Below are 144179 nucleotides of genomic sequence, written 5' to 3'. Positions count from 1 at the left end.
GACTTCTATGAAAAGTCTGGGCCCTCTGCCATCCTTGTGCTTGTGAATGAAGCGGAGTGAGCCACATGCCCTGCTCCTCCTCGCCCCCAGCTGGGGCCTTCGCCCTTCCTTTGCTGGGCGGACTGGGGAACCAGCCCTTCCCTGCTGAAACCACCATGACCCAGAAAGGCATTCAGTGCCATCAGTGCACTGCTTGAGACATCTCAGCTGCGCCTTCCATCCTGCTGCTTTCACTCCTGGTTTCTCAAACAACTCGTGAGCCAATGGTGAGGGAGCCCCCCGTGCTCATTCCCTTGATAAATGGGCCCCTAAACTGATCTCTGACCTCCCTGCATACTTTTCCTAAGTTATTGCTGACCCCAGAGGCTCTGCAGCCCGCTGGCCTTAAAGGTTTGACTTTGGGTTTGTGTCAGGACATACTGATCAAGAAGAAAAAACAAACCCATGACTTTATTACCATACAATTAGTCTAACAGCAAAATCCCATACAATTACTCTAGGCCTCTAGGAGCAAAATCCTCATTCTTCTATTCACTCATAAGGACTACCATATGCTTTTGATTAAAGTACTACATCCAGTGAGTTTTCAGGACATATAAAACAATACAAAATCTATTAGGTAAATAAAATTTCACATTTTCTTCAAAATTAGTCATGCATGCCCTACTTAAAAAAAAGTTCATAACACACTAAATTTTACATATTAACTATTACTGCTATTAAGTAATTCATTTAATTAACTTCAGAGCTGAGTCAGACTTGAAATATGTGCTATTAAAAATTTCAAAGAACAATCACAGTGTCTGTTTCAGATGTGTATTAGTTTAGTTGTCTTCTACAGTCTTTAACTATGTTCAAATAGTGCTTAGATTGACTTTGATAATGTACCTCTCAAAACAGTTTTAAGTATGTATTTAAAACAGTAGAAATGTAAAATGCCTTTTTTCTGTGGAATACTATATTAATGGTTTTCTTTAATTTAAAATATTAATATACTAAGGTGCTTAGCACATAATTCAAGCTTATCACTTCAGTTTTCAGAAACGTCTCTATATAATATCCATGTTTTCCCACTCCAGAACTGTTCTTTGTCTACCCAAAGAATTTACCCAGGTATGCTTCCATTCAAATTGTAACTATAATTAAATCCCTGGGCTTTTACATTTTTCATTAATGAACATTTCTCTTTTGCTACATTAGTTTTAAAAGCATCCCATTATTCCATTTTATTAAACAAAATATACCATAGGGCATCTCAAGTAACCTACAGCTAAATGAGGACCTGAACAGTTCACTCCCAAACTGTGAAGGAAGCTTCCGATTTTGAGCAGGAGGAAGGTTACTGATCTCTGCTTCATACAAGGAACCTTTCCCAAGCAGGGGACCAGTAGGACTCCAGAAGCAGCTTCCCTCCTCATCTCTCTCCACCCAACACACATGGCATCTCTTTGTCTCATAGTCAAAGATGCATTACACAACAAAAGTACAGATGAAGTGTGAAGTGCTTTGCCAAAAGCTGAGAGATGATACACTGGAAAAGCAATGGACTTCTAGTGTGATCACCCCCATTCCATGTCACGTGACAGATCATCAGTAAAACATATTCCCTGGCTGCTGCAAAAAAAGGGGGCTGGTCAAGCACAGACAACCATGGAAGGAAGCAGAGTGAGGATTAGTATATTGGTTAACTGAAAGTACAGGGACTGGCCATGCTGTCCCTGATCCCCTAACACTGCTGCACAAATTATATCTTTATCTACAACACTGGGAGATACTCTAAAGTGAAAAAAAAAAGCTGTACATATGATGACAACCAAATCACCCAAGAGGAGTACCAGAGGTTCAACAGATACCAGTCCCCTGGCACTGCAATCTTCCCCTGCTCTTCTCTGTCCAACAGAACTGCATTAACATGAGCAGTGACGTACAACTCCAGTAATTGTGCTTAAGCTGAAAAACATACATTCTGACATGTAAATTGATACTCACCTCTGCATAAGTCATCAGCCTTTACTTTCAAGCAGAAGTCTCTAGTGCTTCAGAAGACCAGCTGGTAATAGTAATAGATTAAGTAAATCTTGGAGTTTACCAGAGCAAGGAATTTCAGTTTCCTAGTATTTCATGAGTATTTCTAAATAACCAGGAACAAACAAGAAGACCTAGAAACCCAGAATTTCAGTGCAAGTTTTTTATGCAGAGTGCACTCAAGTGTTTTTATCTACTGATTTCTGCTTACAATTATTTGGCTTTTTTTGCCTGTTCTCACTTGCTCAACATTACCACTGCTATCACCCACTCCCAGCTCATAATTCTGTTGATTTATGCTATTATACCCTTTTCCCCTGATCCTGCATTTATGAACATACTCATTGTGTGCGCAAAGAGTCAAATTCTTTCCCAATCTAATTTTAAGGTTTGGTACTGAAAGGGTGCAGGCTATCAGAGATGCAACTGCTTGGAAAATCCTGCTCAAGCCGGTGGCTCTGGACTGGAACAGGCACAGCCGCTGTAGCAAGGTGGCAGATGAAGAGTGAAATCAGTGCAGCGGTGTGCAGGGTGCCAAGAATACTGAGTGCCAACAGATTCTGTGGGCAGTGATGGTGGAGGCTTCTAATTAGCCTCCACTGAGTACTGCCGAGCTTTCCACTCGGTTGAGCTGACTGGATTCGCACACAGGAGTAAAAGCCTGTTCTCTGACATTCGGAAAATAACCCCACTGCATCCTCCACTTTGCCTCTCCCTCATGTTTAATGAAATTCTACAAAATGGGAAGGGGTCAGTTTCCTGACCAAAACACACAGAAAACTCTGCTCTTGCATTGCATCTGTTTGTTAAAAGCAAATGTACTGTGCTTTACAGACTTGGCCATAAAATAGTAAAGATAAGCATTTCATTTATGCCAAGTGCTTAAATACATGGAGAACAGTGTTAACACCTGGTGTGCTGCACAAAATCAGCATTATCATGTTTTCAAAATATTATAAAGTTATTAAAGTATAGAACTTTAAAAAACACTTTTAGCCTTAAAAACTTTAAATGCTACACCGTGAGATCAAATGAGTGGGATTCCTATAAACTAAATCAATGAAACATTATCTAGGTACCTCTTACTAACAGAGAGCACATCTCTGAAAGGCACCAGTTTGTATTTTAAATATTGTAAACACCTGAAGCACTGTGCTTTCTCCTACCACATTGTTGTTGTGTTTTCCCTGCAATATCTTAAAATTAACCAGACCTCTCCTTCACCTGTTTCAAAAATCAATTACCTCCTCCAGGTCCTCAAAGCCTGCTCCTCTTTCCCCCCCACCAATGCTGCTGGCTACTTTTTCATCTTTTTCATACCACTGCTCAACGAGCAGCCCTTTACATCATGTTTTCTAGCACTATGGCAGGCCAAGCTATGTTAGAAAGAACCAGCTAGAGGTTCAGACATGTCACTAAGAGACGATTAAATTTACCCCTCCAGCTAGTTCCCTAACCAAATCCAGGACACCCATAGAAAGCCTCTAGCTTTCATAAGCACACACTCAAATTTTGTTACCCATAACTTTTTGAACACTTGGGGCAAGAAAATAAAATTCTAGACACTCAAGTCTCCTATTTTGCAATTTGTTATTGGCAGGGCTAGGAGTTTTTGTAGCATTCCTCAGTGTCTGTCTCTGCTCCCTCCGTCTTTGATTCAGCAATGACTCCAGATGCCAGCTGTCAGAATACCCACCTCACAGCAAGTGGCACCTCTGACAGGAACAGTATGGATTGAGTTCCAGTTGTTCCAAATAATGGAAGTCTGAACACACCATAAACAACAGTCAAATCTCAGAATAACTCTGGCATTTTGTTAATGCTTATCCATTATGTGTTATCCAGCACTATTATCAGAATACACAATCTACAATACACATTGAGTGTTCTTAGCTAATGTAAATTTGGACATTCAAAGTAAATATTTATTTAAACTAAGACAAAGCACTTCCATTATGACACTAGAGTTCCAGGATAATGTTAACTTCTTTTTGCTTTTTTGAGCATATACAGTAGCTCCAGTAAAAGCCTTTACAAACACAAACATTAAGTACGCTTCTGGAAACAAGTATTTTATTCATGGTCACTTAATTAATTCATTTTTTGGTTACCAAAGAGAGGTGACAAAAGCTGTCATCTTTTATTCATACTAGAAGCAGACAGAAGAGACTGAAAGTAAAAAAAAAACTGAATAGGAATAAAGGAATTCTTCACAGCATAAGGAACAGTTTTCAATGCAAATATAAAGTGGAAAATTTATAGATAAATCCGATGGAAATCTTCTGAAGTAACAGGAAATCAGGAAAGAATGCCAGGAGGCCTGCATGGATGAAGAAGTAGCCCTTGGACAAACTTAAACATAACAGGTACCTTTAGAAGGGTGGGAGCATGGAAAGGTAGCCCAAGAAGAATACAGAGAAATTATCCAAACAGCCAGGGAGATGGTTAGGCAAGTTAAAGTAGTGGCAGAAGTAAATCTGGCCAAGGACATCAAAGGTAACAAAATGAGCTTCCTTAGGTACATCAGCAACAGAAGACTAGGGAAAATGAAATGTGGGTCCACTCAGGAAGGATACTGGTAACCTGGTTACCAAGACGTGGAGAAGGCTGAGGCCCCCAGTGCCAGTTTTTACCTGTCTTCACCAGCAAATATCCCAGCCACATTACCCAAGCTGCAAAAGGTGAAAGCAGGAACAGGGAGAGTGAAGAACTACTCACTGTAGGGGACTGGGTTTGAGAAGATCTAACATACTTCACACTGGAACAGGTTGCCCAGAGAGGTTGTGGATTCCACCCGCTGAAGGCAGACTAAATGAGGCTTCAAGCAACCTGATCTAGTGGAAGGTTCCCTGCTCATGGCAGGGAGGTTGGAGATAGATGATTTTTAATATTCCTTCCAATCCAAACCATTCTATGATAACACCAATAAAGAAACAAGAGACAAATCTATTAGTCAGCTTTTAGGAAGGGTATTTAACTTAATTCAGTAATTGAGCAAAAAAAGGAAAGACACAAAGCCTCCAACACACATTTGTCTTCATCCATTTACCAGCTAGATAAACAACTCCTGACACAGGCATCTCTAGTAAATGCCTCAGGTTAGGACTGGCCCCCAACCACTTTCTTATATATATATTGCACAGCCATAATATATTATTATTCATATTTAGCACAGTTTATTTGCCTCTAAAACAAACCTGAAAAGTAAACTGGTATTACAATGTCATCAGCAGCCCATTCCCTACCTCACCCTAAAATCTAAGGAAAGTTTGTTTTCCCAAAATTTCCATTTAAGTGGACATACATAAGAATGAGCATACAAATTTAGAAGTCTGCTCTGTAAAAGTTTGCTTACAGAAAATTTGGAACAATCTAAATGTAATTTCATTCTTCATTTATCAAAGTACTTATCACTGAAGACATTCTCTCTCATTAAGGGAAAAAACAGACAAAAACTTTTTAATTAAAAGAAAAAAATCAAAGCCTCTGCTGGGCAGGAGCAGCAGTATCTAATTCTCCAAGGGCAGGTGGCAAAGTCCTGAGTAGCAGTTATTAAAAAGCAGTAAAAAAGGTTATTAAAAGCAGTAAAAAAGGTATGAAGTCAAAGTGCATGCAACATAGTGCCTTGCCTAATTCCTGTCCCCATGTGAATAGGAGAGTGTAGCAGAGTGCTGGCAGCTGAACTGTTTCCACTCTGCACCAGAAGCACTGGAGATCTGAGGAGAATCTGAAATGTAACCAGCAGCCTGGTTCCTCAGGTGTTTTTCTTAGGCCGGGCACAGAATCAGGCTACCTCGTAATTTATGTTAACCATATCCACATCTTAGGTCTTTTCATGACTCATCATGGCTTTAAATCCATGTCATATTTGGTGCATGCATGTAAATCAGAATTAAAGATACACTAGGAACAGAGGGCTAGATAGATCTGTATATGACAATCTGCTAAAGCAGAAACTAATTTATAAAGTGATGGGATAAGCCTTTACATAGAAAGGCAGTATTTGATAGCACCTGATGTAGCCACTTTTCCTAAATGGGAAAATTTGTGAAAACAATAGTCCCTTAAAATATTGAGATTTATTGTAGTAGCAGAAGCTTTCAAAAGGCCAAAAATATTATTTTAAGATGCTTCATTTTGTCCTCAAACCTTACAAGCGGAATTTGGTTGCATGTGGAAAATCTGCAGTTCATGTACGTTTCTCATTAACCAGAAAAAAAACTCAAATCTTTCATTGTACAATACTTCATACTACAATAAGGATATTTAACATGCCAATATTTGTTTCCCATCTAGTGTCAATAGTGCACTGCCCCACTGACAATGAATGTTGCACCTATCTCAAGTCCAGTTATCTATCAATAACCATTCACCATCTCCTGCAAGACAAAACCAAGTAAAGAAATTTGCAGAAATGGAAGAGTAAAGTGCCAGCAGCAAGAATTGCTGTGATATACTGGTAAATTCCTTTTGGAAGTCTGTGGCATAACTGTAGTAAATGCTTTATTTGTTATCACTAGTCAGAATATGAGAAACATTTACTCTTACTAAAAATTAACTAAAAGGGTTTTTTAATTTTAATTTTTTAATAAAAAGTGAAATTAAAAGTTTTAGAAATAAATGGGAAAGTCAGAGCATTGTATTATCCCAGAGCCATTTGGTGGTTGGAAAACAACAGGAAAAGGACTGGAATAGCCATTACAGCCTTTACTGCCATGGTACATTAAGAAAGACAACAGCATACAAAGAACAAACATTTTAGACACAAAATAACATTTTGCCAAAGCCCTGTTTTACATCTAACAGTTCTTGCAGTCAAAAGCCAAATTGCGTTTGGCAAGTAAATATGAGGAATTTTTCATTACAAAATATGCAGTATGCAAATGCATAATGGTTGTCATGGTGGTCATATTTTAATATTTTATTTTTCTTACTGTAATAAGAATACCTCATTTGGTCCAAACACCAAGCTTTTTTATTAGCAAAATCTGCAACTGCAAAAATTGTTACTTTCTGTGCTGGATGCTGCTGTAAGAGAGATGAAAACGAATTAATCCAGTGCATTTCCAGTACACATTTCTCACATGATGCCCAAATAAACTTCAGTTGTTCCTTCATTTTTTTATCCTTTATGATACAGCAACAGCCAGCATCACTTGCTCACAAATATTGTACAGTAATCTACATAAAATCTATTTTAGTATCAGGACAACTGAGTATTTTATGTAATACTGCATTGATAACCATTTTAAAGTGGCATTTGTATACCAAATCAACTTGACAGAGAAACAAAAGAATCTTTGTTAACCAATTCACCTAAAAATTTTGACTCAGACTCAAAAAAGTGTGTGAACAAATCAAAAATATTTCTCAGTGAAGAAGTACCCTGCAAATTAATTTGGAAAACCTATGTTTTACTGGATGGTGTGTTAAAAAGCTCATTACTAAATCAAATTTAAGAACTTAATGAGACTGAGTTTTAACTTGTCAACTTAATTACTTAAAAACTGATAGTATAACAGATGATAAACTACTGTAACTATAAAGTCCAATTTTACTTTCTAAAAAAAAACATTTTTAACTTGGAAGAAGTTGGTTTACTGAATGATGTTATGAAGTAATTCTACCAGTAGTACAGCTCCTGTTCAAATTTATCTTCATATATTCCAATTAAAATAATCTTTAATCATGGCTGATGGTCATCTCCCACAACTCATGGGAATGTTCTATGACACAAGTATGTGAAATTTAAAGACATGCAATCTCTTTGGAACTTACAGGCTGAATATTGACTAAAAAGATTTTCACAGTATTTTTGGAGGGCCAGTCTTCTGGAGGGTTGTCTTTCCCTACCTATGGAAAACCACAGCTTATACTGTAGCAGTATCAGCATAATTCATCCTCAGCTTCACATGAAAATTTCATCAGAGCATTTGTCAAGACGCTGATTTATCAGCCTTTCCCAATTTTGTCCTGGCACAGCAGACTGAAAACAAAGCACGTTTCCTTTTTGCAGTTCAAATCCTTACTATTACAAAAAGCTTCCAAGTCTACTAAATTTGCATTTCTGCTCTGCCTTCCTTTTGAGGACATCAGTCAGGCCCAAGCTATATTTCATCACCTATCTAAAACTATTCTAAACACAGCATAATATATCTGAGTGTTTATAAAGAGGCAACTTGAAGCATTCCCTGCTGTCAGTTTGCTATTTCTAAGTGCAAATACTGAGATGTAATTGAGATGGATAGAACGGACGGTAAATTGCCTTAAAACATTTAAGAGTGAAGGACTGTGTTTCAAGAGAGATGACAGCATCTTCACACAGTAATGACAATCAGTTCTCTGTGCAGCCATAGTGGGAATGAGGATCTTCCTTGGTAAGGGTCGGAGACACTTCAATATCTGCAGAAAACAGGAAACTTTCCTTCCCATTGTTTCTGTCCGGTCTGAATATTGTAACAGTTCAGTGCAACTAAACATGGGAAAAAGTCCCTTTATTTCCTGTGAGGACAACCTCGTAGCATATGGGAAGAAATTAACACACTCATACAGAATATAACTGCCAACTTCCAGGCATTATTCTTAATAAACAGGATCTCATGCAGTGTCAAAGAGATAAATGAACCCTTAAGTAAATGAAAAGTTATTACTATCAGCTCTTCACTCTTCTGCCCCTGCCCACACAAGGAATCCTTCCAGGTATATTACAAGATATTCAGATGTGGTCCACAACCAATAATTCTGTAATTTCCATTAATTATTTTCAGTATTATTATTAATGATGTTTATGTGTTGCTCTGTGTAACTGAACTACAGAACCAACATCTGAATAGAAAATGAACCTTTCCACTTAGAGAAAACAACAGATACAATCCTTGTACTTAATATGTCTCCACTGTAACTCTAAGCCACAGAAAGATCTCAACTCAGCCAAAAATACTTCCAACATTATGGAGCAATCTGCAACTTAGCACTTTTGAAATGTTCAATCAGTCACGCCCTTCTGAAAACCTGGAGGTCTCTTTCACTGATAAAAGAGATTAACTAAAGACAGCTCACATGCTGCTCTCGCCAATAAAAAAAAAAATCTCAGTTATCTCTTGATAATTATTGAAATTTCATATTTTATCATAAAAGCAAATTAGCACACAATAACCAAATTCAAAGATAATGGTATTTTCACACCTCAAGCTGACTGTATTCAAAGATGTCTAAGAAACACTGCACTTGCACTGCTCCACACTCAAGCAAACATCCAATAACACAGTTAACTTCTGGGACCATGAGCAGCATCTAATTTGACACTGCAAAAGCCAGTGATGCCTGCCTTAGTAACACACATACTACAGTATGAGGAACCCTCATTACATACTTGCCATGTTTGAAAGGGGATTTTTGTGCAAGTTTTCATTTTTAGAACTAATTTTAGTAACTCTTTCTGCCTCCTTTTCAACCTAGCTAGTGTATTTTTCCTTTATATTTTCTACTTCCTATTTCCAGAGCACAGAAATGTAATCTCATAACTCTTACTGTTCCTATTTATTCCTGATTGGTTACTTAATCCTTCACTGAGACCTCTTTCTAGATCTTTTCCCCATTCACACAGCAAAACAGAATTGTAAGAAAAAGCAAATGGCAGCTGCAAGTCATACTTCAAGAATCTTGCCCAATCTCTAAAAATACCATTTTTGATATATAAAGGTAAGTAAAGACGTAAAAAAAGGGCCTAAGTAAGATGCTAACTACACACTGCAGAAGGATAAACAGAATTCTAACACCTTTCAGTCAAGAAAGATGTTATTATGACAAGTATGAGGTACTGAATTATGACAAGAAAAGTCATAATTCAGTACCTCAAACATCTATTATACACATTTGGGGATGTTAGTTTTTGCCCTCTGAAAACTGCAAAAGACTTAGAACGAACTAGGCAGAAGATCAAGGATACTGACACCAGAAGAACTCATCACAAAGGAATCTGAAAGACGACTGAAAGGATGAAAGGGGTTTCATAAAAAGAATAATTCGATTTCCAACAAGAATAATAGTGATAAAAGTACTTAACACACTTTTTAGACAGGATATTTAAAATGCCTTAAAGGAATTCTTTTATGGGACACACATTCAGAAGTTACAGATGCCCAAAAACACACACAAATACAAAAATAAAGTAATCAAACTCAGAAATCACTTAGTTTGCAACGAGGTACTACACCTCCACTCTTCAGGAGAGACAGCCCCCAGTCATGAAGCACAGACTCCCTAAGTAATGCTACTACTTATTATCACCAAAAAAAAACTGCTGTGTGTTGTAGTTTAGCAATGGTATTCCCCAGTTTAGTGCTCCCACTGAAACCATACATCACTGACGCACAGCCCCTGCTCCCCGCTCCCCTTGGGTGGTGGGCTGGAGAGGAAAATTTGAGGCCCAAAAGGTATAGATCACAGGTTGACATAAGAACAATTTAATGGAAACAGCAATGAGATAAAAATAACAGTAACAGCAACATTACCAATGGCAGAGGGCACAAGAAAGAGGTGAATGATTCAGATGGAAACAGCAGTACCTGACCACTGCCTCCACCAGGCTACCCTGAGCAGAATGGACCCCGTTATCCCCAAGAGATTCCCTTTTCCCCTCTCCCACTGATGATTTGGGATGGTACAGAATAATCTCCATGTCCTAGCCATGCCCCCTCCTGTCTCTGCAAAAATTAACCCTGTCCTGGCCACAATCATGACAGTGGGATAGACCTTTTCTTAAATCTGTCACAGCAATTCCCAGGTTCCTCCCAGCCTTCATTTTAGGCCTTTATCATATTCTGCAAGTTAATTTTTAAGTAGCATTGTATCATACCTTCCATGAACAAAAACCAACAGACACTAGAAGGAAGGAAGCAGCTCTCATCATAAATGTAGGGTGGCCACTTTTACAAAGGCGTTCTTTGAATCAGGACTTATTTATTGCCTTCCTGCTTCCTATGGCTTCTGCAAAATAACTCTCTCCCTCCCAGACAACAAAAAGATAAATACAAACTAATCAGCCACAAACATTTTACAAGTGACACAACACTAAATCTACAGGTGTGTGCCACTTTTTCTTCCCTCTACTTTGTCAGGCTCTATCTTTTTAATGAAAGTGGTGCTTATATGCTGCAGAGTTTCAGGTGCTGCCACATCTTTTTAAGTCTCAAATGCCTCTGTGACTCTCAGAGCAATGACCACACTCACACTACAAAGTCAGAGGACGTTGTCTCCAAGCATGCAGTTGCATGCTACTTCTTCTAGGAATCCAGATACCTTACACAAAGAATTTAAGGATATGGTGCAACTTAGCACATACTAAGCAATAAAATTAAGAGGTTTTCCAGCCTTGTTGCACAAATTCATAGCATCCCAGACATCAATCACTCTGTCAGAACGTATTTGATTTAGACATAAAGAGACTGGGATTGTTAAGTCAACACGTAGGAACACACTCAACCTCACTCTAGGAATGACTCCTTTTAAATAGCCTTAGAAAATAAAAAAAAATATTTCAGAGGTCAAATTATGAAATATGATTTTAATGTAAATTCACCATCATCTTAATTAATACTGGTCACTTGCTCTAGTTATTATAATAGGCAAAAATATATTTAGAAAGTAAACACGCCAATACATAGAATGTATTTAAAATTCAGGCACAAGTATCAGCAGCCACAGACAAATGTCATTTTGAAGTGAGAATTCATATAAAACTTCCTTAGGAAGGTCAAGGATTAGATTATTTATTCTGCTTCACTCATCAAGGTATCATCAATTTGTCAAGGGGCCTGCATCATACAAATTACACTCAAATAAAGAAAGCCACCTTATCACAATGTATTACTGTTTTTTCCAGGACTCACTTCACTTCTATCTGTTTCTCCTACATATTTCCCTTCTTCTTCAGCCTTGATCTTGAAAGCTCATCAGGGATGCCAGATGACTTGGCAGCCAGATTGCCAAAAACACAAAGGACAATCTGGAGGTCTCATGGGATGTAAAATAAGTGTCAACTCCTAAGTCCTCAGTTCTGCCCCTACAACAGGATAAATTCAACTGTGAGCACCCTATGAGACACCCCCAGCAGCAACCAAGCTTGCACAAAATGAAGCTGGCTTTGAGCACTTATCCTTGCAGCTTCTCAGACATTTTAAGTAGACAACCATTCTTTTAGCATCAATTATATATGAAGGGAAAGGGTTGCTTTGCTGTCAGAGTGGTGAACTGGGAATCAAGACATCAGATTATATTTCTGGTTCTGGCACAAACTTCCACAGGGACCCAAAACTCAAGGTCTAAGCTTCCCATTTGTAGAACTACACAGGTTTGATTTATTAATGAAAGCAATCCACTGAGACATCTCTGAATAGAAAATAGTACAGAAGTGCCAGATTATCTGTTTCCTGAGCAAAAATAATACAGTTGAATTTTTTTAAAAAAAAACCCAAAACCATGTACTTGAGTTTTCTCTTAAATTTTGAATAATTGCTTGCTGAACAGTACAGCCTGGCAATTTGCACTGCAATTTCAGAGTATAAAAGAAATAAAGTAGAGATGCAACCCTGAAAATTCTGTTCTCCTGAAACTGGCTGAAACTTCAAGGCAGTCAGCCTTTTTTTCTGTCATAGCAATAAATTGCAAACTGATGAGTCATGGAGGTTGGAAAGGAGGTCACCTACCCCAACTGCTTGAACAGAACAGTGTCAACTAGAACAGGTAGTTCAGTCTTGCCTAGATGACCATTAAGCAAAATTTTTTAAAAGCTTCTGAACAACTTATACCTGTTTTTGAGCAGTTTTATTGTAAGCTATATTTTTTCCCTTCACACCGCACTAGAGTTCCCATCTTCCATGGCCTCTCCTTCTTTCACTGTGCACCTCTGAGAGGAATGTGGCTGCATCTTGCCCACATCTATCCATCGGGGAGTTCTAGACAATAAAAACTGCACCAAGCCTTCTCAAGGCCAAAGAAACCTTGCTCTCTCAACCTCTTTGCAGCAATATGCTCCTGGCCCTTCCTCACCTTGCGGGTCAGCCCCAGCACCAGACTTGTGCAAAATTATTTAGTAGTTAAAATTATTTCTTCCATTAGGGAGACAAAAAATTTGACTCTAGAAGCCTCAAAGATGTAGAACAGAGGGTAAAGAATCACCTCCCTTCACATGCTGGCAACATCCTTGCTAGAACAGCCCCAGGATGCTGATTCTTTTCTGTACTGCAAGGGTGCAGTGCTGACTCATATTCCAGTTCCTGTCCAGAAGTACTCCCAGAGTAACCTCTGTAAAGCTGCTTTCTAGCCCCCAGCCTGTGCAGGTGAGCAGGGTCATTCCATCCCAGGCACAGGACTCTACCACTAAAACACATCACCTAGCACAAGATTCAGATGCCTCTTGAACACCTCCAGAAGAGGTGACTCCACTATCTTCGTTCTTGCAATCCTCCTGAGTAGCCAATTCCACACCAATCCACATGGTCACCAATGACAGCAATAATCCTGCTCAATCCCAAACAGAAAACTGAATCAATACACACGTAGTTGAGTCCTACAGCAAAAACAGTTAGACAACATTTATGAAAAAAGGTTATACATGAGTATGTGAGTACAAGAAGTTCTTCAAGACACTTGTGTAAAAAGGTAAAGTCTTAGATAAAATTCATTACCTTGCTCAAACCTGTATTTCATTCATGGGTAATCCAATTCCTTTCCAAACAGGGACATATATTTTACTTAGACATATATGGTTAGAGACTTCTACAGATTAGCAAATCATTCCAGCCAGTATCTCAGGTCAACTACAGCCAGCTTGGATTTATTTTGGCCAAAGGACAGTTCCTTTTGGTTTCCAATGTAAAGAACTTTTCAATTTCTCACATGTTGTGATAGTGTTACAATGACTTTAACTTTGTCTAATTGACAAAATTGTTCTTCATACTAACCTTACGAAATAAATACAAACCAATCCTGGGATACCTGGTTTTAAAGCTCAGTGTTCACAAAATGGTGACAAAAATTACTACAAAAGGGGGTTTAAAAATATGTCTCCATCAATATTTGAAATCACTGCAAACAACACACTATTCAACACTATTAGGCTGCACGGAATAACTTAAACCTGGATGTTTTGATGGATGGTGCCCTCCAAGTAGCCTCTTCTAAATTAGCAACTCACACTACAAATTTGTGAAATACATGTATCAGGAGAGTTAGGACTGAGCTGTAAGGCAGAGCAAAGAAACAATTGGAACACTGCAAATATTATTTATAAATACAGATAAATCATGAAGTTGTACAACACTTCTAAGCATATTATAGTCTGCAAAAGATTAAGTCTTACATTACAATAAGTCTTTAGAACAGATAAGTTTCTTAAATGCTATGGAACAAAGATTTCTCCTTTCAGTATTCTAAACTTTTCACTGAACAGCTCAACAAACCACCTTTCTTCCCAAAGAAGAGCTGTTCACAATACAATCTAAGTGCATCTGAGAGCTGTAAGAGAAAATACATTGACAAGTATGAAACATTCATCATTGTCTAGCACAAACCCCTCCAATTCCAAACAAGATAAGATATGTACTTGAAAATTCATTGGAAATAACTCTGCTTTTTGCCATTGTCCTACATTGTATGAATTCTGCGCTTGCCTAGTAAAGACACTCATATGAAAAAAAATCTTTCTTGCTAATCCACTCCGTAAAGTAGAGTGTTCAACCTTGGGGCAGGTGTTACAAAGAAATAAACAGCTTTTAAGCAGTTTCCCTTGCTCTGATAGGGACCAGAGGTGGTGCCATGGATACAGACAAGCAAAGTCAAATAAAAATAGAATGCCACACTCACATTTTTGTTAACACTTCAGCAAGTTAAAAACAGAAATTGGAAGTGAATGGAAAAGATATTGACTTTCTATGGTAATTGTGTTTGCACTTCCTTTTGACTTTTTATGATGAAGGAGCCATAGAATGTTGTTTTTCTCTTCCTGAAGAGAAAGGAAATCACATAACCTTATCAAAAAATGCAGCCAGCTAAAACCCTTCCCCTTCCATTCATTTAAATCCCTCTTATAAAATATAAATGCAATTATGAAAAGCACTATGAAGCCACTAATCATCACTGTAATTGAGATATACATGTAACAAATTCAGTGAGTGGGACTAGATGATCCTTATGGGACCCTTCCAATTTAAGGTATTCTATGATATATACACACATGCACGCAAAAACAACACACACAGACACACTGTTTTTGTATCAAACCACAGCCATAGAAGATCATTTACAAGTTGTTCTTTTTTTGTGGAAAGTCCAACATCTAGCTTTATTATATAGCATAACTATTCGAGGAGTTTTCATCTGGTATGTAAAGCCTCTGTTGCTAGCCAGGGTTAGTAACATTGAATTTGACTATAAAGATTACCTGAAGTCTCAATTACTGTAATCACTTCTCCAAATAATTAGTCTGCTCAATAATCATAGAAATATGTATTGAGCCAAGAGATAGGGAATGTTCAGCAAGGGAAAACAGAAGCCGAGGAGTCACAGACACTGAAAAAGCTGCACTATAAACCTTATAAACAATATCTCTTTATACCAATTGAAAAACAAGGATTCAGCTTCCCTTAACAGGGCACATTTAAAGAAAACTAACCATTTTTTCACTTTACTGCAAGCAGAAGACAGTACAGTAGGATGTAATAAAATCAAGCTGATACTTGAGAGCAAACTGGCAGAAACATATATATTCACTGAGAGACTCTGTAAGCCATACTATAGTCTACATAATAAACTAGCTTTGTTTTTTTTCCCCCAGCTGCTTCAACATCTAACTAGCCACCCCAGCTGAGGCTGTGGGGAAGGCTTATAGGAGTGCCAACATCTGCTTCTATTCCCATCAACGTCAAATTTGTCAGAACACAAAACTGTGCCAGAGAAACAACCTCGGCCATACGAAATTAAATTCTACTTCCATGGATATCCCCTGAAGTACCAAGTGTAGCAGATCGATTACATTTCCAATTTCTATTCCAAAATAAAGTTCCTTTCCAAAAAATATATATTACATTTTATATATGTATATACATATATGTGCATGCATACTAAAATTCTTTATGGCCTGGTTTATGTTTAGTGGCCAGTCAATTAGTGCAAATCACAAACATAAAACCTAAGCCCTATATCAGGTAATAAGGTGACAAATTAAACTAGCCACTTTTTAGCAACACTTTACTATTAAATACTTTTTAATAGTACATCTTTTTAATGTCTCACCAACTTCTACCCACAGTTTTAGAGGTCTCTTTACTACTGCTATGCTGAGGATTCAAGCGAGTACCCTGATTACACAGTAAATGAAACCCCTCATGAAAACATTCAGGAAATTACAAAAAAAAAAACCAACTATTTTTTTAAATTCTCCTTAAAAATCGTATGTTCCCCAGCACAAAATCACAGACCAATGAATCTCAGAAAAGTTTATGCAGTTTTGCTGTAGTTAGCTAGTCATAGAATAGAATCATTAATGTTGGAAAAGACCCCCAAGATCATCAGGTTCAACCAGTAACCCAGCACTGCCATGTTCTCCACTAAACCACATCCCCAGGTGCCACATCTGCACGTTTTCTGAACACCTTCAGGGATGGCGATTCCACCACTTCCCTGGGCAGCCTATTCCAATGCCTGAACACCCATCCAGTGAATCAATTTTCCCTAATATCCAATCCACACCTCCCCTAGCGTAGCCTGGGGCCATTTCCTCTTGTCCTGGCACTTGTCAGCTGGGAAAAAAAAGACTGATTCTTACCTCACTACAGCTTCCTTTCAGGTACTTGTAAAGAGTGATAAAGCTTTCCCTCAGTCTCCTTTTCTCCAGGCTAATTGTGCTTAAAGGGCAACAAAGGAAATTTCCCTTATGTTTACACAGATCACAGTAAATACAGACTTTTGGTCATTTGCTACAGAATGAAGGAGATAAGGTAATTATATTAAGGATATTGATAATGTCACAATTTTTTTAAAGCATCTTTACCATAAATACCCAAGGTAATTAGTAATTATTCAGTCACACAGTTGGATGACATGGAATTATTTTAGATGGTGAAAATATTTACCAAGTGTTGCTTTCCATCCCCTCCAGAAAGTGCATTTTGATAAGAAAGAAAGATTTTCCTCTATTGTTTTCCAATGGAAGAGAAGTAAAGCTTCTCTTTCATTAGAAAGCAAAGATTTTGCCACAGGAAAGTGGTATGATCACCAGCAAGAACACCCAGAAGCAGAAAAAGTCCAATTGCTCATTTAGCCAACAAAGTACCAATTGTTCATAACAGAAACTTAATATTGTAGCTTAGTAAAAATAAAAACCCTCGTCTACAGATATAACTTTAAAAGGTGTTTTAGTGTCTTAAGTAAATTCTTCCATCACATGTTACTTTTAAGAAATGCTAGAAGGAACAAAAACCCTGGTATTGCAATGACGCTCTAAATGTTATAATGAAACATCTGAAGGAAAAGTATAATCATTTATCCATAATTTCCTGTGCATGCCTCTTCTCTCTAACATTGCTGCAACTACTGGGTGATGTAAGTTTATCCACCTCACATATGTTTACACATCTCACTGCAATTGGCCCAAAATTGTTATTGCTCTGTATCACTGAAATCTCAACACTACTGCAGTTTATTACTGGAAGATTCAGGAGATATAAAATAATAATATTAACACAACCAGACCTTTTCACTCAGATTTGTTTTGTGATGAATGCAGATGTAAAACAATATACAAAATCTACACAGCATAAAGCGAAAAAGAAGAGGTGAATGAATTCACATGGGAATGACCACTCAGCTACTTCTATGTAATAAAGTTACAAGTATATCAAATCTTCTGCTATGCACCTTACAGTGTTACAGACTTTTGACAGAATGTACAAACCAAGCTACTTCTCACTACACTCCACTGATAAGTGGAGGATGAGCAATCACAGAGTAGGAGGGGAAATAAAGACTTTAAATAACAAACCAGAAATCTGTTCTGAGCAATACTCTTTATTTACAACATAAACAAAAGAACCTAAATAAATCTAGCATACAGTAGGTATGTTTCCAGTGTAGGGAAACCAGCAAAGCATTTCCCATGTTGACACAGACAAGCAAGTCACTTCCTTCTTATAACCTCTTCATTCTCTAGCCATGCACAGGGGTTTTTTTTCATTTATCTAAGTGAACACCCTATTTCCTATTAACTACAGTGAAAACTGCAGGTACTCTGAGCAAATTGTCAGGGAGACTAGAACTGGCTTCAACATCTCAGTCATAAAGGAAACGTGGTTTCCACCACAATGAGCTCCACTGACGACACTGAGATGACCTGGAAGCCCAACCGTTAACTTGGACTGGAACATAAACCCCTCAGGCAATGATGGTTTTGATGGCTTACGTAAAATCAATGTCATGGTCTCCATACTGGCCCTGGTCCAGCGGCCCTCATAAATCCACCACCACAGCTGATCTCAACAGCAGTCCCAGCAGGTAGACCAAAGGAAAGCTCAGAAGTTGTTTCCTCAGACAAAACTGAGGTACAATTAGAACAGGTGACATTTCTCTGTGAAGGATTTATGCCTCTGAACGGTCACTTGAACCCTGTCCACAATCGCTAATGAATCTGAAAAGCTGATGTAGAACCAAGTATTTAACACAAACCCTTTCTCCACAGGATTTATTTAGATCATCTTGATCCAACCTGCAAGAAGGCTTATTACTGAATTCAGTGTCTGGATAGAACTTGAAACACCTACAGATTCTGATCCTTGGGAAAATTTGAGCACTTACTGCTTGAACCAAATATCTTATGTGTAAAACCTTAGAATTCAAAAATAAAGATATTACAAATTCTCAAATTTGCTGAAATCCAAGACTCTGGCGTACACCAAATTTGTGGATTAAGGAAAAATATGGAAGAACATGGCCCTAGAACAGTTTTTTTAAAAGTAGGTAAAACCTGATCATTAAATGGAAGCAAGTAATATAATCGCACAGCATCTTTTTCAAACATACATCCTAAACTTAAAAAAAAAAAAAAAACCAACCCAACACATTGGACCATTTACCATTTTTCATGGTGCTGCTGAGGATAAACATATGGAGAAAATAAGCTACTCTGTAGATCTTATTTCACTCCAATGTCTGTGCTTTTATTCTCCCTGTCACAGCCAACTTAAGAATTTCCTCTTTCATGGTAATAAGCAGAAAGTCCACAATTCTCAAGGCAGCAAAGCAGGAAGTTTGCAGTTGGAAGGATTTCCCCTCTTCAATGGGACAGGAGAAGAGAAATGTATGATGGGGCTACCGTGAATACTTTTGCAATCTGAAGCAGCTGATTTGTACATATTTATCACATCAGAGCCCTAAAGTGATGTTACCAAGATCAGACACAAATGAAACACTGGCCGCATCTGTTCTGCAATAATTTCTTCCTTTGGCTTTTTGAGAGAGTGAGAACTCCTGCCTTTTGAGAGAGTGAGAACTCCTGACTAGCGTATTACCAGGCACCAACAATCCTACCAACAGTGACAGTCAAATGTAGAAGGAAGCTCCAGGTGTCACACCACAGCTCAGCAGAACGCACTGCCTTCCCAGCTGACCCTCTATCACAAGACGGGAGTGAATGCCACATGTGGCTTTAATGCCAAGCAGCTGCTGCTGCACACCAGCACCCCCTCTGTCCTGCTCCCTCCCCCCTGCACCGCTGGGCTTCCAGGACTGTCGCAAGTAGTGGAATACACTAAAATGAACGCAAGCCCCTCACCCGTTAGGTTTGGGGGAACCCAAACCCATCACCCCACCCGCTTCCACGCGCGGAGACGCGAGACCATCAGCGCCAAAGCGCGGCCGGGGGATTGAGGAGGGCGAGGGCGGGAGGGAGGAAAGCCGAAGAGGGGTCGTGCTATCTCAAAACCTGTTACTCTCCCTCCCTTTTACGCAAAAGCTCGGGGTAAACCCCTTCCCGGCCGGGCGTCCCGCCGCCTGCCCGGGCCCCCAGCGCCGCCGCTCACCGACACCAGGAACTCCAGCGTGCCCACGTAGTCCCGCTCCGTCTTCAGCAGCTCGTTGAGGACGCACACGCGTAAGCGAAGCTGCTTCTCCAAGTCCTTCCCGCTTTCCCCCTTGCCTTCCCCCTTGCTTTCTTCTGTCATGGTGCGGCGAGGAGGATCGGTGCTCCCAGCCCGGCGCCTTCCCCCGAGCGCCCCGGCGCTGCGCTGCGGACAAGGACAACAAAAGACCCCGCCAAGTTACACAGCGGGCCGGGCTCCGGCCGGTCCCCGGCCGCGCCGCAGCCCCGCTCACCCCGCTCCGCGGCGGCCCGAGGTCCGCAGGCGACGAGCCACCCCAGAGAGCGCTCCTTTCCCGTCAGGAAGGGGACACAGCCTGGAGGAAACGAGCGGTCACTGGTTCCCAGCTCGCCCTGCTAGCTGAGAGGTTGGAAAGCCTCCGCAGCAGCAGAGACTTGGACATTAATCAAAAGCTTTGTATCCATGTGACTCCAACCCCTTCCCCCCCTTCGCTAAATCTCAGGAAAAAGGAAAGGAAACAACTTCAGGGAGCGTTGCGTGCCAGCAGCTGCCTGTTTCACACACAGGCTGCGATCTCCAGTTTGAGGCTAATTGGAGTCCTCCAGCAACAGAGTAAAAGAATTATAAAAATGTCCCAGCAAGCTGGCTGGCGAGGGAATCGGCAGTTGTTTTTGTTTTGATTTTATCATCAGCAAAGAGCCATTTCAACTTCCCCTTCCACACCTTCCCACGAGATGTATATTACAATGTGTATTATAAATACGGGCTGTGATATTCTCCCGAACGAGCATACACAGCTAAGCATGTGCTGAGCAGCTACAGAGAAGTTCTTTGAGGATAATGAGGGGGTTTAGGTTGGCTGGTTTGTTGGTTTACTGAAAGAAAGTGCTATAAACTCTCCAGGTTATACAGTTTTCCTATCTGCGTATCAGATTTGCATGACACATTAAAAGGATAAAAAAATAATTCAGTAGGCATTTTAAAGTATTCCAAGTAGCTCTTCAGTTTGTGACTGGAAAGAAAATACAGGTCTTCATACTTATATATTCCATATCAACTCTTTCTAATCCTGCAACATCCTAAAGGGACAGACTAAAATGAAAACCTGAGTGTAAAACTCTTCAAGCTTCAGAACAAGTTGAGGCAGTGAGAGGAGTCCTTTAGTGGGAAAGACAAAGCAAAGACATTTGTGTTCTGATAACTAGGCATCATCAAGCTGCTGCCTCAGACATTTCTTGTGAAACAGAGGATACACTTCCCACAAGACGTTTCCCAAAGAGCAAAGAAAAAAACAAAAAAAGCCTATTTCTTTGAATGTGACCTACTTCCTTGCATCCTCCCCTTCCCAAACACAAACAGCTCCTGTGCATAAAGCCAAGGCAAGGAGCAGCAGTTGCTCAGACAAACTCTGCCATATCTATCCTGCTCAGCCATTTATGCATGTGCAGATAAGCCTGGAACTTGCCTGCTGACCTCAACATAGCTCCTTCCTCAGTATGGGACTGGTCCATTTCAAGACCAGATACTGATTTTCATGAAAATCAAAATTTCACATTTTTTAATACCTCATGGTTCTAATGGACTGATGTGTTGAAAAGCCAAACACAGCTCACTGAAGCCTCTTTCTTTAGAAAACCTGTTTAAAATAGATAACTTGTCTGATGATTAGCTCAGAAGTTTTTCACCCTCTTGCTGGTCTTCATCAGTGAGACGCTGTTCCCAAAGTCCTGAGGTTCAGTGGCATCTGCCCTGATCCTGTGGAGGGGATTAGGTGTTTCACAATTGCTTGTATTAGCATCAAGAAGACTTCTTCTAATCACCCACCAAACCCCATGATGGAGTTCTCAAGTGATAACCAGGAAAAAAGATCCAAAGCCACTGGAGCAGAACACGCTATTGTTTTGCACTCCTAAATGCATGTGGGTGCCCTTCTTCAGGGGCACCGTACCCTCAGTCGTAGCCTAATGCCTCAAACTTGTTAAATTTCCCATCAAAAAGCACCCTCTCTTTCTTTTAGGAAAGCAGAGATAACATTTCTACATTTTTTGGTTTCAGACCCTGTGCTCCTGCCTTCAGCTGTGTGCCATTGGTTGTCACAATCCCCATGCACACGCACAGACCAAGGTGACAGCTAAAAGAAGCAGAAGCGGCAGCTTAATCTTTCTTTCCCGTCATCTGTAGAAGTAAAAATAAAGAATCCCTTCCTTTTACATGTTTGTATCTCACTGCCAGGAGACATTAGAGCCAAAGCAATTCTTGTCCTAGTTTACCCTGCTGCTGCCCTCACACAGTGCTCCTTCATTGAAGCAAGCAGCTCCAGCTATCTGGGCCAGCAAAAGCATTAGGGACGACACACAAGAAACTTTTATGAACTCATCTAAAGCCACTGAACCCAGCAAAACCCACAGCAGATGTGCAGTGATAGGAAAAGTCACTCAAGGTACCAGACACAATCTATGGAAAACATACGTGCCTAAAGGCTCAGCCAATTTTCCTGACAATCTGCTTGAAGTAATAAAGACACGGGGCAAATTACTCTTTTCCCCTAGTTTCAGGACAAAGCTAAATTGCTCCAATTGTAGTTTTCACTACACCAAAACTGAGTATAAAAAGGATGAAATAGAAAAATGGTAGAATATAGAGGCAAAGGATTAAAAAAATTTAGCCTGAACAAGACATTTTAAGCAACTGAACAGCTGATTTTACACTGTGATGTATCAGGAAACTTAACTAGTACATAATTTGTTTCTGTATTTTAGACAGGGAGCGCTATGTAAAACAGGGTCTTGAGTATGCTGGCATGTGGGGACAGTGATCCTTGCTCCCTATGTGGAAAGACACGGATTTGGAGAAACTGAAAAAAATCATACTGTTCCCATGGAATGTTATAACTCTGGAATGCAAGAAGAACTATTTTGGGCCAAGGGTATTTGAGGCTCAAGTTGGATTTCTACTTGGAATCCTGTTGGAAAAAATATGACAACACGTGTGGCCTGTACACATAGCTGAGGATGGATGTGACCTCCTCAGATCTAGTCCAGCCCTCCTGCAGTAGAGTGCCCAGGGCAACAGGATGGGTTGTCCAGCCAGGTTTTGAGTAACTCCACAGATGCAACTCCACAGTCTCTATGGGAAACATGTGCTAGTGTTTGACCAGTATTCTAAAAAAATAAAATAAAGTCTTGTGTTCAATCAGAATGTTATGGTTTTTAATGTGTACCCATTGCTTCTCACCCAGCCATCTGGCACTACTGAGAAAAATCTGACTCCCTCTTTGTTACTCCCTCCCATCAAGCATTTAGAAACTAGGATAAGATTGCCCATGAACCTTCTCCCTTCCAGGCTGAATGGTCCCATCCCTCTCAGCCTCTCCATGTATGTGAGATCCTCCATTGCCTTAGTCATCTTTGTGGTCCTATCTGATGATCTGGACCAAGATTCCTTATTAAATATCTTTTTCATGACAGATGAAAGCAATTAAACTCCAGTGATCTACCATGGCTCTTATGGTCTCTGTGGGAAAACCCCATGGATTTGTTTCTGTGTTGCCACTGAATGATGGATATCAATGCAAGACAGCTCCAGTATCACACAAGGATGTAGTCAAGTGTTCTGCAGGACACATTATCTTGTATTAAAGCACTGTAAAGGATTCCTCAAGTCCAGCTGGGAACTTAAAATTGTCTTCCTTTCAGAGAGAGCTGAAACAAATTTTTATACTAGAAAAAAAAATACAAACAAAAACTCCTTAAGAATTACTAAGAGGCCTATGCAAAAAATGTGATAACAAAGACTAAAAAAGTTCACCAGAATAAAAACAGTTTCTTTGCAGGTGGGTCTAGTACCATACTGTGCCATTAAAAGGTTAATATGTATGGGACTAGCTGTAAAGTGTCATGAAGTGTTGGAGAGTAAATAAACTGCAAAGTGCACTTCTGACACATAACTTTTTGTTCATTCACCACAGAATTTACACTAAACCAACTTTTCAACCATAGGTTTTAAAGAGATGTGATTATATGTACAGAATGAACCAAAATAATCAGTTCTATAATCTTTCTTTATGGCATTTTGGAAGAAAGATGGCAGTACTTTAACCACAAAGACATTTAAATGGTCCCAAGCATAGTAAGTTATAATCTTCACTGTAAAATAATCATCAACATAACGAGTGAGCCCATATAACCAAAAGCTTTCTGCAGGTATTCTGAATACAAGTTGATCTCCTTCCCAAAACCAGACTCTTTTACTCCAAGCTGCTACAACATTGCTCTCCCAAGTATGATTGCACAAGACGTCACCACAAAGCTTTTCCAGGAGCTTCTTATGATAGTGTGTCTCTATCCACAAGGCTTTTAATAATTTTATTCCCACCAGCACAAGGGACACAGCAAACGTAGCAAACAAAATCTTAACATTCAGCTTTACTTAGCATGGAAAGAACGACTGATGCATGATCCAAACCTGATTTATCAAAAAATAAGGCTAAAATTATGTGTAGACATTATAGCTCTTAATAAAAAGGGTGATTTGCTTAAGGGTGATTTTGCTTAATCCCTTAAATTAATGTATTTGATTTTCCCTGTGGGAATAAATTGTACCCTTAAAAATCCTGCAGAAAAGCCACCCAAGTCCTAGAATGACAAGTGATCACTGCAGATGGTTTTTCTTCAGAAGGTTATCTGGCATGAGCCACCACACACACAGAACCCCAAAACAGGAGCAGAATAGTTCAGGTATCTTTTGACTTTAAATTGGTATTAAAAGACTATGTATAAATGCATGGCAAGATTTGCACAAGAAACTCTTAATCAGTTCAGGATGAAATTTCCCTTACCTGAAACCACTACAAAATAAAAACAGTCTCCACAAGGTTCAACCCAAACTTAGGTACCCTGATGAAAGCTATTTAAACTAAAACCTCACCTTGTGTAATGTCTAAGCAGAAGAGCGGAAAGAACAGCTGCAGACAATTACTTCATCTCAATTTGAGGACATATGATTACAGCTTCTTCACATTAGCTTTTTAGCAACCTTTTTAAATCTGGCAGGAAGTTGAAATAAAATTCATTATAAACCGTGCAAGCTGAAATAAGAGGAATACCATTTATACAAATAATGTCAAAAAAAACCTGTCTTGGTAAGAAATACAAGGTCTTTTATGCTGCTGCCCATCTTTATATCACTATGGATTCTACATAGGAAAGAAACCACAGCTGATCAATTAAATTTTTTGATCAGCACATGGGATCTCTGCAGAGCAACCGAAAAGAGATTGAGCAACAGGGATTTATGGGGAAACAATGACAGAAAAATAACTCAGTAACACTTCTTTGGCTTTCAGCTAAGAGACAAATAAACAAAGTATGATACAAAGAAAAGTGTAATAAATTTCCATTCAGTTTACTTTAGGGTAAAAATAAAAACAATCTTACAATAAGAAGAAACTAGCTTTCAGAAATAATGTTAGCCAATGAACAGAAAGTTCTCTAAAGAACTTAGAACATTTGTTTGCTTATATTTAATCACAAGGCAGTAAATCATCAATAAGATTCCAACACTAGTTGTTGAACTGTTATATAGATGTGTGCAACCATTTTGAAGGACTTTGAAGGTGGAAAGAACACTAGATTCTTCAGCTGGTACAAGCTATAAGACAGATCTGTATCTGACATTCACAGGCATCCATTATATTTTAGCAAGTACATTATGTCTAGACCCACTTGAAGGCTCTTTTCAGCTTGAAATACATTTGATGGAGGTATTTTTATCACATCTTAGTAAGGAACTTCTGTTCCTCAGAGCACAAAGACTTACTATTGTTATTCAAAGGTTAATGCATTAAATATTTGACTTAACAAAAATCTTTGTTCTGATTTTCAAAAAGGGGGGGGGGGCGGTTCCCTCAAGTATTTTAATATTCTTACTCTTGGACAATGACTTAGGGATTTTTTTTTTCATTTTTTTTGAAGAAATCAATAATCTCTGTAGCCATTGCATGTGCATTGTAAGATACTGTCCGTATTTGCTGAAAATTTTAAATTAATCTGAAACTAAACAAGGCTTCTAATTGGGTTTTAAAATTTGTATTTTGCTGTAATTGCTGGATTGAGTGATACAGGATCCTCAAACATCAATTAACTTAAAGCTCGACCCCCAAAAATCCAGCTCGTCTCAATTCTTACATTGTCAGAAATTATTTTTATGCTCCCAAATATTTGTTGGAGGGAGAGCGTGGGGAGCAGGCAAGGAGAGGTAACATAAAGCATATGTCCAGACACACACATAGGCAGAAAACAAGTCACACTGGCAATACCAGCACAAAAAAAAAAAAAAAAAAAAAAGCACTTGATTGGTCTCAAGATTTCCATTTTCTTTCAAGTAACCAATACTTGCACTGTCTCTCTGTCTCTGGCAAACCCAGAGTAAATACAGTGTTCAGGTTATGATGTGCTATAAGGTACGTGACAGCTAAGCTCCTCTTTTCTCCAAGTTCCTTTTGCCATGCAGCAACTTCCACAGATAATAAAAAACAGCTGAGATACAGAGTTCATTGGTTAAAGTTGAAAGTACAGAACAAACTGCTATTACACTCCAGAGATTTAATGCTGATGATACCCAAAGCAGATATTTTGCATCTCCAACCCTTCAGAGTACAAGACCAGAGAAAGAAATATTTTGAAACTATTCCAAACTAAGGGCTCTAGCAAGAACCTATCAATCAAGAAAAGACATCTTTAAGCTGAAAAATTAATTTGGATTTTATTATGGTTGATGCATTTTCATTATTAAAGAGCTGAAAGAATGATAACTGCTACAGAGAAATCTAGTTTTTTTCTTCCCTAGGTAGAATTGCTGCTGTCAGAAGATGAAGCCTCTGCCAAAATGAAGGCTTTAAAAACTTAGAGCTTATCAGCAGAAAAGCAGAGTAAGAGTGGACATTCCCAGAGAAGAAGGCCAAGTACAGCAGAGTGTTCCAGTATTCTTTTGCTAGATTTTTATATGAAGAACCAAAACCTTCTGGTTTTAAAAGCAGAATTTAACAACAACAACAAAAAATCTGAATGGTAGGTTCCCCACAATGGCAACTTGTTATTTTATAGTAAGATAGTTCACAGACAAACTATGATTTGTATGTTTGGATGTTCTTTGTTCATTTGTCCAAACAAGGAACAAGACAAGGCTCTGCAGGCCAAGCCATGTGCTTCAACCACAAAACAACACGATACTGGGTTAGATCATCAGCTGACATAAATCATCATAACTCCATTAGCTTCACTGACCATTAAAGACTCAGATGAAATATGGACTAAAAGCATAACCCTACTTGAACTATCACCCATCTATTTTAGCACTGTATGAGAAAAAGACATTTTACTGCATGTTTTAATGTACTATTCTTCCCCAGAAAGGTAGAAAAATGAATGAAAATATTAAAAAGAAAATAAAAAATCACTGCTAAAAAATCTATGAACTAAACAAAACCACACAGATTCCTTCATAAATATACTTAGTTTGTCAACTGTACAATAATTACACATTACTACTAAGTGTTTGTAGAATACTATTAATAAAATATGATCATTTGCTCTGAGTCTTTTGTTAACCTTCCCTTTCACTTTTACCTATCATGATAACATATATGACTTTATTAATATATTCACATGGTTTGTCTCAAGTGAACTATGAAATGTCAACTCTAGCAGTACAAATTTCTTTCAGGCAACACTGATTGAACAAGGATGTGGAAGGGTTTTTTTTAAAAAAGACAATCTTATTCATTCAGCTTCTCTAACTTCCAGGATTTGGTTTCCATAACACAACCACTTTGATATATCAATTTGAAAAATAACCTTATCTTTGTGGTATGATCCAAGTGACTACCATTCAGGCATTAAGCAATACAAGTGGGACCTGTACATGTTTATTATCTTACCTTTCCTATAAGAAAAAAGGCCTATGATGTTAAGGGGTAAGGTTGTGACTAAAACAATACACTGTTGTTTTTGCTACTAGCTAATTGCTATTTGTAATGGAAGAAGGACTGTCAAAGCAGAAGTCCTTGCACTTCAGGTAGAAACTGTTCAAGACAACGTTTATTCCCCAATTTTGGGGCAAGCTGACTGCAGCCCTTTGAGACTGTGAGAGAGTTCCTTTATTTCACATGTACAACTACTGATGCAAGTGTTTCAAAAATACTTTGCCTAGGTAAATCTAGATTTGGAGGCTATGTCTCCTTTCCCTGCACTGTGGGACCAGATAATAATTCTGAATCCAGACAAGTCAATCAGACAGGATTTGTCCAATCAGTGTGGGTTTATCTGTAGTTGTAAAATAATTTTTCCTGACCCCTATAGTGGAGTCTGTAAGAAAGTGAAGAATTATTACAGTAACATACATCCAAAAAATCATATAGATGACAAGGACCTGTAGCACTCCTAGATTAAACATCCTGCTCAAAGCAAGTATAATGAGAGAAAGCTATACAGTTGAGTTTGTAGTATCTACTACTCTGGGAAACCTATTCCAGAGTTTGACCTGTCCTATGAGTTTTTTTCCCCATGAACCATCAACATTTTCCGTATTCTTACTTGTGTCTGCTGCCCATCATCCTTCCACTGTATTACTCTGAGAAGATTCTGGCTTACTTTCTCCATAATTTAGAGTCACAGAGAGCAGCACCACCTCTGCCTGTTCTTCTACAGGTTGAACAAACCTATCTGGTTCTCTCAGCCACTTCTTGTACCCTATAAGCTTCCTACTGGCTCCCTGCCAGACTCATTCCAACATTTCAATGTCTGTCTGGTACTGAGGAGCCCAAAACTGGGTATTGTGCTCCAGCAGCAGTCTCTGAAGTGCTGGACACAGGGGAAGAATTACTTCCCTCAACCTGCTGCACTGTTGTTCTTAGACTCAGCCTGGTACGACATCCACCACTGAGTAACTTCTCCTTATGAATGGAATGCACGACTTGCCAACTATGCTGATTTTGAAACACTTTTGTTCTGCCAAGAAGCAATGAAACCTGAGAAGAAGCCAAGCAGTGTCTCAATATTAGTCTCTTCTTCATTATTACCTAAGCATCACTCTACGCCTAATAGAACAGTTTATATTCAGCAGCACTATAATGCTGCTCTAAGACAAAAGCTTGCTAAATGCCGGATATAAATGTGTCTGCCAGTGACAGCACACTGATTTATGAGTGCTGAAAAATCAGTAGTTTGAGTACAAGTTAGGTTTGGATCAGCAACCATTTATGGCCATATATAAAGGCCATGTAGCAATAAGTGCATTATGGCAGCTATGGGAATAGGTGATTAGGAATTTCCTGTGGAAGTAGCATTTTTATTTTCCACAGTAAGAATTCCCACTTAGCTGCTATGACATTGTTTGGACTCTAGAGAGTTTCCTGCACAGGTGCTCCATGACCACTGGAAGGAACTGCAGAAACATTTGTGCAGCTAAAAAGCACACAAACATGCTCTGTCAACAATACGAAATCACAATTTAAAAAATGTTTCACTACACATGATGAAGACACTTGGCCAGAAAACAGTAACCCAATAACTGAATCTGGAGTTTGCCACTAATTTGTTTGTGCAAGCACCATTAAGCCATTTCACTACATGCACCTCTGGGTACCCACCACTATTAGCTCTATTTACACACTTGACTACCACTAACCCACTAACCCCTAAATCAAAAGAAGCTTCTTTTTTTTTTTTCTGGCAGCTTTTATGTTTTCATGGGACTTCATAACTCACACTCCCTTGCACACATAATGTCAAAAATACCTGGCAGTGTTTCCACAAAGTACCTCCTACTGAAAAGAGACAAAATTTGCTGCTGTTGTAAACCAGAATTATCAGTAAAGGGCAGCAATCCTACACTGGCAGGAATTTCACCGTAGGAGACTAAACAGTAACACCTATGCTAATCTGTGTAATTTGTAATCTCTGATAGGCTTTCCTTTCTCAGAGAACAGAACTTATTCAGTTACAGTAATAATGTTGCCTCAATGATTATCTTTTCCATTGGTTTTCAAATTACTGCAATAAAAAAGATTTTATTTTTACATTACAAAGGAGGTAATAGATAATACAGCTGTAAGACCTCCTGTCCCTGTGAGTTATCACAGATTTGCACACCACTTGCTAGTGCTGTTTGGCTTCCCTGTGATGTTACAGCCCTGGTAGTTCATTCCACAAATAAATGCCTGGTGAAATAAATTAAATTGATGGAATAAATTCCATAAATAATGCCAGATACAGGATTTGGACTTCCAGCAAGGACTGGTGAACTGAGGTTTATCAAGCAAATGAAAGGAATTATTGCAGTAAGATTTAGAGTACTAAGCCTTGGATGATCATATTGCCTGAATAAAGAAATTGAGCCACTTCTGGAGTACAACTCCAAATCCCAAGGCATGCATTCCTTTTGGTAGAAAATATCCTTTTTCTTGTGTCATTCTTTGATAAAACATGACACATTTCATAATACAGGAACTTGATCTGGTATCATTACTGTATATATCTGGGTCAGTTTAGCCTAGACTAGGGCTCTGTTGCCTGGGGAAGAGAGGGTTCTGGATTGGGAAAGGGTTGGATCTTATCCATGCACATGCACTAGAAGGGAGGTAGCAAAGGTGTTACAGCATGTTCAGCAAAGGGCAGCAGGGCTTGTGAAGGGACTAGAAAATGTCTTATGAGGAACATCTGAGGGACCTGGGTTTGTATAGTCTCAAGAGGAGATTCAGGTTCATCACTCTTGACAAAGCCCCGAGGTTTTGGTGAGGCAGGGGCTGGTCCTTTCTACTGTGCCTGCAGTGAGAGGACCAGAGGAAACAGCCTTAACCTAGGACAGCAGAGATTCAGATGAGATATAAGAAATTAATTTTTTTTCACTCTTCAGGTAGTCAGGCATTGGAATAAGTTGCCCACAGAGGTGGTGGAGCCACCATTCCTGGATATGTTCAAGAGCTGTCTGAATCTGGGTGATGGTTTAGTGGTGTATGAGTTACAGTGGTAGTGCTGGGTTGATGGTTGGACTTTATGACCTTAAAGGTCTCTTTCAACCTAGATAATTTTATTCTAATGCAGAGAGAGCTGACTTTTTTTCAGTGGCACCCAGTGCCAGGACCAGAGGCAATGGGCACAAACTGAAACACAGGAGGCTGCTTCTGAACATCAGAAAACACTTTTTCACTTTGAGCTCAACCTAGCACTGGCACACCTCACCCAGAGAGCTATCCATCCTTAGAGATATTCAAGAGTCATCTGAACATGGTCCTGGGCAACTGGATCTTGGTGGCCTTACTTGAGCCTCCTTGAGGGGAGTGGAACACATGACCTCCAGAGGTCCCTTCCCATATCAGTCCTATTCTGTGGTTCTTTGGACTGCCAGGCTCATGGGGTTCTGATGGCACAAAGTCTGGGTGGAGGCGAGTTTATAGGGATATATATGGGAGCTGGTACTGGATCTAATACTGTTCATCCACTTCATTGATAATCTGGATTGTGGGATAGACTGCATCCTCATCAAATTTTCACAAGATATAAAACCACGAGGAGTAGAAGATATGTAAAAATCATTATGCTGCTAATCAGAGGCACCTCAACAAAAAAAGAACCCATGAAGTTCCCACAAGAGAGAATGTGAAGTCCTGCACCATGGAAGCATCAGCAAGCACTGGCTGCCAGCAAGATAGAAAATAGTTTTGCAGAGAAGTACCTGGAGGTTCTGAAGGACAACATTGAGATGAGCCAATGATGTGCCATAGTCCCATGGATATCACCAGCACAGAGCAGTGGAAAAATGTAAGAGGCAGCAGCAAAAGAAAAGAAATAAAGAGCAGCAGAAGGAAACTGCTGCACACTAACCCAAACTATCTCTGCCACCCACTGTGATGGGATAGAATATAAGAAAATAAAGATAGTGCAGAAAGTAATCTCACCCCTAAGGAGTTGCAGCTGGGCCAATTACCAAAGATTAGGAACAGGCCTGACTTTAACAGGCCACAGCTGTGACCAATGAGAAGAAGAATGCTATAAAAGAGAGGGTTGGCTGGTTGAGAGGGAACTGGAGTTAGTTGGCTACCTTGTGAGGAAGAAAGAGTCAGTGCTCTGAGGAGCTGCCCATGAGAAAACACCAAGAAGGTATGAAACTTGTGTGATAAGGAGACAACAGCATGAAACTTTTGCAGTAATATGACAACAACCCACCACCTCACAAAAGGGATTGGGAGCAATCTTCAGTGACAACAAGAGGAGTGAAGACGAGGAATAAATGGTATCTGGAGTGAACTTAGGCCTCAGAAAAGGGAAAGAAAGGTGTTTTGCCCAAGTCTTTTAATACTTGTCTTCTTTCCCTATACCCAAATCAGTAATTAAATGTTTATGGCAATTAATTCTCCCACTGGAGTCTGCTCATAATAGCCCTTGACTCTGCACAGCCATAGCCTACCACTCCGCAAGCCTGCCCTTGACATTTCTCCCTGCATGCATACATCCAGCAGCTGCCCCCAGAGACACAGGAGTCTCACCACACTGTTTCTTACAGATCCTCAAAACTTCCCTTCATCTGCACCCAAACTGCCCCAGCATCCCAACAGTAATGAACCCACCAAAAATCTATGGCATCAGCAGTGCCCCCAGTATCAAACACTACCCAGGTATCCCAGCCTCTCTAGTCAGAAGTGTTTGTGTCTTGAATCCTTACATCTGGAGTTTAGTCTCAGGCTGTTGCTCAAGGGGGTAAAGGTTGTTTTCTTATCTCTGTCTTCTTTCACCCCAGTGCTGCCCTATTAGCTGTTGTGTGTGACCTGTCCTGGATTTAGCTCCATAGAGCTGGGGCAGGGCTATTCCTACAGATTATAGCTCCTTCACTGTTGTCATGCTCCCTGTTTTCTCAGCTTCCCACAAAAGAAAGCAGAACCTGTAAGACATCTACAAACTACCAAATGCTAAATATACCTGTTCTGATTTTAACCCAGAATTTAGTCTTGAAAACAGCTGCACTTATGCAAGCCAAAACCTACAGGTTCTGCTCAGGTATTGGCACTGTACCTGAAAAACTAAAAACAGGACATCTGCTGTGTGATTAAACAGTATGTCACCTAACTGAACAATTCCCCAATCTAAAGCAACCAAAGAAAGCAAATTTTATGAAGCAACTTTACCATTGAAGAAATCATCAGCCTTTAGAATAAAGTGCAATGTCTGGTGCTTTCCCCTGGAGTTGCATGTGCAGCAGAACAGCTGTGTTGAGGATCTAAAGAACAAAAATATATGTGAGATCTAACTTATTTCACATCAAAAAAAAGTCCATCCTGTGTGCAGCAGGGAATCAGTAATCTGATAGAAATCGATTACAGACTACATAAGAGTGACTGAAACAAGAAAATGTCTGAAACACAAAGTGCTGTCTAACTGCTTGAAAACACCCCAGCTGGTTCCTTCAGTGAGATCAGGATACCTGAGGCAAGACAAAAATCCATCCCATTTTCTTTCTAGAATCTTCTGTCAGGGTTCAGATGCCTGTACAGGGTCCTGGACAGCTGGCTCTGGGTTTTCCTGTCCAGGAGGACACTCTGGACTCAAGGCCATCCAGAAGTCCCTTACCACCTCAGCCATTCTGTGATTCCATGGGATTGCCATTGCACCAACTCAAAATGGCGACAAACCTCACTTTGCCATTTTAGTCTTTAAAACCTCACAGACAGAAATCTCTGGTTAAGAGTATTAAGGCATGTAGAGGTGGCATGTCAAGAATGACTACAGAGACATACATTTTCTCAGGTCCCTTACCAGCCTTAGCAGCCATGCTGTGACTCCCCAGGACTCGCTCCATGCTGCCCATTGGGCCAGGAGCCCAGGTCATCCCCCAGGGCTCCCCTCACCTGCTCCAGTTGTGCAGCAGGAGGACTGGTCTCTTTCCCCAGCCCTGCTCTGCCTGGCCATGGGCTGCCCAGAGCCAGGCTCAACCATGAATTGATGGCCCAGCCTGACCTTTGCATGGTCCCATTGCCATGGCACTGACCAGCCATGTCTGACCCTTCACATATCATTCATCCACCCCTCACCATATGTGTTAATACGTTCCTAAACACATGAAGTATTAAGTTTATCCTTGAATGCATTATTATCATCACCTGAGTTAAAATCTAAGCATTTATCTAAGTGTTTACAGTCATCGCCTTCAGGACAAAACATGAAAATATATAACCTGTGTGAGAATTACTGAAGAGTATTTATTAGAATTAATAATTAGGGAGGTTTTAGGCACTAGTAAAATTAATTTTTGCAGACATCTTAGGGTTCCAGAGATTTGGACATGAACTTTACCTATGTAATTCACATTGGCATATCCTGATATTTCTAGGGGAGAAGTTAAATTCAACTCCAACATTAAATTGTGTTGTGTAATTTAAAACTAAATAAATTGGTCTATACAGTAGCATTATAAAAGTGTGGTCTATATTTTCACAGAGTTATTCTGAATGTGTTAATTTTAAATTTGATGGAGCTTTTTGTTTGGTTTGGATTTGGGTTGATTGTGGAGGCAAATATATTTTCTTTCACAGAATCACAGAATGGCTGAAGTGGGAAGAGAACTCCAGAGGTCATCTCATCCAAGAAGCCCACTCACACAGGACCTCCTAAAGCTGGTTTTCCAAGACCATACCCAGATGGCTTTTGAATATCTGCAAAGATGGTGATACAACAAACCCCTTGGAGAACGTGTGCCAGTGTTCAGTCACTCCCACAGTGATTTTCCTACAATGAGTAGCAGAAGAATTATCTCTCTAACTGGGTACAGTTCTGCTACTAAACATCCTTTTCTTTTATTTGTTTGCCCTGGTAATTTATCAGCTAACTGGCAAACAGCACTTCTGACAGCGCAATTATTTTCATGCATATTGAAAGATTTGAATATGACTCCCATGAATGCAAAAAAAAAAAAAAAAAAAAAACTGGGAAAAAAGGCAGAAGCTGAGGGCTTCTAATGGCACTAGAGAGTGATAAAAAAGTAGCTTTGAAGCAGAAATTGTAATGATCACCACCATCGTTCACAAACCTAAAAATACATGAGAACTATCAAAAATGTTCATGAGGAACATTTGAGTAAATCACAGAACAAGTTGAGTCATTTTGTAGAACACAACTGGAGGAACAAGAGATCATTGATATGCCACTGGAAAATATGTCTTAAACGTAGTCGATCCCCTGCCAATCTTGCAATATTGTTGTAGCAACTGTAATTAGGACAGAACAACATTTAAGAGCCTCTAAAGTATTAAAACAAGTGAAGTGGTGATGGTGCCCCTCTCTGGTCATTAGTTATGTATCAGATGCTCTTTGATCTCATTTTTCACAGCTTCCAGACTGATTTACATGTGTAGGAAATTAACCCACATTTTAGATATCAATCATCACAGCTCTTCAAAATGTATTTTAACGTCATTTGATTTCCCAGTAGAGGAACAGACACATGCAGTGTATTTGTAGGCTTCCAGTGCTGTCAAGTCTGGGAAAGGAACCATCTATTTTAAAAATGTGTTTGTTTTGGTTATATTTCCAAACTAACAACTAAAATATTTTAAATACCTAAAAAACAATAAGCTTTTTTTAAAATTGTTTTCTTACTAAAAAAAGCAATCTCTGAGTTGTGTACAGATGCAAATTAATAACAGCAAGAGTTGAAAAGCAAATAAGGACAGACATGCAGATAAGAAATTAAAACTGCACAAATGTCATTTGCATATTCACCAGAGAATATGGATTTTTATCTGTGATATTGAATTAAGCTTTTAAGTCCATACTCTTCCTTACATACATCAGTCATGTTTTCAGCATAAATGCAAAATTAAATCTGAGATCACATCCTTTTCTCTAATTTATTTTCTTTTTAAATAACTAGGCCATAGCACCCTTATTAAGCATGAAAGTGCATGGGAGCTGCAGTGGCTGCTTTCAGATTCTACAGGGTGTGCAGGATCAGGCTGGCAGTGGAGCTAATTAAGAAACCAACGTTTTAGCTATTGCTGAGCAGCACTTGCACAGGGTCAAGGCTTTCTCTGTTCCTCTCTCTGACCACAAGCAAGCAGGCTGGGGGTGGGCAAGATGCTGGGAGAGGACACAGTCTGGGCAAAGGGACATTCCTTGCCATCTAATGACATGCTCAGCATCAAAACTGGAGGGTAGTCCTAGGAAAAAAGTCAAGATAATATTTCTCACGTGAAAAGTCAAAAAAAATTGGGAGTAGAGGGCTGGCAAGTATTCAATTTTCCATCATTAATAAAGGAGAAAATTGTATCGTTCCCCAGTACTTTTGATTACCCTACATCTTATAAGCTTTTCATTTGTCAGGGTTGGGTCTTCCTCATTAACATTTCAAATAAGAAAAACTAGTTATATAAGTCTTATAAATGTATGTTTTCTAACAGTAATCTTTTGGTAGAGTAACACGAGGAAAAAGATGGAGAAAACTCCAAGGGAAAGAAACTACTGAAAACAGAGAAAGCCAAACAACCTATTAAAAAACTACGTTTTAATTGTAGTTGCTCACTATATTTAATAAGTTTTAATCATTCTTTTCAACATGTACCTTTAATTATTTCAAAGGCACCAAGAAAAGAGAAAGAACATAAAGAACAGTTCATTGTAATACACTTTTAATTTAATCTACTCTCTCCTAAGATTGTTTACAAGAATAATAAAATCAACATTTCTTGGAAAAGGCTGGCATTCTACTGGCTGTTGGATCCCAAGCTGGTTTTTTTTCCCCTTTGAACTCTTTCTTAGTATTCTGAAATTATCCCCTGGAAAATTAAGAAAGAATGAAGATTTATATCTGGCCACGTAGTGTTTTTTCCCATGTGCTGGATTGCTTGCCATTAACAGTAAAAGGAGAATGCAGGGAACACAATGTATATGGAAAAGTTCTTTGATAGCCATATCAAGGACTCTTTTACCTTCACATCTGTACCCAAAGGAAGCCTACAAGAGATCTAAAGAAGGACTTTTCATGTAGTGATAGGACAAGGGGAATGGTCCTAAGCTAAAAGAGGGCAAGTTTAGATTAGATATTAGAGAGAAATTGTTCACTGTGAGGGTGATGATGTTGCCCAGAGAAGCCATGGATGCCCATTCCCTGGAAGTGTTTGAGGACAGACTGGATGGGGCATTGGAGGTAGGGAGTTGGAACTCCATGATCCCAAAGGTCTTTTCCAACACAAGCCATTCTGTGATTCGATGATTAAGAGGCATAATTTCATTCATCCCATACCTATCATTTACCCATTACACCAACAAAATAATTAGATCTTATCCACTAAGTCATAAAACTCCAGACTGGGCTCCTAGCAGCACTTCTACACTCAGCAACTATATAGCCATTTACATTTATAGCCATTACACGCACCTGTAATTATATAATACTGTGTCACATGAGCTCCTTACATGGAGCTCCTTACATGGAGCTTCCATTGATGGCTTCCATGCTACTTTGAGCAACATCTCTTTGAGCAACATCTCTTTCAGCTGAAAGGAGTTCAAATTTACACCACAAATCACAATAGAACAGGCAGAGATTGATTTGTGATGCAGCTTTGCAACACTATTCCCTTTCAGACACAGCAACAGCAAAAAATCCTGATGCCCAGAAAGGCACACACACGTATCTCTATAGTTGAAAAGGTTCTGTTCAAAAAGCAAAACCAGCTTTTCCCACATAATTGCTGTAGAGATTTTTCACTTTTTCCAGTCACAGTAGTGAATCTAATCAAATGTATTATCTTTTTCTTCAATCATTGCTTCATTTTAGCCTTGGTAGTCATGAATGAAACAGTTATTAAGAGTATGGCATCATGAGGCTTTGGTCTTACTCCTTTCCAGTTCTTGCTCCCAACTGTACAAACACAGGATTGGTCTTGGCTTCTTATTGTTATTTTTCTGTTCTTTTCTCTTGCTCAATGTATCTTTTCCATCTACAGAAACCATAATAAAAATAAAACTGTCACCTCAACACATTCACCCCCAGATACTAATTTCTTGACTCATTTCAAATAGGAATGACTTTGAAAAGTTTTTGGGTTTTTTGGAAGATGTTCCATCAATTCTACTTATATTGTCAGTAATGATTAGGATAATGATTTCTACCAACAGCCTGTAGATTAAAGTACATGTCTCAAACAATACAATATCTTATCACTTCTATTTTTATCTGATTTTCATAAGGACTTCTTATATTAACTTATTTCTCCATATTTAATGCGACTTATTTAATATCACTTGAACAGCTAATGAGGAAAAAGGAAAAGAAGTGTCATACATAATTTACAGTTTCTTTTGATTAATCATCTTCTGTTTGCAGAACTGTTCATCTTTCTTGTAAATGGCTTGGGAACATTCCGTAGTTCTACTGGACTAACACTATATAAAAGCTACTGCTCAATTATTCATACACAGATTAAAATGAAGTAAAAGTGTAGTCTTGGAACATCAGGAAAATATTAAATTACCAAGAATTACTAATATAGAAACCTTCAAAGAAGTTATAGAAGTCAAATTCTCAGCTACAACTTACTGTTATATTTTTGGTCCAAAAATCAAAGTAAAGCTGCTTTTTTTTTTTTTTTTTTTTTTTTAATATGGTCATTTATTTTTTCGCAATTTCAATTAATTGTGTCAAAAACTTCAGAGAATTTTGTTATTACTAAAGGAGATCATTTCAAAGGATAAATTACAGGAGTAGTTCACAGGATTTATATGGTTTTATGGTGACCTCAAGCCCTATGCAGTCCTCTCACGACTAAAAGGGCAAGCTGGAGCTAAACACTTCCTTCCCTGCTCATGATGTCTACAAGCTGTAACATTAATGCCTTCAGATTTATCACCTATTTGGGGGAAAAAAAGGAAAAAAATGAACTTAACATTGTGGAGCAATATAATTCTGTAATAAGAGTTCCAAAGAGTTGTCAAAGAGTCCAATCATGCCTTTCTCAATAAATTTTGGCACTCATTTTGGGAAGGTCAAGGATAAAATTCAGAAAATACTGGTAATGTACTGCCTTTCTCACACCTTGTTTTGAGCAAAGAGTTGCTGGTCTGTTATGATCCCAGTAAGAAAGCACTTGGACTCTGTAAGGTATCATTTAAAATTCTACTTATTAGAGATAACACTATAATGAGAGGAAAATAAAGGTAATTTTATGTCCTGTTTGCTGCTGGCAACTCTGAATGTTCAGCACTGAATTATTCCCTGATGCACATGTAGTGCATCCTGTAGACAATATCCACAGAATTTTGGTAACTTGGGCTGTTATGGGATTTTATTGGAAGAAAACAACTCCATTCATCATTTCTACTATCAAACAGAAAGGATGTTCACATGAGAACTTCTCACTGTGTTTTTAGATAAAGGCAAGGCCACACAGGTGGTGTAATCTCTGGTACGTGGTGGGAGTTGCCTGAGGCTCTTTTTTCACAGGGAGTGGGCTGAGTCTGTCCTGAAGCCAAGGGACGGAGGCAGCGCAGCACCAGCCTGAAGGCAATCTGCATGTGCAGCCCGGGTCAGGCTGGCTTCTGTGGATCACTGGTGATATAATATGGTCTTCTGGTCAGGATCACTACACACACCCTTTAGCCTGTTTCCCCTGGAACTAACGCTGTATTTTTCACAGAGGGACACTGAAAGGCGTTTACATTTCTCCCCAGAAGATTTACAGACCCATCCTGAAAGCTCCCACTCTCACAACTGCTGTCCTATTGCAGAGAGAGCACAGGGCTCCTTATGAAGCTCACATACAACTACCAAAAATTCTACTTCCACCATCCCTTCTTCTTTCCCGTAACTATGTGCCATTAAATACCTCATGCAGAAATTAGCATTAAGTTAATCTAATTGCACAAGCACCCAGCTAATTTTACCCCCACATACTTGTTCAGTTGCACTAAATGCTTACAGTTCCTGTGACTTTTTGCTAATTTTTAATCTCTTCATTTGCTCCTTTCTCAAGGAGAACGTGCTCCTTATTTCTACTACTCAGTTCTACCTGCCTGCACCTCTGTTCATCCTAGCCATGAAGAAGCAGTGGCTTGCATGCAGCACACTTCACTTGCTCACAGCCCCCTGTCTGAACACCCATCCTTCTTCCCTTCTATGTGCAAGACAAAGCAGAGCAAGGGAATATGAGTGAGTGTGAGTAGGTGTGTCTGTACCTGTCTGAGTGTGCTTTGGAGTTTATTTGTGTATTTGTTTGGTGTTTACTTACATGCACTTGGCTGGGTCCTGGAGTGGAAGAGGATGCAAGCAAGCTCAGTGGGACACAAACCCACATCCCTGCAGGAAGTGAAAGAAGCAGAGATATTTATCTGCAAGCAGTGGCATGTAGAATCTTTATTACTGCTGCTCTCAGGACTGAGCAGAGCTCAAATTCAAGGATCATGTGTACCTTCAGACAGCATAATCAGACTCTGAAAATGAGGCTGAAGCCCTGCACCCAGAGCTCCCTGTAGCTGATTCCTGGAGAGCGTGAATTTGGTATCCTGCCTCTACAGTCACTGCTTTCTGTACTAATGTTCAAATTGTGGTGCACCAGAAGTAGACACAGAAAATAAACACTGCTCACCTCTGTGCAGAGCAATAAACAATGCACATATAAACAATGGGGCCACATTTCTGCTTGCTCTGCATGGGTCAGGCCATGCAGTCATCGTGCCTACTGTGGCATTCAGGTCAACCTGGCCACTGCACAGGGCACACCATGGTCAGTGATGGTCAGGGATTAGCCTGATGTTGTTGCAAAGGCTAATGTTAGGAACCTCTGGTAGGCATCTGTAGAAATGTATCCGCACTTCTTCTAACTGAAGGTAGACTTCAAGCCTAGCGTGTGACAAATGAGGTGTGACATCTTCTACCATGGGAAAGAAATGTGACAGGATCACACAAAAATACCTACTGCATCTGTGAAATGCTTAAGTGACCACTTGCCACTTTGGCTTAAATCCTTAGTTTTATTAGTTCACTAGCTAAGTAATATTCAGCACATCAACTTTTATTAGGAGAGAAAAAATTTCAATTAATATGCAGAGTTAAAATAATTCAATCAGAAAGATATGTTGAATTTTTATCCTACATCAGGTGCATCCTTTTCATCACTACCTCATTGCACAGCCAGTATACTATTGTCACAAGCACAGGTGATCTAATCACTAATTAATGAAGTGCTGCAATCAGAAATATAGCAAGCCTTTGGGTCTAAATGAGAAATTATAATCAGGTTTAAATAGTTCAGTTGTTCCAGTTACTGCAATGATCTTTGTATTCATGGGGGTTTTTTTAATAGTATGAGACTGTGTCAAAAATGCTGTTACCCAAGTACAAAACTGCTGGTACTGTAGGCACTTATCAGTAGTTGCCTAATTCTGTCTTAAGTCTTGAAGCAGGTGTTGGGTTTGTTTTGATAATTTATTATCACTAATTTTCAAAGGTTTTAATTCACTGTATTTATTTGAGGTTTATGTCATTATGGCCACAGCACCTTTAGTATCATGATTACTTTCTAAATCCGGTTTGATTCAAATTTCAATAATTATACAGAACTTGTTGTTGTGAAAATAGGAAACAAATATAACTATGGATTTCAACATCAGAAGACAAAGTTCACCTAAATTTGCAGTAAATATAATAATTTTTTTCCGAATTCAATGCAATTTTTTTTTTTAATCACCAAAAGTGAATGATGCTGGGGACTAACCTAATTAATCTGACGATTTGGGTGCAGAAACCTGCAGTAAAATTCATCTGCATTACTGTTGCTGTGCACTGCCCTCTCGTGGATTCATCAGAGTAAAAACCCAAAAAAAAAAGAATCAGCCTAAGAATGTTCAGACACCCATGGGATTGTTTTCCCAAGCCCTGTAAAGCCTCTGCACGTGCCTGACTTTGGTCACAGAAGTGGATCCTCAGGAATTCACACCCAGAAATATGCATAAGCATTTACAGAACTGATATCTAATTAGGGAATAAATATATTAACAAAACACTTTGCATTCAAATTACAGCTCTCCATGGCTTTAAAAAACCTATTTATGGTTTTTATATGAAAATCACTTATAGATTGGAATTTGATCGTTTTAACTGCATAATTTTCTTTTTGTGACAAATATAATTGAAAAAAACACTTTAATTAATGAAAGCCTTAAGCTGCTCTAGAATCAAGCCAAGTGCTTTAACATGAAGCCAAAGTCTACAACACTTTTAATAGGCATTTACAAGTAATGTAAATAGTTTAGAACTCATGTAAATTTATGACACACATATTTTCAGGTCAAGACTGGTAAAACACCCAGATTTTGACTACCAGAAGGAACATTTTATGCAAGCTGCAGAAAAGAGAGACACTTCAATACAGCTGGCACATTGAGCAAGACAGATCTGCAAGTATTCTCAAAAAAATCCTTTGAGCACCAACACTGCTGTTTGTTCCGTGTGAAAATATGAGTTTCTCTGCAATTCTCTGCTCCTGAAATTCACAAATTCCTGGATTTTTTTTTTTAGTTTTCAAAGCTGGGTATATAATTTATCTCTGAATGTGGGATAGTCTGCTGCATTTTTTTGATGGCAAAACTGAATTGATTCAAAGGCATGCCACAGGAAGGGTGCTTTGGTCTCTACAGTGTATAGTTAAAAGTCTGTGTCAATAACCTCATTCAACCCAGTCCAAAAACCCACATTCCCTTCCACCTCCTTCCCCAATTAATTGATTTCAACTAATTTTGAGATGAAAAAGATCAGAAGCCTTCAATTAGCGTGGTTTACTACGGAGTGATGAAACAAGCTCTGCTACTGATCAGGGAACATAATATATCCATTGTTTCCAACCTATTTTAAATTAAGACTTCAGAACCGGGTAAATTTTACTTTATTTCCTCTGTATCCAAAAAAATGTGCATTTCAGAATGCTTTCACAAAAAGCAGATGGACATTTGACAGGATAATCAAATCCTGATAATCTAGGATTTTATTCTGTGTTGTCAACTCTGTTATCACTCAAATCAAGGTGTCTTGGAACATAACTTTGACAGAAAATAAAAGTATTGGAAATGAACTGTTACAATGCATGACCACCTCCAAACATAATGAGGAAAAACACAGTTCTGAATTCAATCCTGTAGTGAAACTGAAGATTCAGCTCACAATCTGAATTAATTGCTAGCATGTAGGGGCAGATCAAGGATATAGATTTCTCCATGCCAACAGCATGGAAAAGTCTCCACCACAGCTCTTCTGCTACCCAGCTGAGTCTGTGCTCATTTCTTCTGACTCCCAGGAACCAGAATATGCAGTGCTTTTCCCTTGCTTCATTCAGGATTCAGCTTTTGTGGTATCGCCCATTTTTAAATACATGTTGGGGAACAGATGGATAGGATGACAAATTTTGCATGTCTATTCAATGCAATTCCTTATGGAACAAGCTGCCAGATTTTAGTATTTTTAATTTACAATAACTTTTTTTTTTACCTTTTATCAGCATCAGATACTGCAGCTCACTTTCTGAAGCAGCTAGAAGTAAATAGCTATAGATTTTAGAATGGATAGAAGAGGAATGCACTTCAGGGAATTTTAAATTCAATAGAAGTCTATTTGAGTGTTCAGTTCTTTTATCTGGGCACCTTTTAGAGCCAACTGGGAACATTACAGAATGAGCACAGGAAAGTTTTCCCTCTCTGGTCATCCAATCAAATTGAGTAGGTCAGCTTTAGAAAGGGAAGTGTTCTTCTATTTCCCTTTGAGACTCTTATTCGTGCATTGATGTGATATTCTGGTTTGTGCCTGTTCTCTACTATTCTATTAATACAAGAGGACCCAGGCTCAAGAATACTGGTGGTTTTGTTTGATCTCTCTTGCAGTAGTAAAATCAGAGCAAAAACAGGATTCAGGAGAAGAAAGGGTCCATAAAGAGCCTTAGAGACTTGTGGATTCCAGTGATTTCCATGGCAGTAACAGAAAACAAAATTTGCCTTATTCAATTTTCTTTAGTGGTGCATTGCTTTGTTCCTATGGTAGATGACACTAACAGTACTTATCATCAAGTTTACCACTTTTCACCTAAAATATTGAGTTTAATTATTTATAGTTGTGCCAAGTACCAGTAGTTTGCCCTTAGATTTTGTTTCCAGGCTAAGTATCATGTCAGCTTGAAATCTGGCAATGAGGGACAAGAGAAAGACGGGAACTTTTTTTTTTTTTTTAATACTTCAGCTGTGTAGTCAGAATTGGTTGAATTTTGTTTGCCTACATTTAAAAAAAAAGTAATCTTACTTTGCTGAAATTCTAGCAATTTGGTTTTTGAAGTAGGTGGCCAAGGATGGGAAGGAGGGAGTGCCAACCAAGCACTGTATCCGGAATGTGGCTTTTTCATCCTTTTGAAACTCTAAGTCCCACCAAGGTGAAAATATGGCAGGGCAAAAATAACTTCATGAGTGCCAGTAAATCAGTACCTATAAAAGATAATCTGAGAAGTGAAAGGTATTCAAAGGGGATATTTCACAAAAGTGGTGGAATACTAATCAGAATAGCATGTGGTGTTCCCAGGAGTTTTGGGAAAAGCAGGCTGTGACAAAAATCTTGAGTGCTTTGTACAGATGAGAGCTCCAAGCAATTTGCAAATGACAACCAAAATATGGAAAACAGTCACTGAGTTATTTAATGTGAAAAGAAAAAGAAACGTAAAAGAGAAATGAGATGAACATATTCACTGAGGGTCTCTGCATTGCTGATCCTGCTTCATGTAATAGGCACTTCTGTTTGCTCTGCAATGTTAACTGGAAGGTTATTTAGCAGCATTGTTGAATTATTATATCATACTGATGGCTTTTGAAAGCCAGGTAAACCACCTAAGTCATCTGCTGACAAGTTCACAGAATCACAGGATGGTCGAGTTTGGAAGGACCCCTGGAGGGCATCATGTCCAGCCTGCCTGCTCAAGCAGCGTCACGTAGTGCCCAGGACCATGTCCAGGAAGCTTTTGAACATGAAGACCCACAACCTCCCTGGGCAGCCTTGCCAGCCCTTGGTCCCCATCACAGTGAAAAGGTGTTTCCTGGTGCTCAGAAAGTGTTCCTTGTGTTTCGGTTTGTGCCCATTGCCTCTGGTTGTGGCACTGGGCACTGCTGGCTTCTGGGTTCTGTCCTCATTGCAACTTCCCTTCAGGTATTTTAATATCTGAACAGTTTTTCCCTGAGCCTTCTCTTCTCCAAGCTGAACAGTCCCAGCTCTCCTAGCCTGTCCTCACAGGAGAGATGCTGCAGTCCCTTCATTCTCTTTGTGGCCCTTCTCTGTACTCTCTCTAGTACATCCATGTCTCACTCTCTTTCTTTGGAGTCCAGAACTGGAACCAGGCCTCCCCAGTCCCAGACCAACACCTCCATTGTCTCTTGGCCCAAGAGAGCCCCATGTCTCCCTGCCTGCTGCTACAGCTTAGCTGTGAAGCAGCCTTCATCCCCAGATTTGCCCAGCCATGCTGCAAGGTATTCATCCAAACCGAATTCAGTCATGCTGGTCTGCACCCTACAAGGACTACTGCAAGAAACAGCTGCCACAGATGTGTATCACAAAATCACAGAATGACTGAGGTAGCTGACTGTAAGACAGCTAATACTTTAAGTTTCTTCCTAGTGTTGATAATTCATTTCTAAATCTTGGCAAAATTAGGGGCAGAGAATGGCAAAAAGACTATGTAAAAATTTAGCTTTGTAGTTGAGCTTCAGTTGAGAAAAGAAAAAATTGTGATTACAAATATTTATATTCTTTTAACATTTTGAGCAGGGTGCACAAGTAAAACCTAGTGAGATAAGGAAATTCAAATTAAAAACCAGCATGATGTACATTTTTCACATATTCTGTGGGGGTTTAGATCCTACACAACCCAGAGATACCAGTGACTCAGCACACAGTGTGAATTAAAAATAGGATTTTACCCAAAACAAATAAATATTTGTTACAAAGATCACTGTGCTACAATACATACCCCACCTTTTACTGTACACTCCAGGCACTTAGGTCTACAAGGTCAATGATTCAGCTGCATTGCCAGAAGCCTCCCTTGTGACAAGTCACCTTGTTGCCATATGGTTATGAAACAAGAGCATTGACACTCTGTCAGAGATCTGTTTTAATTTTTTTCCTCTCTCTTCATCTTTAGTCAAGTTAGAGCTACACAGAAGTGTGTGAATGACAGCCCTGGTGTGACTGTATTCTTTTGTAAAATCACAAAAGTGTTCAGCTTGAGCAGAACTGACACCAACCTCCCAGCAATACCTTATCAAGATCCATCAGCCCTGGCCTCCAGTGACCTCTTGCAGAAGTGAGCTTCATTCAAACCCAGTTTAGACAGAAGTTTCCCTGGTGGAAAAGGTTCACAGTGCTGGCAGCTCTGCTCAGACCTTGGTTTAGGCCAGTTGAACCAAGATCACCACCACATTTCACATAGAGCACATAGATGGCAATTGTTGGTTGCTGTCTATCCAGCCTGGAATATGTAATTAACTGATTTCTATGTCATAATGATGGTTATTTGCACATGTGTTAGCATATTTTTAAAGACAGCTTGGGAACCTATTCCTAGCAAGATGATCGGTAGGTAAACTCATAATGTAATCAAAACTTTGCAAACTGCAGTAAGAAATCCAAAGGGTTGGATTGCCTAAAACCTAAAATTATCCTGTGAAGACTATACTTTCCAAGCTGAAAGAAAAGTTTCCTGAGGCATAGAAACTTAAACCAACTTGAGTCACCTTACATCCTCATCTAGAAAAGTCCCACAGGAAGCCCAGGGTTATATGTTTTGTGAGGCTGAAGTTAACAGGATGTAAAAGACCCTTTATGTGGCACTATGTACAGTAAGAAGAATAACAGGAACTTGTGGGATATTTTTGTTTGTTTTTTTTACTTTATTTTTGACTGATCAAAAATATTCCTTAGTTTTGCATTTGATTCTCAATGAAGAACAGTGTCAAATTGCTTACAGCAGAGACTTGTAAAGAAAGTTGTTGTTTTTTTATTGGATGTACCTCAGGGTATGATGTCTCTGTGACTTCCTCTATGACTTTGTGATTTTGCCAGGCCTACCTGACAACAGCTGCCTTTTCAGCCTGATAGCTCAACACACCTGCAGAGAAATATCACAACAAGACCTGGAGAAACAGGTAACACCTATTTTTACAATATTAACATATTAAAAAAAATAAAAAGTCTGATGTCTGGTTCTGGGCATATGAGGTATATAACTAGATACATTTAAGTCTAGTGGGCAACAAAGGAAAGGAGGAAGGAAAAGCACTGCCTATCTGCATCCCACAGGCTTAACCCCACAGTTATGGGATCCCTTGTTGACATCATCAACATCAAAGGTAACTCATTCCCAGTTACCTTTGCTTTGTAGCAGCTTACAGGTTTGTACTGTTCCACTCTGTCACAGCCACAATGAACCTCCTGTTAAGCTGCAATTACCATATTTTGACTCAAGTAGTATAACAAAATACTACCAGTAAAATTTACATTCTTGGACTTATTCATGGTCATAGAATGGAAATTCCTATATGTTTTGAGGAGGAAAATAATTTAGAAATTATCAGTTTGATATCACGATGGTAAAGAAGCTGTATGGTCTATAAAAACCTTTTAATAAAATGTTTGCCCTACTAAAGTGAAATGTGCTCTTTAAACCTCTCAGTGGCCATTTCATGATTGGGTGCATATATTATTCATAATGTTTTCATTGTGGTAAATACCCAAGATACATTCCCCAAACTTTACAGTATTTTTTAACTATTATTAAATTGTATTTTTCTACTGCAAGTGCCTATAGGTAAAGAAATTAAGCAGCTTAAAGAACACAAAACAAATATGCTGATTTTGAAACACAGGCACTCCTGATGGATAAGTGACAAAACTGGATGGAAACATTTACAGTAATCTGGTTAATCACTGGATAAAATACAGCAGACCAGTTCCTGATCCCACACATAGCATCCACAGGAGCTGATCTATACAAGCCTAAATGGCATGCTAGCAAATCCTTAAGCTCCAAACCATGCACTCACCTCCTAAGGTACCTTAAATACTTCCCATGAAGGAATTTGATGTGACAGAGAATCAAAATAGCCCTTATTGAAAAGTAAGCAATGTACACTTGTATACCTCATGTATTAGTTGTCTGTGGAATGTAAGAATTTTTAGATGTGGTCTGAGTGATTTTATGATAATAGCAGAGGTACTTGCAAGAATACCTACATTCATGGGATTGCCTTAAAATATTTCCATGGTGCTTAGAATCTCTAATACCGTTGCAGTGTTCTCCACAGCCATAGCAGAATGCAAAGCAAATGGCACACCTTTGACAAATTTTTCTCATTTGGGTTCCTACTAGTATTCAGGCAATAAGTGGATTCCTAAGATCTCTTAATACATTGATTGCTAATTTTTTTCTTTCTGACAAGCTTTCAGGATGTGATAACATCTGCCTGTTGGTTACCTTGTTCTCTTTTTAAGATCCCTCGAACTGATTAAACAGCTTAGCAAACTGACTTTTCATCATGTTCAAAGCTGAAACCTGCTCCATCACTTTCCATCAAAGATAAGATTACAAAGAAGTCAACACATTAGTGACCCCTGAAAAATCTCTATCATTTCTACTTTCTCTGCTATTACATTTCTCTACAACCCCTTAACTTCAGTGTTATTGCCATTTCTTCAGAAAAAAACCCCAACCAATTATACAGACTAAAGTGATTCTGAGAAACACTACGCCATCTACAAAGCGTCTGATAAGTCCTGTTCAAATATCACTGGTATTTCTTAAGCTAGAATTTCAAGGTCCACAATTCCTGTAGAAGTCTTACTCAAGTAACCCAAATGACCTGTTTAGTTGTAGTAAATTATATTTCCCATAAAAAGATGAGCCAGATATTTGGGATTAATGCAACCATTCTTTGGCAAAGCTTTTTAAGAAGATAAAAAATTAGTTTCAGAGATATGAGTGAGATGTAAAAGCAGCATGATGTTACTCCCTCTTCGGCACATTATCTTAGGTTCCAAAAGCAGCTGACAATGTGATCTCTAAAGCAATTTTGGTATTTTGTTTCTTTTGGTTTTGAGGATTTCCCTTTAAGTGTCACAGGAGTTCTAAATACTCTTGAATAAAAAGTAGTTGCCAGTGACAATTATTGCAGTTCCAGAAAAACTTTTTACTAACTTATTTCTCCTGTGATCAAATGTGAATGTCACAAATAAATTGCATGTATACATATATAGAACTGAAACCAGTCTTCTTAAAATTAACCAGGTACTTATTTATACCCAGGCTAATTGAGGTGCTAAGTACTCTCATTTGCCATAATTTTGATTTAAGGGAAATAGATTTAACTGTATATGCTTGGAAAATAGCCAGAGATTCTGTGATGCCTTGTCAGAAGCTCACTATGCCTTTTCCATGGAATCAAGAGGCATATGCTGTTTCCGAATGCCAGAGATTACATGACTAACGGGCTCTGCGAGTTTTAGTTCTAGTGGACAAGTTGGGCAGAAGATGCAAAAGGTATCAGTCTGCCCACTGCCAGACTGAAGGAATGTACTAATGGAGAGCTCATCCTACCTCCATTTTCAATGGACTTTGTGATTTTGAAGCTTAGTTTGAACACAAACATTTATCCATTTTGCATCTCAGTTCAAAGAAAATCTCTGTGACAAGTGGAAAACAAAGAGCGGTTTAAGAAGTCACAGGCTAGAAATATTACTCAGCAGTGATCGTAGTTTTTTCTTCAGTGCTGCTCCTAGTCAGTCCAGACAGGCTTGAGAAATGAGATGGACGTGAAATACATTGTCCAACTGCAGTCTGGAAAAACTCTGTGGCTCAGTCTAGACACAAACTTCTTCCAATTTCCTCTTGCTGAAGGGGAAGGAATAATTTGTGGGTGATCTTTGCCTGTTACATGGTCCTTCCATCACAAGTGTTGGGAAGATTCGTGACTCTATTATTCTCTAATTTCCTTCCCACAAAGCCTCCTTGACACCAAAGCACATTGACATGTGCTTACTCATCACAGGAGTCTTACTGAGTGGCATAAGTGTTACAACCTAGTCTTAATATAGATATATATCTCTTTGTATACATAAACCTGCAAAGTTCAAAGGTAGATAAAAATTTAAGGGAAGTAAATTAAATATTATTTTCCAAATATCTAGGGTTAGAGGAGCTTGTCTGTGTGATAATGCTGTGTCAATGAGAGTCTGTCAAAACTTTATGGGAGTTTGTCTCACCACTATGCCAGATCACCTCACCCCAGAATTAAAATATATTCTTCAATATTTCATGTTTTACCTTGGACTCTCTGACCTGAAATAAGAGTGAAACAGGCAACAAACTTGAAAGGATTGTCAATCCAAAGTTTAGTAAGTACCCAAGGAAGGAGCATCCTGGGCTATGTTAGCAGGCATGTAGTAGTAGATTGAAAGCAGTCATTATTCCCCTTGGCACTTGTTATCTTGAATACTGTGTCCAGTTTTAGGGCCCTGATACAGAAAATGCAATAATTAAACCAGTGCACATCCAGCAAAGGGCCAGCACAATGCTGAAGGGCTGGAATATTCCTATGAGAAGAGACTGAGAAATCTGGACCTTCAGCCTTGAGGACAGATTTGCAGGAGAGTGAATAATCCCCTGCCAGTAACTATGAGGAGATTTCTGAAAAGACAGACAGGCTAATACAGCAGTGCATAGTGGGCACACAAGAAACAACAAATAGATGGACACAGGTTCACACACACAAGTTAAATCTTTCTCACTGTCGGGACAGTGACAGTGGAAGAGGTTGCCCAGAGAGGAAGCACAGAATCTGTTCTTAAAGATTTTCAAGATACAACTGGATAAAGCCCTGGTCTCACATCGTATATATGCCTCCTTTGAGCAGAAGGTTAGATTAGGAGCCTCCTGAAATCCTATACTCTTAAGAGAAGGGAGAATAATCTAGTTGAGTATTCTCTGTGTGCTCTTATCTGGACATCAATTTTTTGCTGCTAAACTACATGTCATTAATCAGTTTCCTTACTGAGAGATATGGACAAGTTATAACAGATGCACCTGCAATGATCATACCATAGAGTTTTAGTGCTGCATAGACATATCACCAGTAATTTAAATCAACTGTTTCAGGTAATAGTCACACTCTGGCTCAAACCTGTAGGGCTGGCAGTGGGAATAAGGAGTATTGAAAACACTGGATTTGAAAAGATGATAGCAAGACAGTAATTTTGCATACAAATATAGTAGGGATAATTCAGACAGCTCCGTGGATTACTTTTTTCCCAACAACTTTCTTAATATAATCTGTAAACTTTTATACAATTAAAATTATAAATCCTTATACAATTCATCGGTGTTCCATCTTACTTTACTGTACTTAATGCTTTACTTGCACAAATGGTCCCAGACATGAGGAATACCCATCACAGTGGCAACTGTATCAACAAATGTTAAAATAAAGAAGTCTAGGGAAGGAAAAGAGTGGAAAACATTCCTATATTATTATTTCCACATCGTTTTCCATTACAATCTCATGTTGAACACTCCCCCACACACTCCCAGTTAATAACTTCCTTGCACAGACATTAACGGGTTTGGATGAAGCCTTCAACTGAACAACAAACCCCCTCCTCTTCAAGAAAAGGAGTAAGACAGCTGAATTGCCATTTATCACTGAGACATTGGAAATTGCTATGTTGAATGGAATGTAATCACCTGAGGTTGAGAGTTCAGGAGGCAGTTGGAAAAGCCAACTAGGATAAAAGAGAGTGGAACCTGAAAGGAATCTGCAAAGGATTCACTCACTGCAAAGAGTGAGGAAAAAGAGATGTAGTCATAGATAACTAGAGGACCTGAGAACTAATGGACAATTAGAGTGAACGAATACACTGAGAGGTGGGAAATTCTAACAGGATGCACTTCAAACTAAAGGAAACACTGGCCACGCTGAAGTGCCTCAGGAGTTTCCTGCCTGCCTCCCTCTCTCTCTGGCAAGCCAGTCCTTCACTGAGGAAGCCAGTCTGCTAGGAGCTGGTGTGGAAACCTTTCAAAACCTTCACCCAGGCTGCTGCAACAACAGAATGTCTCAGGACACACCAAGACAGTGAAGAAGCTAACAAAGTTTATTTTTACTGAACACTGGTTAATATATTTCAGATTAATCCCCAAAATATACACCAAAATATGCATATTTTCTTTATTGACCATAGAGGTTTTCTTAAACTATGCTTTGCTCAGGCACAAACCTGCACCTACTTTCAATGCCAAACAGATCTCAAAGACTGAAGCATGGCTTTGGTGCATGCTTTGGAGTCAATAAATACAGAACATATTTTTATTCATATATGCATATATATAAACATACATGGATTTTTATCATGCTAACATGCTAAGCACTGACAAAAAATTACTCAGGATATTTTACAGTTTTTGCAATGTACAATTTAAAGCTGTCAGAGCTCGCATCGGCTGTTGGAAGTGCAAACGTTTATTTCTGACACTAGATGGCGGGCAATTGAAGTAAATAGCTTCTGTGGGTCAAAAACAGCCTTCTTAATAAATCACTTTAAAAACTAAATGCCTGACATTTGTTTATCAGGTGATCAGATCAAATTGAGAGACATAGAGAGGAATCTGAAATAAAGCAGAACAGATTTTTAAGTTTTTAAAGCTAAAATGTTTCTCAGAATGACTGTTCAAACACACATGTGTAGTAAGCTCAGTAATTAAATGGAGTTCACAAAGGGTTAAAAATTGGTGGAACTGATTCTACAAATTTATAACTCCAGTGAAGTTCTTCCAGTTGTGTTTAGAAGCTGGTGGAATTTCACTTTTACATTCATCAAGTGTTCTGTTGGTCTGTTTCTTTATCAGAATTATATTTTAGGGCACTTCCCAGCTGCATCCATCACACAGAGCCGTGTTAAGATAATGCAGAGCCAGTAGGATGAGCTGGCACTTTTCACTATTCATTAAGTGCCCTTTGAAAATGGTGGGTATGATCATACCTCTTTTCTAACAGGGAAACTTAGGGTGAGGAAGATGATGTAATTTGTGCAGGATCATCAATGAGTTAGCAGCAAGGTCCAGTCAAAATCCTTCAGATTCTTGGCCTCAGGTTCTAGCCACTGCCTTCCAACAACATGGTTGGAAAAAATATTTTGGCATCATTTGTCACCTAGTAATTTTTCTTTCATACTAATATTTGATATACTTTATATATTGATTTTTTTTTTTAATATTTTACATCAAAAGCTTCCAGTGTCTGAAGGGAGCCTACAAGGAAGCCAGAGAGGGACTCTTCATCAGGAGCTGTGATGATAGGACAAGGAACAATGAGTGTAAATTGAAAGACAAGAAATTTAGGTTAGACATTAGGAAGCAATTTTTTACCGTGAGTGTGGTTACACTAGAACAGATTGCCCAGGAAGCTGTTGGATAACAAAATCCTGGTGGTCTTCAAAGTCAGGCTGGATAAGGCCTTGAGCAACTTGGTGTAGTGGGAGGTGTCCCTGCTTATGGCCAGAGTGGTTGGGAGTAGGTGATTTCAGCTCCTGATTCTGTGATTGGGAGCTCAAGCAGCCTCTGGTAATGGGAGAAGGACTAATCCCAATCTCCTACTAAACCACTTCAGCTGATGGTTCCTTTCACATTTATTATGGATCCTAGCAAATAGAGGACACTTGTCCTAGATGTTCTAAATTATCCATTTACAGACATCATATTGAACTTTATCTACCCAAATTATTCTCTTTAATTCATTGTTCCTGTGCTTTTTGCACTGGTACAGTTTAGCAGATCAGACTTATTACATTTATCTGTGGAGCCTTGCTTAGATGATTCCCATTAATTTCAATTTCCTAATAACCCAAATTTCCTTTGTCCACCTTGTAGAGTAGTCTCTTAACCTGTGAGTTTACACTTTAGTGATATTGCATACAACTATTCTTGATTTGTGCTATTCAGAACACTGAGCAATATGAAATTGTGTATTGTACTTCTAAAAAGCTGGAATACATTGCACCTACATGGCAATCAACCCAGCTCCCAGCGAGGTAGCTTATGCTTGTGAACAAGTGTCAAATATACTTGATTTAAATCTTTTGATGTACTGTTTTTCACTATCCATACCGACATCCATTCTATTTACTTCCACTCCAATTCTCAGATTTTTTTTTCTAATTGCACCCTGTGTAAACTACTTCTCTGTCTTCCCTAGGACTTGTCAGACCTGGATCAGCTACTCTGCCTTTGTAATACTTAATATGGAACCATATTTGACTTTTCTGTAAACTTTACAGAGATCCATTATTTACCTAAAATCATGAAAGTTCAGGATACATCTTCTTTGGCAATGATGATTAGTATTTTCTTTATCCCTTATTAGACATTGTCACGGTCCTCCTTGATCACTGCTCAAATGATTCCCAATTCTCTTGCAGTATTAGATTATAATGTTGCTTCTTACAAATACAGAACAGATTTTGCTATTGAACACTTACACTAATTCTGCATTATTATTAATAATTCAACCATCAAACAGCGCCTCTATGCCACAGCTAGGATTTACACTGCACTCAATGTATTTAAATCCTTTTGTTCTTAGGCTTGCCAGTCATGGATTTCTTCCTGATAGTTATAAATCCTCTTACAACTCAGAATTTATGAAATGTATAATATATGTATCCACTGGTATATATTTGTCTTTTTTTCTTGTTACATATTGCTTTTTTCTTTTTAATTACTGCACCTATTTCACTACTGAACCAGGATGAAGTTTTAGGCAGTACTGTCCTATTTCCTGAGAAATAGAAATCATTGAATTATGTCTTCAGGACATAAAAGAAATTATTCTCAAAGGTTATTCAATTCAATACAGTTTTTATTTTCTTTTATTAGAGAGGTATTTAGGAAATAATATATATTTTTCATTTGACCCTTAACAAATTCCAATCAGTGTCCTTCCTGTGCTTTATTAATATACTGATCCACAAATATTCAAGACTCTGGATTCTTTTTTAATCAGCTTTCAAACAGGTAATGGTGTGTCTATTGTGAAAGACCTTGTTAACGATTTATGCTTTTTACTTTCTCTACCCTCACTAGATGGGCCAAAAGTAGTTTCTCTATGGAAGAGTAATGGGGTTTTTTGAGGCATTACAGAGGAAGACTCTATTATGACATCAATTATCTGCCTTTCTGGCAGGTCGCAGAGAACAGTGGCAGAATATGCCACTGCCTTTAAACACCTGTTGGCATTTGGGACATCAAAGATGTGTGAAATGAAAGGAAACATCGTGGCACTTCTCTTGCTCTTGAGGGGAAGGATATATTCCAGTGGTGGGATGGTACAACCTTCAGAGAGCTGCATGGCAGTTTCTTCACAGTATTGACCTTTCTAGCTGCTACAGAAAGCTCTGGATTGTCAATTTAAATCCTTGGATTTAATCCAGGAGAACAGTCTCTGAGCTAAGAGAATTTTTGCTATGGAAACAGTTTCCATGGTACATGGGGAGTCTAATTCTATCAGATATATCAACCAATTTGACAAAATTTGACCAAAGTATATGCAGATTAATTTTATATTTTCTTTGAAACAACAATATTCTCAGATGTAGTCACTTGTTTATATCCAGTGATAACAGCATGACAGAATGCACAATGGTATTACACCAAAATACTTCCATGTTAATGAAGATGTTACTTAGAAAAAGTATACTTGACAGTTCATATGGATCTTCACTACTAAGTTTTGCATTAATAGAGGGCAGAAAATTGTAATTAATTTCCAGGGAAAAGATCCCAAAGCTCTTTTTTGGTGTCTTAGAATAAGGAAAGTTTTCACTCTATGGAGCCCAAATTCAAAAATGTTTATTGCTTGTCTGGTATGTCAGGCAGAAGTTGTGGGCAGGAAAGCAGGACACTATCTGGCCTGGAAAAACAAACAAACATTTAGAGTTTAGCAAGATAATTAATAATTAATAATAGAATAATTGAGCTGATAATGAATCTGAATTGAGGTTTTTTTACCTGGAGAACTTACCTACTATACTTTAGCTGCACATATACCTGAGCTAAATGTTACCACAAAGGATTACCCCCCTTCTACAGTGACACAGAGATTTCAGGGTGATATGTGAAACACTTTTAATAGTGTTAAGAAACAACAGAGAAAGTCATCACTTGGTTAACAAGTTGACATCTGCTGACTGACAACTCAGGGAAGAAAAACAGTTTAACAGGCTCCTAAGGGGTAAAGGTATTTTCTGCTTGTCTGCTCCTGCTCTGTTTTCATGTGCTAACCTCTTTGGACAGTAACACAGCAGCTGAAACCACTTTTTTTCTTCCTAATATATTGCTTCCAGGTTGGGGTTTTTTTTGTTTCTCCAACAGTGGAACAGCCCATCAAGACATGAGGACATTTTGACACTGGCAGGGGGTGAGTGGGGTGTATCATTAGCTTGTGAAGGGAATTCTAATCAGTCCAAAGAAAAATAAAGCAAAACAAAATTGCATATCTTTGTCTCAGCCACTGCTGTCATGCCTGAAATCACCACATTTAAGAGAGCAATGAGTGAAGACTATGAGTCTTCACAACCTGAGTTGTAAAACACTACGTACTTGTTCTAAAAGGAAAAAAGAGATTCTGCATTCAGATCATGTACTTTAAGGACTAGCTTAGACATGGCATTCAGATAACTCTGCCTACCAATGACAAAGAGGGAAAGCTAAACTGTGATCTAAAATGTTCTTTAGCTGGTTCATGTGTCCTTCCTGAGCTGTCATTCTCTGTGAAATGGCATTACCAAAATGGATATAAGGTGAAAACAATGTTTGGTGTGCCCTGGTTGAAAACATTAATGGCCATCTTCAGCAATTTTTTCTTTCTTTAAACAGACTATTTTCAATATTTCCTCTTCACAAAGAGTTTTACAGGTTGCTCTTTAAAATGTTGAAACGAGTTTGTTTAAAGGATCACATTTAAAGGAAGGACTCCCCCAACAGAACATTACAAGAGCTGACCTTTCAGTGAAAATATATGGATCCCACAACTTCCATCAAATGATGAAATGACAAAATTATTAAATTCTCCTCATGAAGTTCTTTCCTGAATCAAAATTTTGTAAAGTCAACTCATGTTAAGTTGGTATAATATTGGTCAAAATAACTCAGTGGCTGTAAAACTCAAGTGAGGTGTTAATCACAAATATGTTTTCATTAAATATGCTTTTGAAGTTCCCCTTGTTTTCCTCTTCTGGCATATTTCACCAGACCTAGATTTTATTCCTTGGCTTTTAATGTTTCAGGACTGACAGAATTCTGTAATGCTAGTATTTTTCACCATTCATATTTTCCAGTCTTTTCAGCATTTTTCAGCATTCAAGTTGCATAAAGCTCTGAAGTACATACTACCTAATTATATCGTTTCAAGCTATTGAGGCATCCAAATTTGAAGGAGGACAATCAAAATATCATTCCAGGCACAGATGGCAAAATGACCTGATAATTATGAGGCAATGTTAAGGGTGAGAAAGAGAGGAGGAGGAAAGATACTTTTCGTGCCAGTGCAGCTGACAGATAAATTAACAACTCCGTAGTTTCTGCTTCACCTACCTCCAGTACGATACTCTACGTAACGTTCCCTTTCCTCCCAGAAGATATAATAATAGTTCAGTGCAGAATGTCTGCAGCCAGGACTTGTCTGGGAAGTCACACAAAACACCATTGTACTGAATGTACTCTTTCAGAAGTACCCTTTCCTTCTCAATATTTTCACACGTGTATATATGGCAAGTGCCAATTGTTAGAAATAAATATTGAGCACCTGCCATCTCTTGTGAGCTGTGGCTGCTCTAGAGCAGTGGTGATTTGGAAGATTTCTAGCAGTGTTTCAAAATAAATATTGTTATTTTTCTTTCTTCTCAGCATTGTAAAAACTAATTACTGGGTCTCCAATTATTGCAAATAATTTGTATTTTAAAACTAGATATTGAACCTACAATGGAGTTGGAAGTGCTCAGTTGATGGTTGGACTTGTTGATTTTTTTCCAACCTCAATGGTCTTTCGCAACCTCGATGATTCTATGATTCTATGATTTTAAAAATCTTTCAAAATCTTTCCTTGGGAATATGTCACCTATCCTTGGAGCAAAAGAAGTGAGATTGTATTTAAGCCCAAGTACACTAAGATGAGTTTGGAACTCTGGGAACTAAAATGTTTGCCTTTTAAATTAGAAGTACAATCAAATACAAATTCACAAATTCCATATGTTTGAGTGGTTACAGTCATGAAATCCATATGCTAGACTTAGAGTTGCTAAAGACTTGCTCTTACTCTTGGGACAAATTATCCAGCCTCCCTATACCTTAGCATGCCCACCTGCAAAACCACTCCAAAATACTGGTTACATGAAGTCAGAGGAAGGCTGAGGTCTTCACTACTGTAAAGTACAGAAGTTGAGAGAAGGGTGGAGAAATGTGCAATGTGTTACTACACACAAATCATTTGTACAGAAAGTAAATACACATGATTTGTGTAGGAGGCACAAGAAATTTTTTAATTGCCATTCTCATATTTCCCCAGCATGAAATTTTCATCAGAACAGAAAAGATAGTGGAATCTCTTGCCTAATAAAAGGCTGTATTTTCACTCAAATAAAAATCCTGTAAGTTCAATATAGGAAATATTTTTATATTGCTTCTTTATGTGTGTTAGCACGGGTAGAGACATCTGAGATAAAGTCTAGACACTGGAATTTGTTTATCCAGTTACATACACTGCTTATTTGTCATGAGCAATGCTTATTTTTTTCAGAACACTTGGCCAAAAAGTTTGAAACCTTCTTGCCACATGTGTCTTAAGGCAGAATCTCAAGACAAAACAAGTTTTTCCTCACAAGGGTGCGTGCTGCAGAGCCTTTAAAAATTTTTTTCTCTTATGGTTAGCTCTAAGAATTCTACACATATAAAGAAAACTATGAAAAAAAATGTATAGCAGTCTTTCCAAGACTAAAACTTTACTAAGAAATGAACTTACCAGGTTTGCAGTACTGTGCTCTGATGTTATTTATCAGTATGGTTCCTAAAGGCTTCTATGGAGGGTTGATCTGTTGATAAATTGTCTATTATACACCTATTTTCCTTAAGCTGCTTCTAAAGCAAACCCATATTTAAATATCCCTTGATTCTACAAAACAAAAAAGAATATTTAACCTGTATTCCTGTCCTCCTGCAGAATAACAGAATAATAGCAGAAGAGAGAAATTCTGTAAGTGCAATTGTTCCATTCTTTCACTTAATTTAACCATTTTATTAAAGTTCAGTTCCATTGACACAAATTCAAATAAAATTTTTCAGTTATGGTCATGCAGCATCCCCAAGAAAGTTGAAGACTGAATGTCAAGATTCTTCATTGCAAGTCCATCCCTTCTAAAAATACTTGTACTTCATTTTAGTAAGAAAAATTACATCTGAATACCCTCCAAGGTAATGTCAAGCACCAGTTCATTGCAACAAAACTGTCTCAGGTACCAAGCAGCCTGTCTCTCATAGTGCAAAGCCCAGCACAACCTGAATAACCAGCCCCTAGGAGTGGGAAATTCCCAGGTTATCAGCTCTCTGTTACTACTGTAACACTCCAGGCTACACAGAGTGGTTGGTTAAGGCTAACCAGCCATGGCACTCATGCATGGATTATATCACATTCAGTCTTCTAAATCACAAACCTAGAACATAATCAGCAGGGCCACTTTCACTGTCCCTTGTCTGACAAGTTCTCTGTGGGAGTTAAAAGAAATGGAGACCAGATCTTGAAAAGGACATTGCACTCAATCAACTTCAATATTTTTTAATGAGTTATTACAGAGAAAATGCCAGCATGAATATGCTTAGTCTAGTTTCTCATTAATGAGTATGATTTACACTAGAAAATGTAAAGCTCTTTTAAACTCCTCTTTCTGAACTGTTATGTCTCTAATAAATATGCAGCAAGATTTGTCTATTCAAGCCAATGCAACCTTCTAATGAAGGTGAGAGCTGGGACAACTCAAAGGTATAAAATATGCTTCTAGAAGCTAATGCCCTTTTTCTGTTCTTCCCAATAAGGGGCATGTTCTAAAGTCTAGGTACCAACCTACCCAATGTAGGCTGCCTGCCCACTCACTTTAAATGAAGCTTTCTTGTTTCCACACTGTGTAGAATTGCCTCTGTTTCAGCAGCCTGTGTTCCTGGTAAAGTGTAGGACGCTGTGATAAATCCCACAACTTGATTCATTAAGAGGGAAACCATATCTCAGTCTGCTCTCCTCTGTTCCATCCAAAGCTGTTATCACTACCAAGCTGCCCTTGATGTTGGAAATTTCTCTTTCAAGAAGGGAAGGAAAAGAAACTCTGATTTTTTTTTTTTTTTTTTTGGTCTCAAATCCTTTGCTTAGCTGGGTGCAATTTTGATAGTGCCATTTTGTCAGGAAAGTAGACTTACCGCATGTGTAACTTGACTACAGTGTTTTAATCCTTCCCTAGTTGCCAGCATGACAGAATTCCAGCCCTCCCTCCAGTATGCCCTGTAACACAGTACAATTTAAACTGATGGATCAAAGAGACACCAATGTACCTGTATCCACCTCACTGTCCCTACCTCCCTTAAAGTCCTTTTCAATATTTTTGAGCTATTTCTGCCTCCAGCTTCTCCACAGCTCTAAAGCTGTACTTTAAAATGATTTTTTAAATGTATTTTAAACTGCCAGAAGTAGTACTTATTAACAAAGGTAGCTAAAACTGTTTTTAAGTCTTTCTTTCCCACTGTGTTACTTCCCTTCACGGTTTGGTTTTGGTGCTTGAATTCCCTTTCCATCTCATACCTGCTTGCATTTTACTTTCAGGGAATGATGCAGGAAGGCAGGATTTAAGACTAAAAACTAGAACTACAGAAGCCCATAATTACATTCTCTCTAATACAAATGGAGCCAAGTTTTCCTCTTGAAAGCAAAGTTTTTAGAATAATAGCCAAACTATTCTACAATCAGAGGCCAAAAGTAAAATTCTCACTAACTCCAACAGAGTCAGGTTTTCATCTGGAAAACAAATACTTTAGAATAATAGCCAAAGTACATTTTTTAAACATTTAAATAAATTAGTGTATTACCGATGCACTTCAGGTGTAGCAAAGATACACAGTAAGAAAAACAAATGTGCAATAAAGCAGTGGCTTTGCTTTAATATCATACTCATGCCCTCCAAAAGTCTGTTGCTCAAATCTACCTTTGAAGTCAGTTCTGAACAGAGAGCAGAGCTTTTTATTAAATAGATGTTTGTAAAGTTGAAGTTGCATTTATTATAAGACTGAAGATTCACAGAACAGATTTGGGGGCTTGCCTGTAGTTAATGGAAAGTGTTTTCAACAAGAGATGTACAGCATGTAAGCACACACACACATTCACCTCTGCATATTCTCACCAGGAATAAAGTTGAGATTTTAAGTGGGGCATGTTGTGGGGGGATGGGAAGCTCAAGAGAGAGAACACCAATAACTAGACTGAAGAGAATAATCCTGCCTTGGACAAAGTCTTTTCCACCTCCAGACTCTATCACACAACTACTGTCAGATTTGCTGCCAGTATGAAAAAGAGACAAAGGAAAATGCTTGTTTGCCTTTCAGCCAGAGAGTACAAAGTGTGTGTGGTTTAATAGAGTCCTTTTTCAAAAGGCTCCCTGTGTTTCTGAAACATTAACAGGGATTTAGAATCGTTCTCACACGTTCAAATGTCAGCTGGTTTTATTTGTCTACAGCCCACATGTTCATTTTGCTGTCAGAGAGGCTGAGAATCAATTGTGTTTGAAACACTTTTTGCTCCTTTTTAGTAAATTCAACATAAAGGTATCAATGGGGCTATCAATTTATTCCATATTGGTATTATATTTTTACCCATACTTTCTTTAATAGGTACTCCATGTGTTTTCTAAAAATTACAATTATTTGCAGCAAAATTCTCCCCATATTCCTTGTTATTCTCAGCGTGCCAATGGCTTATCTTTACTTGGATCTTTCATCCTCACCAGTGTGGCAGAGACAGCAAAAGTCCAGTTTTAAAAACATGCTTGGCTTTTAATTCATTCTATTTTATCAGTGTCTCTTCCATTCTCTCTACTCAGACACAAGATTTTGACCACAGCAATAAACTGAAATCCCACCTTCTCCCGCCTTTATGGCTCCTAATGGACTCTTTGTTTCATGGAAGTCTGTCCCTGCACTCTCATCAACCTCAGCCCTTACCCAGCCGGGGAAACCTCATGGATAATCCCCCGATGCCACTGACTGCGCGTTAAGCGGCCCTTGTCCGGCCGCCCCGCCGCACCTGCAGCCGCAGCCCATCCCGCCGCATCCCCGTCCCGCCGGCCCCGACGGAGCCTCCGTGCCCGCGGGGCAGCTCGCCACCGCCCTGCCCTTGCCGGCCCCCGGCTCCCCCCGCACCCCCGGCCCTCCCCGGCGGGCGGGCGGGCGCCTCCCCGCCCAGTCCCGTCCCCATCCCCATCCCCATCCCCATCCCCGTGCCCAGGCGCGGCGGGGCGGCGGCCGACGGGCGTCCTCCCCCGGCTCTCTGCCCTCGCCGCTGGCGACCGGCGACACCTCCGAGCGCCCCGCTCCTCCCGGCTCCGGCCCCGGCTTTGTGTGCGCGGCACCAGCCGCACCTGGGGCGGGCGCGGCGGCGGTGCCGGTGCCGGGGGTGCCGGTGCCGGGGGTGCCGGTGCCGGGGGTGCCGGTGCCGGGGGTGACTGCGCGGCCCCGCACGATGCCGCTCCGCGGGCTCCTGCCCCTTTGTCTGCTCTGCCTCCAGGCTGCGCTACCGCTCCGCGGCCACCGCGGCCGCTACGCCGGGTAAGTCCGCTCCGCGCAGCTCCGCGGCCGCGCTCCCTCCGCTCCGCTGGCCGGAGGCTGCGGGTCCGGGCGCCCCTCCCGCCACCGAGCTGGCCGTGGGCTTGCTTGCTGGCGGTTGTAGCGTGTAGTTCTTGAAAAAGGTGCTGCGAGTCTCTGCTAGCCAAAGGAAGGATGCTACGCTGGGGGAAAAGGAAAAAAGTTTGTGTCCGGGTGGAAAAGGGAATGGTGATTATACAGGGGGGAAATACAGGGTTTTGATGTTCCAGCGTGCTCTGAAATGAATGAAGATCTGTATTTCCTTCAGGATACAATTATACGGGAGCCTAAAATTGTTTCTAAAAAGTTGAACAGTGTGCACTCAGAGAATGTATAAGAAGTTCAAGCAATAAGGGAACTCTACTGTGCGCAAGTGGAGACTAAAACTTTCACGTGCATTTCAAACTAGACTTTTCTTTTTTGTTCCAGCGGCAGTTCAAATTTGTGTTAGAAAGGGAAAGATTGAACTAAGTAGCAGTAAAAAGTGAACTTGCCTGAAAAGTGTATGTTCTTTGCCCACTTTACAGACGTTGTTTTTAGTAAGTATTTAACATAATAAGTTTATGATGCAAATGAAAAGGCATTCAAATATTAGCATTAGAAGCCAGTGGCATGTGTCAGTATACAATATAAAATTTTATTGGAGTAGCCAAGCCAGGCATAGGAATTCCCATTCTAAATGAAGTTTAAAAAAACATTCCCTAAGCTTCAAGGATTTGGTAATGTGATATGAAGCCGTTCACCCCTGAGTCACTATTAGTGATAGAAAATAGTTAAACACTTGACAGCTGTTTTGCCATCTCTGTTCAGTTCCTCACGTTCCAGTATCTGTCTGCACTGCGAAATCAAACAGGCCACCACAGTCAGGAATGCTCCTGACAGTGCCAAAAAGCAGCAGGACAGAAAACTGAACTGTTATTTAAAGCCAGGGTCCCGCTGTAAGTTTTGTGCAACAGCTCTGTTCTCTCTGTCTGGAGCGCATAGCACAGGCATGGTCTCCATGGTCTTGAATTTAAATTCAAGATAGCATTCAATTTGTTTCCAGATGACATGGAGATGAATAACACATTGTCAGGGCTGGTGCTTAAATTTTTCTGAATATTTATCACATAAGTAATCTACTACTATTGACTAAATGTCAAAATACACATTTTACTATCCTCTAGGTTTAAGTGACATCATCAACTATAATCGATTTGGTTCAAATAGAATAACATGCACAAAAAATTCAAATATTGTACCTCTGCTCATTAATGTAACTCAACAATTTTGTTCAAAGTTTTAAGAATAATTTTCTTGTTCCATAATTTTATACTCCCAAGGTGACATCTGAAAGACCCATTCAAATTCTCCTTTGTTGATCTCTGTTTTATAAGCTTTTGCGTAGACTCTAGTCCAAAAAAATGAGACTTCTCATCAGCTTCCAAAAATTGGACAAGAAAATCACAGCCTGAAAAAAAAAAAAAAAAAAAGGCAAAAAAAAGCTAGAGTTAATTATAAGAACTCTTAGTCAACAAGCAATTGTAGTAGGGGGCCAAGACACATTTACAAGCCTTGCTGAAAATGTGGTCAATATTTGAAACAGAAACCAGAATGTGTACCACATGTGTAACACAAACTGGAAAAACAAGCTAATATTTTTCCTACTCTACTAATATTTCCCCCCTCTACTAATATTTTCCATTTCTACTATCCTGGCATTATTTGTGTCAATAAAAGATGATGGAAAGTTAATTTGAAATGGCATGAAGGTTTCTCCAGAATTACAAATCTATCTTGTCCATCTGTCATCATCACAGTGTCCTCAGCAGGATAATTTAAATTCTTCTCTGTGTGCCATTGATTAGAATCAGTTGAGCAAGTACTGCCATTACTACTGAACCTGACTGTCACTCAAGGGGAAAAAAATTTGGTAGGGTTTTTTGAGAAAGCCAATTAGGAGGTGAATGATTTGCTAATGTTCACCATGAAAAGGGGTGTCCCAACAAACTGACTTCTTTTTGTGCCAAGAACCATCTGTGAATCCTAGTAATTTCTATTGTGTCAGAAGCTGTACCATAAAGGGAAAAGGCATTAGTATAATTAGGGCAAAAGAATGAGAGGAAAAAATAAAATAAAAAAAGGAATGGAAAAACTCATAAACTTAGGTCAGCACTTGGAGGCACACGTAATTGTAACTCTTTAGTTGAGGACTCAGACCCAAGACAAGGAACTAACTGGAAGTGCACATTTCTCCAAACTGTGTCAAGCAGGCCAGGGATGCCATATGGGCACATCTTTAAGTAAATGTGTTCTAGATACCTTTGGGAAGTCAGCAAGTATTTGGGGAGTCTCAGCAAAGAGGAAGAAGCACTCAGAGCTCTTGGAAAGACTGAGGGACAGTTGTATTTGCCTTCTGCCTCACACAATAAGCAGGAGTTCAGCCTGAAGGAGCTCAAGAGGAGCTCTCTAGGAGACACTGCTAATCAGCCACCCTACAGCAAATTCAAAAGTATACTCATATATACTTTTTTCCTTCCTGCATTTGTATGTTCTGTCCAAAGGTTCCAGGGGAAGTGGATAAATGGGAGACAAACACACACATCAGGGTTTGGACACAGTACATGTGGAATATCCAAGGGGATTTTTCTGGAGGCAATTACCAGAAGTTCACACAGGAACAACAAGGATATCCAAATGCACGGGAATGGTTTAAGTTCCTGAAATAACCAAATAAACTAGAACTCTTTGGTCTCAAGTAGAAACAATTTAGGCTCTAAGAGATATCTATAAACTTTGAGTCACATGGGCCTAGTAGACAGAGATCAGTTATTCACAGTTTCTCCCAGTTACAGGAAGAAGGAGACATAAAATTAATTTTGTAGGAACCTTTTGATAGTTTACAGAATAAGGTACTTTGGCAGATGGGGGTTTGTGAGGGTTTTTTACCAAATGCAGCAATCTTCCTACTCTTGGGAATCGTATGAAGAAGGAGATGGCTTCCCATTAGCAGGTCAAGATTTCTTAGAATAGAAAATATCTCTCTCATTTGTTCTTTAAAAATCACTACTGTGATCTTTTTGCTTCATCTGCCTCCACCCGTACATGGTGGCTCAGCATGTTGCCTCAGATTTCTCCCCCACTTTTTGATCTTCCAAAGCCTTTTCAGAAGTGCTCTTCATCTCACCTCTTCTCTCACTTGCAAATGACCAAGTGAAGGCAAAGGCTGAAATAACTTGTCCAGTTTTTCTCTAAGGGTTTTGTTGCAATATCTGGGTCTTTTTAAATATTGGATCAAGATGATAACTCCTCCAAAATGTTATTCTTCAAGTGGGTTGCAGTACTGCAGGTAATTATAATTTCTATTGGTCAGATGAAGGCTGTGGTACATTTTTACTGTGTAACAACCACATAAACTAACCTGGGAGTCATGTGGAGGTGGATAGCAAGGAAACAGAGAACAGTAAAGAAATGTTCTGGAATTCAAGATATAATGTGCTGTAGCTACTGGGACATGACATCCAGAAAATCGCATAAACCAACTGTTCATGTAGATAAGGACAGATATCAAATCTGAGAGCATTCAGCAAATTTCAGGTATTTTAATGCCCATTAATACCCCTGCATACCATAACTAAGTACCTCTGATCCCACAGTACCTTACACACAATGGCTGGCAATTGTTCTGTCTCATGGAAAAAACACATGGGAGTGTGACAAAAATGAGTTGCTGAGGGAATTGAGAAGTGGAAAGGAACTCCTCCTGTGCTATTCCCACTGCAGATTTTTTCCAAATGTTTTAATCAGGGACTAAAAGCTCTACGATTTAAAAAAAGTTCTTTCTCCCTGCTGCTCAGCTCTCCCTCCCCACCCCCAAGTAGAAGTAAAATGTCATGAACACAACTGGCAAAAAAAGCATTTGGAAAGCACACCAACAGCATGAGAGGGAAGGTAATTATATTCATTCAGATGAAAACCAAACTTAGTGCTTCTCTGGATGGTGTCAGGGAGCTCCTAAGAGGTGAAAAGCCGTGAGCTCTCCAGCAAAAATAATTTAAGTATCCTTTTTCTAAAATAGCCAATAATTCTGTAGTCAAACACCGCTGATTCCTAAAACCAGCACAGATCACTGAAATCCACAACAGCTTTGGGACCACTTACCTATTCTTGTCCCAGCACCTCAGCTCTAATTTCGTACTTTCTCATTACCTGATATTCCCCCTGTATATTATCACAATAATATTTAAGTAGTCCTATAGGAAAAAATAAAATTTTCATTATTTTTCTCCTTTATATCCAAGCATGATAAATTTACCTTTTAAAGTTTTTCTGCTCTCTTTATTATAAGTGAAAAATATGAAGTGTTTCAGTTGCTGTTTCTTTCCCTCTTTTAATTTCTTTTTCAAAATAATTGGAACAGTATACACATCCTCATTACCTAGGTGAAGTGCATGCCAGGCAAGGAGGTTCCCAATTTATTATGGCTGTGTCTAAACTGATACACAGGTTCATGTCACCATGTGAGCCTGGTTCCCATACTTATCCAAACCGGGACACCATTGCCTGGTGCTGTGGCTTCTGACCTCTGCAGCTGGAGAAGATGGGGAAACAAAAGCATGGAAAGTAAGGCAAGATATTAAATATCAAGACATGAGCAAAGCTTTTGCCCATACCTAGGAGCTTTGAACCTGTCCTAGGTTTCCTAACTTATATGCAACTTATGGCCTTTCAGTAAGAATGATTCTTTTGGAAGTGTAAAAGAAATTCCAGTAAACACACTTTCCTCATTTTTAGAAGTGTGTATATTACAAATGGGAATGTAGTCTATTATTAAAGAAAATTTATGTCCAGGGTTGCATCCAACAATTATGTTCTGAAAAAAAACCAAAAACAACTGGGATGCATCTAAGAGGTACTTAGAAAAAGATATTTTTAAAAATAAGGAATTCACATATAAAATCTGCCTAGACTCTCAGTCTGAAACATCCACTTTCGATACACCAGCTTCACTGTCTCATGAAACTAAGAAGGAAAAGAAATACAGCTTTTCCCAGAGCTTCTGGTAGTAGTTGCAGTGAACTCCAAAGCTCCCACTTCTACACTATACTCGCTTGCTGTTCCTGTGAGTTCACAGTCACAGGCTCCTTAAAATGAAGTTCTCAAATCTGAACATTTTTACAGGACTTAGCAAGCACTTAACAGGGAACAGACACTATATAAATTACATTTTTTATTTTATTTTTGATTTTTTTTATTAAAGAAAAAAGGAATATAAAATATGTGAGCAATTCACGTAAAAGACAGTGGAACCTTTTTAGTCCAAAAGGAAACTCACAGTTCTGAAAGGAGTGAATTTGAAAAGGGAAGATTAAAAATCTGCTTTTCTTGAATACACTGCTGATATTTTATAGGGAAACCTTAGCTTCATGCACTGCATAGGACTGTATCCCACACCGCACAATAACAGGATCCCAAAGTCTCATCTCCTGAAATTCTAGTTTCTGTAAAAATGTCATCCACATGTCTGAAATAGCCTTAAATGGTCAAAATGCTGTAGGAAACATTTATTGTTGTATCCAGCTGAAGGTGAATGGACACCATCAATCATCTCTCACTATCTCCTGGAGGTAAACTCTGTCATCTGTTTTGCAGAATGGCTCTTCACTTATGTTTCCTCCTTAATTTTACTTCTGAACGCATAACAGAAACTGTACTCACTCTTCTGTGGTAGAACATAGTATTTAAGAGGGCACTGTGTGCATGAAGTTCATGCAAAAGTCAAGAAACAAGCAGTTATATTGATTATATATTGGGCATCTCTTCAGTTCTGCAAGCAAAACCTGCTGTGAGCATGGATATAGCACTAAAAACTGAAAATAGCAGTGTGACCTAGAGTCAGTATTTTTACTGCTCAGGCAGTATGATTTGTTTTGCTCTCAGGCAGAAGATTAAAAGAATTTTTCTCAATACAAAATAAAAATAGAAAATACTTTAAAAGAAACAGCATTTTTACTGCCCCCTGCCCACATAACTTACATATTTATGTTGTCAGTATTGTTTTTCATGCAGAAAACAAGTGAAACCCATGCTCGCCATCCTGTTTACCATAAGCAGGTTTAGGTGGAAAATGAGAACCAATAATTACAGTTATACATTAGACCTCTCTCTGAAAACTCTACTGTGGGTAAAACACGCACATTTTTGCTGGTCTCAGATTTGCAAGAACAAATCCACAGTCAGAAGAATTCTGGAGACAATTAAGCCTAATTCTATTTTTTTTTTTAATTTAATTCTGATTCTGATTTAAAGGCTTTGTTCACATGACTGTACATATGGATAAAAAGTCATGGTTCTGATTTGATGTTGGTATTACAGCAAAATGTGCATGAATTTCAAGGCTGCTGCTAATTTGCACCTCAGTGTATCAGATCAGAATCAGACCTTAAACAGACAGTGATTTTCAGGAAAATAATTGCAAAGAAAACTCCAAAAGTGCATTCTGTGGAAGTCACTTGAGGGTAGGTAAGCCAAAGTACTCTGAAATATATTCAGACCAACAAATGGATGGGGACAATAAATTCAGTTTTTAAAAATTATTTTGTACCTTCAACTTGCCAAATTAGGAGGATGGGATGGGAGCTGGAATCCAGCAGTGGACAGGGAGTATGAACTCTTTGCTTCTGTGTCTGCCTGTGCAGGCGGAATGCTGTGGGGAACAATGCTCTGCTAAGCCTCCTCTTCCTCTGGGGAACAATGGGACTTAAAGTGTATTTATTTAAAGAGAATCCACACCATAACGTTACCACACAAAACAATACACAGAACAGCATTTTCCAAAGAGATGTTCTAGGTTGCTTAAATACAGCCATGGAAAGAACAGATGTATCCTACCAAATCAAAACCGTTTTTCTTTCCTTTATGTTCTGCAGCTCAGGTAAGGCTGTGATACAGGGGAGTCTACCACAGCAGGACCTTGAAAATGAGTTTGTAGGGGGTTATTTTGGTAAAATTATTGTAAGAAAAAATTACTGTTTCTTATACCATACTGTATTTAAAATATCTTCAGAATACTCATGATGCAGTTAGCAACACCTCATGGCTGACTCAGAGATAAAGAAATAAGCTCTTTTTAGATGAGATTAAGAATAATCTCTGGGCATTCACAGCCCAGAAAGCCAATCATATCCTGGGCTGCACCAACAGAAGTATGGCCAGCAGGTCAAGGGAGGTGACTCTGCCCTTCTGCTCCAGACTCATGAGACCCCACCTGGAGTGCTCCAGTGCATCCAGCTCTGGGGACCCCAAAATAAGAAGGACACGGACCTGTTGGAACAAGTCCAGAGGAGGGTCACGAAAATGGCCAGAGGACTGGAGCACCTCTCCTGTGAGGAAAGGCTGTGAGAGCTGGGGTTGTTCAGCCTGGAGAAGAGAAGACTCCAGGGAGACCCCAGTGCCACCTCTCAGTACTTGGAGGGAGCTTATAAGAAAGACGGGGACAAACTTTTTAGCAGGGCCTGTAGCAATAGGACAATGAGTAATGGTTTTAAACTAAAATAGCGTTGATTTAGACAAGATAAATGAAAGAAATCTTCTACAATGAGAACACTGAAACACTGGAACAACGTAGAGGAACAGCTCTGGTTGCCCAGAACTCCATCTAACCCGATCTTGAAGGATTCCAGGGATGGATCATCTACCACCTCTCTGGACAACCTGAACTAGTGAAAGATGTCCCCCCGGGGACATTGAAGTAGATGGCTTTTAAAGTTTCCTTCCAACCCAAACTATTCTAAATTACTTTAGCAGGCCTAATGAAAAACCCTTCGATTTATTCCACTGTACTCCTACCAAGATTGCCACCAGATGCACTCTGAGGCTGCAGTGCAGTCATACAGCCAAACCCTGCTGTGACCACACTAGCGGGCACCTGCTGCCACGGCAGTCAGTTCTGCTTCTGCTCATCCACATGTGCAGCCTCTGCTCAGGGTCTGGCACATCTCTGCCTACAGCAAGACAATTCCAGGAGCGCAGAGTGGGGAAAACCCTACTTCTTCATTGTTTTTCCCCCTGGGACTAATTGACAGCTTATCAGGTTGTGATTTGGCTGCTGCAGAGCCTCTGCAGCGCAGGGAAGGGGAAGGAATGGCTGGGGTTTTGGTACCTGCCTGTGTACCTCAAGTCTGTTAGTCTCCCTGTGCACTGGGAGAAGTTGTCTGAAACCAGTTCATTCCAGGTGTGTATTCAAAGGAGCACACTGTGGGTTTTCCTCAGCAAATTTGGCGTCTTGATCAGTCCTGACTGCCAGATTCCTCTCCAGACCTATGTCAATGAAACAATGGCAAATGAGTATTTCAGACTCAAAGAGAGAATAATATGATGCTTATTTTCAAATAAGTACTTCCCTGAAATTGCAAAACCAAAGAAAAATTTTACCTTGGTACTAGCCATCATCCTGTGGGGTTTTTAAGCAAAGGGATTTCATTATGCTTAATGTCTGAAGAAGCTGTAAGTCCCTCTTTACATAATGAACAAGACTGGCATGATGAGGCCTACACAAAAAATAGCCTCTATTCATTAAATAGGTTGGTGTTAGGCAAACAATAGCTATTACATGGCAAGAAAGCAGGGAAGACATTAATTAAGTATGTTTTATTAATAGCTCTGTCTTTTTTGTCACAGCACAGTTGCATATTTTCAGGGAAATAAACCTTGGACCTTTTTCACCTTTCAGGGAAATAATACTTGAACTGTATAGCCCAGGCAGCCAAAAACACACTGTGCCCAAAATTTACACCCAGTAACAGGAGTCACTGTGCAAGCACAATGCCAAGCCTGGGCTGGTAACTTGGATCTCTCTGCAGAATGAGCTTGTGTCCTTGCCACTAACACGCAGTGTAAACATACCCAGCAGCACAAAGACAGCACAGCGTGTCCTTATCCTGCTCCCTTATCAACAGGCTGGATCCCTGATCCATCTGCCTGTGGTAGCAACAATGGAAAAAATATGTAAATGGAGATCATTAATAGAACATAAAATCTAAGTAATTTGCTTTTCCGTGTGAAAAATCAAATCGTTTCACCTTCAGTTTGGTCAGCTGAAGTTCTTTTTATTTTGATTTTACCAGAAGCAGTTATCTTAGTTTTGAAATAGTCAAACATGTAGTCATGTTTTGATATGGCCAAAAAAAAGCTTCAGAGGAAATCAAAGCATTTGTGTATAAATCTTTTATAAAAGATAAATAAATGTAAAAGGATAAAATCTTTTGTATTCACTATCCAGCAGCATAAAAATAATTCCTGATGTATTTTCCGAGGCCTAGCATAGGATATAAACTGCAGTGAAATATTTAATTATGCAGGTTTTCATCTACTACTGGAAGGGTTTTTTCTGTTCAACACTAAGTTGTCCTGGAGAGAGTGGTGATTCTCCCTCTGAAGCAGCTACAATTAGTGGGAAATACAGGAACAGAGAGCTCCTGTGTCCAGACCAAGTCTTGGGAGGAGCTCTGTCTGTTTGCCATGGCTGTGCAGTGTCTGAGCACATTTGGTGTATCTTAACTCTCAGAGGCCCCAGGCAAAGGGACATCATCTGGTCATAGAATCACAGAACCATAGAACTGTTTAGTTTATAAAAGACTCTGAAGATCACTGAGTCCAGCTGGTGACCTGACACAGCAGAGTCCACTACTGAACCATGTTCCTAAGCATCACATCCATATGTCTTTTAAAGACCCCCAGGAATGGCTGAGACTGGTGATTCAATCAGCCTGTTCCAATGCTTGACAACCCTCTCAGTGAAGATTTTTATCAGTCTCTGTCAGACAGACATGAAGAGTTGCTGATCTACTCTTGCCAGGTGATTCTGGGCCAACACAGAGACAGAAATGTGGGTATTTCAGGCTCAAAATGGGTGAGGGAGCACTCAGGGTCTTCACCCTTTTCTCCTGTCTCCAGCATATGTTGTATGCCACATCTAGTCTTACATGCCAAAAAATCACTATCAAATTAGAAAGCAGGTGTCCAGTGAGTTCAGGTGCTTTTGCAGTTCAGAAGCAAGTTAAGAGGTGTCAGACCTGGAGACAACAGGACCACCAGTGCCCCTGCTAGCATCCACTCCCTCTATTCTTAGTTCTTAGCCAGTGGGTGGCATGCCACCCACCAGTGTGTTATTTTTCCTATGTTCATCACTTTTCATTGGACCTATCACCCCTTTTTCATAAGATAACTAGTGATTTTCTTACTATATGATGAATCATGGACAAAAAGGCACCTCAAGAGTCTGGTAGTCAGCACAGGCTGCCCCTGCCTGACCAAGGGGCAGGACAACTTGTAATGATTAGCATCTATCACCCACAAACATGAGAAAACTGTATAGAACCATTAAAAATTGGTTCTTTTAAGCCTGTGGGTGATTATGGAAAAGAGGGGTAAAGTCATTGTCCTCCATGTTAAGGAGCCAGTATAGAGTAGTGCTCAGGATGAGTTAAGCCCTTATTTCTCTCTTTTAAGAGGGGCAGCCTCTCCAAATCCCATGAAAGGTCCACTGAGGAATGGTAAGTGAAGGGCTCCATGGACCAGGAAAACCTGATTTTTCGCTTCTGCTGAACGAAACTGTAAGAGTGAGGGCAAAACCCACAGATTTCACCTTGTCACATGAGATCAGTTCTAACAATTTGCGGACAGCGAGACAGTGCAATGAAACAGTTTAGGGTACAGAATAGCAGAGAATGACAGATGAACACTTTCCTCTGTGAAATCTGATCTTTCTGCATTGTTTGCCTTTAATCCAGCGACCATTATCTCTACTGAAAAAATACATGTGAGCTTTTATGTGTGACAACTGCACTCGGGGTGGTCTTTGAATTAGAAGGCATTTGGTCACAGAGCCTGCAGCAAGACACGCCACTGCAGCCTGCACAGTTATATCAGGAAAAAAAAAACATGTAGAGGAAAAGCCTTCTCCTGTGTGGCTGAAGGAGACAGGTCTGTGAAAACTGAGGAAAGAGGTTCCTAATATTCCGGTGTATTTACTGTGAAGTGACATTAGCTGAGGGAAGAGATGTACATTTTAAATGTTTATGCCACAAGTAATGCACCTGCCAGGTTTCAGTTATCTTGTTAGAGCTAATGAAATACAGTCTTAATGGAGTAGCTAATAGCTGGCCAATAAAAATGCAAAATAACAATTCTGCTGAAGTATAAAATAGTTTGAACAAACAAAAAAAGACTATGCAGAAGGGAAATGCAGGGATCTTACTGGGAAGACCAGTTTTACAGCACCCAATGGAAAAATTAACTATTAGGGTGGATGTAGCAAAAAAGTCCCTCTGGCTGACTGGAAAATATTACTTTTTTCAGGAGAAAACAAAATAGCACAAATTTCAAGCAAACAAAAGAGCAATTTTAAATTAGTTGTTGTATAAAGAACTTTGCTTCTTACAAGACTAAATAAATGGGTGAATTTAAGGTAATATTTCTAAAGTTATAAAATTGCAGAGAGAGTATTTATTTCTAAAATGCATGGCTGTAAAACACCAGATGCCATACAATGAAGTAATCTCAGAACAAGACTGGAATCTGTTGTCTGTGAGGAACACACAGATGCTTGCTTTTAGCAGTGACGTCTTGCTCATAAAACAGGAACACCACACACTCTTCACTGCATTCAAAACTTGTGTCCCCGTTGCGTGTGGGATTTTGTTGTTTTAAGATTAATCATTACTCATGTGAAACTAGGAAGGGAGAGTTTTAAATTACAGTTTATGAAGAAAGAAGTAAGAGCTGTCTTATGTTATGTTAAGGATTAACTGAAGGAAATGTTGCCTCTTGGTTGAGCTTGGCAGCCAAAGAGGCCTCTGCTGTTTTGGACACACATTATCCTGATGTATGGCTTAGGTCACTCCTCTCTATTTCACAAAAGCAAAAATGGAATCACAACAAAGAGATATGTTTTTCAATTGAGACAGAAAAAAACAAAATTCCACCATAAACACAAAGTACCACCTCATGTATTGTGCTGCTTCTTGCATAATAGAAGTGTTTGGCAGCTTGTTCTTAGCCATGGAGCATGCCAACTCCATTTTCCATGAAACTTGATGTAATGATAGATGGTCACAGAAAAAGTATAATAAGAAAGAAGCTGCAGAAATATGAAGCCAACAATTAAGGGGTTTTTAAAGCTCTACATTTGTGTGGTATCAATTGACATAGCATATCAAGTGTAGCTCAAAATGCAAATATTTTGCCCATTGCAGCTTTATAGACTGCAATAATTGCAAATGGAAATGAATTCACCCTGTGAATTTATCCCAGTGTACAGTGTAAAAAATAAAATTTAAATTGAAAGCATATAAAAGCAGAGAATGTGATATTAGCTGGATTTAAAAAAATAAAATAAAAAACAAACACAACTCTCCATCTGGATGCTGTATTTAGTGTTTAATGGACATGTACTGTTGCTGCTAATTTAACAAAAAACCCTTTTGTTTGCATTTTTGATAAATCCCATCAAAGCAGCTGTCCTTTTCTAGGAGAAAATGTAGAGCAAAGCAGAAGTTCAATACTGATCACAGGTTTCATAATTCATGCATTCAAGATAACATAAAACAACACATATTTTTTTATCTGAGATTTCATCTCACTCTTTGAGACCATTTCAGCCAAATTGAGACAAATCCTATTTACCTGCTAAAAACTCAGCAAAATCAAATAGACCAACCAACCTTCCCTAGCTCAGCATTTCACCTTTAGATGGGAGTAAGCACACAGAAGCTCTGTCTCATAAAAACACTGGGTGCTACAGCAACAGCAGGAGATTTTTTAGTGAAAATACTGCTTGGGGGACGTATCTTGGCAAGCAGCAGCTCCCTGATGGAAATAGCATTTGGCATCAAACAGTTCTCTCCCAGAAGCCCTGTGTACTTAGTTTCTCAGCTGTCTTTTTCAAAGAACCTTTCCTTTTGCTGCCTGTGCAGGTGCTGAGCTGAGATTGCAGCCTGCTGTGTAAAAACCTGCTCCTTTTCCTCATACCTGCCTCTCAGTCCTCACCTCTCTTGTACCTCATTCTCCTCATCTCTCCTCGTAAACATCCTGCAGAACCATTCTGGGTAGGGATTGAGGCATTTTACTACCTGCTGGCTCAGCACATAATTCCTGATATTTGCTGTTCTGTGGCTGCAGTGTAATTAGGCAATAGCACTTTCAGCTCTGAAACAGGTCTTTTGGACAGTGGACCCAGACAGTTTGATAAATAGCAATCTTATCAGGTGAAAATAAGCTCAACAATTTTTTGCTATTACAAATGTTTCCAATTTAGGGATTTGGTTTCAGTTGGACAGAAGGGAAGAAATTCTGGTGGGATGATTTGTTTAAGGAGCTAGCAGCTCTCTTCATCATTTCATTAATTTTTGTGAGTTATTTCATCAAGAGAGATCTTAAATCATACTTAGGAAATTTTCATCAAGTATCAACAGACAAAGCTCTGTTTTGCAATATGTTGAGTAGACGTGAGCCATGCTGAGAAATAACTGATACCTGAGCACCAGACTCCACTGACACCCTCTGAACTTGGTATCCTGTTCTGCTGGATCTCTCTGGATTTTGTTGGTGTCTTTCCTTGGGTTTAGTAGTTTTCTCTGTGTGGGAGCTGGGAATAGAGATCAAAAAAGAGTAGTAAGCAAGAGGTCATAAACAACAGCTCAGAAGACATGATCTACCCTCGTCATGTGTAACACATCCTGGATGAAGGTGATAGCAATGTCCATTTTCACTAAAAGTTACAAGTATATTTTTATACCTTCACAAAAATACGTGCATAATTATCCATGATACCTCCAAACCTGGTAAGTCAAAGCAACACACACAAAGGTAACTGTCTTTCATACAGAAAGTATGAGCAGCATGATGTCATGCAGTCAGGTAGACTAAACAATCTGTCTTTTTCAGATAAAAGCTATAAAACCTTAAGAAACATTTACTGTATCAGGTATGTGATGAAAATGACAGTAATAAATCTGACACGATTTAGAAACTGTGTTCCCAGGACAATTACAGAATGCCCTAGGCATTTGCTGTCTGCCTGCTCTTAGGCAGAACATGTTTACAACATGTTTCATAAATCCAACTTCTGCAGCACGGAGTGGTTTATTCTGAGAGCACAGCAGTGAATTCTCTAAACAAAATGAATGACGTAAACCTCAAAGGGCAAGTTTGGTATCTCAGTGACAAAGGCACAATATTTAAAGGAGATCTCTGCATTTGTTGTAGTTTAGCAAATTAGGTTCCAGACTGATGTTAAACAAATAATCAGTGTGGCAATGCTTTTTAACAATCAAGTAATAAACAAACGTGATAGCATGTCTCAAGAAATCAATTGCAAGTTGTTTTAACAATGCATAAAACATCTGCTTATTACCACAGCTCTCCAGCATGGAGAGGGGCACTAGTGGAACTTGCTGTGTGCTGTCAGTGCCCTGAGGCTTTCCTAGCAACCCCTTTGCCACTCTGCCATCTTCCAGTGGAAGAGCCAAAATCATCCTGCCACATTCAGTGACTGTTCAGTGACTGTTCCGAGCCATGACTCTGTTGTAGCCACACCTTGAACTTTGACAACACAGAGTCACTGCTGTGCCAGTCAGGAGTTTTGGGAGAGCAGCCAAGGTACTGCAGGGAGGTTTTGATGGAATTACAACAACAAAATCAGAATCCAGACAAACATGAATGCTCCTTAATTTGAGGAAGAGGTGATTACTGGGCAAATAGGTGAAATTTTCACAAGTTTCAGTTCAGAGCATTAAGCCTTTTTTTATCTCTGTGGTGGTAAAAACCTTACCATCTAATAACAGCTATGGCTTTTCTATTTAGCAGAGCTCCCCAGAAGTAGATTTTGTTTCTTTTCTTGGTAGCATAAGGGATTCCCAAACCCTACTGCCTTATTTCTCTGCTTAAAGAATGTTTTTAAAGTCATACTTTTCCTTCAAGCTTATAGCTTTGTTGTCCTTTTAGATAAAATAAATAACACTGTCATCTGATTTTCTGATTTTGTTATTTACCTACTGAGTTTCTGGGGAAAAACACAGACCTTAATTCAGGAAACTCTGTAATTCTGGGTAGTATTGGCTAAGAAAATTCATGTGTTGAACAGATGATAGTAAACAAAATGTTTTCTCTAGAAGTTACTAAATTCTCCAAAGTGAAGGAAACCATAATGCATGTTAATTCATCTTAATTCATGTTGTGATGAGAATTTTCCAACCTCACTCCACATTTCTACACAAATATTTGTATTATTTGGCTGTAAACTGAGTTCATTAAATGAAATAAGGAAATAAGACATTCTGTACTCCATTTTACAAACATTTCTCCATAAGCTAAGTCATATTGGTAGCAGATTTTGAGCCCAGCTAAGTCCAAAACACAAGAAATAGTAAGATAAACTATTTAGGGGCCACTTTTTGTGTGTTTTAAATTGGCAAGAAGTAACTTCAACCTTTTGTTTAAAAAAAAAAAAAAAAAAAAAAAAAAAAAGATTTTGAGCCCAGCTAAGTCCAAAGCATAAGAAATAGTAAGATAAACTATTTAGGGGCCACTTTTTGTGTGTTTTAAATTGGCAAGTAACTTCAACTTTTTGTTAAAAAAAAAAAAAAAGGAAAAAACCCAATTTAAGTATGTTGGTGATCACAATACCTAAATTGTAAATGTTTTATAGTGTACTTTTGGGATATCAATCACAGGACCCTTAACCAAAGTCAGTGAAGGAAAGAGAGTCTTCCAGGCATGGCATGGGATATCAATCACAGGACCCTTAACCAAAGTCAGTGAAGGAGAGTCTTCCAGGCGTGACGCATCTGGTTCTTTGGCAGCCTAAACAGACTTGGTATTGCCAGTTTTAAATTAGGCCTTTGAGTTTGCCACATGCTTTATCTGACAATGGGATGTCTGCACTGCCATGTGTTCCTGGTTGCAGCAGCTTTAACATTTAATATTTAGGCTTATTCCCCTCCCTTCTCTCCCTTCAGATGGTCTCCATGCAGGAAAGTTCACACTCAATCCTCGTGCTTAGGGCTTATGGCCTTGCTCTTCTAAGCCTCTAAACATGCATTTCTGATCAGGACTGGAACAAATATACAGTGCTACAAGAATTGTGATCCTGCATTACCAACTGTTCTACACTCAAAGACATTCAAAAACAGCGATTAAAAGATTTCCATCTGTACAAGACTCTTGATGCGTACATTGACTGGTCAGAAACTTCTCAATTTCTTTCTAAACTAAGGCTCTATTACCAAAAATCTGGAGGAAATCAGCTGTAAACTGTATTTGTCAATAACGAACATGAATCTAGAATCCACTGGGTATGTCATCACAGATTGCAAATGGGCCCATTTGTGTATGTCTTGATTTAATGTGTTCTGCAGAGAAGCACCTTACTGCTTTTAGAGGTAGATGGAATCTGCTGTTAGGGAAAAAGGAGCCTTGATTATCTCCTGGATGTTGAGTCTCAATAAAACATAAAATTGCTTGAAATCTGTAGTTTCCAAATTAGGTGATATAGGAGGTAGAGGAATTTAAATAGTTCACTCTTAGTCTATTTAATTTCTGGTCTGGTTACAGCATCCTGGTACACTTGCTCCTACATCTGACTCTTCAGTCTATATATAAAATACTTCTAAAACTATGGAGTCAGTTATATTCATGCCAATCTTAAGAATTACCCTTTTTTTTTTTTCTGCAAAGACGATGTAACAAAAAATATCAGAAATATTATGGAAAATAAGTTTCCATTGTGAATCTATATACTTAAAGCCAGCAGGTGAATAGACTAATGTTTTTGTTTCTGGTATCCATAATTTCTTAAACTTCTTTTAGAATCTGCACAAGCTGAACTATCAAAGTCAGCAGTGACTGGGAAAACAGAGGCTCACAGATGTCACCCCTCACTGACTGCATGTGCTACTTGTCACAGGTGCCACTGACTGCACCAGTGTGTTGTGCTGAGGGACAGTCAAGTGTTTTCATACAAATGTCTTCTAAGCAGCCTTTCCTCTCACTGCCTCCATCTTCGTTGCACTCCCTGTTCCTGTGATAATGGTGCTCCCACTTCTCTTCTAATTTAGTGTTTATTTATAAATTTTTACTGCCATCAAACCTCAGACCAGCAGTGGGCCACAGAATGGATTATCAATCTTTCATTATCTAATAGAAAAAGCCATTGTAGTGTGGTATTACCAAGTATGCTGTTGAACTAATTCGAAATTTAATAAAATAGTTTCACTTATGATATTGGTATCAGGGAACAAAAATAAAAGAGTTCTGTTTCTTCCCTGTTTTCCACTGTGAATAGTAATGTGACAAGGGAATTCAGCAGCTACTCTGCTCTTCAAAGGATTCCCAAAGGTGAGTTTTAGGTATCACTCATTAAGTGTGAGTACAGAATCAGGAATCTCTTCACTTTCACATCCAAAGTGATAGCAAATGGCAAGCTAGCAGCCACCCTGCTCTGCTCCCTAAACCAGCCATGGATCTGGTGTATTTCTGTATTATACTGTATTTATCTGGTCATGTGTGATAGCCTGGTCATTTACAACAGTGGCAACAGAGACAACATTGACAACCGTGCACTAGGATGCCACTTACTGCTGTGGCAGCTGTATCAAACTCTAGCAGATTAACAGGCTTCCTGTAGGCAAATAGCACCCAAAATACTCATCTACCCAGGGAATTAGGCATCTGTTAACTTTATCTGATAGTTTCTTCGTTACACAGTTCATTCTCTTGGCAATTGACCTTCAAAATAAATGTGAAATGCAAACGTCAGAGCAGGAAAATGAGCCCCTAAAATCTATCAAATCACTTAGTAAAATGCATCACTATTGGCTCAGACAGAATGTTTCTTAATTTAAGGCTGACATTTATATGTTACTCTAAAATAGCTAAACATGAATACTGAAGAGACAAAAGAAGCTAGAAAGATCAGAATTAGTAGTTAAACTTTTACATCACTTAATTTTAAAAGTTAGGTTAATGGCATGAGGTTCTAAAATCTGTAAGAACAGGGGATTTATGGGTTTGCAAAGACCTTTAGAAAGATATGTACATGTATAAATGAATCATTAAAATATTTTATAGAGAGGTTTTGAAGAAGAATGATTTGGTATCATTGACACTTGCTTAAAACTGTAATATTTCACATAAGAGCCAAATGTGGAGCTGAGAAAGATTATTTTACACATTTAAGTGTGTACTGACTTTGATAGCATTCAGATATCAATGCTTGTGTAACATAGTGCCCTTGTAGGCAGAAAACATGTGTCAAGTAGAGCTGGTAAAAACAAAAGTTACTCTGTGTGTTTTTTGATGAAATTGGCCTTTGACAGAATAGAAATTTCTGTGAAGCCTTTTTCATGCTTCTGCTGATGCAAAAAATAAAAGGCAGATGAGATATTTGAAATATATTTTAATAATTTTCTTCTGGAAGATAAATAGATTACCTTTTTGTCTTGCTATTTCTCTGGGAATAAATAAATTTTGTGAGACGTTATTGACAAATTAGAATTTATGTCAATAATGACAAATGTTTGAGGGTGAAATTTCTCTCTCCAGAAGACAGACTTGTAGCTCATGTGTTAGTGACAAGGATTTGAGTGGGGAAAAATGTTTTCCACAAGCAGTGGCAGAGGATATACATCCACCCTCTCAAACACATGGTCTTCTGCAGAAAATATGGCCCTCCAGGAGTTACCCTATCTTCGGTAAATTTAAAGTACTTTTAGTTAAATTTAAATCTAAGCAGAGGCCTACTTATAAGTCTTGGCATTTTGAGTCAAAATAACCACCCTTCCAGGTGCTGTGTGAGCAGGTAGTGCTGCGCAAACATTCTGATCAGACTGGACCACCTGGTGCTGAGGACCAGACGTTCTCTACATTCCATGGATCTGGCTGGGTTTTACTTTGGTCTGGCTGATCTCATCCCACAGACTAAAAGCTGATCTGTGTTTGGGGTGCATTGCATGTACCCCAAGAGCATCCCTCAGTTTATGTTCAATCAAGTTCAGGCACCCTCAGACCGGTCCAATGTGTGTCACAAACCCAGAGGCTGTGTCACAGTGAGAACCACACGTGTGTGAGAAGGGAATCTCGGGTTCACTTCAGAAGTGCACTTCTGATCTGAATTAAAAGCTTTATGTGGCTTCTATCCCTCTCCCACCACTAGCACCTAAAGAACAAGGTGTCTGAAATACTGCAGCTGTTAAACAGCATGTCTGCAGCAAAGGTTTCTTCCTAATCTCCATCACTTATCATTGATAAAGATACTGAGACCTCTGAGGCATCTTGGAAGAGAATATGGAACTGCTGTATTTGTGATGTCTTGTTTTTGTAATTTGTGGGTATAACAGGGAGTAGTTCCATCCAGAGCAATCCATGATTCCTTTCTTTGTACATTTTTAAAAGTTTTACTCAGCCATTGGCTCCTTTTTCAGAAGAATGCTTTCACATTGTAATCAGATTTGTGTTGCCTAAAAATGAAGTAATTACACCACACCCAACACAAAAACAGAAAAACAGGAGCTCTCAGTATCGATTTCTTGCTTTAATTCATTTGCAAAGGTGTCTTTTGAACCCCTCCTTTATGGAAACCAAGCCGTCAATAACAAGAAATACAAATTCTCCAATAACAAGAGTGGTTAATACCAGGCTTTCACTTATGAAATTACTATAAATGGAGTCATATTACAATGAGTGGGTTTAAGAAATGCAGAGCAAGTCTCAGCAGCCCTGGAGAGGTTTCTGAGACTGGGCTGAAGATTTAAGAGGAGGCACCTGCTTGTCTGTCCGTGGCAGCTTCCCTTGCAGTAAACTGAGCACAGCTGTCACAGCTCCTTGCTCAAGGGCAGAGGGGAAAACATCCCCTTCCACACCACACTGTGTTAATCTCCACACTACCTTGGATTTTTGGTTTACTGAAGAAAGGTGAACAGAATCAGTGAGCACAATTTAAAATGTTTCAGCAGCACACTGCTCTTCCTTGTGCAGGTGACACTGTCCAGCCAGGTATTCAGCTGGCTGTCACCTACCACAGGAATGTCCAGCTAACTCTGGGTGAGAACACTGTTCCAAAATAGAAATGCTCTGATAAAGATGCTCTTAATAAAGTTAACCACCTTTTGACCCATACCAGCATTCAGACAATCTCAAAGCAATTTTATATTGCATATGTTTTCTGGAAGCACATCAAGAGGTATTTAAGGAATTTAAAGTGCTTGAGGCATGAAGTAAAGGCAAAGGGAATTGTCTTGCTCTAGGCATCATGACAAAAACAGTTGCTGGAGGCCCAAAACTGTCTCTGGTCAGGGCAAGTGGGATTACTGCAGATATCTGAGGCTCCTGCAGTGCAGCCCTTCATACAGCACCACTGCACACTTTGCTAACTCTGTAATGCAGTTGTTCATTTAATACTCACTTGTACTATGTGTTTCTCACTGTTCAAGACTGTACTCCTTAAGCTAAAATGCCACCTCAGAGTTTTCTGTTTACAAAAACAAGCAAAAAATGCATTGATTTTCTCCTTTTTCTTTAACATTGTTCAGTGGTTCCTTGTTGTGCTGGAACGGCCTTACCCAAGCTTCTACTTGATATCATTTTGGTGTGAATGTTTTAATCTGCTGCTTGGATGCATGTCCTGTTTCCCAGTTGAGTTGTATTAAAAAGTTTGGAAATCAACTACTAAAAAAATATTTCATTACTATTTTTTTTTTTGCATTTACATTGTGTCTAATTACAATATTAGTAAGATTTATTAACACCATCTTTGCTGCTTCTTTAAAAACTTATTAAAAGGAGATGATTTAACATGTAATTTATTTTACTGTACAGCTGGCAAAGATTTAGACAAGACTAGCTTAACTTCCACCATTTTCACAAAATCAAAATGCTAACTGTAATAGATGAGCTAAATATGAATGTTGAGATCTGAAAGTGACCTTGTTTCTTCTCCAGAAAACCTGAGCAGCTTTAATTGTAGTGCTCACTACAAGCAGTTTATGCCTATATTAGCAGAGTAAATAAAATATGTAATTACCTGTAAAGCACAGCAAAATGAATCTGCTAGGAATGGACTACAAATCTGGATTATTCCAACATTCAGAGTATAACCTAATAATTGCTAACCATCACTTATCTTGCTACACCTCTTTTATGAGAAGTCAGAAGACCATAACTCTTTTCATGCAGACCACATTAGTGTGGTTGATTCCAAGTCTAGAAACCCTTTCTGCTACAGAGGAAAAGAAGTTTCAAAATAAAACAGAACAATGAAAACAAAAAAAGAATCCTTAAAATATACTGTATTAAGGGTGTTTAAGTGATGCAGTAAACTCCTTTCACTCTGCCACTAAGCCCAGACAGGAGATTTCACATGCTGCCTGAGTTATCCCCATGCTAATTTGGGCTACTGACTCTTTCTGTTGGATTTACCATTGGGTGGTTTGCATTGGAAGGGACATTAAGGATCATCTAGTTCTGACCAGAAACGTTTTACTTTTCTCTCCATGCAGAAAGGGAAAGTTTTCAGAATGTCACATAATTTCTCGCTTGTCCACATTTTTGTCATTGTGCAGCTGTGTTTCAGGTGTAGAATTTTATTGCAAAGTGCTCCAACTCAGCAAGCCTTCTGGTACAATGGGGAGAACTTTGATATTGGTAGCTTCGTTGGGTATTACACAAACTCACCCTACAATCAGGGTATTTTTAAATAGACCAAAAAAAAAAAAAAAAGAAAAAGAAAGCCAGGAGGATTGAAAATGTTGCTGTGAGGATTGTACTGCAGAAAGATTTATTTGTCCATATGCCTGTGCAAGGTAGGTATATTTTAAACAGATACCAATAATGATCTTTGGATTTCTGGGTAATAAACATCCTGCAATGAACATTTTGCCCCAACATCTGCAGAGCACAAATGTCAGCAGATAAGAAAATTCATGATCAGTTTATGCATGCAGGTGCAACTCCGTTGACTTGAATAAAACAAAGTGTATTAACACCAACAAAAAAAAAAAAAAAAAAAAAAAAAAAAAAAAAAGAAAAAAAAAGAATGCCAAATGCTGCTTTTGAAAGGTATTTTAAAGAATAGTTTATTATTTAAATATTTAATATAAATCTTTCTTCTTCCAGTCGTAAACAGAGAGTGCCTTGAAGTAAAATATCAGCCTCTCAACACAGCTATAATTTATGGACAGCATTTATTCCTCGGTGAAGTATTTTACCTCTCTTTAGTTACATAAATAACCTCTCCAAGACCTGTTAATTTATTCATTGCCTGTTAATCCTTATTTGTCACCCTTATTTTAAAAATATACATTTATCTTCTGCTAATGAGAAACAGGAATAAAAGTCATTCTCAGCTGGTTCAAGGAAGCATCAGAATGTGCGGAGTGGTTAGGTTAGTGTGCAAAGTGCAAAGCTCAAAATAAACTGCTCAAAGCAGTCACAGCTGTGGAATCAGAGAACAGCAAGTTTGGGAGGAAAAAAAGAGGAAAAAGGCAAGAAAACAGAGAGCCTTAATATAGATAAAGTATTAATAAAAAATATAAATAATAGAATATAAAATGGAATATAATATAAAATAGAATATATGGGATATACAGACAGAACGTAAAACGGCTGAACTGCATTTTGTTCTATACTGCATTGGTCCTTACAGAAATATTTCACTGTATAGATGATGAAGAGAGGGTTTCCAGAAGGTGATTTCATGTCTTTATCAGTCTGAATAGTCTTGAGATGCCCATCTCTCACTGTGGGCTGTGTCAGGTCAGGTGGCCTGGCACGATGTGGAACAGACCTGTGCCTGTACCACACGGGATGCAAGCACCTGCTAGAAGACAGCTGCTCACAACATCTCTGGTATCTGTTGCTGTGATTACCCCAAGGTAGTAGAAAGTCTTTTTTCTCCCAGCCCAGCAAGCAAAAAAGTCGAGATTTGTCGGTTCTGCTTTTCAAGGTTGTTTATTTTTCCTTATCCATTAAATTCTTTCCCTGACCAGCTGAGATCTGTCCAGCAGGTCGGGTTGTGGTACACTGTCCACCCTTGGGGGGGTGTTAACATTTTATACTAAGAACTATTTGTACTTTATTTACAGTACCTATCACCTGTGTTAGTCTGTCTCTACTCTAAACCAATCAAGTGTCACCATCACAGCAGAAGATGGAGGACAAGAAGAAGGAGGACAGAACATGCCCAGATTCCTCCATCTTGCCTCTTGAACCCCCATTCTAAAACCCCCAGAATTCTACTTTTTCACTCTGTGACAAACTAACTATCATTCTACTCAAACTCCTGTGGCTTGTAAATCTTCACACAAAGTTGATAGCTTTTATCATGGGTTAAAATTGAAGGCATAGGTGTTTTTGACTCCATGCCAAGGTCTCTGAACCCCTTGCCAGGGTCTCAAATCATCCAGGGCAGTCAGAGGAATGTCCTGGGTTCTGACAATGACGCGCTTTGCCAAGACACACGTGGTCGTCATTTTTACAAATCTCAGCAGATCACAATTTGGTTTCATGCCTGGTCTATTGATGAACTCATGTTGGTAGAAAGGGCAAAGTTTCCTTGCATTCCCAGAAACATAGTCTCCCATGTGTCTTCAGACTGCCATAACACAAAAATCATCCTGTCTATTCACAGCACCCTGGTAGAAGGTGTGGGAGGGTTGCAGCACTGCTCAGGGAAGACCTGTGGAATTGGCCTCCTTTTCAACTGGTTTGAAATTGTGACAAGCTCAATAGGTGCAGTTAAACTAAACATTATTCCCTTAACCAAAAGCAGAATTTCCACTTTTTTTTGCTTAGAGAATTCTTACTGTGGCATGCTGTGAGGTCAGGGTATTAGCAAACTAAGAGGCACAGAAATTTCTGTAGAATTCCAAGTTGTCCCACAAAAATAACTATTTCCACAATAAAGAAGTAAATCACAAGCTTGCACTTTCAGATTTACTCAACATGTCTCTCCAGAATCCCTGAAGTCAGAAGTGATTCTGTAGAGAACTGACACAGCTTTAATCTAGTGGAAAAAAATTATTTCTCAAGCAGCTTATAAAAATGGGAAAATATAATTGCCTTAATGGCTGGTGCAGCTGCGTTACAGGAGCTGTCTTCAGAGAATAAATAATTTCATTGCCACTAAAATATTTATATCCCTCTCCAAGCCTTCAGTTTGGTTTTGTTTTTCAAATAGTATTCTGTATTTGGTGTGCTTTTGTTTTCTTCAGCACTATAGGTATCATTTTTCAGTGATAGGATAGCAGGTCAGTTTTGTGTAAGATACTCAGGACTGGTTTGAAGAACAAGAGGTAAAGAATTTGTTTTAGAAAATCCAGGTCAAAGGAGTGTCAGGTTGCATATATGCATTGTGAATATATGCATATATCACGACTAAGTTCAAAGATTCAGATCCATCAAATTATGCACAGCTATCTTGTTTGTACATGTGGATGTGTTACACTCTTCCTTCCCATCCATGCCTTGCTGTTAAGTGAGACTGCAAACTTGCCATTGAGTATAAACATGTTTAAACGTAGCATCCTGACACTTTTTATAAAGATGTGTAGCTGAGTGACTGCAAGAACTGTGATTGGGGATTAGGACTGTCCTTAATCGGCTCCTGAGAAACCTTGTGCCAGGTTGGAACCTAAATCTATGCCTATGGCCATAAATAGCCATATGGCTATGGCTAGAAGGATGAAATGTAATATCCTGATGAGCTAGACAAATGCAAAGGCATTGGGAGTCTTGCACAGCCTTTATAAAGAGAGCCCCATGTCCCAAACTGAGTTTGATTGGCTTTTACACCCCAGCTCCTAAACACAGCTGACCATGGGTGTATCTGAGAGGCCCCTGATAATATATAAAGCCACTTCACTTTTAAAATAATGGGGAAATAAAACCCCAACAACAACCCCTTCACTTTGTCACTTCCCTGAAAAATAACTGAACAAAATTCAATGTGTTCAAGATGGAGATTATCAAAGCAAAAGCATTTCTACATACCCATTGTGCTTATGTTCCCAGCCTTTAAAATCAGTAATGAAGAAGATCATTGTGGTGATCACATCAAAATCTTTTTGGCTGTTTTTTTTTCAGTTTCCTGATATATACAAATACCTCCCCATGTTCAGATCCTGCAGGCTATTAGTGTAGTTTTAATTTTACTGACATGTAAGATGGCTTGTATATTCACATGCAGGTCCTAGATGTGGCTCCACATACATTTTCTGTCTTTATTCTTATCTATCTTATCTATGCTTTTGACAAAATATTGATAGAAGTGCTGCAAGCAATCATCTGAAGAGCTGCTGGTCTGTGAGCAGTGTGCCAGGGAGAGCTGGGAGCACACACCCAAACTGGCAGCATGGGCTCTCCAGAGGGGCTGGTTCCTCCCTTTGGGCAGATTATCAAGGAACTTGTATGGTATAAGAAACCAATGGATGTAACCTCTGTTTTCCAAGCAGAAAGGCTCAAAAAAAAAAAGGAAAAAAAAAGTTACAGAGCCTGAAAACAGCTTAAATGTATCTATAAGCAAAAAGATTATAAATAGCATCCATAAAGCTGCTTGGAGCAGCTGGTTAAGTGTTTTCTTTTTTGTGTGCTAAAATTGTCCCACCACGGAAGGTTTCTAAACCTTGTCTATAAATTCATCACCATGGAAAAGTGCTCCTTAGGAGGGAACAGTCTGTGAGTCATCATCAGCTTTCTTGCTGTAGTACTACATCTAGTCCCAAAGGGTTGTATTGAACTTCATATTTTAAAAAAAACCCCAAACAAAAACCACCAACTGACCTTTATCTGAAAATCATAAAGAAGTGAACATTAAAATTCTGTTATACTTAGTAAAATAAAACTCCTTATTGCAGGCACATGCACACTTAATATGTTTATACCTAACAGGAAATTGGATTGATATCTGTAAGGAAAGATGGGTCAGTAAATACATTGCAATTTGAAGTATATGTGGTGTAGAATTGTAGCTGCACTTTTCAGTGCATAATTCTTTAAAGTGAAATAAAAAATTTTCATGGAAATTACTTTTCTCTCCTTCTGCTTCACACATTTGGTTCCCATGTTCACTGAAAATGTAATTAAACAGTTTTATTTTCAGATTTATTCCAAAAGATTTTTTGAAAGTTGACTTAAAGAAAACCCATTGCATAACAAAGCATCCTAAAACACTTCCAATTTTTTCAAAACAAGCTACTGTACAACACCTGACCTTGCTAAAAGCAAAGTACATTTGTTAATATGTGCTACCCAACAGTGCAGGCTGCTTCCAGGGCACACCCAGACACTGCTCAGCAGTGTGCACCTTGCATCCTTTCTCAGGCAAAGGTGGTTGAACACAGGGCAGTAGAGTCACACAGGATTCAGCTGGAAGCCAAGACACATCCAGGTTGTGCCTCAAACTGGGAAATACTCCCAGGTGCAGCTGTACCTTTGCAGACCTACTGCTCGGTTTGTCTCACTGGTCTCCTTATTCAAGGCAGATGGTAGAAAACAAAAATGACACAAGGTACCAGGGGTCATGGAAACCAACCATTAATTCAAAGACTCTAGCATACATCTCTGCTTTATATATATTTAATCTATTCCTTTCCTGCAGTATCATTTCTCCTGGGAAGATCTCCTATTTGAAAAGAAATTTGCAAATACCATTTGACCTCAGTCTAGGTGTGCAAGGTGTCCCTTGGCTGAGGGACTCTCCTCATTGCTGTCCTCAGAGACTCTCTACCTGGACACAAGATATTGAATCTCAAGTCAGCACTGTCACCTTGCTCATGTTCCTGGGAGGGGAAATAAGAGAGCTCCCTGTGAGACTGAGAGTTGTGGCAGTATTTAGCAGGTAGCACCATGTGTAAAGGTTTCTGGGCTTAGTGCTTGCAGATTTACAATTTCTTCTCCAAAACAGCATCTTAAATTGATGAACAGTTCAGCACCCAGATCTCTATAATGCTTATCTGAGACACAGAAATAGCTACTTTTCCTGTAATGAAAAGGAAAAAAAAAAAAGCCTGCCTTTTCTCTTTCTTAACCTAGCAAGACTCCATGGAAATCCATGGAATTATGCCAGCCTATTGCAGTAACACCAGCAAAAAGAGAATTTCCTTACAGGATTTTCCTCACTTTTTTCAGTAAATTTGCTATATTCCCCAGCTTTAAAACCTACAGATCTTGTCGTTTTTGCAAAATTGTGGAGAGGCATTGTCCTTTATTTGAATAGTGACAGTAAAAGTGTACTTTCCATAAATTAAAATATATAATCATTATGTAGAAGCAGACTAGGCAAGAAATTATGATAGAATAGTTTGGGGAAACTTAGCATGCTAAATATGTCTCATGCAGCAGTATTTCACACCATAACATTTTTTACTCCATAAATATTTTCATCTTTCTTGCTGTAACTTGCATAAATGAATAAATGCATAGAAAACACTAATGATAAGCCCTAAATTAAATCTAAGCTCACCATCTTGACATTTACTTTTTAAAATATGTATGAGGCAATTCCTCTGATCTTTTTTTTATACACTTACAAACACATGCTTACAAGTTATTTGTGTTTCAGGCCAAGTACAGTAATGAGTGAAGGCTTCCTCTTCCTATTGCTGGAAGACTTAGTACAGTTGTGAGGGCTTGAGGATCAAGGTTTTAAATTGAACTCAAGAGATTGCCTATCAGGAATAACCAAATCCTTCCAAATTTGGTCCCATTCAGCAGCAGCAATTGCTACATGTCCTTAACCCCCATTCTCTATGCTTTGGATGATCATTACCTACCAAAAAGACAGAGTTTTTCTTTATTTCCAGTTATTTAAGAAAGATTCAAGACTTGATGGACTTAATGGCTGGATTAAAAGAACTAGGGTGAGATGCAACAGTTCAAGTTTAAGATCATACATACAGGAATTTCTCCTTATTACTGCAAATCCTTTTGTTGGATCAAGGAGAAAAAAGCCAGCAATGTAGTGTTCAGCCATAGGACGACTGTGATTTTCAGTGTGTTAGGACCATAAAGTTGAGTTTGTATGAGAATTTTCAAAGGAGTAAGAGAGCTTACACAGTGTTTTTGGTCCATGTTCAGAAGCAGAAAACAAGGAACAGGTGCAGAAAAGAGCTACAGGGACATCTGATGAAATGATCTCCAGATATCTCATCAACCAAAATTCTTCTCTTACTCCGTTAAATTATTTCTCCAAAGATGGAAATCATTTTGGATTGAATATATTACAAGCATTATATGTATAAGAGGAAAAGCATTACATGTAATGAGCATTACAAGCATTATATGTAATGAGAGGAACAGAGTACAATTAGAAAAGACCTGCTGGTCACAAGGGCTTCTTCTTTGCTGTCAAAGGAAATTATGTAATAAATTTCGCAAGTTTTTTTTTCTGGGCCACCTGTAGACATTATATTTAAATTAGAGGAGAGAAAAAAAATAAATTTGAAATAAACACAAATTTAAATGAATAACGTGACTTATGGAAATAAAAGTAAGATTTCTTCTTCTCTGTATATTATCTGATCCTTGAAAAGAAGTCATCAAGGTAGATAAATTACATGCCCCATTTGGTGGTTTTCACACAGTTGGAAATGTGCAGGTATTTGACTGCAGTGGCAAGTAAAGGTCAAGTCAAACCATAACTTATAAAAAGTGGAGTCCAGATAGTTTATGTTCTATAAATTAAGGATTTTCTATGAACTTCAGACATTCAAAAGGAAGGGTTTAAAGCTTGCACAGGTATGTAGTAAGCTATTTATTAGTATCACAAAAATAGCTATTTTACTTACTTCTGGGTATATGGGATTTTTAATATAAGCACACTTTAAAAAATACCAGTTTGAATGTGCTTTGTTCATGGTAGTGCATACCGAACGTAGGCAATTTTATCAGAATATCACCGTTTAAAATTTTCATTAACAACTGTAGAAGACTGCTTTCATTGAAAATATACTTTATATTTCCCAGGTATGTAGCTTGCCTGAACAACCAAAAGTGGGGGTTATTTCCAACCTTTGAGCATATTTTAAAATTCCACAGCTGTCTCCAAAGCAAGAGATCATGGGCACCTCTTGTTTGAACTCTTTGCTGTTATTCTACAAATATCAATACACCGTAAAAATCTGAGACGTGGAAAATATTATATTATTTGAAAAAGAAAAGGTTTTTTTCAACATCATTGAAGGCTATGGAGTAAATGCAGAATGTTTCAATACCTAGGAAGAGTTGTAGAATTTTGTTCTGTGAAAGCTGAATGTGGTGCTTTCCACCTGTGGTCCCTGCCTTGCTCCCTTTACCACGGCCAACAGGAAGCTTAAAAGCCATGAGTTTATTTGTGTCTCCATACTCTCACAAGTTTCAAGTATGAGATCATCCCTGTTTATAGGGGCGGGGAGCTGAACCATGCCTGCACTGCCAGCTGAGCACAGCTCTGCAGCCCAGCCTGTCCATCAGGCTTTGCAGGCAGGGGTGTGCCTGGCCCCAGAGCCAGGCTGGGTGCCAGGCTTTGGCAGGTACCTGTGCTTCAAGCACACCCACCACGACAGAGCGGGTGCAGAATCTTGCTGCAGCCAAAACAATCCACCATCAAATGTCTCTAACCAAATACAGAGTCTGTGGTTTTTACACATGAATGGATAAAAATCATATGGCGCTCAGTGTAAGGAGCTTTCTGCCAAGCTGGCACTGAACCTCATTGGAAGTGACCTCTGCTTGTCTGTTCAAGGTCTCAAAGGAAGTCTGGGTAGAAAAAGTTTAATGCAGTCCTCTACCACTGAACGTTTCCCCCTTCAACCTTCTGCTCTTGGTATCTAAATTCTGTTAACAACCTTCTGACAGATTTGGTGTTCTTTCTTTCACTGAGGCCAAGAGCAAATCTGCTGCACAGAGTCCTGAGATACTTAATTTGGAAATAGTCCTGCAGTTGTCTCAAAATGTACACAGGGCTTAGAGTGAACTGAAGCAACTCTGAAGCTCAGAAAAGCCAGTGAGCTTCTGTGTGGACTTCAGAATGATGGAAGCTGCAGGAATGTGCAGGACAAGGATTGGACTCTGGCCTGAGCTTAAGCTAAGTGATCAAGACATGGCTAAATGATGGGACATGACATGAGAAATTGCTGAATATGACAATCTGAAAAGCTGACAAAAGATTCACAGAGCACTGTCAAGTACAGCTGGGTCTTGCAGAAGGTAAAGGAGATACTTGAGAAAAGGTTGAATTTCACAGGTAATTGAAGGGGAGTAGTGGGGATGTTTTTTGGGCAGCAATACCTGGGTAACCCTATCAGTGATACCACATGAAACTGAGATTACCTAGAAATGCCAGATTTGGGTACCAATGCAACAAATCTGGGACCAGTTGGGGAAAAGTAATTAGGGATGGGTTGTTTATTTGAGAGGAGGCAGCGAAAGCAAGGTAGAAGTGTGGTGAAAGGGAGGATGAAGAACAGGAAAAAATGTACGCAGCTGATGTAATCAGATCTGTTCAGGACACTGGTTGGGGAGTAATTGTTTGCTACAGTCTAATCAGGACACTAAATCAAGCTTGTCTGGCCCCACCACACAAGTTCAACATGCCTCTGCAGGATGAAAAGGGGAAGCTTTCCTCTTTGGGCAGAGGAGCACCCAGATGGATAGATAAACTTTCTGGTCCTGTCAGGCCTATGCACCATCATCTACTCCTTTCTTCCTTACAAAGCACAGAGCAACTCACTTTATTGTCATAAGCCATGGCAGTAAAGAAGTAGATGGGGTTATAGCAGAAGCTCCTTTCAATAACATGTTACCAGAATGATGATGATCCTTTCTTTAAAAGTAGCAGTAGTTCAAATAATATGTCTTTGGAAGGACTGTATCCAAGTTAAACAATCATCAGCTGTTTCATGCAAATATGTTATTACAGTATGTTTCTTAGGAAATTAATATGAATGAATATACATGCTGTTTCATTTAAGCAGATTACTGCAGCCTCCCTCCTGGATCTTAATCCTGCAAAGTTAGCACAATATTTCCTTGTCATCTGGTTGCTTAATTTGGTCTGTTTGTTTAAGTGTTTATTGGTTTTGTTACTTCTTATTTTCTTTTCTGCCCTGAATCACTGCCCTTTTTCTCTTTTCTTTTGCACATGTGTGGATGATACTTGATGAAAGCAAGACAGCTTTCATTACCACACACAGTTCATTTTTATTTTTTGAGACAGAGACATGCACTGAAGCAATTGGTTCCCACTTCTTGTGTTTGAGCTAGGTGGCCCTATAGCCAGTGTTTATGAGACATGAGAGGCCAGCTTTTATTGGAAAAGCTTTGTTACTTAATTGGAATGAAAATTGAAATTTTTACAGATACTAACATTCCCCTACCATGTGTCTCTAAAATGAAGCTGTGCAGAGGAAGGCTGCTAGTAATATAGCATTGCTTTAGTCTGTAAAGTTTCCTGCTGGGTAAAGAAACCCTTTTTGCACCTGAAAAACATCTATGAAACTCAGATATTCTATGCTTGGGAATTAGCATGTAAGTTGAGCTTCCCAAGAACTCATCTGTGCTATGCTGATAAATATAACTCAATAACATACTTTGCCTCCTCAGCATTTCTGCCTACATTACCCAAGCACCTATTTTTCATTCAAAATTATAAATTAGCTAGCTCTTTCTTATACTAGGAGTGGTCTCAGCTTTCCTGCCTTAATAGCCAAAAGGCAGAAAATATAGACATTGCTATCTAGACAATACAAATGGTGTTCTCTTCTGTTTGGATCAGCATCTGCTGTAATACAGAAAGCCATAATGAAGGGCTCAGGAAATTTTGTAAAGTTCCCTTTCCAGATGTACCCACCAGGTCTCAGGAAGAAGCCCAGCCTTATTTGTCTATCTTGATTTTGCAGCAGTATTGAATCACAGTTAAAACTCTTCATCCTAGTAATAAAGAGAGAGAAAAGCATTAATGTTTTATTATTTCTTAACCTTTTGACTATCAGAATCTAGTGGAGAAAAGGGAATGAAACAATTTATATTTAATCACAAATGATATCGGATGGCACATTGGGAGTTGACAAGAGGCTTTCATACTGTAGATCTTTTCAGATGTGTCATTCAGCCTTGATGAACCTCTAAAGTGCAGCAACTATGGCAGCTTGTTCTCAAGAACTGTAATCCCTCCTCTACTATTAGGAATGGATGCCTGTAAATTGGGATTTATTTTCTTTCCTATTTTTTCTATAGGTATTTGATTTATGCCATATCACTTAAACTGTGTTTAAAATACCTGTAAAGCCTTTGTAAACATACTTTTATTAAATTCCACGGGAGAACAGAGATCTGATTAAGGTTCACATTAGTCAGGAGAATAAAACAATAAAAAGGATTTTCCTGAAGGAAATTAGGAATTTACATAAATGCAGTTCATGCCATGTGACTTCATCAGGAAAGTTTCCTGAGAGAGAACTGCTAATTCCATCAGTAAAGTCGTAGATGTGCTGCAGAATAGTTTCTTTGGATCCATCTGGTCTGTTCATAGATGAGTAAAACTATGAAGTAAATTGGAAAAAAAGTAAATGAAAAAGCCAAAGAAATAAACCAAGAGGTTTTAATCCCCATTGGCATCAGGAAGTATCGCCCTTCCCGGGGCCACGTAGCATATTCCGCGTTTCCAAAGCAGCTGTGTCATTTTTCATGCTGTTCCTGAAAAATACAAGGGGGTGATGAAGGGAAAGAAAGAAGCCATTGCATGTCAGTGCTGGCCAACAGCTGGTCACCCATTTTACTCAGACATAAGGCTGTCCCCGGGGACATCAGCAGTCTGGCTTCTACTCTGCTCACCACACTCATTCAGTCAGTTCATTTACTAAAGCTTGTGTTGTGCTCTTGGCAAAGGCTTTCAACACAATTTTGTGTTTACACAAAATTCAAAAGGTCTCACTAAGTCCTAGCTTTAAATTCCATTAGCTTAATTGCTAGGGGTAAATTGAAAGTTTGTCATTGTGGATATAAATTTCTACGCTAATTTATACAAAATATATCTCATCTTGCTGTTTGTTTAGATTTTTTTTTTAAATAGGGTTAAAAAAAGAAGATTTAGAGGTATCATGGTTAGAAAAATAACCTTACCTGCATAAATCAGCAGACTGCTGACATATGTCTGCAGGCAGCAAAACTTTCCATATATATATATATATATATATATATATATATATATATATATATAAAATTACTTGTTTCTTTCTCAACAGCTCAACACAAAGGATGTCAGCAGACCTCACCCGGGGATGGCCCTGAGTATTTGGGGGAACCACATTAGTAAATGGTCTGATAGATTTTGTTGGCTTTTAAATAGTGGGTATGTTACTGAATTTTTACCCTAAATTCAGTGGGTATTGCATAGCATTTAAGTAATAATTGGATTTCTTTAATGTGAAATGTAACCAGAAAAACTATAAAGCTAAAAAATTACCTTAGGACGGTAGATATCTGAAGTAAAGCTAGAATTCCTATCTGTGCTTTGTTGAAGAATGCAAAATGATTATGCACTGACTAGCCAGCCTACAGAATTGGGTGTTAGCAGATAGTTCTCAGGAATACAGTGTATTCCCACATCTGGCATGCACAAAAATTGAAAGGGCTTTGCCATAATGGTTTATCCATCTTTTAATAAAATACTGAAATTACCATGCTAAACTGCTTGCTATATGAGTTCTCTAGCAGCAGACCCAGCCACAGCTTGAAGCATTTCCCAACAATGTGTCAAGTGATCAATCTGTCACAGCACCAATGCTTTCCTCTCTAGGGCAGGTTTTTCATCACATTGGAAACGACAGAGTTGCTGAGCTAATCGAAGACAGTTTACAGTATGAATTCAAGACCATACCTAAGTGATATCCGCTCCTTCAAAATTCCATTACAGCTGTGTAACACATGCTTAGCTACTTACTTCATTAAAATCTGGTTTTTATATGTTGGTTGTACCAATCCTTCCAGAAATGTCTGATGGATCTTTATTAGCTACATCAACTTCCTGGGCAATCATTACTTCTTTATTACTTTTTCATTATTTTCTTCATAACAGCTATTTAGCACTTAGAAAGAAGTGAGTAATGGAAAAGAATATTACTGTTGTATGTATGATAAACTAAAAGCATCTATTTTCCTTTAAAAGATGCAGCAGTTATAATACTCTTAAGAGATTTATTTCTCTCTGTGAAAGCTCCAAAACAGGAGGTTAAACTTGGCTTGGAAGCACAGTAATTTCTCCTAATTTTTTTGGGCTGCCAAATTATAAAAAGAGAGCTTTCAGAAATCTTTTTGTCTTAGGTGTAAGCCATTTGTCCAGTAAGGTCAACAGCAAGCAAGGCAAATGGACTAAGGTCTACACCTGTGGGTACATCAGTGTTATTGCAGCAGTAGCCTGTAGTCTAACTGGTCCAAAAACTTTAATGCCACGTAGGAGTTGGAAGGCTTGGGACCTGTCAGCAGGGAAGAGAACCAAAACTGCAGAGCTGAGACAAAAAGAAGGATCAGTGGCTAACTAAGGGGAGCAAATGTTAACTGTAGAGAAAAGACTAGAAAAGAATAGAGAGTAAGGAAAAATTATTTCCAGAAACAGGTAAGCCACTTCAGAATTCAGAATTTATTAGCAGTGCTTTCTTCTGAACTGGTGGTATTTAATGCTTACCTAGGTATGCATCAAAGATTCTTGCAGCAAAGGGGAGTCCTACCAGAGCTGTAGCTGCAGTTCATCAAAGGCAAGACCTAGTGCCTGAGAACAGCAGCAGGGATCCTTCCTAGAACAGTGAGCCAGGAAGGGCACACTCAGCAGTGCTGTTTCTAGTTGGCCAAATACCTTCTCACCAGGCTCAGAACCTTCAGCAAAGGAGGAGAGCTCACAAGATATTCAAGGGTCAAACATCTAAATGTCAAGGGAAATTCTACTGTTTAAAATTCCCAGATAATATAGAAACTGTAGATAAAGAAATTGTTTAAAAGGCCTTCTGGCTAGTGGATGGAACTGTAGAAATAAAGGTATGCATGACTGCCAAGGTCTCTTGGAAGAGAAGTACTGATTATCAACAGTTAAAAAACAAATTAAAAACTCAAAATGTAGGAAAATACCAGAATTCACATTGGCAACTTAAAGTTATTTCATCCTTCTCGTGTATGGCTGATATTTTAGTTATATGATCATCCCCTCTATTTTCTGTGGTCTCCAGCATCCCATAGGTCATGACAGATTATGGTCATTGAAGGGTCATTCAGTTTCTTGTTTCCTGTTTGCAAAATTATCCATTGAGATCATAAATCGTAGAATGGCTTGAGTTGGAAGGAACCTTAAAGGTCACCTAGTTCCAGCCCCCCTGCCATGGGCAGAGACACCTTTCACCTGAGCAGGTTGTTCAGAGCCTCATCCAGCGTGGCCTTAAATACTTCCAGGGATGAGGCATCCAAAGCTTCTCTGGGCAATCAGTTCTTGTGCTCCTCACAGCAACAAATTTCTTGCTTGTATCTTACCTAAACTTACTCTATTTCAGTTTCTGTTAAAGAAAGTGAATAAAATCAGCTACCATTATCTAGAACCTTCTGAGAATGTATGAGCAGCTATTTACTTCACAAAATTTGTGCAAGTTTTAACGGATAAAGCAAAAGACATGCCGCAATATGAAAATCACCTCTTTTCTCAAGTCAACTCCTCTCTTGAATGCATGAGAACAATGAACTTTTCAAAGTCCATTAAAGGTTTAAACATGAAAAAATAATGTATTTTACTTAATATCATCCTCGGAAACAGATCAATCATTTTGGAAAAAACATTTTTTTTTTTTATTCTGAGGCAGATGTTCAGTATGGAAGATGTCAGCCTGAATGGTTTAAACTAGAAGGAATGAACAAAACATAGAAATGGAAGGTCAAGCTGACACTGATCTGTAAAGAGCAAATAATTTCTATGGAAGTACATAATCCAGCAGCAAGTTTAGAAGCAGAGCTCCAGCTAACCCAACATTTTGCAGGTGCTGAAAACGAGCACAATTACAGTAGCTATCTGAACCTAATTACTGTCCCTTTGTACTGCTGCAAGGAGCCTTAAAGTGCCATTTCAATTTTCTGTTATTGGCAGTGATAAAGTCATACGAGTTGTTCCTGAGAGTGAGAGGGAAACACAGATCCTGAGGGCTGCATTCAACAGGCTTAAGGTGAGTTTGATTATTTTAATCTTCTTTTTCTGAACCTTTTTGAAGACTGTAGTGGCTTCACTGACTTGCCTTTCGTTTGTCACTTCAAATTATTTTATTATCTGGAAAGAAGTCTTTGCCTATTAAATTCCTGATTTACCAAAAGAATAGCATAGGTATTAGATTCATCATGCCTGACAAATTTAACAACACTTACTTCCTTAAAGTGAAACAAGTGCCATACTTGTAAATTTGCTTTCTTTGTTGTTCCACTTCTTGCCAGCATACACAGTTGTTTCATTATCTGCTCAATTGTTATTTAAAACACTGAGTTAAATTAAGTTGTGAACACACAGAAGAATATGAAAAAGCCTTCAGTTTAAGAATATCTCTGGCAGAATATTTTTCTAGAGGCAGATGATAGAGTGTCTAGGACAGGGCGCCAAGATCTTTCTTCCCTGGCCTTTCCCTGCAGATATAAATGAAAATCAGCAGTGCCACTGCAGCAGTGCAGCACAGGAGCATTCTGCAGCATTGCTGCTTTGCTGGCACAGCTTACAGAGGCAGAGGCAGCATTTCCACAGCAGTCTGGCCCACTGAGCCAGAGCACGGGGACTACCTGTAAGCCAGGTCTATAGTCCTGAAAAATGGACTGTACCATGCACATGCACTGCCCTCAGGCACTGTGGGAAAGGGACAAGCTTCATTAATAGTCACCAAAACAGCCTAACCTGAGCAGAATCAGGGAAGTAACAACTTGATCACTATGCTGAGTGCCACAGCATTTGGAGCATGTGCAAAAGATTTGGGCTGCTCACTGCCTTCAACTCCAGCAAACTATGAGGCAGTCTGTGATGTAATTCTGCCTCTGTTGTTGAAACCTTACGTAAATGATTGTGTTCTCAGTGAGGAACAAATGGAGGTGCATATAATTTTCTAGTCCAATAGTCAACATCTGGGATACAAGTAAATCAAGTCTCTGTCTGCATACCAAATAAAACAAAACTAAGGTGTTAGAAGAGCTCTTACGCCTTTCCATCTTTCAATTATGATGAAGCTTTCTTGCTAGTGTTTTTTAAAGAAAGAGGACTGAGCTACCTTAGGTACCTTAGCTCAGGAGAAGGCATACTGCTATGAATACTCCAGCAGTCAAGATGTTGGCGCCTTACTAGCTTTAAGTAGGAAAGCTGAGACTGTCTTTATCACATCTGCATTTCTTAATACTGTGTTTGGTTAGTTCCCCATTCAAGATGCTGTACTTTGTAACCCCCATTGTCAAGACGTTCAGCCTGTGCACATGTTGCGTGAAAAATTTCAATGTTCAACAGAGGCAGTGTCATGATGCTATGGATTACCACACTTTGCACTGTAATGCCCAACTCTCCTAAAGAATATTGTCTCATATTTGTTTCTGCATTGTTTATTAAAGACCTGACCTTCACCTGTGAATGTTACTGTAACACCTCAAAAGGGATACTTGTTTTGTTCCCAGTTAGGAAAAAAACCTAACCATAAACCTGAGCAATACATGTGGGAGCTGGTTTTTGCATTAATTTCTCCCCCCTGGATGTTGGAACATAAAGAGGGAGCACATGTGGTTTTTTCCTTACCCTCATATTGTAAAGCCTGTGAAGCAAAGGGGTTACTCACCTTCCTGTTACTGTTTCTCATTACAGAGCTCCCTTAGGCTCCCAGAAAGAGATTCCTTCAAATCAAAGTGGGAGCAGTAGAAACTTGAATAAATAATTGCATACTGTAACTCTGAGAGCAGGATAATAAAATTTTGGCAAACTTCAGCAGAATCTGACTAGTTAATTAGAAAATGATTGATTCTGATGAGAAACTAAGCTGAGGAGGTTGAAAGGATGACTCAAAAAAGAGAGAGTGTAGTGACACCCAGTTTCACGAACACAGGCTGGGTTTGGCCGCCTGTCAGGTCTTAGGGCTCTTCCATCTGCAGCTGCTTCACCGCCCATCTGCAGGGGATGGAAGAGACACCCGAGTGGATAACAAGTAATAGATAAGTTTAACATTAATTTGTCATATTTCCACCCTGTAAAATAACCTCAAGTTATTCCCTCATGAAGAAGTGGATCAATAACGACACTCCTCAGAAATGCCCAGTCCTTACAATACCAGCAGAAGTCAGTTGTGGCTGCAAGTCCTCAGCCAGCCCCACTGGAGAACCATGCATTTGGAGTTGTCTCCATGTCAATTCTCCCCTGTCCTTCTCTCATCCCCAGACTTCCAGAGTTGAAATTCAATGGACAGTGGATTTATGTTCTGTTTTTTAAATATGAGCCTTTAAGCACAATGTTGATTATATGCTCTGGAGAAAATGGAAGACAGTGCACCAAAAAACCCCAAAACCCTCAGTAGTGCAAAATAAGCTGCAAACAAGCCCCAGTCCTGTTGCCATCTTAACACAACGTGCCTGACAAACAACAGAAATATGAGCAGGAGTGTCAACAGAGACGTATGAATTGCTATAACTACAAAGACTGCACTTTGATTTTTTTCATTTTTGAGTCAGAAAACCAGAACTACTTTAAAGACACATCTCCTTTGAATCTATTTTGTTTTGAACAGTAAATTAATACCAACCTGTTACATTACTCACACATTCTGTTCCTCAAGGGGGAAATAAAGATGGAACCAGAATCCTTTTAAGACATTACAGTTTTGTTACTTTATTCAGTGTTGCGCAAAATTCAGTTTTCAGCCTGAGTTATGATATGGCCTGATAGTATTCTCTGCCACTGTCAGTATTATAAGAACAAGAAAAGTCAGTAAAAATAAAACTTATATCACTTTTGTTGTTGAATTGAGAAGAATACATGCACTTGGGTTTCAGACATGTTTCTCTACCCTGGAAAGTCAGTCTATTAGAGATGAGGTATATTTCAGAGGGTCAAAAGTTACACTCTCTAGGAATGTCAGGATTAGTCCCCATTAGTCAAACAGGAACTGTGGTGCAAAAGTGAGTTGGGGAGCCCAGTTTGTCCCTGGTGTGATCCATGCACAACAAAAATATTTTGAATAAATTCCCAGGACAGTGCAAGCACAGAATAGATTCTGCACAAATGGATTGTATGCCTGTTGCAGGATTTCCTTGCACAGAACAGACCATCTGTGGTAATAAGGCAAAGGGAACATAATCCCTCCTGTCCCAGGCTTCCTCCTCGCTGAGCCTGGTGGAGGGAGGTTTTTCTATAGACTTGTGGTGTTCTGTGCTCAATCCAACCATTTCCTTCTGCCTTTAAATGTACACTTGTAAGGCAGAGTGACTTAGCCTTTTCTTCTGGCGTACATCTCACAATCCAAAGAATTATAAGGAAAACTCCTTTCAGTTCAGATCAAATGACCCTATCCTTCTAAAGGATTTTATCAGAAAGAAACTTGAAAAAATGATCCTGATGATCCTATTGCAAGGGCAATGTATTTTGGTGTCAGGCAGAGAATAAAGCAAATACAAAGATACCCCTCCTTATTGTCTTCTCATTTGGACAAAGGGAAAAGAATCAAGAAGAAAATAAATCGGCATTGGAAAGAACAGCAGTATGTCATTTCACTCATTTTGTTTTATCTGCCAGCTTCTTAATTACTGTCTTCACCACTGATTCTTCCTGAGTAGATTTTGTCATTTACAGTCTGCTCTAACACCAGGGCAGTGGGGAAGGAAGTGGTGAGAGCTCTGCCTTTTGCCTTGCTGAAGCTAATGCCATGGAGGTCAGCAAGGTCCATCCCTTTTGGGAAAAGCACCAGACACCAAAGGAATAATTTCCTGAACGTGCATTCACAGAAACCTACACTGAGACATCCTTGAGGGATCATCTGGGAACTGGCTATATGTCTTGATGTATTTGAAGTATCTTAGAATGTATCCCAGTGATTAACTTGGACAGTGACAGTTGAGCTAAAACATTACCCACAAAATACATATAAGAATTTGAAGGACTACTGAGGGTTTTTAGTCCACATGGAAACCTCTTGATGTCAAACATGGTTGCTCTTCTACCAATAGCTGAGCTGTAAGGTTAATTCATTTTTACAGAAGGTGTAGTCCCTAAGAACATCTGAAACCTGGCATCTGGAGCTCCTCAGGAGGGATATTTGCCACACCCCCCCCCCCCTTTAAGGGAAAAAAAAAAAAAAGAAAAGAGTCCATATAATGCTTGGCCCTGAATTCTACTCGAATTGTCCAGGCTTTGCTACCATATGAATGCCATTGCCTCTACTGAGTAAATAATGGATAATGAATGTTTCATTCCACACATTTTACTTTTGTTCATGAATTGCCCAGTGGCAAATCACATTAGTCATAATCACTTGCTGAGTAATTTCCACAAATTAGTTTTGGTCTGTAGCTCCATTGCTCACAGTACTTTTTATAAATCATTATTATAAATTGATTCCTTCATAGGCTGGTTCTGTTAACTTTGAGATGACAGAATATTGCTTTTTGTCCCTGGTGGGGTGAACATAGCATGTAGATCTGCACTGCCAGTAAAAATAGCCAGCTGTACAGATAAAATTTTTTCTGCTGTGAGTTCTGTAAAATTGTCTGAACGCGCATGTATTTAATCAATAAACTCAGCTACAGTAAAGAATAAATATAGAAGCCTAAATATAATGAGTCAGATCAGTTGCATTCCAGCTCAAAGCAGCAGGAGGGGGCTGTGGCCTGGACCACTCTTGTCTCAGCCAGGCTGAGCAGAGTTCCCTGTGTCTCCCACCAGCCCCTCCCTGTAGGACTACATCTCTCCAGAACAAGTTCTCAGGAAACTCTTGTGCATCATGCACTGCTGGGTATGCAGTTGTTTCTCAGGGCAATAGATGTCTGAGGCCAGAAGAAATGAGCAGGTGGGGAACAGAGAGCCATGCTCTCTTTTGAGGCAGGAGATGGCAGTTTCTGGTTTTCACTGAGTGACAGAGGTAGTAGCAGCTGGCAGATGCCATCGGTATGTGTACAGCAGTACCTCTTGTCTCCAGCATGTTTCTACATCACTTCTTTCAGTCTCTGTGGGGAAATAAAATAAGACCCTGGTAACTGGGCTTCCTACCAGCAGCACCACCCCACATCCTTAGACACATTTGACACAAACCTTGTGACAACGCCCACTGGGGTAGATGGGACAGTGAGTATGACAGGGATAAATGATGCTGGAGGTCCTGCTTGACTTTCATAAAAGATGTATAGTATGCGAGTATCCTATACATGTATGACAAGTGTATAGCATAGCAGTGCTGAGGAATGTTTTCATAGGGTTGTGATGGACTAAAATGCAGCAAATACTTTGACAAGTCAAGGGCAAACTCAGAGAATTATTTCTTTTCCTAGCTATAGATTGCTGTCCAGCTTTTAGATTGGCTGCTGCTGTAATGCCATCACAGGTGCCAGTCTTGAATTTTACACTTTCTCACTTTCTGTTGCGGTCTTCACTGTTATAAATAAATTCTCTCTCTCTCCCTCTCTCTCTCTCTCTCTCTCTATATATATATATATATGGTACAAATCTTTAATCCTGACTTAGTGTTTAATACCAGAAATATCTTTTTGCAGGTTCACTGTTCCACTTGAATAATTTCCAAATTATTACATTAATCAACAAATGAAAGAGAAATACTTATGATGATAGTACCACAGTAACATGAATATTACTGCCCATTCTCTGTCCCCCAGGACTCCTCTTGTCCATTTGCTGTCCCTCTGCTTTGTACACCTCTCCAATGACTGCCTATTTTCTCCTGCTCTTTCTTGTTCAGAAGACAATTTGAGTAGCCTGTTGCAGATTTATGAGCCATTTCATGGTTTTAATTCTGTTGGACCTGACTGACAGAAACAAATGTCACATTCCCAAGTGCTTTGTAAAGAAATGGGGATTTTCTTGGGTCCTCAGATGCAGCAGATTCTATTTATCTGCCCTGGAATTTTCCTTTGTAAGCATTATTTTTGAAGTAGCACTTCATTTGAGCCTTGACTGATAACTTCTACTCCATCAGTGGTCTACAAGCACTTTTTATCACATAACGCCTGACTGGGATCAGGACTGTTTGTATAGGTAGCAAAGAGGCAACTGCTCTGTGAACATTCCTGGCATAATAGAGTTAGACCACTCATTCTTCAGTAGTTTTTATAAAATAAATTCCTGGGCACAGCCAGGCACTTCTTCAACTTTGGGAGGAGCCAGCCTAGCAGGCCTTGAAGCCAGAACTCCATTCCCTTTTGTTTGTTTTCTAGCCTGTACAGCAGCTGCTTATCCATTGTAATCCCTGAATTGATCCTGGCATTGCAGTTCAGGGAATCAGAAAAAATGTCTCATAGAGGAAAAGAATCACTTGGCTATAAATCTGATAGTTTACACCTCCATAGGAAAATGCTTTAAAAGGCTTCAGAGGACAAAAGCCTGTTTGAAAATGCAGTAAGAAAGCCTGTCAGCCCAAGTGGAGCTATCCTTATTTGCAGAAGGAAAGAACTAGCTCAGCAGTCAGGATTGCCTGCATTTTACTTTTGCACCTACAGCAAACGATGCTTTAGATACTTTAGTTTTCAGTCTAGATATTACCCTAGCTCATGGTTAGGGTTCCAATCAGATGTTAGAATATTGCAGATACACAAGGAACATCAGGTGACAACAGAGAGTATTCATCAATATATCAAAATACATATTTGGAAACCACTTGCCTGGCCCAGAAGGAAAATGTTGTTGCAGAAAAACATTAGTGGGAAAATACAAGATAGAACAGAATAGTCCAGGTAGTGAAAGTATTGTTCTCACAAGACACAGAGAGGGTGGGCTTTCTGAGATGGAAGGAATCTGCTTCCTCTGAGGAAGCCTCAGCCTGGGCTGAACAAAGTCACCAGCACACACCCGGTGGAAGCAGAATCAAATCCAGGGCTTACTATTCGATTTCTCATGCCGTGCAGCAACAACTGCAATTTGAACCAAGCTCTAAATAGCTTAACAATAAACAAAAGAAGGGTTTGGCCATTTTTTTAATGAGTCTGTTAAAGACTTTTTCACATCTTTCAAATATACTTAGTCCAGTGGCACCTGTACTTGTAAGAACAGATATTCAGTTACTATATAATTGGGTATGAGTTTTATCTCAGTGACTCTCTTGAGGAATAGCCTACAGGTTCTTTTCAATGTAGAGCCCTGTGTAAAATTATACCAGTGTAAATAGAGTGGGAAGACCATTACTTCATTATAGTTCCACAAAGATTTGCAAAACTCAAAACTTCAATCTGTGCATTGTTCCTGTTCTGTTCCTGCCAGTGTTATGGTTGTTGCAATCCCATGAATCATTCCAGATTTATTGGCACAATTACTCTTACCAGCCTCACTGAAAAGCAAATAAATACTGAAAAGTTAGAGCCAGTAAAATGTCTAGTGCACTCAATCAGAAACCTAAATTACTTTGCACTGGGCCTGCCTTGTAAGTCCTTTTAGAAAGCACAGGGAATTCCACACTGGATTGCCACTGGACCATTTTGCAGCACATAAAGTGTAGCTGAAGCTGATTGGCAATCAGAACTGTCAATTAAGTTCCTTAATTGGCAGGAGCAAGCGAGGCTGAAATCAATTCTTGTCCTGAAAACATTTGCAAGGGTGAAGACTTTCAAGAGGAGTTCTGCCCTTTCCAGGTACACCACAGCACTGCTGTAATTATGCAGCAGTGTCAGAATGAACAAGAGTTATTCTTGCATGCTTCTTTCTTTTCAGATGTACCAACAGAAATCTAAAATTCTGTTGCACACTGTACACGTGTGTGCAAGGGGTGTTTGTGTGCATACATGTAAGTGACTGTGTTTCCCATGTGATAAAAACTCAGGTGGTCAGACCTCTGACGATACCAGCAAGACTAAAGCAATTTCTACTTCTACTCTCTGCCTTCTACAACTGGATTTATAATTGAAAACTTATCTAATGACTTTCATGACTTCTTAGGGGTTTTAATGCATCTATGCACATGAGTATGTGGATATAAATGGGAAACCCATGTTTCCTGAAAGAGCCCATGAGCAAAGAGCGCCCCTGCTTTCATTTTTGACTGCACGTTCCCTTTTGCAAGAGACTCAGAAATGCCAAGCTATTTCAACTGACAGCATCATAACAATAATTATATTCTGAACTTTACAGTTGACAGCATTTCTCAAAGAAATCCATTTATGGTGATGTTAAGGACAAGGCCAGCTTTAGCATATGTATTGCTGGACACAACTCAATAGGAATAAAAACTGGAATTTCTAGGTAATAAAACATATAACAAAATCACTGTCTTCATGGGGAATGATAAATCATAAACTATTTTCTCCAGATACTAAATATAAATTATTCCTGTTATTTTCATGACAAACCTCAGTCATCTCTTTTGATTGATATATAATTGCAGACCTGATGAGAGCACTAAGCATCTTCCTTTCAGGCTAAATGGAAGGAGAAATTAAACATCTGCTTATGAAAAGGTAGTGAGGGACAACTGGAGGCCACTGCCCAAGAAAATTACTTCAATTACAAAGGCTAGTCTAAACCCCATGGTCTAAAGAAGCTGGGGATTTATTTCAGTGACATGAATTTAAAAAAAGGACTATAGGATTTTATGAGAGTGTTTGTGGGGAAAAGCAGTGAGACTCTTTTCTTCCCAGGCTTCCTTTCCATGGACATGGAACAAGCTGGAAGAAAACTGAACTGTTCTGTTTTCTGTCTTGGCAGAGCAAAAGAGTTTTCTGTACACCATTTGTGATATGTAAGATTATGCTAACAAAGTGTTTGTATTCTTGGAAAATTATTTGCATAATTTTAACTTTGGAAGAAATTTTGAATCCTATTAGTTAAGCACCCAAATCTATTTAAAATATTTGTCCTTTTGCTTTGTGCTGACTTTCCATCACTGTACTGACCAAAACTTAGAGACGTGAGTAATGAGTTCAGGATTGCTATACCTTGGAAGGTGTCCAGGTAAGAGCTGATAGATTTATTTGAGCTGTCTTTAACACCTCAGTTTAAATAGAAACTGCCTACAAAGAAACCTGGCTTTCCTAACAAAAAATTGAACCACAGGGACTTTAATGGGACAAGTGAGGTTGGAAAAAGAACAGGCAGTTTAAAAAGACTACTTTTAATGTACTTTTTATGTATGTTAGAATTAATAATCTTTAACACTTTCTTTGTTAAATAAAGCAATAATGTGTTTAAATGCTTTGGAAAAAGAGACCTGCCTGTGTGCTCTGACATACAGTTTTTTCCTCATAGAAAGTAAGTCAGGATGCTCATGCTTCCAGTGAGATGCTGGGAAAGAGCATGTACTGTGCATCTGGGGAGCCACCACTGTCCCTGAGAACAGGTACTCAGGGTCACACTTGAGTGGCAGGTGCTGAGTAATTGGTCTCCTGGTCCCAACTCTGAAATTGCTGAAAAATCTTGCCTGGGATCTGCTCATTTTCCAGAGGCTTTAAACATCCCAATACCTTTTAAAGGCAACCTGCTGCTTGAAAGACAAGAAAATATGTGCAAATAAGAGTGTTCTGCAAAGGAGATGAGAATATTTAGGTTTGCATGCATGCTCTAAAGCATATTGCTTTTCCTGTAGCCTCAAGATACCAGGTGAATTTTCAGGTTCAAATATTTGGCTGTACACTCAGGGAGTTTTGTAGGATTTCTGCATCAATTTTTTATGTACTGGAGAATCTTCCTCCCACCTAGCAAATCCTACCACCCATACAGCAAATAGAAATCTTTTGGCACTGACTGGTACTCCATAACACTGTATAAAGGCTCATGTGCAGTGCGTGGGGGTGACAATACTCCATCACAGAGAGGGCAGAGGATAGCACAGCAATTAGTTTCACTGCCACTCACTAGCCAGCAGAGCCCAGCATGGAAGTCCAAGGCACATTTGTGAGAGGAATGATGTTGAAATAAGAGTGATGACTTCAATAAGACCCTCAGTATCTGTGGGAGATGCAATGGTGAAGTGTCCTGAAGATGACAGTGAGTAGAGGATAGTTGCACTTGCTCAGTCCGAACATGCTTGCTCTGAAATCCATCTTTTTTTGTCAGTTTTTATGTACTTGTCACACCAAGGACAAGCTGACAGCTGCAATGTATATAAGAGGTCTGCTGGAGAAATATGTTGCTTGTTAAATGCTTTGTAAGGCAAAATCCAGCCAGTGACTGAAGTGGTATTCTGGACAGCACAGGTAACATCTCCCAGAGAATCACTGACTGCTTTGTTTACATTGGAAAGGATGAGAAGTGGGAGTCAAAGGAGCCAAATTACCCAAACAGGGAACTGAGATGAAGCAGAATGATTTGCATGCTAAATATGGGATTTTTTTGTCTCACTTCCAAGATAATTCCAGGAGTGAAATATTGCATTTTCACCGAAAGAGGATAGTGGCAATATGCCACAAATTTCATTAGTTAAAAGAAGATTGCTTCTGCTTTTGATATTCACTTACAGGCAGTAATATGAGGAACAATTAGAATACCTCAGATCTTAAAGAGTCTGGTGATGTTATAACTAATAATGTGAATATTGGTTGGTTTATTCCCTCCATGGTGATGGAGAGTTTCACCAAAATAAATCTTGAGTAACTCTCAAGAACAAAGACATATTTCAGGTGTATATCAGTTGTGATCTGTTGGAGTTTTTTTCCTACTTCAGTTTTGTGTGCTTAGATATTGCAGTTGGCCAGGTGACACTTCAGTTGTTCTTAGCTTGTATGTAACCATTTGTTTTTATTATTACGAAGATGGATCAAGCTGAGCTGATTGGTAGACTGTTACTCTAAGAGCAACAAAATTACCCTTTCTGATGTATATTTTTTTGGAATAAATCTTAAAAGTAAAATACACATATGGCATCTGTATTTGTAAAAGTCAAACACACATATTAACCATGTGTGAAATTACCCATGTTGAATTTCACTGAGTGCCTATAATTTATCAAAATATGAAAGCCAGATAAACTAACAAACATGGGGCATTAGCACAGTGAGACGATCTTTATTTGTAAGCAGCATTTAGCACCATTTATTCATGACTTTGGTTTCTACTGACCATCTGTCATAGCTGCTGTCAGCTTCAGAAGCCTCATGAACTTTGCCAGTCCTGTGTTAGACTTCAAAAGATGCTGCACCCAGCCACCAGTATGACTTGGATCCAGAGACCATATTGTGGCAGCATGAAACAAAGAGTGGTTTTGGCAAGAACAAGAAGAGGCTGGCCCTGTGTTTCAGTTCTGCTTCTTCCAAAGTAGCAGGCATTTAATTGGATTAACTGAGCTGAGGTCACCATTGCTTGAAGAGGTAGCACCAGATGCCCTCTTGGGATACTCTTACTCAGGGTCATTTGAGAAATGGTGAGAACTAAACCTGTCTCCCTGTAATCTCCCTGTTGCAAGACTGTACTCCTCTTGCTAATGAGGTCCACAGCAAGACCAGGTAAATGCATTTGATGTTTTCAAATAGCTTCTGTGGCATAAAAGAAGTGAGACTATTTTAAAGCATAAATTATAAAAAATATTTTTAAATACCTGGAAAGCAGTGAACACTCATGAGCTGTATCAACAGGTTCATCAGTGCAGTCTGGCACAGCTGATTGCAACAAAACAGAAAAGACAAGACAAAAAACCAAAAGACATTTATCAAGCATTAATCCTTTTTAGATTCTCTTTAAGAAATGTGTGGACATATAGTCAGCATCAATTCCCTTCCTTGTATTCAGCTCACAAATGTATTTTTAAGTCCTGTGGATCTTGGCATGCCTTTGTCATGTTGATACAGAGATTGTTGCTGAATTTCCCATTTTTAATCTCCTATGAATATCCAGAATCTCTGGAAAGAGTTTTGTTGACTTGTGTTATTTCCACTGTCCTCACACTGGCAGAGGAGGAACTGTGCTCACCTCTGTTGAAGAGTATGTGCTAGTACACTATTTTATTACAGGATGCAGAACACTGAGTTTCAAATCCCTTTGGAAAAGGGATTTGTAAATTTTCTTGCTTTTTTGAAAATTCATGTCCTGGCCTAAAATTTCCAAGTGTATTTCAAATTTGGCAACAAAAGGAAGTAAAAATGGACAAGAAACATCCCTTACGTATGTGCAGATACAGATAACAATAACAATAACAGTAGTGATTCAGTAGCTATCATTTTTTACAAGATTGTAATAATCTGATTGTCTTAATCCTTTTATTTTATATTTAGTATAAAATTATTGTGTATTCTTTGTCTTGGTGGCCTGCTATGGACCTCTCATCAGCCTATTATGAAGAATAAAGCTCAGGTATATTTTGCAAAGAACACTGGTATGTGCTATGCTTTCTATATCTCTTTAGCATTTTTTTGCTGCTTTAGTGAACACAAAAAATGCCTTGAAAAATAAAAAGACTCATGGACTGCATAGGAGTTGGGAATGTATAGTAGTCTGAGGAGGTGCATGAAGCTGGAAGTAGCTTTTGTTTTGATCTGTTTGAGGAGGCATATTCTGAAGACTGTTCTCTGTTCCCATTGGCAAATCTCCCAGGAGAGTTGTGGTAAACTGGGCACAATCAACCCTCAAAATCTGCTCCGTTAGCACAGGTGTCGAGCTGGACCAGCCGATGCAGTTCTGTTGTCTCTACCGTGCCTAGAGGGTTTGCCCTGCCTTCAAGCATGCCTTCTCCTGGGCTTCCCCACCTACACTGAATGCATGTGAATTACAGGCTGGTTCCTGCACTACAGGTGGACTTGTGGCAGCCCAGCAGCCCCTTCCACATCGTCCAAGGTGCAGTGGCTGACGTGCGAGTACCGCAGAACGCGACGCGGAGCCTGCTGCCCTTCCTCCAGCAAGCAAACATCCCGTACACGTAAGCCCACGCTCCTCTTCCCGTGCCTCACTCCAGAGAGCTGGCCTTGGGGCAGGTCTGCATCTACCACGCCAAGTGTGCTCGAAAATACCTTCCACATCACAGCAATTAGGCTGGCAGACAGCTCGGCATTGCCAAGAAAACAACCGCTTTAATGGCAGAGCAGCAAATCTCCCACAGGCAGCAGCTTTAATTAAATGTCCTCCTTTGGAGTCAAGCTGAAGTGTTTTCAATGTATGTGAAATCACATCTGTTAAGAGAGGGCTAGTAATTACTAATTCTGCAGCCTGGTTTGCCTCTTTATTTAGCACAAGCAAGGTTTATTTACAAGTGAGCTGCAAATGCAGAGGCAAAACATCTGCATCAATTATACAGGAGCTACTTCTATCATTCTCCAATCCTAGTGACCAACGCAAGCCATACAGTACAAATGCAGTACTTTTAGTTTCACATATTATTTATAGTGCTCCTTAAAAAAAATTCAAGGCAATTTTGGAGTATACTTATCCTTTCATATTTATCCAGATGATGTACTGGACTAGAGTAATGATCTTTTTTAAAGCCTTCTCAATGGTTAAAAGCCAGCTCATGAGTTCTCAAACATTTGCTGAATAAAGACTTACATGAGGTTATTTATACTTATTTCTCAGTGATAAAAGGATGGTGTAAATCATAATGTAGATGTATTTATGTATACATATGTATAGTACTCATCAGAATCCCATTTTATTATAACAATGCTCTCTTCTTAATTAGTTGTTCTAAAAATACAGAAACAAACATAAGGAAATTAAGTACACAAGCTCCATAGCTGCAGTTCAGAGTGACTTTCATGTGGGTTCAGCATTGCTTTGGTTTTGTTTATGTTTAAAACTGAGATGGGGCTTTTTCTAATTGTTTTCCTGTGCTTATAAAAAAATGTTGCCTAATTACTGTGACCCAGCAGTTGTATTCATGTCTGCTGCTGTTCCTGCTCACAATAATCACCTTCAATGAAATGACAGGACATTTTATATGTATTATTAACACTCTCTGTACTTGAAGACCTCTGCTTGGGTTGCAAGCAATGCGCAAACACAAGATCTGCCAGAGCAAAAGATCTCTGCAGTTTACCTCAAAAAACATGCTACAAACACTGGATTAATCTTCCACAGAGAAAATCTCTCTGACTTTTGGCACACAAGTTATGTGCACTTGGAAGGAAACTGAGCAGTATTTTACCAGGTTCAGACTTGTCCTTTGCCCTCCCTCTTATTCTCCTCTCTGCCTGTTTTGGATGGTTCCAGCCATTAGGAACAAAACCCTGCAAAGCATGTGCTTGTCCTGACAAGCCTCCTGAGATCTGTAACTCCAAAAAAAGCCAGGAGGATTCACCATGAGAGCAATAACAGCCATAATCAGGGAGCAGCAGGAGCAGGCTGGCCAAGCACAGCCATGCTCACAGCACAGCTGGGGTGGGGACCACAGCCCTGATCTGAAGTTCAGCTCTACAGCCAAGATTTTGTACAGCTCCTTTTCACATAGTTGATTTTCACTTTTCTTTTTTTAATTATTTTTCCCCACACACTCAATGGAGTCAAATTCCTACCTCCCTTTTGGAACAGGAAAAGTCTGAGCCAAACTCCAGATAAAATTTCAGCTTGATGCAGTGATGCTTACCTGAATTATGACACAGTTACAAAATCAGGAAGCATTTCAACTTCCCTAATAATGACCAGCATTTGCCTGTAAAAGAGGCTTATCTCTCTTAGGGTTTTGACTTCCTGACAAGTTGGCCATGAAAACAAGCCCGGCATCAGATAAACTCTCTGCACCAAGTTGCCTCAGTTGTAAGGTTTTTGGTAAAGAAGCCACTTGCGTTGCATTCAGACCTGAGGGACTTAAAAGCTTTTGTGTTATAAGCACACACAGTACATAGTCATTTAAAAGTAAATTATCAAATCTCATTTAAAGTACAGGTGCATAAGAGCATAATTTAACAGAGCTTGATTCTGGTAGTTGCTTATACTAATCAGAATTCTGCAAAGCAGTCCAACATTTTTTTTAACTATTAGATGCCCTAATGACTTGAATAAAATCACTGCTTTAATCAGCTTTACAGTACTAGTCTTATTGTATACATAGCACCTCTCAAGTCAAGACTATAATCCTTTATTTTTCTTAATGAATGTTGCTGATGTAGAGCAATGTAATTCCTAATTATACAACTACTTCACTCATGTATTGGAAGGTAAGAATAACCTTTACTTTGATTCTGTATGCAGATAGACCCATTACCTTTGAGGCATCTGCTGCACAGCTGAGTTAGGAGCAGAGTAAATGCCATTTCTTTCCATCTTTTTCCAATCACAGAAGCTAATGCCTATAAAAATGTAAAAGGTTGAATGTGACTGGCTTTTTATGGGAATGGTGAATTAATGGCATGGTGATTACACATTGCCATGCTTTAGGAGAAGAAGGCATACAAGGATGACTCAGTTTTACAGTAATGTTGTTACAGATACCTGTGATAGTATACCCAGCTTCTGCTACTCTCTGGTGGGATGGACGGATGCTTCAACTTCTTCATTATAATTATTTTTAGATGTTTTCTATATTATAATTTTGTATTTGCGTCATTTTTCATTTTTGCCATAAAACAGGAAAGTTTCAGCTTACACAACTCTTCCTGCATTTTACTCTTAATGCAAAGAACCTCTCACTTTTTTTGCAAGTATATTTAAATTTCACTTAGCATTTTTCATATTTTTCCTGAGTTATTTGAACAAAACTGGAAAACAACTACAGCAGAGTAGGTAATGTAAGCAAAAAAGCCCACTTTAAATTTTTTGTTTGCTATTTTTTTCTTGTTTCAGACAGAATGATAACACTACCAAGTTTTTATTTTTGTTTTGCCTCCACAACTTGTAGCTATATGTAATGTTCCATGACACTCCCAAGAGAAAGTGAGTCCATGTTTTCCTAAGCTTACAAAGATTTTTGAAATGGTTTGAAATCAGTTTTTGAAGATCCATGATCACATAGTATAAGTGGATTATAAAAGAAGACAGTAAATGTTGCTCCATAAACAAATGAAAGTGGGTGCTTCTTCACATTGGATACCTTATTTGCATCATTCTGTTTCAGTCATTTAACAAGCTTATTGTGTTTTTGAAGGCACTCTTACATTTCAAAGCAGCTGGAGTATTTATTTGGCAGCTTTTATTCAGGCGAGGCACTGAAGCACTCTATTGTCAAAATGTAACAGATGAAGTAAAATCAGGATGGTTATATTTCTTCTAAAAGTGATTGTTGTTCTGATTTAGTTGTATGTTCTTCCAGCTTTTCAATAATACCACTATCTTTTTTTACTTAGGATTCTCATATCAGACCTACAGCAAGCAATAGAAAACCAAACGGGAGGGAGGTCCCATAGGAATCGAAGGTCTCTCCCTGGGTATAACTATGAAGTATACCACTCCCTGGAAGAGGTGCATTAAAATTCATATTGTTCCTCTTATCTACTACAATGTTCTGTTTACCTGTTCATCTTCAGGAGTGTTCTAAGTGTTTCTTCTTCAAAAACAGGCACTTCCTTGAAAAAAAAAATCTATTTACTATTTGTATTCAAGGCTTATCTTTACATGCAACTATCTTTCAGAGCATCTGAGTTTTGTTTTTAAAGTAGTCTTCTACTCTGGTTGAATAAGAGATTTCAATGAGTGATTGGTCACACTAAGTCATTTATTAAGCAATACAAGTAAATGCTTAAGTATTTGCACAGGAGGTACAAAGACGTAAAAACACTTAGATATAAACCCATTTATGAGGAATGCTATCCTGGATGATGGCTGGGTAAATAATTCCTGTTGAATTTACTGTGCTCACATATACAGTTTCAGTCTCAAAACAAAGTCACTAGGCTGAGCATGGAGAGTGCTGCATCACAAGATCTGGTGCCCACTAAACAAATATTGCAGGTAGCATGGAGTCCTGCATGGAAATCTGTTTGCCGTTGTGTTCTGGCAGGCAGAAACACGGAGCTTCTTTCTTAATTCCATTAATATTTAGTGGCAATGGTGGATTAGCCTCATCCCCATATTTTCAATGGAGAGTTTATGTATTCCAGTAATACCCAGCAATGAAATGGAAAAAAAAAATCCCATGTGAAAACTGCATCCAGCCTCTGGCTATAGAGCTGTGAGTTGCCAAATAATGGTTAAAGTGTGAAAACAAAAACAAACAAGACAAAAATAAAAACTATAGGAAAATCAAAAAATAGAGAGAGGACAGAGAGCTGAGCCAAATAAATGTATTGCACTTTCTTCCCATGAAATGCAAAGATTGAAGCAATGATTTTATTTTTGTGTTTGCAGATCGAGGACTGGATGCATTATCTGAATAGAACTTATTCAGATCTTGTTCACATGTTCTCTGTTGGAAAATCCTATGAAGGGAGACCACTGTATGTACTCAAGGTAAAGATTAAATAGTCATTAATGAGACTAAAATCTGGAATCAGGGACAGACACTGATATACAGCATATACACCAGAGATTCAGCTTAACAGTGTTTCCTAAGGATGAGTTGCTGAAATCTAAGTATCTCTCTGAATATCATCTTTAATGAAAAATGGAAAAAAAAAAACCTAGAAACTAATAGCCAAATCCTATTTACCTGGATTGGATATGCATGGAGAAAGATAACAGGACAAGTTCAATTAGCAGGATTTGGATTTAAGTGGATTGGAAAGCTTTTTGTTTATAGACAACTAGGAGAGCAGTTATGCTGGAGAGGGATCCCAGAGGACTGTGGAGCCCTTCTCAGCATGTGCCACAAATGCTGCTTCTTTACCTACTGACAAAATTTCAGGGCTGTGTGCTCTAAATTCACATGATAAGGAACACAAATTAGAGTGTGTCAGCAACATGCAAAAAAATCTTACTTTCAATGTATTTCCTTTTTGTCTTCTATTGAAGAGTTCTGAAAATTTGATTCACTATCATGCAATCCATGTAGTGTCATTGTTCCTCACCCTACTTCATGTAACAATCATTCCTCATAAAAGAGGAACTTGCAGATCTCACTTCTGATACAATATTTTTCCACAAGTCAGCCTCATTATCGTGGCATACCTGCCTAACATTTTCTTGGCCATACCTTTCAAAACAGTAAATTTGCGTTCCTTTATATGAGGCAATTCAAAATGGTTTAGCCTCTCTCATATTCTATTATTTTCTCATTATTGTGTTTTCACTCATGTCATGCGATCTACTGGTATTTTGTGAATATTCACATTTCAAGTTAGGTAAAAGATCACGGCCCTACAAGAAAGCTGTATGGATAGACTGTGGGATTCATGCAAGAGAGTGGATTGGCCCAGCCTTTTGCCAGTGGTTTGTGAAAGAAGTAAGTGTTTCAAATTTACAGTCATACAGTTCTTTCTGTTAAGTAAACTCTGCATTTTTGCTGTAGCAGATCTAACACACTACTAATATGGAAAGTAACTAGCTATAAAAGTAACTGTTATGCCTCTCTTTTAAAAAATTATTTGTGGAATACTTAAGTGCTTAATAAACAAAGCTGTTAGTGACAGCCAGACACAACTAGGCACAGGACAAAAATATGCCAGACACATACTGGCAGAGATATGAAGTAGGATTTTATTCCAAGACCTAAAAGTGTGAAGGTTTTCAGTAATTTTGGTAATTGCCCAGGTAAATCAGTGCCAGCCTGTACTGCTTCAGATCAGTTCAGCAGTATCTTTGTTTTAAGGACTTAGTTTAAAAGATACATTTCTCTTTTCTGCAATTCCATAGGAATAGAAAGCTAAAGTCACAGAATCACAAAATAGAACATAGAACTGTTTAGGTTCAAAAAGACCTTTAAGATCATCAAGTCCAGCTGCTAACCTAACACTGCCAAGTCCACCACTAAGCTGTCACCCCAAGTGCCACGTCTACACATCTTTTAAATACCTCCAGGGATGGTGACAAGCATTTCACTGGACAGCCTGTTCCAATATTTGACAGCCCTGTCAGTGGAGAAATTTTTCCCAGTATCCAAGCCTCCTCTGTCTCAACTTAAGGCCTTTTTCTCTTGTCCTGTCACTTGTTACTTGAGATGAGACGCTGGCTCCTACCTGGCTACAGCCTCCTCTCAGGTAGTTGTAGAGAGCAATAAGGACACTCCTGAGCCTCCTTGTCTCTAAAGACTCTCAGATCCCTCAGCTGCTCCTCATCACATTTGTTCTCCAGACCTTCATCAGCTTCAATTCCCTTCTCTGGACTCACCCCATAACCTCAATGCCTTTTTTGTAGTGAGGGCCCAAAACTGAATGCAGGATTCAAAGTGTGGCCTCACCACTGCCGAGTACAGGGGGACAATCCCTGCCCTGTTCCTGCTGGCCACAATGTTCCTCATACAGGCCAGGTATCATTGGCCTTCTTGGCCACCTGGGCACACACACTGCCTCATGTTCAGCTGCTGTTGACCAGCACCCCCAGCTCTTTTTCCAATGAACATCTTTCCAACCACTCTTCCCTCAGCACTGCATGGGGTCTCTGTGACTCAAGTGCAGGATCTGGCACTTGGCCTTTCTGAACAGTAGGTTTCAATCTGTCAAGAATTCATCCACCATGTTTCCATGACGGCAACTGTCATAATTTTTCTGCTGTGCAACGGCTTCCAGCTCCTGTTTGTTGCCCATCCTTTGTGAACTGGGGATGTGCTTCATTTGGGCTACTGAGCCAAATGCCTTCTGCAGGGAAGAAGCCCTAATTCCTACACGACCAGTTTTAGGCACTTCTGTGGTTTCTAACACGTCAATACCCTTCTGTCTTTGCTGCCACATGGGGCTCCATCCCCAGCCTCCACTGTGACGGCAGACCAAAGGACCTGTCTAGAACAACATCCCTCAAACATCCATGTGGTGCCCCCAAGTTTATCAAGCCTGGTTTTATCCTCTTCCACCTTCAAAACCAGTTTAAAGCTTTTTCAATAAGACCTTTTAATTTATGATCAAAGATCCTTTTTCCTCTTTGAGACAGGTACACCCTATCTCACGGGAAAGCCTGCTTTTTTTTGACCCCATGGTCAAAAGCCCCAAAATTCTGCCAGTGACACCTGTCTCAGAGCCAGAGATTGATCTGCTGGCTGTTCTTCTTCATAGATGGATTTCACCTGAAAGGATGCATTTCATATTCTCTGAAAAGCAAGCAATTCCAATGTTTCTTTGATTCTATCTCATTGAGTTTATTCTCCCTTTATTTTTGATGTCTAGTGTTTAGTCTCCATATTCACCCATTTGCAGTTTGCAAATGAGAGGTGAAATCAAATGGAATTGGAATTTTGCTTCCAAAATGTCTCATTTTGATTTGGTTCTGGTTTGTTGGTTTTTTGGGGTTTCTGAGATTTTGGGGTTTTTTTTGGGGGCGGGGGGGTGTTTTGTTTTTAGTTTCTTTGGTTGGGTTTTTTTTAATATCAGTGCTTAAACTCTTATAATTTGGGATTCATTACAGATGCATTATATGTTTACAGCGTTTTGCCATTTCCCCTAGACAAAAAACTTTTGTTCAAGATGAGACATTAGCTGCACAATGGAGACTACCTTGCAATGTAATTGGCAGAAGTCAAAAGTGACTTAAAAATTCCCCCACAGGTGTGCTTTGAGTACTTTGCATGCCATTTTTTTGCACAAAATAAGGGTTGCAATATACTTTTAAAAGCTTCTTCCTATAAACACACAATTTTCTCACTTTTCTTTCCACCCATCTCTGTGTAATTCTACAGTGTATTAATACCTCCTCTGATTTTGTGAGAGTAAACTTCTGCATCATCAACACCCTAATGCTGAGATGGCAATATAAGCATGTGTGGCCTTCCCTCGGGAATCACAACAGTGTACAGGAAAAGTACAGAAATAATGAGGCCACTACAGTTTGGATGAGCCTGTCACCACAAATAGGTTAAATGAGGTTCAGGAGCTGGTCTCCAGATTTTGGTGTGCAGCGATTGTGTGTCATCTTATTAAGACTCCTGTCAATGTGAAGATGAACTAACTTGCCATTTCTGAGCAGCTTTCCTACCCAGGAGAACATGCTGCAGTAAGGAGGGACACTGGGGCAGAAAGGCACTGGTGGGAAGCCTATTGTTTACATTCCTCTTTTTTACCAAAGTTTTGCCATAGAGCAGTACAATGTGGCAGTAGGGTAAAAATCACAAGACTTCTCTGTAGACCTTATAGCACAATATAGGCTATGGGTGTGTATATAAAAACCTTCTGGTTGTTATTTGAGATCTTCAGAGAGTAGCTTGTAAGGCTGTTTCTCTAATTATGTAAAAACATTTTCCTGGATTAAAAGTAGTCTCCACAGAGCTCCTTCAGACTACAAGAATGTACCACCTTTGTCTGCCCATCCCTTCTCAGAGCAGTATTTCAATCCAACTTAAAAGCAAAAAGCACCAGGAAGGGAATACATTATGCTCATAGTCTCCATCATCATATTAAAAACAACTGGCTAAGGAGGAGAGACAAGTTTATTAGATTGTTTGATTTAGGATATTACTTTTCTCATTGTATGAATTAGAAATTTTTAGTAAGAACTCTGGGAAAACTGAAGGTCTTTCTCTGCTTCAAACTCTGCAATTCTCTTTTGCTGGCAAACTGCTCCCTTAAGAACCTCTGCAGCCTGGCAGCCCAGTTTTCCATCCCCCCTAGTACTTATGGGCAGTTCTGAGAAAGGGCTGGCAGCTTGGAAACAGATTTTTCCTGGCATGTTTGTTGACTCTAAGGAACAGCACCACAAGTCCATTGATTTAAGGCAAGCAAGAAGGAATGCTGGATTTACATGATGTTGGCTTCTTTTCTAACAGGAACAGCATACATGCATTCCTTTACTATGCAGGCAGCCTGAAATGTCTTAGCAAGCATTCACCCTGTGATCTCTGACAATTATTTTTATTGAAGTATATCCATGTTCCTGTGTACAAGAAGGCTTTTCAGGCAATTTAGCTTAGGAAGAAAACCCTCTATGAATTAATGTCACTTAATATTCACGCCTCAGACTGGGTGCCTCAAATTTAACCAAATACTCCTATTCAGTTTGGGAACCCTCAGCATCTGGTTTGCACCTCTAGAAGTGGCAGTTTCTGCATGACAGTGGATTTGCTGCAGGCAATGGGAGAGCACCTCCAAAGGATGGAAGTGCCACTGAGCAGCTGCTCATGTGTTTTTCCTGGGCATGGCAGCAGCTCCCTGCTGTCTACAGAGAATCTGGAATTGTTCAGCTAAACTGGACCTGGCTCCCACCTACTTAGAAATGCAAAACAGACTAAAGTAGATCAGACTTGGGAAGTGAGGAGGTAAGGCTGGAGCATGGGAAGGCAAGAGGCTGCCTGCTGTGCAGACTTGCTCTGTATTTGGGCAATTACAATAATTAGAGAAAAAGAAGATAATAACTAGAGAAAAATTTATAGAGAAGTTACATATTTAAAAGAGAAAGACAATGCACAGGATATTATGTGATAATATATTTCAAAGTACAAAAGCAGCCTACTCACATTTTGAAACAAACAAAAGAAGAGCAAAGACTATGGTTGGGGGAGTTGTGGGTTTTGTTTAGTTTTCTGTGTGTTGTTTTGGGTTTGTTTTTGGTTTTTTTCTTATAATCTACTCCAGAATGAGCTCTAGCCTTGGCTCTGTGTTCCATAGGTCTGATGTTAATAACAACATCACTGTTTGTTTCTGTGGAAGGCACCGCTAAGAGTCTGTAGTTTCTTGGCTAAAGATAATCAGATGTTCTGTCAGGATTAGCTGTACTGTTGGCCTCTGGCAAACCCCACCTCATTATCATTGAATTTCAAGTCAAGAAAGGGGACACCCTGCACACACAGGACCAGAGTTTTAGGTACCTGCTAATGAGACACAGAGAAGTGTCTGCACCTGTACTGTAGTGAAATAGCAGTCAGGTTACAGTGGATTCCCACCCAATTTAAGTCTCACTCAGCTGGGAAGCGATGGAAAAAGGGCTCTGAAAGTGGAAACATGACAAGACCTGTGATGGAGTATGCAAGCAAGACAAACTGTAAAAGGAAACAGAACTGATTACATGTGGGCTACTTTGAAGGCAACCTGCAAAGATAAATGAACCCAGAACTTGTGTCCACAGCAAGAGATTCAGGGAAAAAAAATGAAGAAAGTTTTGTCAGCCTAGAATTTAAAAAAGGGTACCTGGGTTCTAATACATTAATATGTGTTAGTAAATATTATGAACTGAAAGATACTCTAATATGTGTAACTACTTTGTAGAAAGCAGTAGACTTTAGAAACAAAATTCAGATATATAATGTATTTATCCAAAATAAATAGCCCTCACAGAAACAAAGACATAATACCTATAGCCATTTTGCAAAAATACAATTATATATGTACATCTGTTAAGAACATTTAACTCCTATTCATTAAGAGAGGATAAGCAGAATTCAGCTATCAAATCATCCTGACCTCAAATGTAAGATTTTACCATTTCTTTAAAAATCTGAAATATGGTTCACAGGCTGCTATTCAAATTAACATCAAAACTAGATTCCATTTCAGTTTTACTGAAAGCAGATGAGGATTCCCATTACATCTGGTTTGACTTTCTTCCCTCTAATAAATGCTGCCATTTGATCCATTTCAATGATGTATAACCTTGAGATGTCTTTCATACCATATTTTCAGAAAACAGCATAGCTGAGATGTGACTTTGAGTTGTGTTATTCTTTATTTCTGATGCAGGAATTTGTATTTCAAGATTAGAAAATTCAAGAAATGTAATCAAAAATCTTCAAGAAGCATGCACTGATTGTTCTTCTTGACAAAATGTTCTAAGAATCCATAGTCAGCTGTAATGTCTATTAAGATCAAATGCATCTCCCTAAAGGAGTCACCTCATCAGGGCCTCAAATGAAAGTGAAAATAGTCTTACACTTTGGAAATGCAGCGACCTTCACCACCTTCCTCTCCCATCCCCAACAATGACCACAATTATTTGAATTCCCAAATTATTCAAGATTGTGCGTTTGGACTTTATCATTCTCCCAGGGAGCAAACACATCACCCAGGAAAAAGAAATTAAAGGCTGAGGGCAGTTCTCAGAGGTATTTTGTTGTTTGTTGGGGTTTTTTTTCATGCTGACATTGGTATTGATTTATTCCAAAACCTAGAAAAAGGCTAGAAACTCATCTTTTCACTCCATAATAATGAGCCAAGAGAGACACACAGACTGTCTAAGAAGCAAAATGGCAACATCTGCCCCCATTATTCTCAGCTTGAGACTGATTTATGAGTCACCTCGTGGGATGCATATGGGATGCATATTGCCAATTAGCCAGCCATTAGGCTTGTGGACCAGGCCCCAGAGAGCAGTCTTTACCAGGAATTTTGCAGCATTCAAGACCTCAGATTGTTCCTCAAGAATGTTTATGAAGTGCTTGAGTGCAGCCAGCTAAAGGAGCAGCACACAGCCAGAGCTCAGTCAGGACAGCAGTGGACTCAGATGCAGGGCCAAGCAGGAGTCACAGACAGTGTTAAAAAGGGTTGGCTCTTCTTCTGCACTGCTCAGGCCCTGTGGTCAGAAGGCAATAAAGCTGTAAGTATTCTTACTTTAAGATCTGCTGAAAGCCAGTGTAGCACTTATTCTAAAAAATTCCATAGTCCATGTCCTGATGGACAAAACATCTGCAACATCCTGCATTGACAGTGAGAGCAGCACTCAGCCATTCATTCCAGTGCTGAAGCCCACACTGTCAGGAAAACAGCTTCACATTCTGGATCATTGCTGGGTCTTGCTGAGCTCCATCAAAACCAGTAGTCCTTTAGGATTTAGAAAATTTCTTTTCCTGTGTTATCCATAACTACCAGAGCCTTGAAATACTGCCTGATTATCAAATTCAGATACCAGTTTTTTCACCCACTTCAGAAATAGTATGATCATGGGGGTGTACAAGATAGTTATGTGAAACAACACAATAATGTTTCCTAAAGATTATACACTTAATCTGTCACTTGTCAACTGACTAAAGTCTTTTGAACAGGTACAACTGAAATGCTGTGTCCCCACATCCCAGGATTTCAGACTAAGATTAATTCAAAGGATGCTCATTACACCTATATTTAGTTATTATTTGAGACAATGTGTTCCACCCTCTGTGATAGGCTTTCCATCTCTATTTTCTGGAGTTCTCCAAATGGAAACCATAGAGGAAAGAAAGCAAGGACCTGACTGCCTCTCCATATAAATCAGACATTTGTGCCAGTGCTTTCCTGGGTACAGGTATGCCACTGTTCCCAAAGTATATTTGATTAATGGTCCTCAAAAATCTGAAGAGCTTTTGAAAAAGGTTGAAATATTCCAAAGTGAATGAGAGGCATGCAAGGCCAAAACAAACATTGTACCTGTAGCTTTTTCCTTTCACCCTTTAACTGGATGTTCTTTCTTTCCAAAAATCTGTTCCCTCCAGCTAAAGCTCTTTAGCTGATGTTGGCTTGACATGAAATATTTGTTGCTCTTTAAATAATTGCTCTTACTTTGTGAAATCTTCCTATCTGGGTTTTCCTCCAGTTGATTAATTTTTAGTTTACCCTTGGTTTAGGAGAGGCAGAAGCTTCTCAGGGCTGTTTTACCCCCCTGCAGCCTCCTTCACAGGTGCCAGTGGTACCACAAAAACTGGGCTTTTTTCACCTTGAAGGACCAGTCATCTGGTGACAATCTCTCCATGCATGTCTGCAGCTCTTTCAGTAAACACAATACAAATCAGTGGAGCTTAATTTTTATTGTTTACCAGATTCTAGTCTCCCCAGCTGCCTTTTTAGCTGCCTGATTTCAAAAAAAAAAAAAAAAGAAAAAAAAAAAATTGGACTTCTCTGAGTGCTCCCTATATACTCATTATCTGGAGGAAAAAATCCATCTGTTTCATCCTGCCATATCTATATTTGAAACACTCAGCCTTACTTGTCTTTAGCTAATTCATCTTTCTCTGTGAGGAGCTTCTGCCTGAAACGCTGTTTGTTTTTTCTCCATCAGAGAGATCACCTCTTCCAGCCTCTTCACTCAGCACTTCATTCATCAGCCTTTCAGCAGCAAGAGGCTCTGGTACCAATGCAGAATTTGTTTTATCCTCATGATATTTTTCCATCCTGCAAATGCTGTTCCTGCCATTTGAAGTTCATGTGCAGTACTCACACCTACATGTAGTAGTTTCTGCTTCTACTCAACGTCTCCCTTCCATTCCACAGCTGTTTCAGTTCTCAATGTGCTCCCTTTTTTTGGCAGCCATCCTATACACCACTTCTCTCTGAGTATCTGCATCTCTCTAGCACATGCTTGCTACTGAAAATCTGCACCAGTTCTGAGGGGAAGGAAACTAAAGTAGCAGTGAACACTATCAACAAGAGTTTCCTGATCTGGGGCCTCAGTTGTGATGCTTTTTTTTTTTTTCTTTTTTTTTAATGGATAAAATCTAAGCCAGTGCCAAAAAGATGGAGTGCAGTACCATGGTATCACCACAACGAGGCATGTGATGCATTGTTTTAAAGGCAACTGTGGCAAACCATTTTTGGGCTGTGAAGTATCTCTGTCTCCTTTGATCCATAGTGGAATTTCCCAGGTTTTATTCAACAATAAGACAGTTTAGGGAAGGTTTTTTCCTTTACTGTTACACCTTCATGATAACAAATTAAAAAAACCAGTCAAAATCGTTTTCAGTTTTCCAAAAGAAAGTACTGCGTTGTTATGCAGTACTGCGAAAGAACTGCACTTTCAGCTAGTCAGCTGCATCTTCCTGCCTACCCATGACCTCAAGAAGGTAAAAAGTCCCTTAAATTTGCTTGCAGCTACTAATTTTTCACAATGTAAGTAGATCTCGATAAAAGAAAAGTAACACTGCAGCTGTGTTGTGCCTGTAATAGGAATTCCTCAATGACACTTGCTCCTGTAAATTCTTATTTAAGTATTCATCACCAGGACATTCAGATTCTACCCCCTGAAGGCTTTTAGGCTGTCAGGTATGTCCTTATTCAAGACATGAAAAGAATTCACATTGTTGTTCCAACACATTAGTTGCTCTAAGGAAGAAATTCTGCTCTGTATTTTAGCAGTCCACTCCTGTATGATGGTACTGAGTAATTAAGGCCTCAGTAAAACTGCTGACATGCAGAAACACTACTGAGCATGAAATAGGACTGTGAAAGAAAATTCCATTTGTTGGGCAATTAATTTGTTCCAGAAATGGAATTACAAGCAATTGTTTGTATCTTAAGTATTTAATTGTGTTTCAAAAATTTAATTAAACCTTGTAGTCAAGTGAGCTCTCTTGAGTTTCCCTCAATATGTACTACCATGGAGCAACACAATGGATGCAAAATTCAATAATTACATTTGTCAGAGGCCTATATTTTGGTGGGCACTAATTTCATACAATTACTAGTAAAGAAATCTGTGTTGCTCCTTTCAAAGCATTTACAGTGCTTCAGAATAACTCAGGCCTTTTTTTCCCCAGATAGGCAGTCTTTGACTTGTTTGGCATCTAAGAGGTTTCTCTTTTTTCCTTTTGTACTACCTCTTTGAGTAGAACCAAGAAGTTGTCTTTCTAGTTTCTGCTAAGATTTGTGTAATTATGCATCTTCTTTTCCACAAGATCCTGCCCTTCCTTGAGTCGTCCCAGCCTTGCACAAGATTCTTGGAATGGCTGTGTGCTTCTCTAACATGTTAATCCCACCACCATCCCTCTGCCTCTTCTCTGCTTTAGCATCTTTTCCATCTGCGTCCTTAAGGAGCTACACAGTCAAGTCTTTGGGATTCTGCAGATCCTTCTTGTCAGACTCTTTTTATGGGTGTTGAGGAGTAGTTGCAGCACACTCCTCTTTCTCATCTGTTTCTGGGTTTCTCCTTTGGTAAATGCCTTCAAAGAGGAAGGGAGGTTTTGCACTGTATTAAACAAAAAGGATAAATCAGACACGGTTCAAGCTTCAGCCTTGAAAATTTGACCCTTTGTTTTAAGCCATTTGTTTTTAAATACTGGGCTGTATCTTAGCATTAATAATGGGCTTACCACTCTGCTTGTGATTTGAATGCCAAAGCAGGACACTAGCAGTAAAAGGGAAAACAGAGATAAAAAGCTGTATACTGTTTCCAAGAGTGGAGACAGAGCTAATTACTAACTTGCCAAACTGATAAAGTGGCAATGAAGGCCAGAATGGCAGATCATAGTGTCAGCCTGCTAAAGTGTAACATGTGCAGATAAAAGTAAAATATTGTGCGTTACTGTCAGAAAAGCTGTGTTTTACCTGATATCTTAATAATGGCACAGAAGAGATAATCCCGTTTTGCCAGAAGCAGTTTTGTGCAATTTCTGGCAGAGCAGTAAATGGAGTCAGCTCTTTGGGCTAAAATAGTAACTGTTTAATTCAGTATCATTGTTTAATTCAAAATCAGAAAGAGCAAAAGCTGATTGTTACCTTAAATTTAATAATAATTAATTGTGGGATAGCAAATCCTTATTAAGCTCAATTGGGATTTCAGAGTTTCTCTCAACCCTGTCTCCTTGCTTTGTCCTTCTCACTCAATCCCCTGATTTTATAAAAAGCCTAACTGCATCCTAAATCCATTTTGCACTCTTGCCTTTATTGCCTTGGCAGTTTACAATATAGCTCTTTTGTTTACTTCGTCCCCTAAATTAAATTTCCTCTGGACCATATCCTCAGCCAGCCTAAGCTAGTGTAGCTCTATCAGCAGCCACCACTCAGCTGATCCAGATGATGGAGCCCCATCCCATTAATCACTGGTGCTTTCCCCACCCCCAGGCAGATTGCTTGCACGGTGCTGGCAGCGTTCCTCTATCATCTGTTCGCTCACTAATAACACGATCCAGCGTTTATTGGGCTGCTCTGGCTCTCTGCACATTCAGCAGCAAAGCTGCTATTGATTGCATGATGGGCAAGCAGAACCAACCCATATTCTGAGAGCTCTCTGCAAACTACAATGCAGTTAATTCACTAATGGTTTCTATTCGCCTTGCTCGTGTCACAGCAGAGAGGAAAGGTTTCAGCACGGCCGGGCAGGTGGGGGAGGTGGTTCACATCACCAGCGTTGGGAGGACTCGAGAGTCACGTCACAAAAAGCAAGTTGTGGGCTTTGCTCCAGCAAGGACACACCTGGGTGACTGTAAGGCTCATTGCCAAAGATTGTACTGTCTGTGTTGCCTGATTACATACATCAAATAAAAATACCAGATAAAAGCAGTACGAAAGATGAAGTATTTCAGCAGAAAGAGTGAATATGATCTCACACTATCTGCTTGCTTTCAAAGAGAAAGCCTCTTTAGATCCACTATGTTTTTAATGAAATACCACTCTAAAAGGGTAACAAAGTTATTTTAAAACCCTATATATTCTTTAAAGAACATAACTGAATGACATATTTGGCTCTAAACCAGATTTAAGACTTTCAATTTTGAGGATTATTACTGGGGACTATAATGCTTTCCAAAGTCTCTTCTAGTATTTTGTCAATGACAACAGGAATTAAAATAACATAAAGTCACTATAAAACTTGGCATTTTGCTGCCTATATTTTGTTTAGGCTTCTAAATGGTGGTGCTTTCATCTAGCAAGGAAAGTCTATTTTTCCCAGGATTTAAAACATATTGTATATTAAAAAGTCATAATACAAATATTTTCATTATGCCACTTTTTGCAAATTTGGAAAGGTTCTGAAAAATATGCAAAATTAATTAATGCTATTTTAAGCAGTATATTACCTTACATTGACTAATTATCTGTAGTTATTTTAAGGAGATGATTTTTAAAGTGTTTCAAAGAGTTTAGTCTTACAGCATTTCAGTTTAAAATATAGTATTATAGCCCAGTGTAATAAAATGCATAACTACCAATATAACTGACAGCAAAAGAACAGCATACAAAATACAGATACAAACACATATGACAATTTCATTGTCACTGGTATGTAAATACCCACCATGGATACACAACCTGAGCTTAATTTGCTAATACTGTCTAAAAATAGGAAAGCAGTGAAAAATCAAGGAAGTCGTGTGTGGTACTTTATTTCCTCACCAGCTAAACTACTTCTCCCTACTACGGCTTCTGAAATAAGCAAGATAAAAACGTTCATTTTCTTTAACTCACATTTTGGAGAATAGGTTGGTTCTGTTTCCAGCTGTAAGAACAGTTTTACCAGTTTAACATCCATACTTACCACACAGGCTCTTAATCTTGTCCAGATTTAAGTGCTGGCCCAGCCTAATGCATACAGTAGCCCTGTTTACTTCAATATGTGCCATCTGCATGTGAAATAGCAATAACACACAGTCCTTATTTTCATGATCATTGTTTTTGAGTAACCATTGATTTGAGAAATCAATGTTTTGACAAAACTAATTTTTTTGCATTTCCCTTAACATCATTTATTAAATCCAAATCTATTTGAAGGCTCGATATGGCTTTTTAATACAAGTAAATCAAATTTAAATGCAAGACCGGCTATGAATTTTGTGGAATTTCTGGCAAATGGACCAGGGAACCCATGACCTCCTCATTGGCTGGGGCTCTCTCCTGGGCAATGCATCAAGATTCCCCTCAAAAGCACACTATCATTCTCTTCTCCCCTCCAAACACCTCTTTCAGGATCTCATCCTAAGGTGCAATGCTCCACACCGCCCTGTTCCATTTTATTCTGTGCTTTGCCTTGCCTTCTCTTTCTCACTGTCCCCTGCTCTTGCCTGGCTGGAGCAGAGGAGCTCAGTGTGGAGTAGCACTGGGTGACTTGGCTTTTCACAAGGATCATGTGCTGCTTTGGATCTGACAGTGAGGCTGAAGGACTTGCACGTGCAGAGCACTTTGGGAAGGGGAGATGAAGCTGGGCAAGCAGAAAGTGCTGCATAACAGAGGGATGGTTAATGAACCACATAGAAGAAGTATTTAGAAGTCCTACTAATCCCCTCAGTAAAGAAAAAAAAAAGTCATACTCCTCCATGAGTAAATTTCAGCCCCAGACATGTCCAAATATATGGTTATTTCTTACAGATATTCCACACAAAGCATCCATCAGCTCCCATGGCAGCTTCAGTAATTCAAACAGCTGCATCGTCAGGAGCCCAGAAGTATTGAATTCCTGTACTTCACACTGTTCCCAAGCATTTGTCAATTGAAAAGCATTTAGCTTAGTTTATTTTAGAGCAAATGTTTCCCTTTGCTCCCCAAACACATGCTACTCTTCAGATCTGAAGGGTAAGAAATACTGCAGAGCAGAAGGCTGTAATCACAGTAGCAGGAGGAGGGGAGCCAGGCTCAGGCATCCCTCTGAACCCAGCATCAGTGTGATATGCTTCCCACCTGCCACATGAAGCACTGGATTCCTTATAAAATCAAGACTTAAACTTTGAAGGATGCTAATTTGATGCCCAGCTATGTCAAGGGATAGTATTTGCATGAGAATGTGGAGTATAAGCTTCCTGGAACTGGTAAAGGAGCATCTCTGGCACTAGCAAATAGAACTGCTGAGGAGCCTCTGGCTTTGCTGCATTTTTCTAAGATGCAGAATGGATAAAAAACAAAAAACCTTCCCTACCTAGACTTCTTTTATTAACCTATATACTCAAGGTTCTCCAAAAATAGAGAGGTGTCTAAATTGTAAAGGAATAAACTGCCTGTATTGATAATTGTGCATGTAGTAAGCGACTTTGAATACAGACAAAAGCTGTGTTGTTAATGTGAGCCTTAAATGCTTCAAGACCTTATCAAATCACCTAGTGGAAACAACAGGACTTCACTGTCTTACAGGAGCTAAACTCATTTCTTCAATTAATTCTTCAGTATTCCACTGACTTTCAGCTCTTACTTCAAGAAAAATATCGCATGCATTTTCTTCTCTTTAATGTGAGTTGTATTTTCTTGAGTATTGAAAGCAACTGAGAAGCAGAGAGAATAGGGTCTTTAGAACACCTTTTTCACAGGTTCACACACTGTCTGAATCACATTTACAGGAAGGTGTCAGCCTTTCGGGCACAGGTAGAAGGATGTCTGTGCTGCCATGAGAGCAGACCTCTGTACTGCCAAATGCCTCATGACTGCCACAGTACATCACAGTACTTAATTGGGAAATTATTTTTATTATTGAAACTATTTTCTTTGGCTTTTCTGCTTTAGGCTCTTCAGACATACCAGACTGATCCTGACATGAGAAAGATGCTAACTCAGCTGTATTTCTATATTATGCCTGTATTTAATGTGGATGGATATCATTTCAGCTGGACAAATGTAAGTAATGGCAGTAGTATTATTCAAAAAATTATTCAGACAAGATCAAATGATTATTACATCATTCAAAGGTGACTCTGTATAAATCTGGTCCATCACTTTGTGCCTTGGAAATAAATTATTCTACTTAAAACAGAATACTGAATATGTTTACCAGGGTTGATTTGTTATATGTACAAATAGATTTTTGCCAAAATAGAGTAATATTGCTATTTAAATATTTTGTAACTTATGCTAGGATCGATTTTGGAGAAAAACAAGATCAAAGAACATGAGGTTTCACTGTCATGGTGTTGATGCTAATCGCAACTGGAAAGTGAAGTGGTGTGGTAAGTATGGAGATACTTTGGTCCCCCAGTTCAGATTACCCTGTATTTAATTATCCAACAGAGGTGATTATCCAAGTAGGTTAGATCACATCTGTTGTGAAGTGTTCCCTTTTCCATAGTTGAAGTTGAAGATTTTTTCCCATAAAGCCATAAGCCAAGGCTCAAATCTTCCTAATAACTTCTAAAAAAGTAAAAGATCTCAAACTTGGAAAAGTAGGCCTTATCATAACTAAAAACTTGTCATGGAGAATGTGGCAAAAATTTTTAAATCACATACAGCTATTCTGTATTTTGCCAATTATATAAATATTTGAAGCATAACATTGAGAATGAACCACGACTTTTCAAGATTTACCTAACTGTAGCTTCAGGAAACATTTCAAGTTTCATTTTATCCAATTTGCCATTTCTCTGAAATTATTTTAGCTTTGGAAATGTCAAACTTATTTTGCTGGCCTCAGTGTCCTTAAGACTATTATTATCAGTGAGTTAATAAAGAAAGAAGGTGCTTCTAAATGCATGGAGATACAATTTTAAACTCCCAGCACTCCTGTAAGTGCTTCATAAAAATTGGCCTGACTTTTACATAGAGAACACAGTGGTAATGAAATAACTGCCAGAAGATTTGGAATGGATACACCAAGAAAAAATGGCATTTTCTTAAATCTTACATAAAGATAGTGCTATTCACACAGGGGTAAGCAGCCCCTAAAGATTCCAGTGTAAGGAAGTAAGAACATTTAAATACAGCACTATATATTCCTGCTGACCTGCTCTCCCATCTTAAGGCACTTCCTTCAGTTCTCTGTGCAGCTGTTTCCTCATCCAGCACTAGTGCACCTTCCTTATTTATATTACAAGCTTGTTATTTGTTTGCAAATTGTGTTTGCATAGTGTAAGGGCCCTGCCTTCAGCCCATCCCTCTTCCCCTCGATGTTTCCACAATATCCTGGCAGTAGGGGTGAGCACTGTACAGTCTGGCTTGAAACAGCTGGATTCTTTAAGTAGGGCTTTGAGAATTGTGGGGATGAAAGTGAATGTGGACAAATGCATACATTCAATCCAGTATGGTCCTGTGAAGTTTGCTTCCAAACTGTTTTCAACTCTACCCACTCTAAGGAGAGGACTGAGACAGAAGCATTTACAGAAAACCTGTGCTGGTTGAGAAACCCTCTGTTACAGAAGACAGGCTCAGAGCTGCTATCACAACCTTTAAGGAAATTTTATGCTGCAAAAATAATGTAAAAATGAACCAGTCCTGCATCACTGTTACCATGGTTTATTTAAGTACGTAATATACAACTGCAGGTACTTTTTGGGGGCACCCATTTACTGTTCAGAAAACAGCCATTGGCATAGCTGGAATGATCAGTTCTCTTACATTGTGTTGAGAGGTGTTAAATACCTATCAGTACAAAATTAACACTCAGTGCATTTTCTTTCTAATTCTAATTAATTTTTCTTGGGTTCCCCCTCCCTCTTCCTGCTCCCTAGCCACTGTATTAAAACACATCTTTATTCAGCCCTAAAAATGTTTGCTCAGTTTTCATTCAAAAACTATTTTCTAGGCTTAGTGAAACTGTAACAATACTCACATGTATTGTGTGCTGTAATCCCCTAGTTGCTGCATTTCTCCCCTGCACTGACATGAAAGACAGGTCCCCACCCCAAGTTTAAAAAATAAAAATTCTTTCAAGTCTGCCTGTCATCCCAAAAAGCTCCACATGCTCTGCTTCCCGCTTTGGACCCCAAAGTCTGTCTAATTGTCTATTTTAATGGAGAATAAAAGGTCTTTCATGAACTGGGCTGACTGGTACTCAGATGACCCTAACCAGTCACCTGGCATTCTCATTAATATCTGATATTAGATGAGTCAGAGAAGAATCTGGATCATATCACATTTTGAGGCTTCTGTAATCATGGTGTGTCTGACATTTAAAACTGCATATGCCTGTAAAAACCTTTCCATTCAGTTGAGTTGCACTTAAGAGTTTTCAGACAGGCTTGAACTTCACGGTGGGGCTTCCAGGCAGGTGTGCTGTGGCAGACTCCGACCTCAGCAAAGCCGCCAAATGCTATCAGCAGCGAGCTAGTCAGTGCTGATAGCACAGCATCCCATCTGCTTTCCTCTTCCTTTCTAGTGCAGCACTTTGATGTAAGCTTTATGACTCTCTAGGGACCACGCCAAGGGCCATATCACTGCTAGATTTCATGTTGCAGCAACCTGTACTCAAAGCAGTGCACACAAATTGCACACAGGCCCACGTGAAGCAGCAAGAACTTACTGGCAGCAAGAACTCTGGGTAGAAATGCTCCTTGCAATGCACATATATGTGCAATAACTAGTACAATGGTTTAATGATAATGAAATAATAGCAACTTTTAAGCAAATAATTGGGTAATTAGAATTAATTTAAGTCATAGGGCAAATCTAGTTAAACTGGTTGCATCCAAATCCCCCAGAGAGCAACAGTGGAAGTTAAAATTTCCAGTACATCCCAATTTCCAGTGCACCCCAGTGCTCACTGAGGACAGTATCTCATACTGGCAGAAGTGGCATCAAGGAAATTTGAAAATCATGCTCTAGCTCATTCATCCTGTCAGTCATCCTTCTGTACCAGAGCACTGGTTTTATCAGTCTTGGCACACGTTTCCTCTATTCATTGGGTCTCATTATGGATGTTAGAGGATCCTTGGCCTCCCCTGGCATGCTATCAGGTACAAAAACAAGGCAGCATGTTAACATTTTACACAATTCTATTTTCTTCTAATGACTGTAACTTAGAAATGTCCAACTCTTTTTTCATTCTTGAGTTACTTAAAGAACTTCCAGTATGGAAACTGAGCATACCCTTACATTATCCAAGGCCACCATGGCAAACTTCCTCCTTTTATTACCAGTCAGTTTCACATAAGGTAAAGCACTAACTACCTCTGGGATGGTACATGGCTCACCATAATAGGCTGAACAGTTTAGAGAGGTTTTTTCCTTCCCTGGAAGTCTCTAAACTGAGCCACATTTTACCATTGGGTCATTTTACCGTTATCTTGTAGAGATCCACTGTTTATTAACAGTGTTATCCATTGCCATGATTCAGTATACAACACTGAAACAGGAGATGAAGTATCCATTTAAAAAATAAAAATTAAAAAAAAAAAGGCAAATGCTCTGGAGACTGTTCAATAGCTCTCCTGAAGCTATATTATTTGATAAGAAATCGAGGCAGAGTGCTCTTGGGATTTGGATGATTTGGTGGCCATCTGTTCTGCATGGAGAAGACCATCTGCCCTCTCTATAACCCTTCCATATTCACTGTGATCCAAGCACTAATACCTTTTGAAACCCCCACCTGTGGCCATTGAATGGTAGCCTCAATTTTCATCATACAAATGAAACTACAGCATAAAATTCTTCCACTTCTTTTTTTTTTTTTTTGGCATTAGGTTGATTGCATAACCCTGTTTTAGTTGGTATCATTATGCCTCCTCATACACAGCTCTTTTCTTATTAATTGAAGGTGGCAGTACTTACTATACAAAGGAAAGCTAATAAAACACCATTGTTGTAAGTCTCTGATGGCTCCAGGGAAGTTTGCAAGCAAACTATTATTATTCTGCAGGTCAATGTAAAACGTGTGATATTTTGAAATTGCAGCAGATAAAAGAGCAGAGTAGATTTGCATAAATATTGTTCTTTTAGGCCCAGGCCCTAAGCTGTAAATGACACAATGGCTGAGATCCAGAATTGCTAAATTATAAAGGAGCCACCACCACATCTCCTTTCCTAAGTTTCATCTTTCAATACCTCATGGCATATTATATTTAGGCTACTCTTTTGCAGCTTGCTGCCACCTGAGCAGGTTGACACAAAGATATCCTCAAAACTGAACCCCTGCCCCAAACTTAAAGCAAAGTTAGGCCCTGTGCAAACTGAGGTGATTTCTATTTTAGCTGACTGAGCAGTCATCCCACGTGGTGCTTTTTTTTTTCTTTTTTTTTTGCTATGAGGTTTGCAGGAGTGAAAAAAAGGCAGTAGTCAGGAGCTATTAACACGTTTTTAAAATAATCCCTGTTGAGGCTGTCTACCTACCATTGTAACCACCACTGTTGTAGGTAATACATTAAAAACTGTAAAAGGCTACATTTGTCCTGGGAGTGGCTAATGAAAGACGTATAGCTCTGATTTCAAAGAGACCAACTGAGACCCACCAGTAGTTCTAATACTGCAATGCTGATGCAGAAAGCCAGGAAGAAAATACAATGAAGTCAGGTTCTCCTTTTTCACTTGGAAAGAATGTACCCTCTGGGGAGAATCCTGTGTAGTTGGTGGATTGGGAGCTTGGTGTGTCCAGGAGATGAACAAGGAGATTGCTGCACTGAGGTCCCCCAGGCTCACACCCATCAGGCACAAGAAAGCAATTTAATTTGTTTATTGCTTTTCATGCTTTTACACATGGTCCAAAAGAGGCTGAGCCAGAAGCTGACCCTTGGAATTTCTCTGTGATTGTTCACCACCAACTTTCTCTTTCAACCTCTAGATGAAGGTGCTTCACTACACCCATGTGATGACACTTACTGTGGTCCTTTTCCCGAGTCTGAGCCTGAGGTAAAGGCTGTTGCTCATTTTCTTCGCAAACACCGGAAACAAATAAAAGCCTATTTGTCCTTCCATGCCTATGCACAGATGCTGCTGTACCCTTACTCCTACAAATATGCAACCATTCCAAACTTCAACTGCGTGGTAAGTACACTAAAACTTGGAGAATGTGCTCCTCTGTATATTTTTGGTACATTTTGTCTTGGGAGGAGACTTGTTTCTTCAATACTTTGCACATATATAATATTGAGCAGTATTTATTCTGGATCCACTTGCAATCACATTTCTGGTTATATAACCTTCACCCACCATGAGTCAGTGGTGATTTGATTAAAATGGTACCGTGCCTTTCATCTATCAGTCCCTTTAAATTAATTTATAGGATAAATCCCTAATTTTAATTATGGTTATTATCATTTTATTTAATTAACTGTAATGGGAATTACGTAGTTAGGTCCTTGGGCATCTAGCAGAAATTCTGTCTCTTCATGCTCAGAACTTAAACACTAGGAGCACAAAGAAGAGCCTCTTCAATGCTATGAAACTGTTTATGTTTATGAATTCAAGGAGGAATCTCTTAGATCTCATCAAAATTAAAGCTTCAATTGCACTATGTATCATTCAGGTCAGACACAGTGTTTTTAACCCTTTCAGACAAGCAGGTAATTAAAATCAGGGGCTTCTCTATATTAGAAAAATTAATTAAAAATAGTACATTTTTTGATTTAAGCCTATTGATTCACAGATGAGCACTTTTCATGTATTCCACTCTCATCCAAATGCAGAGCCATTCTCTCTGCTTGCAGTCTGAGGTCTGTTTTAGCCAGCCTCCTGTTCATAAAACCCCTCTTACGGCTTATTCTCTGAGGGACACATGGCTAAGCTTTGCTCTCTATTTGCTCTGGCTCACAGACCCACACTGCACCAAGAGTTGCAAGCCTCTTTCTTTCACCCTCAGTACTGATTAAAATTACATTTTCCATTTATGTCCCATTTTGACCTTGAAAGTTGCAGTGACTTTTAACTTGCTGGTTTAAGCTAGTTTTCTCCAAAGGAGCTTAGCTGTACCTTAGATTTGTCCTGTGCAGAATAAATGATGTTGTCAGTCCCTGGGGCTTCACTGAAGTTTCACTCAGCTGTTCCCTCAGGAAGCTGAGCAGCCAGGACTCCACAAACTAAACTCTCTTTGTAGGTTTATTTCTGTTGAGACACTTAATTTCAGTAGCTATTAAACATTCTTCTGTCTGATGCCATTCCTGTGAAACAGAGCAAATTAGAAGTTAACTAAGCAGCCACAGGATCTAAAAATACGAGACTTTAGGGAACTGACCACCAAACCCTGTAATGACTGTGGGAATTTTGTTTTTTTAATTTAGTTAGCATAAAAAAAAACAGACTGGGAATTTAAAATCAGAGGTTCTCATTCCTTTGAAGATCAGCGGGTGCAAGTATATTTTTTTAAGAACAAACAACAGAGAAGAAGCTAAAGACAGTGTTAAGAAGAATCAGCAACTTCTCTGCAAGTATATGATTACTGGGTATCTGACTAAAATGTGCAGAGTAATACAAGGCAACAGCAGATGCTCTAGATGGGAAATTCATTGTAAGGAGAAGGAAGATTTATCTGACAGTTTTCACACACACCAGTATATTTTGTTGTTCTTGTTGCTTAAGGGATAATTCCATTCTGAGATGGGGTGTAACTGCCCCTCAGCTTGTACACATTCTGCCTTTCTACCCATTGCTTTTAGACCAGATTTTTGATGTTTTGAAGGTGTTCCTCAGGTTTGCAAGACCTTGGATCAGGCTTCTCATGAGAGGGAGCACAGACCTAAAGGAACAAAAAAAGACACTATTTTAAACAATTCCCAAGGACAAATAAAAACCAAATACCAATTATAAATATCTTGTCAGTATCTGAACTTCATACTTCTTTTCAATGTGGTCGATCAAAAACAAGTCAGAGGTTGAAATAGGAAACTGAAGTAATTTCCTGTTATTTATAAAGCGCTTTATAGGAATCATAGTGAAAACTAAGGGAATACTTGTTGTTTATTTATTTGTGCATTTTAACACTTGCCTACAGCCAAAGACTCCATCACCTGGTGGCTCATAAATGTAATTTTTTTTTAAATTTCAAATCCCAAAAATGATTACTTAGGCTGAGGTTTCTTATTCTCCAGTTTTCTTGGAAATTGCAGTGAGCTGGAAAGTGATAGATGTCTGTTTCCTGACACTGATGGAGCAAACATTGCTGGTCTACGTGGGCAGTGTGCAGTGGAAAACAGTAAGACCCCACATGCATAGCAGATAAATAGCTTTTGGTGCTAGCAGTGGGCTACGATTAATTTTGAGCAGAAGAAAGGCTGTTTCTGTCTGGGTCAGATCATTCTAGTGAGCTGTCAGTTACCATTTCAATTAAAGTGTTCAATTATTCAGAGCTGCTTTGAAACTGGAGAGCTGTGTACTGATCACAACATGCATATATTCTGTTCTAATTTAGGCACAACTCTCTTATTAACACTCCCCTGAAATCTGTTCTTTTAAGACGCTTAAAATGAAAGAACTCTTTTAGATTGAAAAAAACTCCAGCAGAAACACACATCCATCTCGAGAGTTTTAAATTTCACCTAATTTTCATCCTTTTTCTTCCTGTACTGTCATTTGCCTGAGTGTTTGCAGTGAACTTATATGGCATGACTGAGTTTGTGTACATCTTTGCAAAAATCTGGTAATTTTATGCGGCATTTTCTCCTTGAGGGTGTTCAAAGACTGGTTGCCTGGATTTATTCAGCATCCAACCTGCACAGTATGATGCAGTTGAGAACTGTCCCTTTTTGGGCCACATGGGTCTTACAGTGGAAGCCAGCTGCATTTCTCAAGGCTAAGAATTTAAAGTTCACAGTGCCTGGAGATGCCTGCCCACATTGTGAGCATGGACATGGGATGCTCCTGGTCTGACCTCCAGATAGTTTCTGCCTCTGCACAGATCCCATTACTGTTGTGCAGATTTTAAATGGGTATTGCCAAACTATTTCTTGGAAAGATTTCAACAGGATTATCTGTTGTCTCATTGCTGTACAGTGCATAACTCATGCACAGGGAGTCTTCTCATTTGTGGCTATGTTCTATTTGCCATGGTGCATTTATCACTTCTCCAGCCTTCTCAGCTCTCCCAGCTGAGCCCTGTCTCCTGCTCCCTTAGCATCAGGTCTCTTGTCAGGCCATCCCAGGTCCTCATCAAGACCCTGGGATGGTAAGCAGAGCTGCTTGCAAATTTTAATTGAGCAACAGTCTCATACTTGGGATAGTGCAGGCACCAGACATCAGCTCCTGGCTGCAGCTGGAGCTCACCCTTCCCGGGCCCTGTGCAGCCACAGCCACCACAGTGACCTCACACTGCCACCCTGCCACCCTCACAGGGTGCAGCAACTCCAACCCCATCATGGGTCTTGTGTGTCACAACTCAGAAATCAAGGCATCTGGAGCAAGAGTGCCAAGTGACAGCACTTCTCCCCTCTCCCACAGGACAGACCCTTGTCATCTTTGGTGTTAGGGCGAGTCAGAGGTTATCCCTTACACCGGCTGGCAACCACATCCCAGTCCTGCAGAAGTTCCAGAAACACTGAGTTAAGCAGTCCTTGCCTCCACACACTCTCCAGAGGAGGTGGCAAGAGGTCAAGCTGAAAAGGGCAGAGTCTCCAGCACCATCGTCCTTCTGCTAAACAAACAAAAATTCTGGTTGTGCCTAACAAATGTTTGTAATGGAGTAAAAATGTGCTCTTTCATTTGCTAAGAGGAGTTACTGTGCAAAATAAACTCACCAAAGCTCCACCTGCACATCAGGAAGTGAAAATGAACTTATTTTTGTTTCTGGAATGACATTTAAAGAAGTTTTCTCTGGCTTCTCTACTTGGAGAGACAAAGCCTGCATGGGCCAGACCAAGGATTAAGTCAGAATCCCAGCTCCTGACAAGGGCAAACAAGTGGAAGGTTAGGAGAAACATAATCAATGGAAAGGCATGTAGAGGGTAATCCTTCCCCAGTGTATTCATTTAGTGCCTGATAAATAACAAGGTAAGGACTGAGTTCATGAAAACTTGCATAAACCAAACAAACCTGTTCAAGGAAATAAAACAACTAAAACAACCATTGCAGCTTCATGCAGTGGTTCAAAGTCCAGAGTTTCTAGCTCCAAAGATAATAATTTCCTGTTCTCTACAGAGAGATGACTGTTTTCCCAGCATTCGCTGTATATTTGCCAACATCCTTTTCTTTGGGATAATATTCCTTTTCCTTTTAAATATGTGCATCCTTTCTGTGTGTTTCAATGCACTATCCGTATGCGACTCAGAATTTTCCATGGGCCAGGCCTTTTGCACACAGTTTCACAGGATGTACCATGAACCTCCTAAACAGCCTTTCAGCTGCAAGTTGTTGCAATGTAGGCACTGATTTTCCCCCTACAGGACTGAAATCACATTTCTGAAATAGTGGAAAGAGCTCTCCAACACTACATCATCAGGTCCCAAAGAAAGTTAGACCAGCAGTGAACATTTACCTGCTGATCAGGGATTCAGGAGTGGAACTTGTCTCCTTCCTTCTTCCCACTCTGCTCACTGAACCACTATGAGTGTCAACAAGACATTATTTCTCCTTCACAAGCCCAGCAGAGACAAGGTTTAGTGAACTGGGAAATTCATGTTCAGAAAATGCATGCATGGCTTTTAAACTGCATAAAAAAGAGATTATTTAATCTCATGGTTTTACGTGTCATCTAAATTTTCGTGTTGCTAAATTGACATATATTCCTATAATTACAAATACTTAACATCTGATCATTCATGGTGCAGTGAACTTTTTTATATAATACAAAAAAAGGTTTTTCAGGGAATTGCTGTCATTAAAAATAAATAATGCATTTATCCTTTACAATAATTTTAATTTAGCTGCCACAGACTCATGGAACACAGCATTGTGCCAGAAGTCAATGACCCATTGACTCAGATTCCAATCATAATACAGTATTTAATTCAAAGTCTAATTTATGTGTTTGATTTTTTTTCTTCTCCCCAGGAATCAGCAGCCTATAATGCTGTTAATGCACTTCAGTCAGCCTATGGTGTAAGATACAGATATGGCCCTGCATCCAGCACTTTGTGTAAGTTTCCCTCTGCAGGTTTGTGACTTTGACCTTCCTACAGTAAGAAGGAGAAAACTCTTATTATAACAAAGAATGCAAAACTATTTAAAGTGAACTTTGTTCCGGTTTTGGGTTGTGAGGAAGGCACAAGAAAGTTTTGCAACTGATTCAGTCAGTTGATTGCAGTAAGATTAACTCAACTGATGCAATAAAAGAGATTAAAATGCAATGCACTTGAGAGTCAAAAGCCAGAAAATAACATATTCATATCATATAAAACCGTGGGGTTTTTTAAAAATAAAAACTAAGGTCTTAAAAACCATATCTTTATCAGATACTGCCAATGCACTACTAAGTTGCAACAGCATATGTCAGGCAAGCTCTCTGTACAGAGGTAAAAGAAAAGAAGTTCAACAGGTTTTAACAAGATGTTTTTGTTTCTTTACTGAAACCATGAGGTCTGAATGCTGTGACTAACGATAACAGACACTGAAAAAAATCAAAAGCTAATGACTTTCCACAAGTAACTTCCTGCATCTCCTCTGCCACTGCTGTGTTTCAGCTACAGTTCCACTTATCACGGGCCTCCATCTCACAGCATAGTCATCCTCTTGTGCTCATTACACTGCAGTCAGTCACTGTGTCAAAGGAAAAGCAGTGTGAATTGATGCCAGAATTGCACAGGTTACAGCAGGCCACATGAGAGATTTTTCTGTATAAAAAAGTGTGTGTTGGATAATCAACATATGGAGATAACAAAAATATAAGCAGCACATTTCCTCAGGAAGGTTTGTTAATATTAGACATCACCTATGCAAATACTCTCATGCTGTGGGGAAATGGTGAGAAAGTAAGACAAATGAAAATGCTTTTAAAAGCATTTTAAAAAGAAGACGGCAGATTACCAACCTTCCTCCTTCTCACTGCAAATGAATTGCCTAAAAAACCCAATTTAAAGCTAGGAGCAGCAGAATTCTCCAGTCCACCTGGGAGATCTTTGTGGAAAGAAAGCTTCAGACTGTGTTCACATGGAGACAGGAACAGTTTGAGGCTTTATTCTAGATATTCATTTTTATTAAAGTTTTGCTTTACACAAAACAGTTATAATACTTTTTCCTATGAAAATGAAGGGACTAATCCATATTGTGCTGAGTACATTTCACCAAGTGGTGAGTGTTCATGCTATTCTCTGAAGGGTGTTCAGGATCAGGGCAAGCAACAGCTGGAGTTGCAAGAATACTCACTGAGTCCCAGAGACAAAATGCCACAACAATCCTCTGGTGATTTCAGCATGATCTCCATGTAACATTTTTTAATGCTTTCTCTGAATTTCCTCTTTCAGATGTGAGTTCTGGCAGCTCTATGGACTGGGCTTACAAAAATGGCATCCCATATGCATTTGCATTCGAGCTGCGTGACACTGGCCATTTTGGATTTTTGCTTCCTGAAATGCTGATCAAACCAACCTGCACAGAGACCATGCTTGCAGTTAAAAATATAACTCTTCACTTGCTGAAGAAATGTCATTGAGATGGATTTCTGTGAGCTGGAAGGAAACATTTTACTCCTAGTGCTGATGCCTTTCAGTGTGTTCAGTTGCCATTCTAAGTTTGGCCACTTCAGAACTCAAGAAGCTAATGGGAAATGTGATATTGTTTCTGCCAAATTAACTTAGTGGAAAATGGAAAAAAAAAATCATTCAATATCTGCTCTTCTAAAGTCCATAAAGCTGATATACTAACTTAGTTACCAGTTTGGTGCAGAATAGTTCCTTCTTTTTGCAATAATTCTGCAATTTCAGTGAGGCCAGTCCTAAAATAACGTGCTACTTCCAGGCAGTTCCGGGCCTTACGCCTTTCCCTAATATGAAGACCTCCCAGGGGGGTCTCTCAAACCAAGGGATAAAGTTTACATTCATGTAAATATGCCCTGTGACCCACCACAGGCCTGTATCTACAGCAATAAATGCCTTATAGTGTAGCTGGCTGCACTGCAAGTGGCGGTGTGGCTTCCTTCTGTGTGTATACATACATATATGCACTTTTGTGATTTTTTTTTATTCCTATTATGCAATAATTTGAACCAAGGTTTCTTTCAACTGTTCAGAGAAATCTACTTTCAAATGCATATAATTGGAGGGGACTCAAAATCAACATATTGTCTTTGAAAATGTAACTTTCCTAGTGATGTTATGAATTATAATGAAATACTATTGAGATAGACATTGTTCTGCTTTATGGAGAAACAAAGCAACTTGCCATGGCTTGGAACTTGAAGCTGGCAGTTGACTGGTGCATCTGGGCTCTGCTGTGGGTAGTGACTGCCCATTTCCACCAGCCAAGGATTTAGCCTTAAACTGTAATTAACTGATGTTTTATTTATCAATATTCTTGCCGTGAGTTCTGTGGCTCTTTGGCTTTGTAGCTCTCCTTCCTGGAAGCTGTATTGTTTTGCATGTTTTAAAGGAGTTAATAAATTTTTAATGGATTCTTAAGTGAAACAGAGGTGAAGGTAGAAACCTTACAGCTGAAATAAAGTGAATAAGCACCATGTTTGAAAGAATAATGAAAGCACAGAGAAGATAACATGTTGAGGGATTTTTAGTAGTTTTAAAGTACTATTTTTTTAATCTTATTATATCTGCAGAAGCATCTATTTTACTTAATGATTTTTG

The 144179-nt window shown here is 39.1% G+C and overlaps 2 protein-coding genes across 2 annotated transcripts in view; one reads left to right on the top strand and one right to left on the bottom strand.

Moving 5' to 3' along the window:
* PREX2 (phosphatidylinositol-3,4,5-trisphosphate dependent Rac exchange factor 2) overlaps positions 1 to 20543 on the bottom strand; it is a 166376-nt gene extending 145833 nt beyond the window's left edge. The window contains exons 1-2 of the mRNA XM_041412732.1: positions 20389 to 20543; positions 20097 to 20300 (exon numbers count right to left, since the gene is read on the bottom strand). Of these exons, the coding sequence (XP_041268666.1) occupies positions 20097 to 20237 (141 nt within the window). The 5' untranslated portion in view covers positions 20238 to 20300; positions 20389 to 20543. The remainder of the gene's footprint in view (positions 1 to 20096; positions 20301 to 20388) is intronic.
* A 42272-nt stretch (positions 20544 to 62815) lies between these two features.
* Positions 62816 to 143196, top strand: CPA6 (carboxypeptidase A6). The gene is made up of 11 exons (XM_041412687.1): positions 62816 to 63069; positions 99230 to 99305; positions 112015 to 112139; positions 115495 to 115609; positions 116495 to 116596; positions 117423 to 117527; positions 131326 to 131436; positions 131675 to 131765; positions 136304 to 136506; positions 141439 to 141523; positions 142848 to 143196. The coding sequence occupies exons 1-11, from the start codon at positions 62984 to 62986 to the stop codon at positions 143033 to 143035; spliced, it is 1287 nt and encodes a 428-aa protein (XP_041268621.1). The 5' UTR covers positions 62816 to 62983; the 3' UTR covers positions 143036 to 143196.
* Positions 143197 to 144179: the final 983 nt, after the last annotated feature.

The sequence above is a fragment of the Onychostruthus taczanowskii genome, unplaced genomic scaffold (genome assembly GCF_017590055.1).
Source record: "Onychostruthus taczanowskii isolate IOZ18803 unplaced genomic scaffold, ASM1759005v1 scaffold4, whole genome shotgun sequence".
In the NCBI taxonomy this organism is placed as follows: domain Eukaryota; kingdom Metazoa; phylum Chordata; class Aves; order Passeriformes; family Passeridae; genus Onychostruthus; species Onychostruthus taczanowskii.
Note: the sequence above shows the minus strand (reverse complement) of the source record. Positions and strands in the feature narration are given on the sequence as shown.

What these genes read in the sequence shown, in the direction of transcription:
- CPA6 (XM_041412687.1), top strand. Translation starts at nt 62,984, where the DNA reads ATGCCGCTCCGCGGGCTCCTGCCCCTTTGTCTGCTCTGCCTCCAGGCT. An exon ending in GACCACTGTATGTACTCAAG is followed by an intron (nt 116,597 to 117,422) that starts GTAAAGATTAAA and finishes TCACATTTCAAG; the next exon opens with TTAGGTAAAAGATCACGGCC. An exon ending in GCCAGTGGTTTGTGAAAGAA is followed by an intron (nt 117,528 to 131,325) that starts GTAAGTGTTTCA and finishes TTTCTGCTTTAG; the next exon opens with GCTCTTCAGACATACCAGAC.